The 144,179-nt window shown below is 42.8% G+C and overlaps 2 long non-coding RNA genes and 1 pseudogene across 3 annotated transcripts; all 3 read right to left on the bottom strand.

Moving 5' to 3' along the window:
* Nucleotides 1–71,390: 71,390 nt before the first annotated feature.
* On the bottom strand, nt 71,391–110,741 carry LOC113927613. Of its 2 annotated transcripts, XR_003521682.1 has the most exons (5): nt 110,565–110,741; nt 104,419–104,517; nt 82,839–82,946; nt 73,755–73,851; nt 71,391–71,737 (listed from the first exon to the last, which is right to left on the bottom strand). It is a non-coding gene; the product is annotated as an uncharacterized LOC113927613 (long non-coding RNA). The 2 variants fall into 2 exon arrangements; XR_003521681.1 differs by lacking the exon at nt 71,391–71,737 and having other exon boundaries at nt 73,338–73,851.
* Nucleotides 99,997–100,079, bottom strand: LOC113928217 (annotated as a pseudogene).
* Nucleotides 110,742–113,462: 2,721 nt separating the features above from the next.
* LOC113927368 lies at nt 113,463–124,516 on the bottom strand. The gene is made up of 3 exons (XR_003521603.1): nt 124,382–124,516; nt 115,304–115,586; nt 113,463–114,869 (listed from the first exon to the last, which is right to left on the bottom strand). It is a non-coding gene; the product is annotated as an uncharacterized LOC113927368 (long non-coding RNA).
* Nucleotides 124,517–144,179: the final 19,663 nt, after the last annotated feature.

Here is a 144,179-nt window from a genome sequence, read left to right as displayed (position 1 = left end):
AAAAGAGAAAACAATTCAGTTTTTTTTCTTTTTGTTAAGGTCTTAATTTAAATTTCAGTTAGTTGATGTACAGTGTAATATTAGTTTCAGGTGTACAATATGGGGATTCAACAGAAAATCACTCAGTTTTAAGACGACAGTTCGTCTTCTAATTTAGAACAATATTTTTAAAAGGGGAGATAGTCTGTGATTTTCGATGTTTTATTATTTGTTCTTAAAGAGTCATGGTTTTATTTTTTTATCATACAAAAACAGCAGGATTGATAGCCTGACTTCCTGTGTAACTAACATAACATGGACTTGATACCCTTCCTTTGGACATTTCATGTGGGCACAAACATGTAACAATGTATCTAATGATCTAAAGAAAGCTAAAATGTTATATTTCCAATTGACATAAAATTTTCTTGCCACATTCGCACCTACATTGGTGTGTTAGTCAAATCGATATTATCTGAAAGATCTCTGAGCATTAGAGAAGACTAAGTTAAGAACTTCTTGGAATAGATTTGGGACATGTTATTGACTGAATGTTTGTGTATCCTCTGAAATTCATATTTTGAAATCTCAAACCCCAACGAGGGTATTAGGAGGCGGAGCCTTTGAGAGGTATTTAGGTCTTGAGGGTAACACCCTTATGAATGAGATTAATGCCCTTATAAAAGATTCCAGAGACTTCTGTCCCTTCCACCATGTGAAGATGTAATGAAAAGATGCCTATGAACTAAGATGTGAGTCTTCACCAGACACTGAATCTGCCAGCACCCTGGCCTTGGACTCCCAGCCTCTAGAATTGTGAGAAATAAATGTCTGGTCTTTGTAAGCCACCTCATCTCTGGTATTTTTGTTGTAGCAGCCTAAAGGGACTTAAGTAGAGCAGCATCAAAACTTAACTCTTACCTCTTACTATCATGGTTAACACATCTCGACCAAAGCTTCAGCTCTGACTTTGTGTTTTCATTCTATAGCTACGGTAGGACCTTTACCCTACTAGACTCCACACACCTGTTGGTCTTTTGTTGGACTTTCGGTCTCAGCTTTGAAGCAAGATTGACCTGCAGCTATACTGTCCATCAGCTTTAGTCTTGAGCAGGCTGACTTCACACTTGTACTTTAGATCAGATGTTGTTGTCCAACCTGGCTGAGAGGTTGGTATTGATTGTGCCTTTATTTGGTCAAAGTGTTTTGATGTGAATACGGCCCTTCTTGAAGGCCATAAGCAATTTAAAAGAACCCAGTAAGATACTGATGGGAAATAGAAGTACATTACTCCTTCCAAAGAAACTTGTGCTATTTGCCTTTTATTCTTCTCTTGTAATCACAAAGAAAGGCTGAACGGTTATATTCAAGCCAGTAATATAGACACCATGGTTTACTTTTCTTTGATTATCTGTAAGATAAAATCATTTTAACAACAACTCAGGGTAGTGCCCAAAGTGAATTTGGAGAGGTGAGCCCCCTTATTTTCATATATATATATATTTTTTTATTTTTTATATTTTTAATATTTTTTATTTTTTTTAAAGATTTTATTTATTTATTTGACAGAGAGAGACACAGCGAGAGAGGGAACACAAGCAGGGGGAGTGGGAGAGGGAGAAGCAGGCTTTCTGCCGAGCAGGGAGCCCAATGTGGGGCTCGATCCCAGGACCCCGGGATTATGACCTGAGCCAAAGGCAGACGCTTCACGACTGAGCCGCCCAGGCGCCCCTATTTTCATATATTTTAAGACAACTTGTCAGTGAGGGTTACTAGGCTTTTGGGTCATTGCTGATCCAGATAAGATTTATACAGTTGATACAGGCAGCTGGTCTTCATCCCCAGATCTTGCAGTGTGCTCACAATTCAGACTTGAAAACTTTTCTCAAAGTGATTCTGTTCTTTTAAATAATTCAGAAGATTTTAAATTGTGCATGCAAAAATTTTGATATTTTTAATGCCCTGGGTGTCTTTCTTTCCACATGTTATCCCTCATGACAGACATAGAAGAGTTTTACAGACAAGAGGAAAAATCAAAGAATTGAGGTACGGATATCAACACCTTTGGGTTGCATAACCAAGAAGTCTTATCCATTCTGATCTGAAGCTAGAGTGTTAATTCAGATACTTGAGAAGGTTTTAATAAAGACACCATGTGGTGAACCACTTGACCTCCTCCCTCCTGGAATGGGAAAGCCTTGGAAGAAGGTTAGCATATTTCATGGGGACAATTTCCTATCCCTCGGGGCAGGAGGGATTTCAACGTGCTCTTTTATTTTCATGCTGTCAGTCAAGATGGAGAACCAAGGGAAGACGATAGAGAGATTCCCAGGGGACAGCACTAGGTCCTCTTCTTTAAAAACTTGAGAAAAAAGAGGGAAATAAGCTCTTAGTCAAGATCCTGCCAAGCACTGCTCTGATCTCAGAGGAATTGGCCTAAGTGGGGCTTAGTATAGGTTAACTGACCTCAGGTTTTCTTTTTTTAAGATTTTAAAAAATTAATTAATTAATTAATTTAGAAAGAGAGCATGAGCGGGGGGAGGGGCAGAGGGAGAGAGAATCTCAAGCAGACTCCATGCTAGGTGCAGAGCCTGATGCAGGGCTTGATCTCATGACCCTGAGATCATGACCTGGCCGAAGAAATCAAGAATCGGACACTTAACTGACTGAGCCACCCAGGCGCCCCTGACGTCAGGTTTTCCATGGGACATGCTGTCTCTTCTCTGCTATACCTTTGCCACGGCGAAGGGTGGAGGATGTTCCCTGGACACTGAAGGATATTAAACACTTAATAGACACAGATAACTGTCTCTTTGTCAGTCTATGTTGTGGTTTGAATGTTGTCCCCAGAAAGATACACTGAAGTCCTAATCCCCAGAACCTGTGAATGTGACCTTATTTGGAAAAAGGGTCTTTGCAAATGTACCTGGGTTGAATTCGTACTGAATTGGGGAGGGCTCTGCTCCAATGACTAGTGTATTTAAGAGATGAGAAAACAGACACACACACACACACAGGAGAATGCCTTCTGAAGATGGAGACAGAGATTACAGTGATGTGCCTACAAACTAAGGGAAGTTATGGATTGCCAGCAATCACCAGAAGGTAGGAGAGAAGCATGAAACTGATTCTCTCTAGAGCCTTCTGTGGGGACCAACTCTGTCAAACACCTTGATTTCAGACTTCTAGCTTCCAGAACTCTAAGAGTATACAATTCTGTGATTTTTAGCCACCCAGTATGTGGTGTTTTGTCACCGGTGCCACAGGAAATAAATACTCCCCCCCACACAGCGAGGGAGTAACCATGTTCAGCTTTCTCCCGTCACTTCCACAGAACAGCAGCTGGAAGAAAGGCAGGACCAGTGTCTCTTCGCTGCTTCAGGAGAGCAGAGTGGGGCTTGGGCTCTCATATGTATGGGCATGACTCACCACCACAGCCGCAAGCCACCTCTCCTTCAGTGCTTTCCATGTGCTCGGCTCTGCGTGAAGGGCTGTAGGTGTTATTTAGATCAACCGGGTCTCACAGAAGAGGAATCCGGGGCTTAGATTCAGTGACTTGTGCAGGTCATGGAGCTCACACGTGGGGAAACTGGGAGAGGGTCTCTGGCTCGCCACCTCCAGAGAGCTCTACCCTCTCCTGGGTAATCATACTGGAATATTTGACTGCTTGTCACCGAGAGGCCCGAGGAGGTGGCTTCTGAGGGTAGCAGGTGATGATGGTTTCCTTCCATGTCTGGAATTTAACCCAGTGACTCTTAAAAACATTGGCCTTTACTCCATTTTTTAGGGAACTACAGAGAAAATGGAAAGGTAATAAAGAAAACCAGCTGTTGCATTAGGAAAAGGAGTAAGGAGAAGACAGAGAGCAGTGGTGACACTTTTACATTTCTTTATTTGGTGACATTTTAAAATGACACATTCAATTTTCTGTGGAACATGAATGATTTCGCTTTAGTAAAAAAATAAAACTAATAAAACTAATGAGCCAGGAGGCTATCTAGTCAGCGACTGCGTGTAGGACAAAGAAGTCTAAAACCACCTTGAACAGTTTGGGAGGCTCTGTTTTTGCTGTAGCGAAATGGTCTTTTTCCTCTCATGAAGCCCCTAGTCTGTCCTGAAGGAGCAATCAACTTGACCCATGATAAAGGTATGCTTTTGACGCTTAGGATGGCCACAAAAAGCCATGAAGTAAAAGTTATATGTATAAATATAAAGATAGTACATCTGAGGGCTTACATAAAAAGCATCTAGCCCTGCTCAGTGAGAGCCAGTAGATTTTACCGCTGAGTTTCCATGCACACGCATGTGGTACCTCCTGCATATTTAATTAAGCCCTGCACTTACGCCTTGTGCATAAGGCACAGATGAGCTTTCAATCTTAAGTGTCCATAATCCAAACAAACCTGTAAGACACGTTGAAGTTCAGAACTGTGGGGAAACCTTGAGCTTCTCTAAGTTATACATCTTTGGTCTCACCATCCCCAGCCGAACACATTCTGTGGAAGGCATTAAGTGGTTTGTTCCCATTCATTTGAGTATCATCGGGAGTAGTCACCTGGCAGAGTCACGGGGCTGGTCCCGCCAAAACTACTTCCTCCTCTTCCTGGGTACACTGCTGGACTACATTTCCCAGCCTCCCTTGCAGCGAGGCGGGGCCACGTGACTGAGTTCTAGTCTCTCGGGTGCAGGGGCGAGGGATTTGTGCCATTCCAAGCCACAGTTTTTAAGAAGTGGATGCTTCCTCTCCAATTTCTTTCCTTTTTGCCAGATGGATAGAGTCCAAGAGGATGCCCTAGAGGATGGTGGGCCAAAATATAGGGAGGGCTGGGTCCCCAAGTCACCAGGTAGAGGAGAACCACGCACCAAACAGGAGCACCCCCCTCAGACAGTTAAGTGGACCGGGAGTGGAGGACACATTTATACTGTGTTAAGCCACTGACATTTGGGGACTATTTAAAATCTATTTTGATCATAATGTAGCTACCGCAAGTGTAGTCCACAATTTGGTGCTGATTGATGAACAATTTATTATTACTGAACAAGAAGAGAAGTATAGAAATATGTGAGTAAACATTAACAAGCTTTTATAGCAATTTGACACCATTGCATCTAAGTGTATGATGAGTGGATTCATTGCATCCAACAGAGTGTAACCAATGTGAGCACTTAGAAGAAATCGCGTGGTGAGTTGCGTATGGTACAAGCAATATACTAGTCACGTGCAGTGAGTTGACTCACAAATTGTGTTTCACGTATTGGAAATAAAAAAGGAAAAGCTTGTTCTTCCCTACAACTGTGTGAGAAGCACCAGTCTAGCCTGTCATAGTGAGTACAAGCCACCCTCTGAAACTCTGGTAGGCAACCCTGACTTTCTGCTTTGCTGACTGCATTAGCCATCGATTGTTAGAAAGCCTGCCAATCCTACCTCCCACCCAAATATTTACTGAATATGTATTCTCCCTTCCCCACCCTTAGCTTAGGCCTCAACCTCTTTGACATGGACTGTTAGTGATTACATCACTGATTCTTCCCCTTCTAATCCAGCACCCTAGCCTGTCACCAGACTGATGTTTCCAAATGAAAAGCTGACCAGAACATGCCCTACTCGAAAACTTCCCATGGCTTCCATTGCCTCAAAAGTACCTTTGACTTTGACTGGATATTAACTAAAACATTAGCCTTATTTATTGCTACTCTTCTTTGCAAACTTTGATCCAGGGATAGTGGAAATTTCATAAACGTGCAAGGTTGAATCATGTGTCTGTGCATTTGGGCATGGTCTTGTCTCTGTCTAGAATCTTTTCTTCCCTTCCTTCTAAAACCCAATGGAAAAAATTTCTCATTCTTTAAAATCAGTTGAAGTAGATAAAGATCTCTGAGTAATTTCTGTGGAGTGGAATTAAGCAATCTTTTCTCTGTGCCACTCTCATATCTCATATGTCTTTCCATTATTTCACTTGTCATTTAGTACTTTCAAAAATTATTCTCTCTCTCACCTTACCATGCTTTATAACTATGGAGGTAGGCATGGGGTCTGGCCCACAGAAGGCAATCTGTCAATGTTGGATGAATGCATGAATGATGCAGTAAATAACTTGAGTCATTAAGTGATTTTGCCCTTTGCCCTTACTCTTGCTACTGAAAAACCTTTTCAGCTTGTTTGACATCAACTTTCTTCCAATTTGTAACCTAAATGTAACTACAGAGATGGGTGTTGTTAACATAAGAGGTGAAAAAAGGAAGAGCAGTTGCTAGAATGGTTCTCTACCCCACTTTTGTTCACGCCTTCATGCTTTGGATTTATGAACACATTAAGTAAGCTCCTAAGGTCTTTTAAAGATCTATGCTAGCAAACACTCCTGCTATTAGTGTATTTAAAAATATGTGTATATATGGCTTTTGCCTTTCTCTTAAGAAATATCTGCTGGTTGGAATAAATGAGGGGTCATCCACCAGTTAGGAGCCAGGTCAGTTTCACCGCAATTCTTAACACGTTGTTTTTACAAGTGTTCTGTTTCCAGTACAAACTAAGACCCCTTCCTCGCCACCTTTCTGGAAATTGTTCTGCAGCTCTCAAGGGAAGTTAGTTAGGTGTTCATACTCACAAGTTAACAAACATATAATACAAACTCTAGCACATATTTTGAAACCAGATTCAAGCATACATTTTGAAATCAAGGGTAATAAACCAAGTGAGGTCTGTATCTGAAAAAAGACTCAGGTATATATTTTAAAAGAAAGGGAGTCATGGTATTTGTTGAAGAACAAAGAGGCTATGATCTTGAGAGAGTAAAATATCAGGAATGTTTTTGTTAATTGTGTTTTAAACATTTAGAATATATGATAGGTGTTACCGAGTTATTTTGATGGCGGAGGGGCTGGTTTCCCTCATCACCCTGCCTCTGGGTGTGCAAGTGTACACACCGATTATCTGTAGAGTCATGAAGCTCTGATCCTAACTTTCCAGGATTGTAATTTTTCACCATCAAGTGTAAGAGACACTTGAGAAAAGTGGTCAAGATGAGAAAAAGGAAGGAGGACCTTCCACTAAGGGAGCAGCAAACTAGAACTGTAAGCAAAACTTATGCACCCTGCAATGGGTATTAACCTGGCAATTTCCCAGTTCACGGTGATAGCCCTGAGGCTACACGTTCTCCCTCCCCACACAGTTCTTCAGCACTTGCTTGTGCTCTTGGTTCAGTCATGTGCCTGCCACTCTCAGTCTGAAGCCGTCCCAAGCCTGTGGGGAGTCCTCTAGGCTTCCTGAGGTCTTAAATGGTAATGGTACCCCAGATTTGCACAAGTCAGCTTCAACTTGTATTTTCTGAAGGAACAATGAAAAAAGACTTTCATGAAGTTATTTTACATCTATTTCAATGTCAATATTTGAAGTGTAGGACATTATCAATCAATTGATATTGACCTCACAGGTTACTAAAAGTTATTCTAAGTCCATATTGTATTTTGTCAACCCCTTACTGGTGGCATGTGTGTGAGTTTATCTCCCCAACTGGAGAATAATAAATAAATCTATTTATACCAAGGGCCTGATTGTTTGGGTTTTTTTTTTTTTTTTTTTTTGGAATATCTGGGAATACTAACCTCATCTTGTTTTGATGGCAATTTGGATGTGATTGTGGCTTGGTATCCCAGGGTCTTTGGGCATAGTGTAGGGTTGATTCACAATGAGATACATGTGTCTCTGAGGATGGTCAGGAGAATTTCATAGAGCACAGTCCACTGGGGCAAAGGTAGCCTTTTTCCAGAATCTCTTCAGCCAGTTTCCTGGCCAGAATAGCTATGTTGGGGAGAGTCCAGCCAACACTGGACTGGCAGCTCACACTCTTGCATAGAAAGGACTTGGAAGAGATGTGATCATTGATGATGACAGCAAGTGCCCTCCAGGTGACATTTTAAGGATCTTGGAACTTGATGGGTTCTTGCATTGTTTCCAATTCTTAGGGCCATCTGACACTTAAAGATATTAAAATTATATTCAGTTGAATTTTGGATTCTTCCCATGGCTTTGTTTGACTTAGGTAACCGCTTCTGGGATCATTCTACTAATTAGGTCCATTGAGTCAGAAACATCATTTAACAGATGTGTATGCATTTACTAGTTTTTGTTTCTTTCACTGATAAAGAAATCGATAATCCTAATATGATTTAATAACAACTGTCAACAGGGATATTAGTTTGAGCAATATAAATTTTTTAAGGTTACAAAGAGTTAAAGAATGACAATTTCACCTGGCTCAATCAAATATATTTATTCTACAAGGTGAACTGTTTTGAATGGTGTGGTTAAGGTCTTTGTTTTCAGCCCTTAGAATTTAAATGAGAGCGTCCACCTTTGCCTGAAAGCAGAGGAAATGCAGACTTCTTCAGGGCCATCCCCATCCAGATTCGCTGGACCCAAGGTCGAATTGTGAAATGGACAATGGTGATCTTCCATCGTGGCCCAGCTCCTCCTGCTCTGACCTCATGCTGAGCACCTTCCCTCCCTTCCCCTACACACACAGACCTTTGGCCTACCTTGGATTGCCTTATTGGTGTTATCAACATCTTCCAGACAGCCCTGCAGGTGGTTTTCTGTCCGTATCAACAAGCTCCCCCGGATCTGCACTGTTGAGTGACTTTGCTCTATTTTAATGAAATCTACTGAGACACACATTTAGAAAGTCCTAGAAGGAATAACTTACTACTGTTGAAGAAATACTGGCCCCAGGCTTTATTCAGCCACATAAAGTGAATAGTTTCCGTACTAATCTGTACAATCGCTACTGTTTGCCCAAAAAATATCTGGCCAGAGTTTGGTACCTATAAGTTGCCTGGCAGTGAAAGTCTCTGCCCAAGCAGGTAGGCAAAGAAGCCAGTTGAAATGGTGACAGAAGGTTCTGCTAAGTCTGTGCAGGCCTCTCTGTGCCAGGTCCTCTGTTACTTTTTTGGTTCTCACCCCAGCTTCACTCCTGAACCGTGGCTTCTCAGAAGGCTCTGGTAGGCATCCCAGAGCCTGCCTTGCTTGCCTTGCCTGCCCAGTCATTACAATGGTGCTGTCTGTCACGACGTTGCCTCCAGGGCCACTGACAACGCTGGATCCCACTTACTGACCCAGCAGGCCCAGAACTGGCCTGGCCAATATGCCAGGATCTGGTATGGTTAGAAGGTTGTCACATATTTGTGACATTACTGTCCCCAGACTATAGTGAATATTGGCTTGCTCCTCAGTTTATTTTGCAAATGTAGAATGAATCTCAGGGCACATATCGATGTGCGTGATAGGAATGCAATATAGCATGTAGGTCAAAAACAGCAACCATGCAAAGATAACAGAAGTAACCCTCCCCTTTCCTGATTATACAGCAATTGAATAGTTCCTGAAATCAGTGGATCCAGTATGTTCCATGAGAAACACACACACACACACACACACACACACACACAGAGTTGGTTTTTAGTTTGGGGAAGAACTTCAAAAAAAGGAAAATTATTCTAACAGTCTACACTTGCCCCTGGAATTTTCCATTTCTTGTTTTAGGAAATTTGCTATTTCCAGAAATAAATACAAAGGAGACTGACATTAATTTCTAGATCACATTTCAAAAGGTGCTTTTGAGTTCTCTACAGCACAGAGTTATTATGTCTAATATGAAGATACATTGTTTATAATGTATTTTCCACCAAAGGACTCAGAGTAGTTTATAGACATGAGCTCATTTGGTTTTATAACAGTCTACAAGAGAAGACTGAAACAGATTCTATTTCTTCTTGAGATATTTAGGTAATAAATATTGAAGTAATCAAATTGACACCCCCCACACCAAACCACTATATCACATACATATTGGAAACAAGAATTTCTGTTTTGTCTCCAAACTTCCCAGTTCATATTGGCTAACCAAGATTGCAAGTGGCTGCACATTAAGCTACAATGGCAGCCAACTTAAATTACAATAATCCCATGTAAATAAAGGGGCCATGAGTAATATGCTTTGTGCAACAACCACGTGTACTCAGTTTGGGAATATCACCATATTATGTTGAATGTGAGGATATATAGAAAAACAGCACTGACATTATAAAGGAATTCCTTATCTCCTAAGAGGGTTACAACCAAGAAGATGTTACTCTCTTTTTAATTTTTTATTTAAATTCAATTTAGTTAACATATAATGTATTATGAGTTTCAGGGGTAGAATTTAGGGATTCCTCAGTTGCATACAACATCCCGTGCCCATTACATCAAGTGCCCTCCTGAACGCCCATCCCCCAGTTACCCCATCCCCTCACCCCTCTCCCTTCCAGCAAGCCTCAGTTTGTTCCTTAGAATTAAGAGTCTCTTATGGTTTGCCTCCCTCTGTTTTCATCTTACTGTATTTTTCCTTCCCTTCCCATGTGTTCATTTGTTTTGTTTCTTAAATGCCACATGTGAGTGAAATCATATGGTATTTTGTCTTTCTCTGGCAGACTTATTTTGCATAGCGTAATACCGTCTAGTTTCATCCACGTCATTGCAAATAAAACTCCATGTTTGCAAATATCTACAGTACTGATGTAGGCATGATGACGTACAGCAGAGATGTGGGCTCCCTCTAGGTTTACAGGTTAACCAGAAGGCACTCACAGAGTCCCGGTGGTGTTCAAAGAACTTTCCCACCAGCATATGCGGGCCTTGTCTGCCTATAGATTAAGCTCTAAAGGTAGCTGATGCACTGTGTTCATTCTCCCGTGTGGCCGGAGAGCATGGCGGTGACAGGCACTGATTCTGCTAGAAGATCTGGGTTCTGATTCCAGGTCCACTGCTCACCAGCTATGGGGCTTCAAGCAACTTCCTTAACATTAGTTTTCTCGTTTGCAAAATGCGGATAATAATACCTACTTCAGAGGATGAGGTGTGGGTTATGAAGTGTAAAGTGCTTAGTGTAATTACGAGGACCTAATAAGTGTTAGCCATGTTTTTGTGAATGTGATGATCACTATTTGTCATGTGAGACCAAAGGCAGCTTCACTAGTGAGTGAGGTTCTGTCTCAGAGGACCCAATGCAAACACCGTTTGGAGTAAACAGTCTGTCAAGAGATACAAAGCAAGACTGCAGAGAGGACAGTGAAGGTAGGTGGCCAACACAGTGATAAAAATAACAGAACTTTTCTGAGCTCCTCAAGGCAATGAAAATTGGGAATGAGTTTTTCCGAATGATGAAAATTGCGGCTGAAGCTGACTGGGGCTCTTTCCCATTCCCTAAATAGAAGAGAAGGTCCTGGGAAGAAAAGATACATGTATAGATAGGTAGCGGTGTTTTACAGCAGGAAGGCGTTTAAATCACTGAATTACCTTAGATAAGTCATTAAAAATGCTGTTTCTTGGGAGCCTGGGTGGCTCAGTTGGTTAGGCATCTGATTTCAGCTCAGGATATAATCCCAGGGTCCTGGGATTGAGTCCCGCATCAGGCTCCTTGCTCAGCGGGGAGCCTGCTTCTCCCTCTACCCCTCCCCCTTGCTCGGGATCTCTCTCTCTCTCACTCTCAAATAAATAAATAAAATCTTTTTAAAAAAATGCTGTTTCTTTTTCCTTGTGGGCTCAGTAGGAGGTTTCTATATATTTAAAGTGTGTTGCAGTTCATGAAAGGGGCTTCTATTTCTTTCTTCTCCTGGCAAGGTGTAGAAGGTTAGCCCTGGTCATGTAGCTAGCAATGGGCAGAACCCAGAGTCCTTGCTGTTCTCCTCACTGCCCCCACTGTCACACCAGTGCAGGGCGTAATCCTTCCTAGTGCGGCCACGTCACCTGGACCGCCTCCATGCAACAGAGCTGAGCTAAATAATAAAACTATCGCCTGGGGAAGAAGGAAAAGAAGACCACCAGACACTGGGAACTGACAGGGTGTCCCAGTGAATACGTATTTGTACTCAATGGTTTTCTTAAACACACGTGAGCAAATAGGTAAAACCCGATCCCCCCTATTTTTGAGAATATAAAAGTCTTGGTAAAAAGTAGAGAGAGGGGCGCCTGGGTGGCTCCGTCGGTTAAGCGTCTGACTCTTGATTTTGGCTCAGGTCATGATCTCATGGGTTGTGGGATCAAGCCCCATGTCAGGCTCCGTGCTCAGTGGGGAGTCTGCTTTTCTCCTGCTCCCTCTGCACCTCTCCCCACTTGCTCTCTCTCTCTAAAATAAATAAATAAATCTTTTTTTTTTTTTTTTAAGTAGAGAGGATGTTTGAATTGTGCAAATGTCAAGGTGGTGCCTTAGTATTTTTGTCCTGATACCTGAAAATTATGCTGAAGTTAAATATGATAGTCACATTTTTTAAATGGGGAAGAAAAGAGTGAGCTAATAGGTAGCCTTGCCTCTCCCTCACCAATTAGCCAGTCATTCTAAAAAGAAGGAGAGGATTCTTGTTTTCTGGCAGACACACTCTCAGTAGCAGGGGAATGTCAATGGAGAGATGTGAGCAGTGGAATCTCAATGACAGTGGAATGTCGTTCCTAACTTTCCTCTCAATGGCTAGCTCTATTTTGTTTTAAAAGTTACATTCATGGGCTTCTTGTTTTTAGTACATACCAATGCAATTAAGGAACTCACCCATCCTAACACAGACTGCAATATAAATGAAGACTTTTAATAAAGAGGGAAGTGGACATTTAATTCTAATAAAGACATTTATTTATAATAAAAATAATAAGTGTACAAAGTGGGGTCATGATGGAGGAAGAAAAGAAGGGGAGCCTACATCTATCCAAAATTTGAGTTTGTGTCTACGTGGCACTAAATCACATCTATTATCTTATTTATTATTTCTCTTACTAACTAAATCAGTTAAACTGATAACTTGAGAATGATCATTATTCACTGGATTGACATATTAGTCTGCTAAGGTGGATTATTTAGGCAGAAAAAAAAAAAGCCTTTTCCAGAATTAGGGTGATTTTGATTGGCTATCTTCATTGATTCAATCAACTGGTTAATTAACCAGATCTTGATTTCATGTGGGCCTGTTGAAACATAAATGTAAACCCTCCAAAGGCATGCCCTCCAGGCTCCATCCTAGACCGAGTCTTTTACCCAGAGTTGGTAACTGTTAGGTTGATTTCTTTGAGTTTCATTTCCCAGCTTCTAGGGTCATGTGGCCAAAAGCCAAAGAAGGGCGCCTGGGTGGCTCAGTTGGTTAAGCGACTGCCTTCGGCTCGGGTCATGATCCTGGAGTCCCTGGATCGAGTCCCGCATCAGGCTCCCTGCTCAGCGGGGAGTCTGCTTCTCCCTCTGACCCTTCCCCCCCTCATGTGCTTTCTCTCTCTCTCATTCTCTCTCTCTCAAATAAATAAATAAAATCTTAAAAAAAAAAAAAAAAGCCAAAGAAAAAGAGGAAAAAAAGCAGAAGCCCAAATAGTGTACGCACTAGATAATTTACCCCATTAATAATTAAAATAGGGGGTCATGAAAACATCTCGATGGTAGGCTGGAAAGTGGCCCCCACGAGATATCCATGCCCTAATCTGTGGAACCTATGAGAATTCGCTTATATGGCATGAAAAGGGGCTTTGCAGGTGTGTTTAAGTTCAGGATCTTGAGATGGGGAGATTATCCTGGATTATCCAAGTAGCCCTAAATGCAGTCATATGTATTTTTTATAAGAGGGAGGCAGAAATAGATTTGACAAACGCAGAGGAGAAAGTGATGTGAAAACAGAGCGGGGACAGATTTCCAGATGTTGGCCTTGAGGAGTGGAGTGATGCAACCCCACCAAGGAATAGCAGAGCCACCAAGAACTAAAAGGGGTAAGGGACAGAGCCTAGAGCCTCTGGAAGGAGACAGCCCTATGACACCTTGATTTTGGTCCACTAATTTTAGATTTCTGGCCTCTGAAATCATGAGAGAATACAACTCTGCCATTTTAATTCACCACATTTGTGGTAATTTTTTCCCGGGGCCTTAGGAGACTCAGACAATCGCCACGGAGAATTCTAGTCAGCCTATGAATGTAGCTGTAGATCTGGGTGTGCCTGTGTGATGGAGATGGAGGCCTCATAGCTCTGCTTGGTCAGAAGGATAAGAAAGTCATCCAATTTACTGCTCTTCTCGGCTCCTGATCACAGCCATCTTTGGAAATGTGGCTTCAAGGGAGTATGGTCTTTCTGCAATATCCGATAACTTTTCTGGTGGGTCAGTTTCCTATGTGAAGGCCACATAACAAATTAGAACCCTTTTGTGGTGATAGGAAGTATGAATTTCTGCATCCTCTAATACTAAAAAGGAAATAGCATATAAAATGAGAAACTCTCCTGTGACTTTGAAGTTCTTATTTATTTACGTGTTCTTTGGTCTCTGTGTGTGTGTGTGTGTGTGTGTGTGTGTGTGTGTTTGGACAACAGCTGGTAATGTTAGGTTCGTGAGAATCAAACTCCTCACCATGCAGGGTTGGCCGTTGGTCATATGCTGGGCAGTCCGAGAGAATATTCATTTCTGGTCACTCAGCAAATATTCATAAGTGCTTTCTCTGATCATACCACCTGCTTAAGAGCCACAGAGGATAAAAGATGTAAAACCTATTTATTGGCTTTATGATATATACAATACAGTTGAGTTGAAAAATTGATTCAAATAAAGAATTGAAAAACAGTGAAATACAGCCATATGAGAAAAGCTATAAAATACATGGCCGATTTATTTCCTGAGACATTATTACTTTGAGTTTTGTTTTCTTTATTTCCACCCTGCCACCCCTGTTTCAAACAGGGAGCTGGGCCCTTGCCATTTCTTCCAGGCCAACAACAGTCCTGCCATTTGTAAAACCCTGAGTTTATTGCATACATTATTGGTATGGACTGAAATTCATATGTTGAAGACCCAATCCCCAATATGATAGTGTTTGGAGGTAGGACCTTTGGGAGTTAATTAGATTTAGATGTGGTCACGAGGGTGGGGCCCTCATGATGGGATTAGTGCCCTTATAAGAAGAGGAAGAAAGGGGCACCTGGGTGGCTCAGTCGGTTAAGCATCTGCCTTCGGCTCAGGTCATGATCCTGGGGTCCTGGGATCCAGCCCCACATTGGGCTCCCTGCTCAGTGGGGAGCCTGCTTCTCTCTGCCCCTCTCCCCTGCTGGTGCACACGCTCTCTCTCTCTCTCAAATAAATAAATAAAATCTTTTTTAAATTAAAAAAAAGGAAGAGGAAGAGACAAGAGCTGTCTCTCTCTCTCTAAGTTCACACACTGAGGGTCCAGAAAGCAGCTGTCCACAGGCCAGGAAGGGGGCTCCCACCAAGAACCAAATATTCCAGCACCTTCGTCTTGGACTTCCCAGCCTCCAGAACTGTGAGAAAAATAAATGTACATTGTTTAAGCGCCCTAGTCTATGGCATTTTGTTACATCAGCCTGAGCTGATGAATATAATTATATGAGGGGGTCCCTGCGGCAGGATGACGACGAAAGGTCTGCCTTTGAAGGTAGCGAGAGGGGAGAGGGCATTTATTCCCCCAAGGGGAGAGCTGGTAGAAGCCCTGGGAGTGGTTGCTCCTCAGCTAAGTTCCCAGGAAGGTGAGGGGTGTCAGGACTATGTGTGGCTGCATGACGTGTCCAGAGAGGCTGGACCAGCAGGTGCCCAGTGAAGACAAAGATGCCTGCCTCTCACTCTCAAGGTGAAGGTGGAAAGTACTCACGTGACGCCCAGGCTTCGACCATGAAGACCTCAGTGATGACTCTGGTCCTGTAGAGCATAGAGGTTTCTGCCCCCTTATCTGTGGACCCCACAGGCACCCCACACTTCCATGTAACCTGAGGATGGGGGAGGGCACCCCGTCATGGCCGACATGGGATTTCCCACCTACTGGGTGGCTGAAGGGCTCTGAGTCTGGGTTAAGTTGATGTTGGCAGAGTAAAGAAGTGTGATATTTTGCACACCTCAGCTAGGGGTGCAGATTTCTACTTCTTTAACAGTCCATCCCACAGTACACCCCATGTTTCAACTTCCTAAGTCGACCTTGTGTCCTCTCAACACACCCCAAAGCTCATCAGCCTGGATCTAATTATAAATCCAACCTCTTCCCCACATTCCGCACATTTTCAAGACTTGGCTAGAATCTCATCTGCCTTTACCACTACTTGCCTCCCAAGATGTGAATGTCCAGTGTGTGTCTTTCCCCAGATCGTGAACTCCCGGGCACTGGGCAGGTGCACACTGTTGGATCTGCCCCTTCAGCCCTTTCTCTGCCTGGGGTCCCACCACCTTGTCACTCCTTACCTTGGCACCCAGCAAAGTGGTCTTTTCTCTCAAGGGTTTTCAGTAATTGTTGAATTTCATCTAATTGAAGGCTCTGGTCAATCAGAAGAGGCAGAGATGTAGCAGAAGAAGTTATCATACCAGGCTTTTGTGAGGAGACAGACATTCATTGGATCCCCCAGGAGAGGTGAGTTTGTTTTTCTAAACCTGAATGGCACTTTGCAAACAGGGTATCACTCTAGAGACCTGAAATTGGTAGAGGACTTTGAATCAGCTTCCTTACTCACAAGGAGGAATGATTCACCCTAGAAAAAAGTCCGACTGAACGAGTTCTTTTCATACAGGAAAAAAAATCTCATTAACTTGGGCTTCAGTAATCATATTTCAAAATAGCAATAATACCCAACATTTGAATAGTGCTTTTCTGTTTATAAAGAGCCATTTCACATACTTAAAACCTATTTCATCCCAACACAACCTTTTGAGGCACGTATCAATCCCAAACCGAGGCACAGATAAAATTGGTGAGGGTAGGCAGTTCTCCAGCCCCGGTCTTTTAATTTTTTTCTTCCATGAAACCACACCCAACTGAAGGCTATCATCAGATCAGAGTTACAGATCACTTAGCCGCAGACTCCTTTTAAGCTTAGAGTCTTTCCAAACCTTGACTAGAAAGTGGTGAGGTCAAAAGCATGCTTTAGTAAGTAAATTAACAGTGCAACAAAAATTAAGTGGAGAATTTTTTAAATTATTTCAATGAATAGACTTGAGAAATGTGCTCCTAGAGAAGCTGGGTTATTAGGAAATAGAAATAAACCAGAGGTATCAATGAACTAATGAAAAATCAGAGACACCACAGAATATTAGTGAGTGAGCTGTGATAATTCTACTACATCTTTATTTGCTAAAACGAGTCCTTGAAGGGGACTGTTAATAGACACCACTTGATTAGCCTAACTTGAGTTTATATGTGCTTGAAGGCAATAAAAATTGTATTTCTTTAAAGTGGAGCCTATAAATGCAAACTTTTTATTGATTTAGTCTGGTCTCTCAACCAGTTAAAAAAAAAAAGTGACACTCAACTGTATTTCTTTGTCAGACTTGGCTCTGAGACAGCAGCTTGTGGGTACCTGACTTTATCAGGAGAGGTCTAAATCCTAGCCTTTCACAGGAAAATAGACTCTCTGTCCTTTGCTATAGAACTGAACTGTATAATCACTTTATTTTTCTTAAGAAAATTCAAGGACCACAAGCATCACATGCCATGAATTATAAAAGAGCCAAATCTTGGTTTTATAAGATTTCAGGGCAAAGCACAGAAGAGCAAAGAGTGTTGTAAAAGCTGAAATAAAGGCTTTTTATGGAGGAGGAGATGTTGTTTTTTAGAAATCTGTCTTTTCTAGAGAGTTTTTGTGAAGCCACAAAAATGAAACCTAATCCGTTGTGTGAACTCACGAAATGATGACTCTCTGTCTGTTGCTTTGGGTTCCCTGGTTTATGGTGCGTCCCTTCCTGACCAGATCCCTCAGCTAGCTTTACAGAGCAATGATTAAAATCCAATTTTCTTGGAAGCTTTCATGTCTGTGGTTGGTACGGAGCTTTGCATGCTTTGCACACTTGACACTCTGGGATCGGATCGCTTTTGTTTTCCTAAAAAGAGACGTAGTGTACTTGACTCACTTTGGGAAAAGGTGAAGCCAGGTCTTCCTCGTTACCATTTCTGTAGGAGGAAATAGTCCTGCCTCTCCTTTTATGTGAGAGTTGAAAGAAGAAAAGATAAAAATCTTTTTAGCTGTTGCCTGGAGTTTAACCCGCAGTTTGCAAGTGTTTTTCCAATCACGGTAACAGACTTTGCATGAGCAAAGTGCCGTCCGGAGGCGCCCTGGAAACTTGACCTGCCAACCCTATACCAACAAAAATATGTCAAGAGCCATCTTCCAGGGAGTGCTTTATTAGTCTAGACAACATAGAAGTTTCCAGACACAGAGGCAGATGCTAATATAGGAGAGTTTAGTCTGGGCTATGAGACCGTCTAGTTCTTATTGCTGACACCCTCCCCCGCCGAAAGCATCCTGTTATCTCCTCATCTCTAAGTCCACCCACACATTATCCTTGTGGTACACCCTGGCCCTCAGGCTCCCACTCCTGATCTCCGGTCTTCCGAATGTCCCAGATGGCAAGTCCTCTCACACTTGAATGTGCTTTCGCATCTCCTGGGACCTTGTTAAGATTCCGATTCTGATCAACTGGGTCTGGGGTCGGATGTGAAATTCATTTCTGACAAGGGCTCAGGTGACACCGATACTGCTGGTCCATGGAACACACCTTGAGGAACGAGCTTCTAGACAAGCTAAGCTTTGTTGTGCATTTCCTCCCTTGGTTAATATTGAACACTTACCCCCCCAGTTTAGAGAATTTGTGTTTCTTCTTCAGAGCCTAGTGACATAACAGCATGCGCTGTGGCACCAATAGATCTGGGTTAGTCCTGAATCTCAGTCTCTTCATCTGTAAAATGGGCAGTAATAGTCCCTGCACACAGAATAAGGCAGAGGAAAAACAAGAAAGTGTTTGTGAGTATAAGCCCTCGTAAGTGCCTTGTAAATAGTAGTGAACCGGTAATATCTCCCAGATACAGTGAGAGGGAGAACTTTTAATCCCAGGACTTCAGTGTCCCACCCCGTAATGAAGGAGAAATTATTATTGGTTGTTTGGTTCATTCACCTGGTTCATTAACAATGGGTAGAGTTACGGTGTCCCAAAGGCAGGTGTCCAGGCTCTTCCTTCCTGTGTTTCTTGTCTCAGACCTGGGCAGGGCCTGGATCCTGGGGGCAGTCCAGCCCTGTTCATTCCATTTATTTTCCATCTTCTCCTTGCATGGAGCTGAAAGTAACTTTCTCTGCAGAACTGGTTTGTTGTCTTGAACTTGCTCCTGACCTCCTCATCCCAGTGTGCTCCACCTGAGATTTAAAATCTGGAGGGATGGGGTGCCTGGGTGGCTCCGTTGATTAAGCATCCAACTCTTGATTTTGGCTCAGGTCATCATCTCTGGGTTGTGAGATCAAGCCTCAAGTCAGGCTCCATGCTGGGTGTGGAGCTTGCTTAAGATTCTCTCTCTCTCCCTCTGCCCTTCCACCCTCCCTCTCTAAAAAAATAAAAAATAAACAAAATAAAATCTGGAGGGAGTTGGAGGAATAGAAGCAGAAGATCCCCATTTTGTCTTGGGTTTGAGCTCATCTGCAATCTATTAATAAAGTAGAACCTACTTTCTGGATCCCCATAACTTAAGAACAAAATAACAATAGTTACAGAACTTCAAACCCTAGATTTGTTTATTTGTTGGGTGGCATAGCGGAGATACAATGTGGACATTTGATGTAGATTTTTTGGTATCTGTGAAGAGACCAGCGCTGACTGGAAAAATGTGACAACAACTATCACTTTATCTAGAAAGCAGGGAAGTACCTAAATCTTTACTGGCACCTGCACCCCTCAGGGCAGACATTGTGGCTGATCCCACGATGGCCCCCCAGCCCTCAGCCACTGTGGAAGAGCAAGGAGGTTTAGAGAATTGCTCTCTGTTTCAGCTCAGAACCTGACCAGTTTAAATCAGTCACGGTAATCCCCCCTCCCCAGGCTAGTTACTGATTCGGGAACCCAGGCCCCAGTTGTCAGATAATGGTTGACAGGTGGGCACGTGGCTTCTTGGACCCAATCAGGCAGAGGGGAAGGACTCTTGGTACTCTCTTTTTTCAAACTTGAACAGAGAATCGTGCTGACTTACTTCTTCCAGGAAACCACCCAGCCACTTCGAAGGAACCAGGATGGAGCTGACCCCATGGGGGTAGGGGGAGGTCCTTCATGCCGTCATGAAAATGCCGGGTCAGTGAACTCTGAAACTGCTTTGGTCAAGGCTTTCCATTACCTGTAGCTGAAAGCATCCTACGGGACGGATTTGCCACATTCACAGCATCCTGATCGTTCCATTATGGCCATCTACTCATTCATGCATTTACGAATGAATTTACAAACTCATTTTCAGAGCATCTATTGTGTGCCAGGCTCCGTTCTAAGTATTAAGGATATAATCACAAATTAGACACAGTTCCTAAGCTCAAGGAATTCCTGAACTCCTATTCTAGTGGAAGATGGAAGTATAAATAGATGATTATAATCCACTGCGATAAATGTAAGTAGAGGATAGAGGACGAGCCTGTTGGCTAAGGCTGAACCACCATGATTGAGCAGATAGGCCTTAAATGAAGGGTGCTGGGGGTGCAGGGCTGCAGATGTGTCAGATGAAGAGGTATTGATTCTCCTCACAGCGGTGCCTAGGAGAGGTTCGCCCACCATAACACCAATGAATCCCCATTTCCTTCTGACTGTTACAATGGGGGGAGAAGGCAGAGGCCTGTTGCAAATCCACTAGAACATCAGTCTATGCAGGCTGTTCCTCAGCCCCTGCTGTCCCATCACATTATGATCCCAAATTCGGCAATAGGATCCGAGTACCTATCATTTCTCACTGGCACATGAACACATCGACTATCATTTCACACTGAAGTTGTTTAATTCCTGATGGGAAGATATCTGAAGCAGGGGGGAAAATGTTTTTAAGGGCCATGTGCAGATTGAAGGAACAGGCTTTGAACTTGTAAAAAGAATCATAAATATAAAGAATGTTTCTTTTCACTGGCACTTGTTTTTTTTTTTTTTAAGATTTATTTATTTACTTTGAGAGAGTGAGAATGAGAGAGAGAGAGAGAGGAGGGCCAGAGGGAGAAGCAGGTTCCTCGCTGAGCAGGGAGCCCGATGCGGGACTCGATCCCAGGACTCGGATCATGACCTGAGCCAAAGGCAGTCGCCCAACCAACTGAGCCACCCAGGCGCCCCAACTGGTACTTGTTAATATTTCTTGATCATGCCACAGGGAGAGTGTTTGGAAACATTAACCACTGAAAAGACACAGATCCGGGCACATGGATACATTTACAGTTACTACAATGAGAACATTAACTATTCACGTGGAACACTTAAGAGAATATGTTACAGGGCGCCTGGGTGGCTCAGTCGGTTAAGCATCTGCCTTCAGCTCAGGTCATGATCCCAGGGTCCTGGGATCGAGTCCCATGTCGGGCTCCGGCTTGGCGGGGAGCCTGCTTCTCCCTCTCCCCCTGCTCCTGCTCTCTTGCTCGCTCTATCTCAAATAAATAAATAAAATCTTAAAAAAAAAAAAAAACAGAATATGTTACACGTTGTAGTAAGGACCCAATTATATTCCTCTGACACATGAGGATACAGAAAACAGTCTGTCTCTCTCTCTTCCTCTGGTAACAACGAGGTGAACCTTTCACAAACCTTCTCCAGGAGCCCAGAGGATTTCTTTAACGTTATTAGTTGCTACCACCACGGGAGTCCCTGAGTCCCCAAGAGGTTTCTTACCAGACTGCTCCTAGTCCTGCTCTCCACAACTTCCCACAGCTTCTGGCCAAGGAGTGAGGCTAACAAAGCTTCCTGCAAAAAAAATCCTTGGTTCAAAAAGCCTCGTTCCAGAATTGCTGTTTTTAGGGACTTGAATTTTGACTCCCAAGAGATTTCATAAATATCTGCTGCCAGATATGTTCATAATGTATCTTCCCTTATACTCAGGATTCGTAGGCTATCAACAGGAAAAAAAATGCATTTTTTTCCAGCTATGCTGGATCGTTCAGCTTAAACCATTTGCTGTGTGTAGACACATCTGGAATTACCCATTGTCATTCTTTGCCTCAAACAAACCAGAATATATATAAGAACATAAGTTATAAAAATATCTTTGACTCACAGCTGAATTCACATCATTGTTGATTAGAGCCTGACAACCTAAGATGACTATAAAAGGAATAATAATTTATAATGCTAAGTAGTTACTTTAAATGTGACCACAAAGCTTCATTTCTCCTGTAATCTTTATCAGTATGTCCACATTTTATGTCATGTTTTCCACATATGATATGCCACCAGGACTGCTTACTGTCAGAAGAGAAGTTTTGTTTTTTAGAACTGAGGTTTTGTCTTTAGACCATGATTAACTCATTAATATTTTGAAAATATGTTCAAAAAAATTTTTTTTAGTTCGCTGTTCACCCGGCTAGAAGATTCTGAGGAGTAACGCCTTTTGTGCTCATGCATGCACAGGTGTATAAAAACGGCTGAAAACAAAGGAAAAGAGAACATTTTCTTTCCTCTGATCATGGACTCCATTTTCTCCCCCAGCTTCAGCTCTGCACTTTGAGCTCCACGTGGAGAGTCTCCGTGGAATTTAAAGGTCCCCGATGGCAGCTGAAGAAACAATTTATAACGACAGGGAGGCTGGTGTGATCACCCTGGACGTGAAGTGACGAGTGTGAACTGCCTGGCTCCTGGCTCTTCACCGGCCACCTGTGTGTCCTTGGCGAAGTCACACACCTTCTCTGGGTCTTGGTACCAACTCCTTTGCTTTTAAGTTTAAAAGGCACCTTGATGTTGTGATAAAACAGATGTGACAGCAGATGTAAACAGGAAGAAAAGATTCTCCCTGCTTCCACGCTCAGCTAGATAAAAGGCCCTTTCTCCAGTCTGAAGAGGAAGGCAAGATGTGAAGGGGAAAAAAAAAATCAAGAAAACTTAGAAATGGATCTCTGGCTCCTGCCGGGAGGAAGCCTGAGAAGGCAGGAAAAGGTCGCAAGAGATGTGCCCATTGTGAAGTTTGGGGATCTGAGAGTAGAGAAGTCCCCTCCCCTACAGATCCATCCAGAAGTCCCAGGGTCCTTCTGGCTGAAGGTTGGTGAAGAACCGGGTGAGTGATTACCAACCACCCCCAGAAGGGCACGTTCTGAATGAGGATATGGGGGCTGTAGCACATCTCCACATTCCCAGGCTCCCAGGTGAGAGGAAAACACTATTGGAGTGTGAGAGACGAACAGTAATGAGAGGCCACTGAGCCCGCAGGGGGGCTGAAGGTGGAAACGAGGATGAGGCAGGACAGGTGGCAGAGAGCCAAGGCGGGGCAGAGTCAGCATCAGCAGAATGTCGGGGTCTATTACTGTTCTCCAGAGAAACAGAACCAACAGGAGATATAGGTAACAATATATATTGATATCTAGAAAGAGATGTATTATGAAGTGTTGGCTCACAGGATTGTGGAGGCTGAGAAGTCCCATGGTCCGCCATCGGCGGACTGGAGACCCAGGAAGCCTGGTGATGTACTTTGAAGGCCCAAGAGCCAGAGAGTGGGTGGTGTAGATTTCAGTCTGAGCCTGCAGGCCTGAGCAGTGGGGAGATTGACGTCCCAGCACAGCAGTGAGGCAGAGCGCAAATCCTCCCTTCATCCACCTTTTTGTTCCATGCAGATTCCCCAACAGGTTAGATGATGCCCACCCACCCTGGGGAGGGCAATGCACTTTACTCATTATACCGATTCAGATGTTAATCTCTTCCAGAAACATCCCCAGGGGCACATCCCAAAATACTATTTAACCAGATATTGAAGCCAAACTGTGATCCAGTCAAGTTGACATATAAAATTAACTATTACCCTAGGTCATTATTGAGAGGAGCATCTCTCCATCTTGGGGGCTTTTGAAGTTCCCAATGCCAGGGCCATGGCCCTGTCCAGTTAATCACCATCTCTGATGATGATAGCCAGGCATTACTATGTTTTACATCTACCCATAGAATTTCAGTGTGGGATCAAGGTGGGGAACCGCCGATCCATTTTGTTCTGCACGCCCTTGCTACTTGTTCAGTGTGGTCTGCAGACCAGCAAGTCAGCATCATGAGGGCTTGTGCTAGAAATACAAAACCTGAGGTCTCATCCCAGACCTTCTGTTCAGAATCCACAATTTAACACGATCCCAGGGGCTTGTATACACATTACAGTTCGAAGAGGCTGCTGCTCAGTCAGGGGTGAAAACCAGATGAGATAAGGTTGACCTAAGGCCCACGTGGGGCTTAGATCTATGATTTCCAGCCTTGTGGAATGTTTAAAAATACAGATGCCAGGGCAGCTGGGTGGCTCAGCTGGTTAAGCATCTGACTCTTGATTTCGGCTTAGGTCATGATCTCAGGGTTGTGGAACTGAGCCCCACATTGGGCTCTGCACTCAGTGAGGAGTCTGCTTGGGATTCTGTCTCTCCTTCTCCCTCTGCCCCTCTGCCTGCCTTTCTCTCTCCCCCTCTCTCTCAAATAAATAAATAAAATATTTTAAAAATACAAATGCCTAGACCTCAAACCAGCCCTTTGAGATCAGAATGTCTAGATGAGGGGAGAAGGTCTTGGCTTTGTCATATTTTAAAATCACCTTGGTTGATGTTAATAGGCAGCCAGGTTTGAGATCTGCTGACTTAGACCCAGAAGCTGAAAGCTCCTTCCTTACAGATACCTCCAGGAGAGAAGGGTAGGGAACAGGCCAGAGGGGCATTTCAACATGGATGAGACCCACTTACAAGTCTGAATTGACTTAGAAGTCATTGCAATGGACTGAGTTCACGTGGAAGCTACTGGATTAAGTATCTGCATCTGATAGAATAGGGCTTGGAGACAGACCATTGCACTGAGTTTTATAGAGATAAGGATACATTTCTGCAAGCCTGAGCCTGTGGCTGTGAAATGGCTCCGTATACTCAATGCCATCACAGTGCCTGGGACATAGTACTTACCCAACCAATGGTTATTATTTTTAAGCAGCTAATATATAACCACAATACTTCCTTTGGTTTCTGAATGTGAAGATGGGTATTTTGCAACAGTTTTAGAAACTATCTCTGTCAATGTCCTCTCCTTCATTCTTTCTACCAGGAAACTGCGATTAGATGTAGATCAGGTCTTCCCGTGCTACTCTTCATGACGCTTATCAACCCGTCCTATTTCGTCTCTGTCTCTTCATGCTGCATTTTGTGCGATATTTCTTCAAATCTGTTTTCTGGTTCACAAATTCTTTCTTAAATTGGGCCTATCCTGCTGGTAGTAAGTCCTTTAAGCTTTATATTTTATTATATTTCTATTAATAAAATAAGTACTTCTTTCCTTTTCCTGTTTCTATTATTTTATTGTCTCTTATTTATACTTTGAATCTTTTTATACCCTTAAACAATTAAATCATACTTAATTTGTAGTCTTTGTCCAACTCTAAAATTATTAGGAGTTTGATGTTGCCGTGTGTTGTTTCTTTTTTTTTTTTAAAGATTTTATTTATTTATTCATGAGAGACAGAGGGAGAGAGAGAGAGGGAGAGAGAGAGAGAGAGAGAAGCAGAGGGAGAAGCAGGCTCCCAAGGAGCAGGGAGCCCGATGCGGGACTCGATCCCAGGACCCTGGGATCATGACCCGAGCCGAAGGCAGACACCCAACCATCTGAGCGACCCAGGCGCCCCTGTTTCTGCTGGCTCTTGTATGTTCCGTGTAGTAGCTTATCTTTGTAGTGTGTGTGTGTGTGTGTGTGTGTGTGTGTGTGTCTTTTTGTGCATGTGTGTGTGTAAGTTCATGCTTTATTTATAGAAATTCTTTGAGCTTTGGTAGGTCATTCCTTTAGGCTTATCCAGCAAGTATTTTTGTTGGCTTCTTCTAGGCTGCAGTGGGTATAACCAACCCACGACACTTTAAAAGAACTTACTAGCTTGAAGTTTGTAGGACAACACAGGTAGAGTGAATTTGAGCAGCAAATCTGCAAAAGAGTCAGCTTCCAGCTACTATTGTTTGGAGTCAGATTTGTCTCCCTTCTACCCAAAGGCAGATTTGTCTCCCTTCTACCCAAGCCTTCTACCCAAACATTTTTCCTTGCTGTCTTTATCTGAGAGGTGGATTTATTTCTGGTAGACCTTTACAAGGTGGGCCCTTGTTTTATCTTTTTTGACCCTGCACTCCACTCAGCTGTCAGAGCAGAAGTTTCTGGTCCCCAGGGTCAGCTCCTGCTCCCAGGGTGAAAGCTAGCTTCAGTGTGTGTTTATATCCCTGCATTTCTGCTTTTGCTTGATGCTCGGCCTCTGTGTAGAGGTTGTTCCTTATTGCCAGCTCAGTAATGCATTTTTCAATGATTTTTTAAAAAAAAACTTATCCAGCATGTTCAGTTGTTTCACAGGGAAGGTTGTCTGGAGTAACTGATCTACAATATTGTCAGATATGGAAAACTCCTTAGTAATTTCTGTCCTATCAAAAACAAAAATTTTTTTTTTTTTTTGGCCAGCTTTCAAGGCTCAGGAAGGGAAGCTGCAAAATGAAGACATTTTTCAGAACACTAAGCCGTTGTTCAGAAAACCAACATTGAAACTTACACTCCTCACCATCATTTTTCAAAGTGTTGTTTTGTAGGAATGGAATAGACAAAATGAAATTCTGTGAAGTTCTTTGCTTTTGGAAGAGTGTTGGTTATTTAAATTTCTGCAAAAATAGCAAAACTCTCCCTGAGCTAGAGGGCCACATGAAAATGGAAACAACAATCCTATCCTGATGCTGATTTAGATGTTGACAGAAAGCTGAGTGTGGATCTCTGTTGCACATCATGTGGATGAAAACTCATTTACGTTTGTGGAGGCCTCTAATGAAAATTTGAAAAACCATCCCATAGACAACAGTAATATCACTCACCAAAAATAATTGCTTTGATAAGGGTCATCTTATTAGATGACTGGTAGGCCAGTATATTTTTTAAGTCCCTTAGTTTCTTGGGTCCGCACAGGACAATATAAAGACTTCCTAGTTGAGTTATTCAACTGGCCACAGAGAAGTCTACAGAAGTGTCTGAGATGGACCATGTTTCTACTTCAAAAGATTAGAACTACAGGTTCTTCAAACAAGGTAAAACATGTTCCAGAACCATGTTAGGTAACACGCTACAGTTGTCTGCATAAAATAAACGAGTCATTCTACTTGAAAGCACCTTCTTCTTGACTAACGCCACTGTGGAGATTTTCAGTATCGAGTTTTTAACAAGAGTTGCCATCCAGGTTTAATTTTTTCCACAGCTTTTGAAATTGTTGATTATATCTAGAAAATGAGGATAAGAGAGAAATTTATTTTAAACTGGTTTTGACAAATGCCAACTAGGCTGATCTCCTTACAGCTGATGAGATGCAGGCACAAAGAAATCAGGACACAACCAGTGAACAGGAATAGGCCCATCCCAGGGGCGTTCACCTGAGCCTGGACCATGGCCCACATACATATTGACCCTGTCATGCCTCTATTCTCACCTGCTGTTTGGCATTTTTGATGATGTGTTCTGTGTCGGCTCATCTTCCTGCATGGTTCCTTTACCCAACATAGCCTTGACATATAACAGCCCTCCCTCCCACACCCAGGTGTTTTATCCTCTTCAGGGCAGCAACTGATACGGTCTATGCCAATAAAACAAACATTTAAAAAATCTAGACTAACCATAAGTTACATAATTTCCTTAGATGTTCTGAATTCCTAAACATTCTTATCTGACTTTATGATAAGATATGATACCACAAATACATTCTTTGAAAGACTTTTCAGCCAGTAAAAATGAAGGACAAATTAACTTTTGACTTTAAGGAATAAGCAAAAACGATGCTCAGTGTCATTTTCCCCGTTGCAAAAGGACCAAATGGTAAAATAGACATAAAGTTTATAATGCTAACCATTGTTAAGGGTACAATTAGTAACACTGAGAACATTAATGTGGTTGGGCAAACATCATGGCTGTCCCTTTCCAGAACCCTTTTATCATCCCAAACTGAAACTCTACCTCTTAAACAATATTTTCCCAGTACCCTCTCCCCCGCGCCCCCTGGCAACCATCATTCTACCTTCCATCTCTATGAATTTGACTGCTCTAGGGACCTCATGTAATGGAATCATATATTTGTCCTTTTGTGTCTGACTTCTTTCTCTTAGCATAATGTCTTCGAGGTTCATCCATGTTGTAGCCTGTGTCAGAATTTCCTTCCTTTTTATGGCTGAATACTATTCCATTGTATGGCTAGACCACATGTTGTTTATCCATTCATTTGTTGATGGATAATTAGTTGTTTTTATCCTTTTGGCTAATGTGAATAGTGCTGCTATGAACACAGTGTGCAAATATTGGTTGAGCGCCTGCTTTCAATTCTTTTGGGTGGTTTCCCAGAAGTAGAATTTCTGGATCGTATGGTAGTTCTATGTTTAATTTTTTGAGGAGCCACCATATTGTTTCCCACAGCAGCTGTACCCTTTTACATTCCCACCAACAGTGTACCAGGGATCCAGTTTTTCCACATCCTCACCAATACTTGTTTTTTTTTAATGATAGCCATATTAATGGATGTAAGTGGTACCTCATTGTGCTTTTGATTTGCATTTCCCTAATGATTAGTGATGTGGTTTTTTATGTTTTTGTTGATGTGTTTCTCTGTGTCTGTTTGTCTTGAGGAGGGACTCACTTGCCAGGGGGTACTTTCGATTTTTGGAGAACAGATAAAGCTCAAGCTTTCCCATTATTTTTTTTTTTCAGAAGGATTTAACGCACCTCAATTGTCCAGATTTGAGGAGGCAACTAAGCTTCTGGATACATCATCTCAATTCCTTTAATTCCCAACGAGAAGCATGCACCAGACATTTCCTTCCTTTTGTTCTTTGTCTTTAAGCACCGCTTTCAGGGTGGGCCTCCGCCTAGCTCAGCCAGCATGAACAACAGTGTGAGACTTACCAGCTCCTGAGGACAGGGAGGTGACCCCAAGGCTCTGCTCAAGTAGGCTGTGGCACACACATGTATCACCGTAGAGGGAAAAAGCCTTAATGTGTCAAGGGCGATACCACACAGAAGAAACCACGCCACACAGCAGAGTTATGACAAGAACAAATGTCTCCATTTGGACTGTGCTCAGGAAAACTGAGGAGTTGCAGTACAACAGTGGGGCTGGAGAAATCGTTTCTTCATGAAGGTTGGGCAAAATCGGTTAAAAATAGTTGGAGATGTCCAGGAATCAGAATGCAGGAAGGAGCCTGACGGTTGTCACATGTCTGACTTTTATAAGTTGTTTTCAAAGATGTGTTGGGGAACAGAGACTTCTTTCCTGTGGCAAGTTAGCTTGAGCAGAAATTACTAGAAAGCTATGACTTGTATTAACTCAGGGACAATCCTGACGAAACAATTAGATTCTCTTTTGTATGGGCCTCAGCCAGAACTAGAACCTGCCTAAAATGGCATCAAATTCATTCATTTCAAATAAAAAAGTATGATCTGAATTACTCAATACTGTATTTTAGAATAGGTGAAGTTTTAGTCAGTAATATACACTAACACAGTTTTCAATTTGTACTGTAATTAGTACATTAAAGGCAAATAGTGCTAAGGGTGTTTTGCGTTCTTGAAAGTTAAATAACCCACCTAAAACCTTATTCATATTTAATTTGCTAAGCAATCTGTTTCTTTGTAGATGGCACAAAGGTAAAATTTAGCTCAGTTCTTGTGTGCTTTAGTGGGAATTTAAATTATTGAGATTTTACTGTGGAGACTGAATCAGCATGCTAGGTTGAGATTTCTATTGTGAACATCTAATTATCCCAGTTTCAAGGATATTGCCTTTATAATGTTAAATAATAACTCACTTCACAGTTTCTTTTATTTTTGTTCAGTGAAAGACTCAAAATCCACTTTATTATATTTTGGTTTTGAAGTTATGTTTTAAACAATCCATAAATTGACAATTTGCCTATGGGGCTTGTCTTTTATCTTAAAGTTGGAGGTTTCCCTGAGGCCCCACAAAAACATCAAATGACACCAATAGTAATTCAACCTTGTATGTGGCTCTCTCTTTCTTCCTTTCTTTGTTTCCTTCCTTTTCTTTTCTCTTCTTTCATTGTTCTTTTTCTTTCTGTTTGGTCATTTGGCCCTCAAATATGATAGACATTGTTAAGAATCCATTCTATAAAGGATGTGGTTTGCTGATTCCACCAGCCAAGATGCCGGAATGTTGGTGGTGATTGCCAGTTTTGGTCATGTGGTTCAGATCTTAATTATCCTTTGAGCAGGGCAGATTCCTGCTCTAGAACTACAGAGAGTTTTCTGAATTGTTTATAATGCAGAACCCAGCATATAGCATGCAGAATGGGTGTAGCATGCTCCTGGTGCTTTCTAGCAATCCCCTAGCAGGGAGAAGGTGAGACCTTTCCCGGGTGTCACTGATAGCAATGTCTCTGTCCTGCTTCTGTTCTTGGTCTTCTCTCCTTGTCTGCTCCTTCGTGGCCATTGGTCCTTGTTCTCGGCCCATCCTGGCCCAGTTGTTCATGTTGGTCAGTTTCCAAGAAACCATTATATTGGTTATCTGAAATAATATTTATAAGAATTTCTGTGTTTTTATTCCTCAAAGTTAAACTTTAAGAAAATGAGAGATTCATGCAGGTGCTTGAGTTGCAATCTCCAACTTCGGAAAATGTTGCAGCAATTGCCAGTTACAAAATATTTCCTCTGTGCAGTGGAGAAGGAGTGCTGGTGAATGGTTCTAGATTTCCTTTTGTTGGGAAGGGCATAACTTCATGGAGGCTTTGCCTTTAAGCATCGCCCCCTGTTACGCAGGACACCTCTCCTTGAATACTGTCCCCACATATTATCTGTAGGGAAGGAAAAATTTTCTTCCCTTCTAGGTTCTTTGGCTGGTATAATAATTAAATTGACATAAGATGAATGAACAGGAGAAAACCAAATTTAATTTTGTACATAGAGGGGATCATAGAAATATGACACTCCAAGAAATGACCAAAGTAGGCAGCTTTTATGCATTTTAGACAAAGAAACAGTAAATTTGTGAAGAATTGACAAGGCAAAAAGGTTTGGCCTTGGGGTAGTAAATCTGTTTCTATAGTCTCTTGGCCCTGAATTCTCTCTTTGGTCATAAGGATGTCTCTACTACCTGGTACCTGGAGGGTACCTTTCACATGGGAGATTTATTTCTTGCTTTCAGGGGGGCAAGAAGGACTCTGACCCTCCTTTGTTCCCCTGAAAGCAGGAAATAAATCTGTTTCTTAAGTAACTTTAATTCAAAATAGTCAATATGCCAAAGTGGCATATTTTGGGGTGGCCTGCCCAGAACCCCATCATACCAAGTTAGTGCATTCTTTTATCTCCTTCAAGTCTTTGAATCTTATCTTTTCACTGAAGCTCCCCACGTAATGCTGAAACCCACCCTCCCTATTTCCCCTACCTTGTTCCTGCTTTGATTTTTCTTCTATCCACAGCACTTAGCTCCTTCTAACTGATTGTAACACTCATATTCATCGTGCACACCATCAAGCCTCTCTCCCACCCCTGAAAAACATAAGCTCTGGGAGAGCAGGAATCTTTGTCTATTTTACTTCCAGACGAATCTCAAGTGCCCGGGACAGTGTCTGGCACATAGTAGGTGCTCAACAAATATTTTGTTCAATGAACTTAATAAATGCAGTGGAGCCAGTCATAATTGCTGATATTTACTGCACATTTCCTTGTACTTCAAATGTTGCACTTGTGTATTTTTAAAAATATATTATCTTATTTGATTCTTCCAACAGCCCCATGCTATTGGTACAATCATCATCATCATCGTCGTCACTTTATGTGTGGTAAAACTGAGGTTTAGAGATGTTAATTCATTAGTGAAAATTACTCAGCTAGTAAACAGTAGATTTGGGGTTGGGGCCAGAAATACTTACTCTGCATCTGGGTTCTTAATCACTCTCTATAATTGCCTACAATAGGCCAGCTATGTAATTTGCGGGACCGAGTATAAATGGAAAGGTTCCTTGTTCAAGACCTGTTGGAATTTCAAGATGGAGGCAGCAGAACATTAAACCAAGCATGGGGTCCTGTGTGACTATATAGGCTACCTGTTTATGAAACCAGCCTGAGCTTAATAAATGGAAATGCCCAGCCATGGAGACTGAGGATGGGCACCATTCTTTTGCCCTTTCCCCCCATTTCAAGCGGGGTAATACTCATTCTTGTTTTAAATTTAGAGATGGAAGGAACACCAGAGGTTAGTTCATTGCACTCACTTGACAGATGAGGAAACTGAGTCTCAGAGAGACGTTCTTTGTGAAGGAAAACACATGCAGTCCCTTGGCAGGGACAGAGAACAGAGCATTTTTTACTATAATCAACAAAGTCTGGGTCATTGGTAATATTTCACATACTAATAATTTTCAGGGACTTGTTAAAAAAACTAAAAAGAATTCAAGGGTTTCCTCATGATGATGTCACTCCTATTTGCATTCATATACTATTTCTTAAGAAAAAGAATAGAGTGCATCACACTTATAAAAATCTGCTTAGTGTGTTTGGTAGAAAAAAAGTTAAGCCTACAGATTCAGATGATTGTTCCAGGCTAAAAGATTTTCCCATATGCTCCTCCCTGGCTCTGCCCCTCTTAGATTTCAGGGTCTAATTGAATGATACCTCCTCCATCAGGCCTTCATTTCCATTTAACCTAAGTCAACATACATTCTTTGTTTATGTGAGTTGTACCAATATGTATAATTTTAGAAATTAAGACAGAGAACAGTTTAAAACACAGCACTACACAAGCACATGTTCCATTAGCTGTCAGGGAGCTGTGGCAGAGAGATTAATTAATTGCTTACCCAAATCCATTCCTTCTTCTTTTGCAAAGAGAAGTGCAAATTTGTTCAGGATGATGATGATGCGCCCAGTTCAAAATATTCACTTCCTTAGTCTATCATCATGTAAACCCTGGGAAATGCCACTATACATGCAGGAAGGTGAAAGGCAAATGGTATCTTAGTATTATGATAAAATATTATTTTAAAATTTGCATTATATAAAACATGTGTAATAAAAACTGCCATTTTAATTATTTTTAAGTGTGCAATTCAGTGGCATTAATTACATTCACAATATCGTGCAGCTACCACCACCCTCTATTTCTAAAACATTTGTATCACCCCAGACAGAAACTCGCAAGCAATCGTCAAACAATAGCCCCATATCCCAGTCTCCCCAGCCCCTGGTAGCCTCTAACCTACTTTCCGTCTCTATAAATTTGCCTATTCTTTATACTTCATATAAGTGGAATCATACAATATTTGTCTTTTTGTGTCAGGCTTGTTTCACTTAGCATAATGTTTTCAGTGTGTTTCCATGTATCAGAACTTCATTCCTTTTTATGGCATAATGATATCCCACTGTACAAATATAACGTATTTAGCTTATCCATTCATTTGTTGGTGAGCACTTGGGTTGTTTCCTCTTTCTGGCCACTGTAAATAATGCTGCTATGAACATGGGCATACAGTATCTGTTTGAGTCCCTGTCTTCAATTCTTTGGGGTCTCTACCAAGGAGCGGAATTGCTGGGTTACCTGGCTGGATCATATGTGTGTTTAATCTTTTGAGAAACCACCAAATTATTTGCAAAGTGGCTGCAAGTCCCACCAGTGGTGCACGAGGCTTTCAATTTCTATACGTCCTTACCCACACTGGTTATTTTCTGTTTTTGCGATCATGGCCACCCTAGTGTTTGTGAAATGGTAGCTCATGTTGGTTTTGATTTACATTTACCTAGAGACAATGCTGTTGGGTATCTTTTTATGTGGGAAGTCCTTTTGATCTTGTAAATCTTCATGGCAGACAGCACCAAGTTTACAGCGTTCCTGCCCTTTGCCAAATTCCCACAGTGCTTATGTGTTAAGTAATGTGATTGTTTTAAAACCACTCCCTTTCATACTTTCATATAAAACCCTGTACCACTACCTGTATGTGATAAGTTTACCCAGAGTATTCTTTTTTTTTTAAGATTTTATTTATTTATTTGCGAGAGAGAGAGAGCACAAGCAGGGAAGTGGTACACGGAGGGAGAAGGAGGAGCAGGCTTCCCAAGAGCAGGGACCTGATGCAGGACTCAATTCCAGGACCCCGAGATCATGACCTGAGCTGAAGACAGACACTTAACCGACTGAGCCACCCAGGCACCCCTTACCCAAAGTATTCTTGATTAATCAATTGTATCCTCAAATCCATTTCTTCTTTTTCACAGAGAGAAATGTAAATTTGTTCAGAGTGATGATGATGTGCTCAGTTAAAAATGCTCATTTCCTTAAGCTAGGAGTGGCCATGTGAGCCAGATTTGGTGGCATAATTGAAGTCTCTGGGGTGGGGCCTCTAGGAAAGCTGTTGTTTTTCTGGTAAAAAGGTATAGTCTCAGCTGACATATGCCCCTTCCCTTCTCGTTCCCCTTCCTCCTGTGTGTCATGTAGACACCAAGTCTCTATGTGGAGTCCACATCCTGCAGCCCTTGGAACAAAATCACATGGTAAGGACAGTGGAACAAGAACTAGAAAGAACCTGGACCCTTGATGTCTTTGTCAAGTCTCTGCCCGGGTCTGTAGATGTTTGGACTTTTCACTCAGCTCGTAAAACCCAACTTGGTTAAGCCTATGTAGTTGGCTTTTTGGTACCTATGACCCAAAGGGGACCTAACTGTGAAGCCATAAAAGCCCTGGCTAATGGGAATCTAGAACTAATGGAACCTAAGGAGAGAAAACGAGGCAAAGAAGAGAAATTAAATGTGTTACAGAGCCAACTCCATGGCAAAGATCTCTGGAGGTAAAATGCAGAGCAGAGACTGTCTTTCATATCCCATCCCATTTACTAGCCGCTCATGGTCATGGTCTCCATCTGCATCAAAAGGCACTTCAAACCTCTCCTCACTTCCCATAGGGGCTCAGAACATCCTACTTGGCTAGATCAGACTTTCTTTGAGACTAGCTTAAACCTCATGAATTAGAAACTAGTGGACGAAGAACCACAATCTCTGAACCATTAGCCTAAGTGTCTGTCCGTGCAGTGCAGCGGTGTCCCAGCAGTGAGAAACGACCTTGATTCTCCTTGAAGGGTAAATGCAGAAAATTGAGAATATAAAACATCTTTTGATGCTTTTCTGAACAATGAAATTCTCAACGTACCTAGCTCCTTTAAATCTCTTGATTTATTGTGCCATAAAATAAATAGGAAATAAAAGGACCTTCCTTTCACGAAAACTCTATTCTTATAAATACATAGGCCCATATCCCAAACTTCAGCTGCTTTGCTCATTAATTCCATGGTGTGTATGAGTGTTGCCACGTATTTGCTTTCTTTTCAGGTCATTTAAGAATATCGATTTCTCCTTCTCTAGTGTAGAACTCAATTCTCTAAGGACTGGTTAGCAAAACATTTCCCGGCTCACACAGTGCCATTTAAAAATGATTACACTCGGTGTCTTCAGTTTAAAGTTTCCCTTCCTGGCTCCCATATGCTAGCAATTTGTACACTTCTCTTTTATGCTTTAGTTTTTAGGGGCAACTCCAAGATGCTCTGCCTGTGTCAGTCCCTTAACTGCCTTCTCTTGGTGGCTAAAGCAGCAGGGGCAATATCTATACCAGATAAGCCGTTGAAATTATTGTTTTCACAGCCAAAAATTTTTGAGGGGAAAGTCTCTGCCCGGGTCTGTAGATGTACCTTTGTAGGTAGTTATGTGTCATCTTTTGGCTCAAAAGTAAAATGCTAAGTTGCGCATTAGTTGTTGCATAAATTTGCATATTGATATATATAATCCCAACGATTTTAATAGCATCACAGATTAGCAGAGACAGATGCACGCAGACACACACAGGCTGACATTCAGAGACTCCCAGCTAGAAACAAACAGAGCCCAGGAAAGGTGTGGGGATGGGTCACTGAGAGCAGGGAAGATTGGACAGAATGCAGAGGGTGCTAAGGGAAAGACAGGGGGCCTGGGAGAGCAGAGGGCACTTGTTAGATTGCTTTAAGGAACCTCCCCACCCAGACCCCCACTCTCCTTCAGTCTTTAGACTCAGCCCTGAGTGGTGTGGAGGGAGCAGGGCTGATGACTTACAGACGCTGGGAGTGAATCAGAAGATCCAGAAGTAGTCTAAGGCCCACAGGAGAATTTAGACTTATTTTAATATAATAAATAGGCTCTGAAAGGGTTTCTTTCTTTTTCATTTGTAGTTCATTTTGGTCTTTGATTCTCTCTCCCATGACCTGAGTAAGACATCTAAGCACAGGACCAAGCCTTAGCTTTCTATATGTCTAGAACCCTTTGGCACTTTGCCAGCGATGATCAGGTCCTTGAGTGGAGATTCCACTGGATTGACTTGCACACCAAACCACCAGTTTATTAATTTTCTATGGAAAACATACACGTCATAAAGACCAGGGCGTTTACTGCTGAAGAGTCTAATCTCTGCTAGGAACCCGGTGCCGGGGAAAACTCATTAAAAATTAGGACAAAGGGCAAAGAATTCCTTAAGGAATATTTTCCATGTGCTTCAAGAGGCTACCTGGCATGCTCCATCCCCCCCCCCCCACCCCCCAGTGATTATTACCTGCCAAGTGGTCTCAGTTCAGTGCTGGAAATCTATTCTCAAATTCTTAGTCTCGGCCTCTCAAGTTTGGTTATTCCAACCATCTTTTTTTGTCTGTGTTTGCGTTGGTCACTGGAAAATCAGTAACTTCCAATTGCAATGAACGTCTCTCATTTCATAATTATTTACTGAGCTCTCAAGATAGGGTCGGTGCTCCAGTGGAGGTTAGGTACTGCAGGGGAGACAACGATGAATAAGACACAGAGCTAGGCTCTGAAAAAACTCACAATGGCAGAAGGAGGATTACGCAAATCCACTTGGCTGTCTACAGGGGGAGGAAACTAGAGAAATAGCTGCAAGGATTCAAGAATGAAACACCAAACCTGTTTACTGAGATGGAGGAAGGCTGGTTCATAGATAAGGTAGAATTTAAGCTCTAACCTAAAGAATGGGTCTGATTTTAACAAGCCGAAATGTTCCGATGGGGTAGTAAGGAGGAGGTGGGGGAGAGAGAGAAGGGGAAGAGTGATGGCCAAGAGGTAGCCCAAGACAAGGACGGGAGATAGGGCAGAGGCACCTGGAGCACTTTGTTCAGGTATATGCCTCATGCTTAGGGAAGGCATTAGGGAGGTCTGTGGGACACAGGGCTCGGAAGTCTGTTAGGGTCAAAACATGGACACCCATCATACCAGGAGCTTCATCCCATGAACACTGGGCACTCACAGGCTTTTGCATGAGGGAAGGCTGTGATTGCTGATCCTGAAGCTTAATTTGGTCTCAGTGTCCACGATGGGCTGCAGGGGAAGCAAGCAGAGAGGGTGAGGGGGCCCATGTGGAGGTTTTACTACAGGGTTTCTGATCAGAAGTAATGATGACCTGGCTGAACTAGGAAAGCAGCCGTGGGAATTTAAAAGGTAGAGGGGATGTAGGAGAGATGGTGAAGACAGTCTGCATCTTGGTGATGAGCTGGATGCAGGAGGTAGAAGAATCTTTGATTCAAAGATGACTAATGGAGCCTGACATTTATTGAGCACTGTGCTAGGCACCTTACAGGTAATAATGCATTTGATCCTAACAACTTCATGAAGTACATACAACTAGTATTCCCATTTTACAGTTGAGCAAACTGAAGCACAGGGCTTATGTAATTCCTCCAGGACTGCTCGGCTGTTGGAGGAGTCTCACCAGAGTCCTGGCTTGCTGCTCATTCCTGCACCACGTTGCCCCCAGTTGGATGGTTTCTACTCTCTCCTCCACCCAGTCAATAAATACCTGCTGATTGAATTGCCCTCTTGTCCTGACTCGCGGAAGCAAAGGAAAAGTAACCACAGTCCTGGAAACAAATTCATTTTTATCACTGAATCCAAATAGTTAGTGCTTTTAGAAAGGCACGAAACTCTGCCATTGTATTCATGGTTAATTAAAAAAAAAAAATATTCCCTGGGTGCCTGGGTGGCTCAGTTGGTTGGGCGACTGCCTTCGGCTCACGTCATGATCCTGGAGTCCGGGGATCGAGTCCCGCATCGGGCTTCCTGCTCAGCAGGGAGTCTGCTTCTCCCTCTGACCCTACCCCCCCCCATGCTCTCTCTCTCTTTTTCATTCTCTCTCTCAAATAAATAAATAAAATCTTTAAAAAATAATATTCCCTAACGGCAGTTGGCACCGTGATTAAGGTTTTCGTTTTATTTATTAGTTTGTTATGGCAAAACAAAACAAATCCTGCCTGAATTATCTTCCATGTGTCAGTAGAAAGGCATTTTTCCTATCAGTATACTTCCTGCTACGTGAATACATTGATAATCAACCTCATCTTCACTCAGTGACATCGGTCCCCTGGGTTTGGGGCTAAGTCCGAGCTGTTTTAGAATAAAGATCATCTTCCTTGTTCTAGAACGGCCCTCGGGCTCGCACTAGGTCTATTCAGTCCTCAAGGTTGGACTCTGGATTCGCCCTCTTTCTTTCTGTTTTCCTTCTCAAGCTGAAAGTACAGCACTGGAAATTCTTGATTAGAATTCAGACACTAGGAGGATAATCATAGTGTCGCTGCCTTAAACACATGCTACGCCGGCAGCTTTCAGAGCAGCAAAACGAAGGTTTATTGTGTAATTACAGATCTGTGCTCTGCAAGAAAGGAACTAATTTCGCCAAAAACCAAACTGCTGGCATTTTTTTTTTTTTAACTAAAGAGCCTTTTATGGCTAGCTGGCAACCTGTTTCATCGCCCCTACGAGTTGGAACCGTCGCTGTAGTAACCGTCAACTGCTTCCATATATTACGCCCAAGAGCGGAATAGGCAGAATCAGCGGAAAGAAATCGTGTTTGTGAAAGTGTGCGCGTGTGTGTGTGCTTGTGAATGTATCCAAGAAATGATGTGCGGGTGCCTATGTGCATATGTGCATGAGTGTGTGTGTATGTGTACATGCATGCTCGTGTATGAATCTGAGCCCCAAATGTGCAAGTAGTGAAAAATGCCCCCTGCTACAGTGTGGTGTGTTATGGGGGGTGGGGCGGGGCCTTCCTGCTGTGGAAAAACAGCCTTCATGATTTTACACTGCACCCATACCGAAAGGCCCTCAGCTCTTTTTTTTTTTTTTTTTTGAAAGATTTTATTTATTTATTTGAGAGAGAGAAAGAGCACGGGCATGGGGGCGGGCGGAGAGGCAGAGGGAGAAGCAGACTCCCTGCAGAGCAGGGAGCGGGACATGGGGCTCCGTCCCAGGACTCTGGGATCATGACCTGAGCCAAAGGCAGACGCTTAACAGACTGAGCCACCCAGGCGCCCCCTGTTTTTGTTTTCTAAAGATTCATCTCTCTTCTCTCTCTCTCCCTCCCAGAAATCTTTTCCCCTAGTAACTTCTCAGGCCACTTTCCCCCATAGCTGGGTCTTCTTTTCTCTTTTAAGTGCTTCCCACATCAAACTCAGCAGAACATCTTTTACTCCTCACTTCTACATGAGAAGCCCCAAGTTATCCTTCCAAAATTAGGGATAAATTATTTATGTATTTAAGCTTCTGAAAGATATGAGGCCAGGAGGAAAATGGCACCCTACATGAAGAGAGACATAACAGAGCTAAAAATACCCAGTGACAGAAGAGCATCCCACATCCATGATAATTCATCCATGACAGAGTACATGGGGGTGGGATTAGCTGTCTGAATGATGCTTCTTATCTTCAGTTTTTCTGTTCTGTTTCCCCCGTCATCCCTGGATCAGGCCCTCTTAACACTTCCCTGGACAACTCTTAACATCTTTCTAGCTAGATGTCCATTCCCACACACCTTTGGGCCCCATCCCTAGCCTTATATTAGGCAAATATGAATCCAATGAGTTTTCCAGCCTCAATTAAACTTTAATAGTAATTCTTAAACTTTCTGTGGTCATGGACCCCTTTGAGGGTTTGATGAAAACTATAGACTCTTTTCTTGAACAATGAAACACAGGTTCATATAATTCAGCATAGAATTCCAGAGACTTCTTGGAACCTCCAGTAGCACCATGACAGACCTGCAGGGCATGGACTCCACAAGAAGGATCTCTGCAACAAACCTGATTAGATGAACTGATTTGTAACGGGCTTCGACTGCGTTTAAATACTTGGATTAAGAAAAATCCACAGAAAAGCAAATATGGTCACGTTGTGAAACACTGACTGACTACAGTTTAGCTTAAATTTGTAAATGTCTCTCAAGCTTGAAAAAAGCTAAGGTAGCTGAAACAGTCGAGTTACCCTTATTTGGATTAATTGATTTTTCCACTTCCTTTTTGAACATCACATGAAGTGATAGTGATATAGAATTTGACACTGAGTATTACTTAACCGTTGAAAGGAACATATATATATATACATATATATATGATATACAGAATTTATTTTATATATATTCCATTTAATTTACACAAGAAAAATGAGCATTGAAGAAATTAAATGGCTCACTTGAGGTGACACAGTGAGGAGGTGGCTGAGCAGGGGCTGGGACTCTAGAATGCTGGCTCCCAGGCCAGTGCTGATCATTCCTATCTGATTGGTCATGATGTTCTCCCTTCATAGTGTCTCAGGTTTACTCCTTCTTATCTGGTTAGATGTTCACCATTATCATTCATTCATTCATTCAATGATTTTTTCACGAGTGACTTGTGCAGGGCAAGGAGTATGCATCATTCCAGATACCAATTTAAGGAACTAAGTTATGTGTGATAATAAGGTGCCATGGAGCTATAAGAAAGGCTCAGGGAAGGCTTTGTCGAGGAGGAAACATGAGATCTTAGGTGCAGATGGTGAAAGATAATGGATAAACCTGGGGAAAAAAGGCAGAAATCCAGGCAATGGGGAAACCATTGTAAAGGCTCAGAGGTGAGAATCACAGGGGAATGGCCCATGTCCATTTGGACAGAAGTGGCCTTTAGGGAGTCCTGAGCAATGAGGCAGGAGCATAAGCAGGATCCCACGGGCCACTATGAACAACGTGCTCTCCATTCAAGGGCCAGTGGGGGCCACAGAGGGTTGGAACAGGGAGAAATGGGTGGTGCATTATGCTTTAAGATTTGTTTGGTGTGGCAGTGCAAAATATGGGTTAGGTTGGAGAAGGTTCTTTTCTGCAATCTTATCTTGTTTTATATTCTTCAACATCTTGCTTAAGCTTTCGTTCTTAAGGATGGAATCTGCAAGTTAATATTTAGTCCAGAGTTTAAAAAACTGGAATCTGTGACGCTTTCCAAAGTCCATTAAGCTTCAGGAGGTCAACGGATCTTCTAGAACTGTGTTGTACGTTCGTGTGTAGAATCCTCTTCTTTTTTTCCAAGCTGAGAAGTTTTACAGCTTCTATGAGCTTCTCAAAAGGATCCACAATCTAAAAGAGGACCACTGCTTGATGCTTAATGGAAGTAGAACAATTTTGAATTTGCCCAACATAGGATGGCACTGAGGCCTGAATGATACTCATTGGAACAAGTTGTATTGCTAGTTCTACTGAAAAAAAAATTTTTTTGTCAAAGGGTTCATAAAATATTAGCAATGGAAAGATCTAGAAATATTAATTCTTCCATTTAACAGAAGTTGAAACCAGGGACCCTACTGTATAGTATGTTCCTCAAAATCACCCAGAGAGTTCTAGAGCTGAGGAAAATCCTTACAGAAATAGACAAGCTTTACCTTCTCTTGTATTGATGTCATCAACAGAACTGGATTTTCTGTTAAGTATTACTGTACGATAATAGCAGTATCTAATAATTAGGATAATCTAACTACTGATAAGTTGTACTGTTGGGTATATTAAAAACACCATGTTGCTGGTTTCTATATCTGATTATAAAAACACAAGTTCCTAAAGTTTGTAAATATCTTCAAAATGATTTCCATAAATCATCAGTAAAATATTTTCTGTAATTGGTTTATTCCCTGTTAAAATGGCCATTAGACCATCAACCTTATCTGTCTCTACCCACAACTAGATGATTGTTGAATGACTTTTTCAACGTTTTTATTTAGAAATCAGCATGCCTCTCTAGCCTGTTTCCAGGTGAGGCAAGTACTCTATTCTGCCATTGATCAACCCATTTTTGACACATGTAAAGTTTTGGATTCTGAATTGTAAAATTGAAAACATAATTACTTCAAGGCTCTCATCGATAGGAAGTGCTAACTATTGCCAAGGCCAAGCAGAGACTGTTGTCTTGTCTAAGAAGAGATTTCACAAGGAACCAACCTAATTTTCCCAAGAGGCCCCCAGGGCACCAGGACTATTATCACAAAATCCACTAACCAGACCTCTCGGTGAGAGAGGGGTTCTAGTTCTCAGTTTTTGGATACTTTAGGGTTAAAGAGAAAAAGGTGTCCCCACCCCCTCTTGCTTCCTCTCTCCCCCACCACTGGCCTTCCTCCTAATAAACAACTTGCATTGGCAAGATAGCTAGCTGGAGGCGGGAGCTGCCACCTGGGACCAGTACAAAGCTAACTAGTACTCCGGAGGATTGAACTGAGACCTGCCTCATTAGCACTGGATTGTAGCTGACTTTGTTCAGCGCCCTCGCAAGAGGAAGGGAATCCAAAAATATTCTTGTGTTCAGACTGTGGCTGATAGTAAAGCCATTTCAGAAGAGCCAGGCAATGATAGGCCACAGGGAGAAAAAAAAATTGTTAGTTTAAGAGCTGGCAGCAGAATATGTTGAAGAAGAAATATCTCTGTGTTTAAAAATCCAGTGGTGGTCCATTCTAGGTGGGGAGGTCGCTCTCGGGCGTGGTTTGCAGGTCCTTGGGTGAGATAAAGGAACAGCTCAGCTGCTTTGCAGGAGCAGTGCCCCTGAAGTTGGGAGTCTCGGGGTGAAGGTGGAGGAGACAAAGCTTCAGAAGAGCTTAAGGGGGGGGTGGTGAGTGAGTAAGAGCATGATGAATTTAAGGTGTCAAATTAATCAGGCAGTTCATATTTTAGGCCTTGAGCCCGGGAGAAAGATCTGAGCTGGAGACCATGAGAACATTTACTGTATTGTTCATTGTTTCTCGAACTATAATTTAAGGGCCATCTGTGTACAGCTGCGCCCTCCCCTCCCCCAAGTCCTCTGGGAAGGGGGACCCAAATCATTTTAATCCTGCCCCCCAGATGCTTCTTACGTACACCGAAGTTGGATCTTCACAGCTGGATGCTAACTGATGTGATGGGGTAGGATAGTCAAGTTCAGAGAGGGTGACCAAAGGAAAGGGCTAAGGAGACATAGAGTAGTAGGAAAATGAAAGCACTTATCCACTGGATTGGCAGAGAGGCTGTCCTTGAGGCCCTAAGGAAGGACAGTTGAACAGATCCAATAAGGTAGATGTGTGAGCATGAAGTTTATGTGGTTAACTTGCAGGCAGGCCTCTCTGTGCGTGTGTGTGTGTGTGTGTGCATGTAAATGTATTAACCAGGCCATCCTACTGAGTCACCTGCTTTTTAGTCCTAAGGATCATTGACCTCCAGCAAGCTATTCTATGTCTGCCCCATTCTGTCTCCTCAAACGAACCTGCAATACTTTTACAAGCCATCACTGGAACCTCAGAAAATCCATGCCTGATCATCATTCTGTCTCTTCCTTCCCACCCTTCAAGGGCATGACGCAGTTTTGACCTTTGGCTTTGTCTTCTCACAGTCCTTTGGGACGTGATTTCCTCCTCTATCTTTGACCTCATGTCTTAAATGAGGCACCTGGCCCTCCACTCTGAGTGGTATCGTGGGGACCTCCACTTATCTGACCCTTGGTTACAGGGGAGGAGGATCAGCCCCTTTCTCCTGAGATCTCTTCATCTGGAAAGTAATGGGTTGGACTAGGTCCGTGGGTTGCAGATGGGTTTCCCTAGAGTTCAAGCATCCTGCTGGAGGGCTTGGTTTCACAAATGGAGCATCTTGCTGTCGCTTTATCTGGATGCTAGGGGTTCATCTAGGTGTTCACTGAAAAGCAACAAGGGGCTCTATTGCTAAAATCAAATGTGAGCCCACACGAAGTGTCTGGAGCTTAGCTTTTACTTCCAGGGTTCTGAGGTCAAGACCACACTGAGGATTTTAGGGATACATATTTTCTCACCTAACTCTGAGCCTTGTTCTTCAGGTGTCTCATTTTTTTTACACTATGCAAGAAATCAAATTCTAGGGTTCTAGAATGATGATGACACTAGTCTTTTTCAGACTTTAATCAGAGCACACTCATTAGCTATCCCACATCTTGTTACATAATACTTTTTAGAAAGAAATGCTAACTTTCAAAATGATGTAATCACAAAAAAAATTTTGGAAAAATAAAAGAGAGAAAATAAACCATATTATCGTTTGTAGTTCTACTACCATTTTTAGCAGTTTCGGATGCTTCTTTCAAGTATATGAGTGTGTATAGTTATGTGTTTACAGGATAAATGTGTGTGTATATATATATATATACATACACATATACACACAGTATATATGTATATACACAATTCCTCCACACACATAATTGAAAATGTATATATCATCTTGCAAACCTCCTTTTTCACCCAGTGCAATATAATCAGCTTTCCTTCACACTGTGACACATTCCATGCAAACATGAATTTTGTTAACTGCAAAGGTTCATATTTGGTAGGCTCTGCTTTATGGTACCATGGCTGTCCTCTTATACTTATTTTTGAGCAAATCAAAGACCATTTTTATAAAAGGGCCTGTTCCATACCTCTTCAGACTCAGGAAGCTTCTTTGTACATCCTGTACATCCCACACACAGTCTTTTTTTTTTTAATCATTTACTTCATTTTTATTTTTTTTAAAGATTTTATTTATTTTTCAACAGAGGGAGAGACAGCGAGAGAGGGAACACAAGCAGGGGGAGCGGGAGGAGGGAGAAGCAGGCTTCCCGCTGAGCAGGGAGCCCGATGTGAGGCTCAATCCCAGGACCCCGGGATCATGACCCGAGCTGAAGGCAGACACTTAACGACTGAGCCACCCAGGCGCCCCATCATTTACTGCATTTTTTTAAAAAAAAATTAAATTCAATTTAATTACATACACTGTATTATTAGCTTCAGAGGTAGAATTGAGTGATTGATCAGTTGCATACAACACATTTTTAATCCATTCATCCACCTTATTCATAAGCACAAGCTCAATCTTTTCTCCAAATTCACAAAAAAATGTTCTTTCTGTATTCATGAGGGTCTGGTCTATTGGACTCTGCGTCCATTCCCAGCCTCTTCCTCTATCACAGGAGTTAGAACACTAAAAATGACATTTCCCAGGCTCTGTGGCAGCTAGTGTGCTAGATACAAAAGTGGCTCTGACAGTGAGGTTGGGGGGAGGTGGGGGGTGAAGTCAGGAGGTGCTGCCTTTGGAATGAGATTCCTGATTACGGGCCAGGATGGTGAGAGCCCAGAGTGACAGAGGCCAACGTAACCATGAGAATCAAGGTGAGTGTGGTCACTGCAATAATCAGAGCTGTGATCAAAATGGTTTTATCTTCAGAGGTCTTTTGTGGTGGATAACTTATCATGTATCTCTAGCACTGAGATAGATGGGAATCCCACTAAGGTCTAATTTGATTTGTATGCCTGATGAAAGAAACCTTTGGTCTGGTGACTGTTTCCCAGAAGACATGCTGAATTCCCCACCTAATTTCCCTATCAGAGTCAGTTCACAGACGCTAGACCCCTATATGAAAAGGCTGGATTCCTTTAAAAAAAAAAAAAAAGACCTGCAACATTCCCACATGTATTACAAAATCCCTTGAGCGTTCCTTAGAGAGTTCTGTGGCTGCATACTAGGGTGCAGGTGCACTGGGAAAGACGGATACCAGATTTGGGGGGCAATTCTGTTCTAGACACCCATGCATACGAGCTTATTATTTTTCTTGCAGTAAAATGAGTTGCTTGGTCAGAAGCCATGTTGTGTGGGCACCACAGGCATCTTAGTAGCCAGAGTTTCTTGGAGATCCTGGGGACAAGTCCACTGGTCAGACTGGGAGTTATGGGATTTTAATGATAAAAAGAGTTTTTATTAGAGTTTGTCTCACCTTGGGCCCAGGGGGTCCTGTGTACCTACCCTGTGTTTATTTCCCCAGTTCATGAATGCATAATTTGGCACTCGAAGGAATTCCACATTTGTTCTCTGACTCAGGGAATGAGGGAAGAGGGGCTACGGGGGGAGCCCACTTCCTATTGTGAACGACTACATCCTAGGAGAAGTTGCAGAATTATTGTTCACATCAAGGTCCTGGAGAATATGTGGGAATTGGTTTAACTCCATCTTTTTGGCCTGTGCCGAAGTGCTAGAGGTCTGGGAGAATGGCTGGATTTTAGGGAACTTACCGAGAAAGTGGTTCTAATTGCAGAGGCTTACAGATGTGATCTCTTTTTATGGAGCAAATCAACACAGTCCCTGGAGTCTGATATACAGATGTCAATTGGGCAGACACTTTTTTTTCCCCTAACCAATAAGCAGATACCGCTCAATACAGTTTGCTCATATCCAGCAGCGATGCATCCTCACTGGCATCCAGCTGGCTGCCTTAAACTAAGTTGTTGTTGTTGTTTTTAAGATTTTATTTATTTATTTGACAGAGAGAGACACACCGAGAGAGGGAACAGAAGCAGGGGGAGTGGGAGAGGGAGAAGCAGGCTTCCCTCGGAGCAGAGAGCCCGACGCGAGGCTTGATCCTAGGACCCTGGGATCCTGACATGAGCTGAAGGCAGATGCTTAACGACTGAGCAACCCAGGTGCCCCTGCCTTAATCTAGTTTGTAGGGACCTTGATCACTTTATTGTCCCATAAGACATCACTCTGTTCCCCTGTATTGATTAGATCATGCTGATTAGGCAAAAAGTATCAAGTACCCTGGATATCTTGATAAAATATGTATGTGCCAGAGGATGGGTGATAAATTCATGAACACTTAGAAATCTCAGTGAGTCTCAGTGAAGATTCTCAGGGTTTAGTGATGTGAGACATTCAAGATATTCCCAAGAGTGAAGCAAAACTTGCATCATCTTGCATTCTCTGCCATTAAGAAAGAGGCAAATGCTCCAATCTATTGCCAAGTAACCCTCAAAACTGCAGGTCGTGAGTGTAGCTGAAAGCCAGACAGGTTTTATAACAGGTTCAAGTCGAGATTCAAGCAGGTCTTCTACTGGGGCCTCATGACCCAAGTGATCCAAAGTTGGTAGGTTGTCCCACACAGTATTGTTTCTGAATAAGGAAGTCATTTTACTGCAAAAAAGGGAGAGTCAATGAGCTTATGCATGTGGAATTTACTGGTGTTACCATGAATCCTATCACCCAGGAAAAGCTGACCAGAAAAATGGTAGAATAGCCTTTGGAAGATCCAACTATGGTGGAAGCTGAGAGACCCCAGCTTTTCCCATTTGCAGGACCATCTTAGAAGATGTTCCATATACTTTGAACAAGCAAGCAATAAATATATGGTGCTATTCCTCCCATAGCCAGATTTCATGAGTACAAAACCAAGGGGAGTCCTCGCTTACTGTTTCACCTAATGAATGACATTCACACACAATTTTGCTTCCCATACTTGTCCAATGCCATTGGTGGCCTCTCATATTTCTTGGCCTACCGTGAAGCTTTCCTGCAACTAGCCAGAAGTGCTGGGGGAGTTAATACCCCAGGAATTCTGGATAAATCACTTGGTCTCCTCACACCCCAGCGGGAGAATTCTGAGGCATGTGCCGTTGTCCCTCAACTAGTGTCCAGTGGGATTTGAGTTTTGTGTCAAACCTAAAAAGTCTTCCCTCATTTTGAAGTTATATTTAAAACCGACTCATGTTTTGTTCTCATGCTATAATGTCTCATTTCATTTTTTTTAAAGATTTTATTTATGTATTTGAGAGAGAATGAGAGAGAGAGACCACATGAGAGGGGGGAAGGTCAGAGGGAGAAGCAGACTCCCTGCTGAGCAGGGAGCCCGATGTGGGACTCGATCCCGGGACTCCAGGGACTCAGGTCATGACCTGAGCCGAAGGCAGTCACTTAACCAACTGAGCCACCCAAGCGCCCCTCTTTTCACTTTTGACACTTTGACAAATGTAAAAATTCTTTTAGTACAAGGTGTCGTAGAAATACAATAAAATTTTCCAATGACTATCCAGTTATTGCAGAATCATTTATTAAGTAACCCATCATTTCCTCACTGATTTGAATTGCCACCTTATTGTATTCTAAATCCCTCTATTGGGTTCTGGCTTACTTCTGTACTTTCTAGCCTATTGATCTGTCTGTGAATTCATGTGGCTGTGCCACTTTTTAATATTATTGTAACTTTATAATGTGTTGCGCTATCTGGAAAGACAATTGACTTTCCAATACTCTGATTTTTTGGAATATTCTTGGCTATTCTCATTTATTAGTTTTCCCATGTTTTTTAGAGTCATTTTGACTGCTTCCCACTCAAAAATCCCGGTAGGTATTTATTTTTTGGGGGGTGTCAATGAACTCAGTGAGATTCTTTTTCTTTTCTTCTTTCTTTTCTTTTTGCTTTTCCTCCCCTCTCCTCTCCTTTCTTCTCCTCTTCTCTTTTTTCTTTTCTTCTCTTTTCCTCAGCCAAGTTATTTATCCACAGTTCTCAGGTCATTAACTCTCAGCACTTCACTTTCTTTTCTTTGGTCTTTTATTTGGGTATAACTTACATATGCTTGGTTCATCCCTTTTGGAAAGGAGTCATCACCCAGTGGGATAAGGAAACTAAGTTCTTTGTTCATAACTTTGCCATTCTCTATTTGAAAGTCTTCCCTGTCTTTCTCTCTTTTTTTCTTTACCATAATCTTTCCTATATTTTTTGTAAATAACCAAGGTTCAAGAAACTCTAAAACGTGTGGAGACAGATCATATATTAGAGCAGAAGGAGTGGCCCTAGCAATTACAGGTGGTTAGCCTTTCTCTCTTCTCTTTAATATTCAAACCCATTAAATGGGGGCTAGTAGTAATAACTTACTGTGAAGTTAAATAAGATGGAATCAATTAAATTAGTACAGAATCTGGGGCGAGATGGCATTTCTGGCCTCAGTTCATTATTCCTTCAAAAATGCAAATTCTTGACTCTGTAACATTTTTAGCTCCCTCCCACTCTGCCTCTGGGCTCAGCCACACGATGGACTTTGACCAATGGGATATTAGCAAACACGTTGTGAGAAGAGGCTTGTGAAGCCCCTGGATGTTAGGACCTGCTCTGGTTCTTGCCTCCTGACACTCTCACGGAAACATGTCCAGACTAGCCTGCTGGAGGATGAGAGAAACATGACCCAGTCAACTCCACAACCCTGGCCGACAGCTGACAACCACCCAATCCCCACACAAGTCAATGGGCCACACAAGTGGATAAGAAGAGTGACCCGACCGAGTCTGATTGAAGTCACTGATCCATAGACTGTTGAACCACATATTTACCACATTAAGCCACTAAGTTTGGGGTAGTTTGTTTCTCAGCATTATTGTGTCAGTGAATAAATCAGACCAAACTTGACACGTAGGAGGTGCTTAAAAATTGTTTACGTGGTAGCCATGTGGTGATGCAAATATCTTCTCATTGAAATCACATAGTCCCTCACCCCCCCACTCTTCCTGTCCTTTGCTGAACGTCCAACCTAACTACATTGTTATATTTAATATGCTTACTTAGTGATTTAACGTATTTCAAATTGCTTGTAAACTGTATCTTCTCTTTTTTAATGGCAAAAAAAAAAAAGATTTTCATCACAATCTTCTGATTGTTAGCGTTTTATTTGGGTCTCTGAGGGGATATAAGAGAAATAGGAGACAGAGCCCTCCCATCAATTACACAAAGCTACAGGATAAGAACTCCCAATTTCAATGAAATGTGGTATATATAGAAGAATTGAAAGGAAACAGGGAAATTCAATGAGTTGGAGCTGAGTATATTTAGTCTGTGATTTTTATTTTTTTTATTTATTTATTTTATTTTTTTTTAAAGATTTTATTTATTTATTTGAGAGCAAGAGAACGAGAGTTAGAGAGCACGAGAGGGAAGAGGGTCAGAGGGAGAAGCAGACTCCCCGCCGAGCAGGGAGCCCGATGCGGGCCTTGATCCCGGGACTCCAGGATCATGACCTGAGCCGAAGGCAGTCGCTTAACCAACTGAGCCACCCAGGCGCCCCATAGTCTGTGATTTTTAAACAGGGTATGAAGACCTACCTTAGGAAAAAAAAATAGAATGACAAAATAAATAACCAATCTATTTGTTTTACTTCTAACGTGACCTCATAGGTTCTGTTCGGGTTGTGAAATGGGAATGTGATAAATAAGGGTCGTCTCTTGACATTCTCCTTCACCTCTTTAGCAAATAGGTTCATGGGCACTTTCCTTGTGATGCAGGGAGTGGTGTGTTCTAGCAATGAGCTTAGTGGTATTTATAATACTGTGCCTTGGGAGGATGGGATGGGTAGAAAGAGTACGGTAACATCTGCTTCAACTCTGTTACATCTACATCCATTTAGGACTCCCTAGAAACTCTCGTCTTGTTTTTTCACCTCAAAGAAAAGGCCACACAAATGTTAAATGTTCCCTGGCTTCCTGGGATGAATGGAGCTGACTCTGAATGTAGGCCTTCGTTGAGAGGGAAGATTGGCCCCTGGTTCTCTCCTCCCACAGCTGCTGATTAAGAGCTGGTGGGGGGTGGGAGGGATGGGGTGGCTGGGTGACAGACATTGGGGAGGGTATGTGCTACGGTGAGCGCTGTGAATTGTGCAAGACTGTAGAATCACAGATCTGTACTTCTGAAACAAATAACGCAACATATTTTGAGAAAAAAAGAAAAAGAAGAAGATAGCAGGAGAGGAAGAATGAAGGGGAGTAAGTCAGAGGGGGAGACGAACCAGGAGAGACGATGGACTCTGAAAAACAAACTGAGGGTTCTAGAGGGGAGGGGGGTGGGGGGATTTAGCCTGGTGATGGGTATTAAAGAGGGCACATTCTGCGTGGAGCACTCGGTGTTATGCACAAACAATGAATCATGGAACAGTACACCAAAACAAATGATGTAATATATGGTGATTAACATAACAATAAAAAAATTAAAAAAAAAAAGAGCTGGTGCTGGTTTCTGGTCTGACCTTTAACCCTACAGTAGGAATTACAACTCCCTCATGCATGTATCCTCGGGGCTCTCCACCAACTACTGTTTCTGATCAGAGCATGTTGATGAGCAAAGCAGAATCATCCTGCCAGGAGTGATGCCAACTGACCCAAAGGCCATTGGAAGAAAGGGGAGATCAAAAATTTCTCTTTTCCTCAGGGTCCCACTTTGCCCCTTGTTTTCTGATGCATGCATTTTGTTTCTCCTCATTCATCGGCGTTAGAGTCCACACAGTTCAACTGTGTGTTCTGGAGAGAACAAAGAAGGTCTGTGCTTCTGGCCTGATGTAAGGGGAAAACAGGCAGCTCCTTAGCTAGAGCAATTTAAGGACTGGCTGAAGGGTCTGCATCCCCCAAAGAGAGCGTGCATTTCATAGACTCAAGAAGTATTTGTTCTGCAAGGAGCCTTAAGGTCATTTCTACTGGATATTTCCAGATGACTTTTGCTCAGAAATCAGACAAAATCCTAGGTGACCATATAAATAAATAACAATGAAAGAAACAGAAACAGAAAGCAGGGTGGATAGGTGGCTGTGGAGACAAGACCCTGTGTCTGCGGGGAGCAGAGTTAGAAACCAACTCATCTTGGTCAACTTTCATTTTTTTTAGAAATTCAGAGGAGTGAAATGACTGGTCTACAAACACATAGCTGGGTCATGACGGAACAGAAGCCAGAACTCCTATCCTGACTGCTGGGGCAATGTGCTTTCCAGCATTTTAGATAATCAGTGAGAAGTATGGGTAAAAGTGCATTATCAATGGGGGCATTCGAAGAGATCTATGAATTCTAGAACATAACAGCACTATAATGGAGTCGGTGTACTTTGGTACACTACTTTATAAGAAATTCTAGAATTTTCCTGTTTTCTTAAAGTATGTTAATAATGAAAACAATTTTTAAAAATCCAACTTGGGAATTAACTTTAAAAATACTCCTTTGTCCCTATCTCCCATTCCTCCCTAGAGGTCACTACTAACAGTTAGAATCATCCAGACATTCTTTTATGAACACACACCCTCGCTTACATCCACATATATGATTATATCCACATCTATGTGTTTGTTGTTATTTACAAAAATATAAATAGTGGACATGTGGTGTGGAACTCTAAAAAATAAAAGAAAGGGTCATCCTTCCATGTGAGCACACTCTCGCTCATTTTTCAGCTCTTTGCATGCAGGGCATGGATGTTATCCGTAACTCTGTTGCTTAACGTTGAGATTATTTTCAAGACTTCATTATTACAAGGCTACAATTAAGATTTTTGAACATGCATGTTTGTCCACTCTTGCAAATATTTATGCCAGATAGATCCTTGGAGGATTTGCCGAGTCAAAAAGACACTTAGATTTTTGATAAATGTTGCCAAATTGCTCTACAGAGCGGTGGGGCTGGTTGACTCTTCCACTTTATACTGACAACTGATGTGCTGTTTGTCAACAATAACACTAGATGTTAATCTTATTAACCTTGCCAATCTGATACACAGCAAGCTCACATAGCTTTGATTAGTTAAGTCAAGTTTCTTCTCAGGCGCTTAGAATCATTTGTGTTTTTCTCTGAATGCTCTTTTTTTTTTTTCACTTATAAATCAGGCTGTTTGTTCTTTGTTGATTGAGTGCTAGGATCTTCTCATAAAGTCTTACCACTAACCCTTTGATTATGTATGTTCCAAAGTATTTTTTTCTAGGTCTGCTGTTGGTCACTTAATTTTGTTTGTGGAATCTCTGGTCATACAGAGACTTTAAATTATGAGGTCAAATGCGCCAATCTCTTCCTTTGTAGGGAAGCTTACATTTCTAATATTCTTTCATAAATCTGGAGTCCTCTCTTCACTGCTAGACAAACTGCAGCAGTGATACACCTTTCATTGAAAATAAATCATTCTAAATTTAAAATGCAAATTTAAACTCGTTGCTGATGCCTTGACTAACAAAATCAATCTTTAGAGAGGAAAATAGAATTCTCCTATGAAACTGCATACAGATCAGAGTAGTCTCCAGAAGGCCCAAGTGAATGGTGAATATTTCAAAATTGGACATTGTGATGTGACTGGAAATCTTATGTTAAAAAGCCCAAGCAAATGGTTTTCAGATTCAAACTTCTTACCAGTATGTTCATGTCTTTCAAAGAGGACTGTCTTTGTCAGCGGTTCCTCAAAGTTTTGCTCCTAGGAATCAAAATTTAATAGTTGATTGTTGGCATATAAATGATTGTTAAGCCTTTATTAGCAACTAACATCTTTGGATGAGCCTGCCGATTATTTGAGGAAGTAGAACACAGGAAGATTGAGCTTTGTTGAGTGAAAATCAAGTTGGGACAGGTCAGGAACTTTGCTGCTATGGAAAAATTGAGGTCTTCATAGGAAATTATGCCAGGTGGCCCAGGAAAGCCAGTAGTGAGTATAAAGGTACAGGGTGCAGAAGATGATATAGGAAGGTAGATGGTAGGAGGTCAGGGGGAAAGGAAGAAATAGAGAAGAAAGGACTGAGAAAAATTCTTGAGAATTTCTTTTACAATAATACTCACTAAGGTGATCAAAATTAAGAATAAAATTTAGGTTTGGGCATTCCTATGCTCCAGTATAACTGTTTGGTCTAAAAATGGAATTAGAAGGAAGATTTGCTGTTTGCTGTTGGAGCCCAGTGCCCTTTTTAAAAACCTAATTTAGAAGTTGGAGAAGCCAGCCAGGGCTTTCTGTCCCAGTGGAGCTTATCAGTTATGACAGGGATCAGCGGGGACTCTCTTTCTCTCTCCATCTCATTGCCTCAAGACAGATGAAATGAAGACTGTATCAGGACTAAAAATACCGTCTAAAATCGGGGCTAATAAACAGGCAAACAAGCAGCACCCATCATCTTTGTTTTGCAATGCTTTCTAGAAGGATGAAAAGGACAAACACATATATATGACTTATATTTTACATGTATACATCATTGGCAAGCCTAGGCATGGAAGATCCTTATGTAAAAAGGATCCAGAGAGCTAAAAAGGAATCCAAAAGGAAACTAGAGCTTAGTGCTGAGCTGAAATTGATGTGGCAACTCCGGTGAGGTTATTACATTTCAGAGCCCTGACACTGGAACCAGACCCCCAGCTTAGAATTCCAACACCACCACTTCTGAGTCATGCCGGTGAACCAGTGGTTGAACCTCAGAGGCCCTCCGCTTCCTCGTCCATAAGAGCAGTAACATCCGCCCACAGTGATGCTCTGCGGGCTCAGAGAGGGCATGCAGGTCACATACAGCACTTTGCTGCCCTGCGTGCCATCATTATTCCCTAGTCTCTACTTCACTTTGAAAAGCTCACGCTGTGCAAAGTTAGGTTTACATTTGTATGCCCCCTTCCTGGATTTCTGCAGAGAGCTGATCTAATTACAGAATGCGTGCTTTAGAGCCAAAGGTGTCTTCGCCATCGTCAAAGAATCCGTGCTCCCCTGCAGAGCTCCCAGTGAAGAACCCATCCTGGTATCTTAATCCGGGGCTCTGAAATAAACACACTTAGGTCATTGGTTGAACAGGACCCAGGAGGAGGAGAGGATTCAGTGATTCTGTCTGCCTGGCAGGGCCACCTAACTGCTTTCAAACCTTCACAGCTCTGGACGGGAGTGCTCAGATGGCTTTCCATTCGTTCGCTCCCTGCATAGGGAGCTACTGTGGTGTAACTGTGCATTACAGCCGAGTACAGAAAAATTCTCTGACTTACAGTCACTCGGGTCTGTCATGATGGCTCCCATATCCCAGAGGAGATAAACAAAGGGACAGCAGTGACAACCAAAAACTCAGTATCTTTTATCTAATGGTATGCTTCGTGCATGCAACCTTCAGAGAAAGTGTAAAAACATTTAAAGTGCAGAGAAACTACAGGATGATTTCTTGTACTACGAAAATACTCATCATAGAATTCCTTTAAATAACAAGTCATTCTAGCACAGCAAAATAATATTGACCTGCCGAAATTTATTATTCATAACTTTCCTGGGTATTTCTGGGTTTGTGTGAAAATTCATTTGTATTATTATGGAATAACGCAAATCTCAGATCTTTTACCTAGAATAAAACACAGCAAGGTGCATAGACATTTTTGTATATATATTTATGATGTTTTATACCCTCCTTTTCAAGCCTGTGGACCAAATTCCAAATGAAAAACGTGAAATACAAGTAAGACTTCTGGCGGCTTCTGGCTACGTCTTTGACCCAGCCCATTTGTGTTCTCTGCGTGACTGACAGATTGGTTGCCAAGGATCTCCAGCCCCTTGCAGACATATCAAAAGAGGTGGCTGTGATCACTTAATTAGAGTAGAAGCGAGGGGGGGGGAAGCCCCTGCTGGTTATCTAGGATTCATGTGATCAGCAGTTATCAAAGTCCCCAGGCTTTCCCTTCTGATGAAAATGTCAACCTCAGGAAGAAATGTCTGCCACAGCTTCTCGAAACACCAAGGACAGGGGAATCTGGAGAAAGGTCTTTAAAAACATTTAAATCAAGATCACTGACGAGCATCAGCGAGGATCTTGCAAAGGGCTCTATATAAGCTTTCATAACCTTTGCTCCCCTTCACCTCTCTCAGAGTGAAGGTCACGCCAATCAAACACTCGCCAGCCCCATTGCCCCTCCTGTCACATGCTCCCCAGTAAAGTTATGAACAGGATCCAGAAAATAATTGCACAGATTTAGAAGCATGGCCACCTTGTCTTTTCCCGCTACTGGTGTCACTAGCCTCCATGAGCAGACCGAAGCACAATCATTTCCATGCATTCTCAACCATTCTCCACCCCTTGCACGTGCAGTCGGGTAACCCGCATGCTGCGGATGTCTGACTTGCCGTATGATGGAGGATGTGGCACGGAGCTGCGGCATCCTTTTCTCCTGGGCAGGAATGTGTTCTGGGTTTACCACCTCCACCCCCCAGCTGAGTAGAACAGGCAGTAAGGGAAATATGGCTACTGGGCAAATGATTTGATGAGAAGAATTTGTCTCGTGTCTCTTTGGAGCTAAGTAAGAAAAGAGGTATCCAAGATTTGAAACACTCGGGCATTCATTAAGTTCTATCTAATCATATATGTTGCATATTTGCCTGAGAAGAATCCATCTTGGCTAGAGCGCGTCTTGCAGTTTGCAGTAAATGCATCGCCATACAGATCCATTCCTTCTGCATGGGGAAACAGACAACCCATGTGTCTGATGGCCATTTCATTTCATTGTTCATTGCATTCATTAAAAATATTTTATACTCCTGGCTCAGGTTTATTAGAGCAATGATACAGAGCAAAAGTAGCAAGGGAAAGGTTTGCATCAGTGGAGTCCAGAGAGCTCAGGCATGGGCTTCCCTGTCATTTCCCTTCTGGAGCTAGACTGGTAAACATAGAAATATAGGGACATATGTGGTATGTCTCTGCCCAGGGAAGCCCTGATGGGTCTGGGGCACTGGTTACATATGCCTCTCCTGCTATGCATCCAGCCATGGCAACAGAAACTCAGGACCCTGAAAATAAAACCAGGTACACATCCTCAGTCTTGATGTTTGTGTAAAGCAACCTGACAAACTAGTATGGCGCGGTTCATCACTGTAGGTGTAGGTACCAAAATCATCAATCACTAACATAAAGGGTACTCTGAGGGCCACGGTCCCAAAAATTGGTCAGCGGTCAAGCATGATTCCAGATTCTTTTGGAGATTCAAGTGTTCTGAGCACTGGGATTCAGAATTCTGTCCAGGTGACTCTACCATGCAGTTAAAGCTGAGAGCCACTGCTATAGGTTCCTAGGAGACCTCAGTAGTGTTTGAGTGGTGGAGAAAAGTGGTAGAGCCAGTGCCCTAGGGAGTTGATGTCCTGGAGTGGGGGTGGCCTGGAGAGAGGAAGCCAGTTAGGAGTCTCTCTCATTGGTACAGCCATGAGGAAGTGATGGAGGGTCTGCACTGAAGTTTGTGTTCAACTGAAGCCGAAACTGTGGTGAAGAACACAATTCTCTGAGTTTGTAGCCACTATATGTCGCTGGAGTGAGGCCGCACTCTGCTTCCAGAACAGTGACCTGCCTCCCATACCTGCGCAGCATGGGAAACCAGGAAGCCAGGAAACAATGAGCCTCACAAACGATCCTTTCTCTGCACAGCCATGCTGATAGTATTTCTAAAAACTACCAGTGTTAACTCCAGAAAGAACAAGGTGACACCATGTCCTGAACTTTTCCAGGACCGACCCGGCCTCATCATTATTTTCCTCCCTCCAAATTCACTCGAAAGCTGAGTGCACAAGAGGAAAATTCCCAGCTGACAGTTACATCCAGATCCGTGTCCCCCACGACCCCTCTCACTCTTTGTGCTGTTCATCAACTCAGATGGTGCCACACAATGCTCCAAGCACCAAAATTCATCCACCAGCACTCAAATGACAGCTCCAGAAGGGGGCTATCAGTCCCCAGTGGGATTGAAATGGATCAGTCACCAAAGCAGAGAATTCATCCTTAAGATTCTGTCTCTCTGGAGCCACTTCCAGTACCAGACTCAGTGTGCACGCACGTGTGAAAACAGTTCAATGGCTTCCTCTTGCACAGATCATCACACCCAAAGTTTTTGTCTCAGCTTACAAGATCCTTCAAAGTCTGGCCCTACGGCCCCTGCGTGCTCTCTGGCCTCCTCCTGGCATACAGCCCCTGCACTACACCTCCCCTGAAATCCAACGCTCCAGTTGAAGACCCAATATTCTCCCTTGGGTTCATTTGCGCCTGCCTAATTTCTACTCATCATGTCTGTGTTTAGCTCTCGTTTCTTTCAGGAAGCCTTCTCTGATTCCCGAAAATTGGATCAGGTCAGCCTCCTGATGCTTCAGTTGGGCCCCATGGCTTTGTAACAGTTGGGTCACTACCTCTGTGTCTGATATGAGCTCATGTCTCCTATGAGGACAGGACCATGGCCGTCTTTTCCAAATCGTATCCTGTATCCTTGGTACCTTGCCTACTCCTGGCTAATGGTAGGCGATGATAAATATTTATGGAATAAATGAATGCAATATGCCCTTCCTAGTTATGTTAAAGCATCCCTAAATACTCTGCAGGGATCACCGACCAAATTTAGGAAAAACATACCTAAGTGGCACCATATAAATTCAGCTCGAAACTTTATCCTTTTTTCCAGTGAATATGGTGTGCAGAAATGGTGAATGGGTGCTCATGGGTACAATTACTCTTCTTCAAAATAAACGGATTAGCGAAGTATTGAGGAGACCTTCCTCTCTTACATAAATGAGGCCTGCAGTGTCAACGTGAGAGATGCAGGCAGCACCGTGTAGCTCGTCATTGGAAATTCAAGAGCAAAAGAACATTAAGCAAAATTTCATCATTATTTTTGCTATAGCAACAGCCCAGAAATCTTGAGGGGAAAGAAGTAATAGATAATAACACGAAAAAGCAATAGGCTAGATTTTTAAAAGAAATGCAAAAAATAATAGAGATGAAAAATGGCCGTACTATACTAAATCCTTGGAGAACGGCTTTTATCATTCATTACTATGGCTGTGGGGATCGTGCACATACTTTTTAAACTTGCCTAAATACTTAGTTGTCCAAGGAGAAAGTATCTTTCATTTTTTCTTCCATGCTATACCAAAAAGAGCTCGTGTCAATGAAAACCTGATTAAAATGAAACATCAAACGAGTTATACCTGCCTTGAACACTGTGGTCATTTGTCATTTATTAAAATGTCAACATTAATGATTTCAAAATTTTCAAGCCCCTGTTCAGGAATAAGTCATTCTATTCATGCAGAGGAAATGCATTTTGATATGGAAAATAGAAGGATACCTTTTTTATTTATAGGAAAATGCAAAGATTTCTAATGAAATGAACAAAAACTAATGTGCAATATTTAAGATGATTTATGCAGGCTTTTATTATAGCATGTCCATTTTACATAAAATTATTGCTTATATACTACCTCATCCTGACTCTTCCAGAACATAAATAATAACCTTAGACCTTGTACTTAATGAATGCTAAATTATACATTCAAATGCTGGAAATGGGAATCAATCTCCAAAATGCTCCAGCAAGATGACTTGATTAGTGAATATGTCGCATAAATAAAATATTTCACCTTTTTTTAAACTTTGTAAGCTAATAAGTTTAACAGACAATTAGTGGAGACTGAGATGCCTAACCCACTAGACCAGAATATTTGCATCCTATGCACGATCCACATTCAATGAGAGCACCTGCACATCTAAAGCATCTCTGCAGCTGCAAGGTTTTAATCACATTAGACATCATTTCTGCACCTCTCTTTGGTGGGTGGTGTAACCATTCCCACCTGAGCTCGAGAGCAGTAGCAGGGCCCATGAGCAGAACTGTGATTTAAGAGAGGACTCAGAGCCAAACACTAGGTAGTTCAAAAGCATCACCCGTCCAAGGGGCTAGACAGAGACCAAATGAAGCACGAGGCCAACGCAGGCAGAGAGAAACTAAGAGCTGTGGAATCAGGAGCAGAGAGAGGACAAAGGACTGGTCTGGAAGAATTCTGGAGCCAGAGTATTCAAAGGATTGTTACATGACCTGTAATTTACCTTAAAACACTTGATCATAGAAAGGCTGCTATTTTTCATTACTGTGGTATTGGTGTTTACCAAAAAGAACCACACATGACCCGACCCAACTGGCCAACCAACAGTGCTCCCGCACAAGTTCACGTGGCCTGGTTGTTTAGTTACAGGGCCTCGGACAGAATCTTCCACCAAGCTTCTTGGAAGAGACATCTATATAGACTCGCTTTCTCCTTTATCATTTCTCATTAACTTTAAAAAATGTTTTCATGGAGGCTCCTGGATGGCTCAGGTGGTTAAGCGTCTGACTCTTGATTTCAGCTCAGGTCATGATCTCACGGTTGTGGGATCGAGCCCTGCGTGGGGCTCCACACTCAGTGGAGAGTCTGCTTGAGATTCTCTCTCTCCCTCTCTCCACTTATGTTCTTTCTCTCAAAATAAATAAATAAAATCGTTTAAAAAATATTTTCATTGTGAACCGGAACATAAAAACAGAGCAGTGTATATAAATACACAGTTCAATAAATTATAAGAAAGCACACACCCATGTAACTGTCACATAGGTCCAGGAAGAGAATGTCTCAGCCTCCAGAAGCCTGGCATATCCACAGTCCTCACTTTATGGTAACTGTGTCTTTCCTTTATGGTTTTACCATTTAAGATGACCTCTCTAATAAACTAGAGTTTTGTTTATTTTAATAGCTTTATTGAGGTATAATTGATATACAGAGAACTGTGCATATGTAATTGTGCATAATTTGATAAGTTTGGACACACAAAACACCTGTGATACCAACAGCATCATCGAGGTAACAGACATTTCCAACCCCTTCCCAGAGTTTCCTTGTGTCTCCTTTTTTCTTTTGCCTTTTGTTTTTGGAGGTAAGAATACTTAGTGTAAGATCTACCCTCTTAACAACAATGTTTGAACTACATGATACCATATTGTTAACATAGGCTCTATGTTGTACAGCAGATCTCTAGAATTTGTTCATCTAATATCACTGAGATATACCTTGGAATAACTCCCCATTTTCTCCACCGCCTAGCCCCTGGCAACCAGCATTGTATTCTCTGCTTCTATGAGCTTGACTATTTTAAATACTTCATATAAGAGGAATAACGCAATATTTGTCCTCCTTCGACTGGCTGATTTCTCTTAATATGATGTCCTCCAAGTTCACCAGTGGTGTTTCAAATGGCTGGATTTCCTTCTATTTTAAAGCTAATATTCCATTGTGTATATATACACAACATTTTCTTTACTCATTCATAAAACCAGAGTTTAAATGTGCCTCTTTTTTTTTTAACTTTATATAAATAGAAATACTTAGTGTGCATTATTTTGTGTCTGGCTTTTTGGATTCATTAGTTCAAGGTTTTGTTATTTATGTATGTGTGTAAGTTATGTATTCTGGATATGAGTTAGTTGTCAATTACATGTATTTCAGATACTTCTCTCACTCTATGGCCTGTCTTTTTACTCTGTGAATAGTGACTTTTGATAAGCACATATTTTTAATTTTAAAGTGTTAAAAACTTATTTGTATTCTCTTTTAAAAAGATTTTATTTATTTATTTGACAGAGAGAGAGAGAGAGCGAGAGAGCACACAAGAAGGAGGGAGGGTCAGAGGGAGAGGGAGAAGCAGACCCCTCGCTGAGCAGGGAGCCCAATCTGGGGCTCAATCCCAGGACCCTGAGCCGAACGCAGATGCTTAACTGACTGAGCCACCCAGGGGCCCTATATTCTTTTACGTTCCAATAAAAAATTAGGGGAATTTTGATTTGACTTTGTAATAAGTGATTTGGGGAGAATTAATATATGACAGTATTTATCCTTCAATCCTTCAACAGAATACATCCCTCCACTTATCCACACCTTTAATGTCTCCCAATACTTTTCATAGCTTTTTGAGTAGAGGTCTTGCACATCTTTTGAGTCCAAGGCAGTGGAATGTGTAGATTATTTGACACCTGGATAGCATCTATGACACTTTCTCTACATGACAAGCTTAGCTTGGGAAGTAATTACAAAATTATTAGTAATAACAATCTTCCTGACTTGTTCTTTAGTTTAAAAATGAACTCATGAGGGCGCCTGGGTGGCTCAGATGGTTAAGCGTCTGCCTTCCGCTCAGGTCATGATGCCAGGGTCCTGGGATCGAGTCCCGCATCAGGCTCCCTGCTCCTTGGGAGCCTGCTTCTCTCTCTCTCTCCCTCTGTTTCTCATGAATGAATAAATAAAATCTTTAAAAAAATAAAAATAAAAAAATAAAAATGAACTGATGATTAAAAATAATAAACTTACATTTTCAAAATAGTGTTCAAATTCAATAAAATAGTTCACATAGGAGGTAAAGTTTGCATTTCCCCAAACAAAATTACACCTTGCAGTCTGTGCTCTGTTTCATTGTTTTGGGGTCCCACAGAATAATAAATTCAAAGTAACTCAAGGTCTATTTCTTTGTCTTTAGCATCATGGAGCTATCTTATTTATTTTGAATCTACTGCTTACATTTAGAAATAGATAGTACCTTAGTGATGGGAAACACAAGCTTCTCCCAAAATGAGCTCCAACGAATCAGAGCAGAAATGGATTTACCCTCCACATGAAAAACATCTCGCTGAATATGCACACAGAGTTGTTTGCCTTTGCCTTATTTAGTTGTAGAAATTCTGGATATGTTCTAAATATAGCACATATCTTCTATTTTTCTGCTTGCCTTTCATTTTCTCAATTGTGTCTTTTGATGCACACATGCTCCTATTTTTACCATAATCCAACTTAATCTTTTTTTTTTTTTTTAAGTTACACTATTTGCATTCTGTTTAAGAAATCTCTATAGCATCTTCTAAAAACTGGATTGTGGTACTTTAGTTAAGAACCTACCTGGAAGGGATTTTTGTCTAGGACATGAGATGGGAGGGGTCACAATTTTTTTTCCATGTGGACATGAATTGAACCAGCACCACTGGTTGAAATGATCATCCTTCTCCCACTCTATGGCATACTTTGTCAAAGTCAGGTCCCATATCCAGGTGAACTATTTCAGGATCCCATTCTGTTCCATCAGATTGTTGACCATTGCAATAATGCCTTGCTGGCTTTTGTCATTTTGTATTAAGTTTGGACGTCTGGTAGCGCACGTCCTTCCACTTTGTTCTTTAGGCTTTTCTTGACTGCTTGTGGCCTCCGACACGAACAAATAAATTTTAGAAACAGCGTGTGCTCAAAAAACAAACAAACAAAAAAAAAGGAAATCAAACAAACCCTCTTGGGCTTTGGATTGCTTTGAATTTTCTTTCTTTTCATGAATTTTCTTTTGTGAAAAGAACAAGAGAAATTTTCTACCCAGATTTGGGAAGAAAGACATAGATTTTATTTTTCCAAAATCCTGAGAACTATAGAGCAATGATAAATGGAAATCCAATGATCTCTTATTGTAAATATTTATTTTCTAGCAAAATAGTTTATTCTCACAGATACTATCTCAGTTTTGAAAAGGTATCTAGTAAGCTTCTTAAGTAAATTGTCTTCAGAAAACAAATGAGATGCTTTATTATCCTAAGCAGTGAGACATTTCCTCTTGTTTTGAACACAGGGGGAAACCAACAACTCAGGATCCATCAAGTTAAGTGTGATTCCTGGGCAGAGGAAAGTTATTGTGTAATAGCTCAGTTTTCAGTTTTTATCTTTGTCAAAAGATATAAGGCTAATCATATTTAATAAGTATCAATTATAGTAAGGTTGTTTAAATTTATTTAAAACTGGGGCACATAGATGGCTCAGTCGGTTAAGTGTCTGCCTTCAGCTCAGGTCATGATCTTGGGGTCCTGGGATCGAGCCCTACATCAGGCTCCTTGATCAGGGGGGAGCCTGCTTCTCCCTCTCCCTCTGCTGCTCCCCCTGCTTGTGCTCTCTCTGTCAAATAAATAAATAAAATCTTAAAAAATTATTTAAAACAATGTTATATAATCAATTATTATATGATATAACTATGGTGCATAAAAATTTTTGAATTATTAGGAGAACTGGGTGTGATTCCGGCAAGTTAAGAATGCTCTCCAGGACTCAGTTTCTCACCCGTACAACAGGAGAGTTTGGGTGACTCCTAAGTCCCTTCTAGAACTAACATCCTATTCTCCTATCTACCTTACATTTCCTTTCATATTGCAAAAAACAATAACACCATTACTTTACCATGGATATACTGTACCATTCCATTTCTAGCCTTGTATTATCTCAAGAAAACTTCAATGTTTTATATTTCAAAAATAATTTAAGGGAATTATCAAAAAGATCTTTTACAACATTGGAAAATCCATTTGAAATGCAGCATAATATAAACATCCAGTTGCAAGATGAATAAGTTCTGGAGATCTAACATACAGCATAGTGACAATAGCTTACAATACTGTATTGTATATTTGAAACTTGCTGGGGGAGTAGATCTTAAAACTTTGTACTGGAAAGAGAATAAGAAGAGGAAGGAGGAGGAGGAAGGGGGAAGCAGGGGAAGGAGAAGAGGAAGAAGAAGAAGAAGGAGAAGGAGAAGGAGAAGGAGAAGGAGGAGGAGGAGAAGGAGAAGGAGAAGGAGAAGGAGAAGGAGAAGAAGAAGAAGAAGAAGAAGAAGAAGAAGAAGAAGAAGAAGAAGAAGAAGAAGAAGAAGAAGAAGGAGGAGGAGGAGGAGGAGGAGGAGGAGGAGGAGGAGGAGGAGGAGGAGGAGGAGGAGGAAGGGAGTGAGAGGAGGGGGGAGGAGGAGAAGGAAAGAAAAAGAAAGAAAGAAAGAAAGAAAGAAAGAAAGAAAGAAAGAAAGAAAGAAAGAAAGAAAGACAGAAAGAAAGAAAGAAAGAAAGAAAGAAAGAAATGGAAACTTTGTGCAGTCATGACTGTGTTAACTTTTTGTGGCCATCATTCCACAGTATGTTTGTATATCAAATCATCACACTGTACACCTTAAACTTACATGATGGCATATCTCAATAAAGTGGGGGGAAAAAAAAGAACGTAAGCATGATGTTGAAACTATTCAGTTTCAGATGGCTTTTATATAATATGACATATAGTTCTGGGGATCACTGAAATGGAAATAAAGACTGGTATAAATAAGAGGCATCTATGCTTAGACCCTAGTGAAACCTAAGTGTGCCATAAGTGAGACAAAGTATCCCTGAAACCTTGCCCTCCAGCTGACTTTCCCAGGCAGCTATTTTTTCCAGCTGGGAAACATCAGATATATTTAATAAGACCTCAGTCCATCCCCCAAATTATTTTTAATTCTAGCTTTCCCTGGGACTCAGACATGGATCTTATATTTTTTTAGCTTTTCATGGTTTTCCCCCTAAGTCTGCTCATATATTAGTTATGAATATGGCAAAAGGTTATATTCTCAGCTAAATGAACCCCCCATTATTCAGGTCTCTGAGTACAAGGTCAAAAGCAAGATCGCTAATTTGATTGAAATGAAAATGTTAATTGAGTTCCTGCTCTGCACTTGGCATAGAAAAATGGAATAAGGCTAACCAACCATCCTTAAATGTGGTGAAGACCAGGTTTTGTTCCAACCAAGGAACTCTGACTTCACGTAAATGTCAGCTTCCTGATTGAAAGACCCACCCCTACCCACCTTCCAGGTCTGTGTCCCAGAGAAAGATCATAGTAAACGAGGCTCATCTCTTAGCTGCCCAGGGATCTAGGGGTGTTTTGCTCCTAGGAAAGTGTAGAACCCCGACAAAAGAGGAAGTGGGTGGCTCATCAAGAGTAAGCAGCCAAACACATGTTCTCCTTCCACCTAATTTGAAAGCCAAATTACTGATTCTGAATTGAGATGTTTCCTCCTAGAACTCTAATGAAATACTTATAATTGACCCTTGGCTACTGGGGTTCTGCGTTTTTAGAGCTGAGAAAAGAAATGTATGCCTCTGTCTATCAGACTATAAGACCAAGGGAGACAGAAAGGGTGAACTTTATATCACTTTGATTTTACTTCCACAGGATACTCAACAGGAAAAAAATGAACAAACAAAAGAAAACAGCTGTTTGTGCTCACACTTAAACTGGGGGAAAGAAAATTTCTTATGATTAAACGAAGCTCGTAATAATCTAAATTCTAAAACTAAGACAAAAGGGGTGCTGATCTTTTCACAATTTCTGATTTATTCACATGACATCTATTTTAATATAATCTGTTAGTTGACTGATTAGAAGAGTGTTTGGGAGCAGGAATCACTTTTAGCTGCAGATTTTTTTTCCTAGTGGCATTAGTTTAAGGGTATTTTTTTAAAAAGAAGGGTTTTATTATATTTGAGAATTGAACGGTCCAAGCAATATATCCCAAATTTCTCATTTCAGCATTGTTCAGTTTCCAGTTATGAAAAGCAAAATTTTAGTTGAAATAAAATGCTGTTATTTATTTTATGCCTTACAAAGTGTGGGTAATTATGAGACGGTAGACTTAGCACCTTAAAGAAATCAGAGTGTGTGAAAAATTAGGTTTATACGTACATTTTGTATGTATATTTAATTATATATATTTATATAAAAGATATATACAAGTTTTTTTATATATATAAGTAAGTATGTACATATGTACATAGAAACAGTGGCTTAGAGATGCCAAGGGACTTTCATAAATAACATATCACCGCATTAGGGCAATATTCAAGTACTTTAAGTACTTCTAGAAATCCTGCTTTGTTTTTTTCTTCACAAAAATTCTGTCAAGGCGAACCATGAGAGATGATGGACTCTGAAAAACAAACTGAGGGTTCTAGAGGGGAGGGGGGTAGGGGGATGGGTTAGCCTGGTGATGGGTATTGAGGAGGGCACGTTCTGCATGGAGCACTGGGTGTTATGAACAAACAATGAATCATGGAACACTGCACCAAAAACTAATGATGTAATATATGGTGATTAACATAACAATAAAAAATTAAAAAAAAATTCTGTCAAGGAAGTACTGTTATCCCCCTTTGCTGGAGGGGTAAACTGAGGCTCAGGGAGATTAAGCAGATTTCCCACACATCCCAGCGGGTCTACAGCAGATCAGGACCTCAAACCCGAGGCTTCAGATTCTGAGTGGCATAACTTGAATGAAATAAACTCTGCATTTTCTTCTGAGTCTTCTTCTGCCCTTCTTGTGTGGAGATGGTGGAGGAATTTGGGACACATTATATGTAGACGGAGAATTGTGTTTTCTCCGCGCACTGACAGAGCTAACCCGAAGCCAGAGAGAAGGTGGGGAGGTTTGGAGAGCAGCCCTGGGACCGTGGGAGGGAAATACTCCATAATGTAACATATTCACAGCACATTCATATTTGGATCTCTCCTTGGCTTGGAGCTAGCCTTTGTAAGTAAATGCATTTCTTTTATATTTGATCATAAGATTATTTTTCTCTAAAGTTCTGATAGGAGATTTGGAAATTGGGATGTGCAACTCGGAGAAAACTACATTACTGTTATTTATGAGCTTTCTGAAACATTACGTTCAAAGTTCCCTAGTTACCTGCTAAGAATAAAAGGAGGACAACTGCATCAGTGGTAGGTGTGTGTGTGTGTGTATGTGTGCGTGTTGTATTGTGAGTGTGGCTTGTGTGTGTGTCTGTGTAGCTTGTGTGAGTGTACTGAGTGTGGTAGGTGCATGTGTGCGGGGGGTGTATACGTGTGTGTGTGGCGTGGGAGTGTGTGTGTGTGGTGTGTGTGTATGTAGCCCCGTGTGTTGGGGGTACTTGGGCCATAGGGAAGGAGGTTGGAAGATGGTGCCTCTATGAAGTGGGTAGTGGCAGCCCCAACCTCCAAAAGCCAGGCAACCGAGGGAAGACGGATGACACGCAGGGGAGAGGACACAGAAGGGTCTGGTGGCGACAGCCTGGGCCAGGTCCTCAGTTTCCCTTACTGCCTTCTCTTCACAGGTAGGAATGGTCTCAAGGAAGCATGAGAGGGAAGCCAACCAGATGAGCCCCACTGATCCCTGGTGATCAGTGGGGGTGACAGAGGTCACACTCAAATTGTCCTCTCAGCCTCTGTCTTCCAAGCCATCAGAAATTCGCATGCTCTTGATAGTTAAGGTGGTGGTGGGGGGGCACGGGACAGCTTCCGAGTCGAATGTAAGCCATCGAAAATGTAGTCAAAGTAAAAGGATGACCACAGTAGCTGGATAACATTCCCACTCTGTGCCAGGCCCTTTGGTTACCCAGGTACCCACCCTACAAGGTAGGGGTCCCTGCTCCTTACGAGGGATGGGACAGTAAGTCTCGAAGAAGTTCAGTGCTGTGGCCCTGGCCACAGAGCCGTTCAGGGCTAGAGTAGGAGCAGAGACAACACCAGGCCTGCAGGCGAACTCGTTCTCTTTCACTCCAAGCTTACTCAGAGCTCACTGGGAGGTTAGCAGATGAGAAATCATATCTAATTTGGGTCTCCTCCAAAGAAGAGTCTGTGAGAACACATGCGTCAGAAGACATCAGTATCCCATTTCTGGAAACCTGTTTTGCTGGACCAGAGAGGAGTACTTTGTCTGGTTCTTCTGTATAAAAGATCAGCAAATAGGAGGAGGAAGTAATAGAGGAAAGTGTGGTGGGGGGATGGGTAGAATCAACCGAGGGTTCTCCTTGCCCATAAAATTATACCGTGCTCGTGGTTGGTTCCGAAAGGAAATCTGCTTTGGCAAAGTTCAGCTGACCGGATGGGTCTGGATCAAAAAGGAAGCAGCCATGTGCTGGTTCTCAGGAGGGCTCAGGAGGATAAGGCAGGACTACATATGCTGGAAGCTATGGTCTGGGGCAGCCCATCCAAGCTGGATGACGTTCTGGTCGGGAGCCAGTTTATAAAGGAGGCCACTAACCCAGCGGACTCATTTGAAGTCCATGGTGAAAATATCAGCCATGGCTATGCCTGGTGTCCTTGGTGCCTATATTCAGGTATCACTTCTAAACAATAATGGGGGGTGTAGTGGAGAAGTCTCCAAAGGGAGGAGGGAGGAGGAGCATGGAAGACCTCAAAGATGTAAAGTGCCCCTTTGAGACAAGAGAATACCTATTGTTCGTACTCAGTTTCATCTCATGATGGAGGTTCTACTAATAAGCCTCTTGCTGGCATGTCTTCTATGAGCAGCATCAACCAAACTTTATTCTATGGCCTTACTCTTCAAAGTGTGGTCTTCAGACCAGCAGCAGCAGCAGCATCTGGGAGCTTGTTAGAATGCAGAATCTCAGCTCTATCCCAGGCCCACTGAGCCAGAATCTTCACTTTAACAAGCTCCCTCGTGCTTGTATCTGCATCTTGAAGTTTGAGAAGCAAGGGTTTGTGGGTCACTGGTGCTCTGCAGAGTTAGCAAGCGTTCAGGAAGAAAAACAAAATGTGGTCAGTATATACAATAGTTGCCATCAGAAAAGAAATCTCTCAAACTTTGTTTAACTCAGGGCTTTCCAAAAATATTTAACACAGACGTCTTTTTTTTTTTTTAATGAAAGATGTATCAACATCTCATGGGAGGCTACTGTTGGTTCCTGATAGAGATCTCCCACTAGAGGTGGATGGAGGTGCCAGTGGATGGTGAAAATTTTGGTTGAGTACAACTCTCAGGAATAGAAACAGGGGAAGAAGTTTATGGGAGTAGACAGATGCCATTTCAGAAATGAATTAGAAGGAAGACAGAAAGTACACCAGCATTATAGTGTGAGGGGTCACAATACAACGGTGCTCCTGTCACTGACCAGTTGGGTGATGTTAGGTGAGGATTTTCATCTCTATGAACCTCAGTTTTCTGCTTTGCTTCAACTGCGATATTTCATTTAGAAAAGGCTCACAAGAAATTGGCCTGCATTAAGTGCTCAGTAGATCTCAGTTATTATTATTATTATTATTATTATTACGATCTTATTGTCCAGGTGGCAAAGTAGTCAGAACACTGTAAGATTCTATTAAGTTTAGAACTTCCCTGTATTTTTAGTTTTTGTTTTCACAGGTCTGTTTCCTAAAGAGATTAACAGTAAAACTCATAAAATGGGCACGGCCTGTGTGTAAGTCTTCAGGTACAGCATGAACTTGGACTATTTGTGCAAACGACTTCCCTTTTGGCAGTCAGTCTTGGGAGAAAGAGAACATGCAGGAACAGAGTGGCCACTCTCCAGCAGGAAGAGAAGGAAACCCACTGAGACCCTGCACCCAGGGCTGGGAAGGGAGAGCGTGGGTAGGGAGAAGATTACAGTGTAAGAGGGGCTCCTGGGGTCACAGCAATGGGAAGCTCTTGGAAATTCCCTGATGCCTTTCAAAATTTTTAGTACATCTTAAAAACACTTCAATTAAGAGAGCTGAACCCATGCTGTGGAAAGAATTGTTCTCTAGTATAGTTTGTAGGTATTGTAGGTAATGGGAATCCCAGCTTTAGATTTGAAAGCTGCTTTGTTGAATCACCAGGATTAAGAAATGACTGAGCATTTATCATGGATTGGTGGGGAGGCCCCATTGGAAGCCTATTTGCATGCGGGACCAAGGAAAGAACTCATGAACTCAATCTCACCCAATAAACTTGACCCACTTATAAAGTCTCGACGTAAGAGGGATCTCCCTAGGCTGGATCCAATGGAGATGGTCTGAATCTTAGGAAGGGATGGGTTTGGGGCAAAAACTAAAAAATTTATAACACTTCACGGTGAGGAGTTTTGGTAACTCTCCAACAGAGTGTATGCCCTGCCCCGCTGGCTCCTGTTCCTCAGGGAGTTCAGCCCTCAGGAAATGGTGGTGGAGGGGTCCAGTTGGCAGGGGCTACAGGACCTCCAGACACAGTGAAACCCAAAAGACGTGGTAGCCATGTTCAACATACCCAACTCTCCCTAGAAAAAGTGGCTCTACCCAGGAGAGGCCTCAAGGTCCTACAGATGCCACATGGTAACAGTTTGGGAGCACGTGTGCAGCTCCTTTGGGAAACCCTGTCAGGTAGTTTTGGAGCAGACATCATAGAAGGCTTGGGCCCTGCAGCAGTGGGAAGCAGTAAGAGTCAGCAAAATATGGGTTCTTACTACCAAACTACCAAGTTACTCTCAGAAAACTCAAGCGTTGTCATGCCTCATAATAACATAAAATGGCGCACACATAGGCAATGCATTTCTACAAGAGGCTGCTTGCAAATAAAGAAGAGTCCAGAGAATGGTTTAAATCATGACCTATGGCACCAATTCACCTCTAGTTCATTCAGAGTCAGCCTCAGTGTGCTCTTGGGAGGCCCTTCACCTTCCTCTCCCTCCATTTCCCCCTTTCTGATCCATTCCTCTCCTCCCAGGGTCCTGGCTCCATCTGGCAGGTGCCCCTAGTCATGCAGGTTGTGAAGATTTCATTCCTGGCTCCATCCTGGAGGAGGACAGGAACAGTTGCTTCTTAGAGTCACACAAGCTGCTTCAGGGTCTTTCAAGGGGCGCATCCACGGGCTTGGAACTACCTGGTTTCTTGTTAGACTAGAGATTCTGATTCATTTGTTCTGGGCAGACCTTAAGATTCTGCACTTCCAACAAGCACTCAAGGGATGCTGATCTATAGTCCATGCTTGGAGCAAAAACAATCAAAAAGACAAGAAAATGTTTTTCTTGCTGCCGTTGACTGCCATTCATAACATAACTTCAGATCACCAGGGGACGAAAGAAGCCAAAGGGATGAAGAAGGCTGAGAACACCATCCTGCCATAGGCGGGAACACAGAGCAAACAGGAAATAATATTCAGATTCAACTGTTGTAGTCTTCTACTGCTAAAATTTATTCTTTTTCCTTGCCAACGGGTAGATAGGAGAAGCATGAAACTCATAACTCTGAGTGGGGGAAGAAAGCCTGTCCCAGTCTGGGGCTGGACCCTGTGCTTCTGCCATCTGTCTAGGGTCAATTCATCTGCCCACCTTCAGCTTCCCCCGATAGCTCCGATCAGCCAAATCAAGCTTGTATTAGTCGACATGCAAATTCCAAAGATATCTTTTTCTGTGTTTGCAATTGTTGAGATGGCAATCTTTGAAATAAAGCCTTCACCAACTGCATTCCTATGGATTTCTTTTTTTGCCCATAACTGTTATGAATGGCACATTTTATTCCATTGCCAAAGGTACAACTCCCCTTTAGCATAAAAGCCCCTATTAAAAGAAAAGAGAAAGCCTGGTTTAGAATGGCTGCAAAAAAGGCCCATTCATGACCACAGCAGCCCTCCTGTTCCTGTGCATCACGGTGGTGTCTGGCCCTTCCTGAGAAGCATGTCCAATGTGGTTATTCCCCATGCCTCGACATAAAACTGTTACTCCCCAAAGCAATTGTAGTTCCAAAGTCTGCCCATTTCCTACCTTATTAGGCTCCTGCTGTTTGACCATACAATACTCTGTTTTTGATTCACTCACGTGTAAGTTATTTCAACACTGAGCATGTGACGTGATGGGAGGAACCCTGCGTTCTAGGAAATGAGATACTGAGGTTTTGTGTTTTAATTTGCATATAATCACTTGAGCATGAGGTAAGGAACGGTTGATGCCATTTCACTGATTATAGATATTTAGGAACTAACAGAGTGAGAAGAGAGAAGAAAATTGGCTTAACTCAAGGACCATTGATTACAGTTATTTATGCTTGGGTTACCAAGCAGCTCAATAGTACATAGGCCCACACTTGTATACATGAGCACATATCATTACATGTTAGGTTTTAGCATGCATTTTATTTGATTCACATAGTCAACCATGTGCATGTTGTGAGCCTGAAGTAGTGAGATTCATGCCAGAGACCACAGGAGACACATTTCAGAGGCCCAATGCCCGAGTTCCTTCAGCAAGTCCTTTCAATTATTTATACCACTTGTATTAATGGCTACTGTCTTATCACCTTTAGGAACATGGCCTGAATGCCCACATCAACATCCCATTTCACTGTGTGACCCCACCATTGTTTTTGTTCCTTCCTGTCTACAGCCATGACCTTGGGGCCTTGGAATGTTCCTGCCCCAGCTCCTGACTTCCTGCTAACCCATCCTTCAGGTTTTTGCTGTAGATGCCCCTCCCTTCGTTTCCTCTCAAAGCCCAGATTCAATGCTCCCCTGATATGCTTCTTATACTTGATAATTCCTCCATTTAAAAATTTTTCATATTATTTGTTTATAGACCTGTGTTCCCTTCTAGACACGAGCCACCTGGGAGACGGGAGTTAGTTTTATTCATGTTGTATCCTCTGTGCTTAGCATGCTGCATGGCGCTTAGTAAGACCCGGTAAATATTTGTCCAATGGATGAGCAAGTCCGTCTCTGCTGTTTAGCCCCGTGCACACTATTTCTCCCTGCCACCAAGGAGAATGGCAGGCAGGCTAGTTGGAATAACTCATTTTCAGGACTGCTATGATTCATGTCCCAGACCAGGCTAAAATTTGGCTGACCAATTTATTTTGCTTTATAAATCAACATCAGTCTGGCTACATCCACAATCCATTGGCTTAATGAAATCCTTCACTGTTGTTTCATTGTGAGTTTTTAAGTATAAGAGCAAGCTAAAATGCTTTCACTTTGTATTAAAATTCCAAGGTAGATTGGGACACAATAAAGACACATTAGAAATTAATTTCATAATTAAAGAACAGGGTTAGTTAAAAGTTTATGGGTCCAGAGTTTCATTTTATTCCCCTGATATCCTGGTAAAGCATCGTCATAAGATTCAGTCTATAGTAAGTTCCCAGTAAATGTGAGCTATTATCTTCATAAACTCTTCCTTAATCCTCTTCCCCAATCCACTCCTTCCCCTTTAAGCCCTAATCTTTGGAAAATTGACTTCAAACTCTAAAGAGGATAGAAGACAGAACACTGAGGTTTAATTCATTTCTGAAAAGGGGTTGGAGGCTCCCTCTCTCCTATATGCACTAAGCTTCTTCAGTTCTTCTCCTTAAGCTTCTGCTCAATTCAACAAGTGGGTATTGTACATCTTTTTGTGCCCAGAACTACATTAGGCAAATCTAGCACAGCTACTGCAGTGATTATAAAAATCTATGATGCTGCTCTTCTTAAGCAGCTTCAAAGTCTGTCTGTAATTACCCCCTTAGGGACTGGTACTAAGTGTGCCCATAAACTCATGATCCTACCACTGGTTTCCATGCCCTTAAATATGCCCCATCCCTGATCACCTTGTTCCCTCTTTGGTTCCAGAATAGAAAGCAGGCACCACTGGGATTACGCATTCCCAGCTGATACATTGATCTCCGCGATGGAGTAAAGAAGAACCTGCAACATAAACACAACACATGTGTACGCTATTAAAGCAAATTTGCAAAATATAACCCAACCTCATGAATCAACAAAAACCACAGCAGACTCCCAAGAAGCCTGAGACTGCCTACCATACCATAAAGAACAGTTATATTCACTTTGTTTCTCTGTAGCCTATTTTGAAAATCAAATATCTATTGAAAGTGAAAGCTTTAGCTTAAACTCACATAGAAAATAAATCCTAAGGCATGCTTGGAATTCATTTCCCTAATTTCTCCCTACTGTGGTTAGCTATTGTGGAGGGGGCCAGATGGGAATTAACGTCACAGAATAGTTTGCAATGCTTTTGCACAGGGAGGTGAGCTAAGGATACAACTTTCATTTGGACGTTAGATTCCTTTGTGGACTTTATAAGCCCTTTCAAGTTACATACATATATCAGCACCCATTTGCATGGGAACAAAAGAGGATCTGCTGGAGAAGGGAAAAGAACATTAGGGTTCTAGCTGGTAGGCTTCTTCGAGCACTTACTGAATTTGTGCCTGTTGCAGCTCCTGGTTTATATGCACCGAAGGGGGTGAGGAGACCAGGGCATGGGGGCGGAATAGTGTACATACAAACCGGCCATTGGTGTGACACTTTCATCAATACTGCATTGTCTCTTTTGTATTTGTGCACCCATAAGTTATCTCTAACAAGTTGAGCATCTGGTGGATGCTCCTTCATAATGGATAAAATGGCGATGGGCAGACACAGGACAATGGGGATTATGAGTCTCAGGAGAGGAGAAGACTGATAGAGAAAGCAGGAAATATGAACCTAAAAAACGGGGGGGTACAAGAGGGAATGGTCAATTCAAATAAAAGCAAAACCCATAGTATAACAACAGTTAATAGCTATTAAACTAATCTGTAGCCCATGATGGTTAAAGATAAAGCAGAGAGACGTCTTCTGGAACCTGATGCCAGTTAGGGAGTTAGAAATGAGAAGACTGGAGGGACTATTAACTGACAAATGGAGAGAAGCAGTAACTCAAGTTTAAGGGGCAGGTATATGTGTTGGGCAGGGCCATTAAATTCGGATAAATCCTCCAAAAAAATGTCATCAAGAACTGGGACCAAGGAAAGGTACCGAATCAGCCTGGAGTGGAACCATGGAGACCAGAATGAGCCGGACTTAATGTCTGGGATGAGTGACTGGGCTGAGGGTTCCTCATCCTACTTCCTACCAGCATGGGCATGTGAGCAGCTTGGCAAGACAGGAAGTATGTGCCAGACTGTGCGGCTTGCTGGGGATACAATAAAGAATAGTAGTCTCCTGACTACAATGGGTTCAGAGAGTGGGAGAGACATAAATGCTTAAATAACCATGAAATAAGGTAAGTACTTTAAAATATATGCATGCAGGGCCACCTGGGTGGCTCAGTCGTTAGGCGTCTGCCTTTGGCTCGGGTCATGATCCCAGGGTCCTGGGATCGAGCCCCGCATTGGGCTCCCTGCTCAGCGGGGAGTCTGCTTCTCCCTCTCCCACTCCCCCTGCTTGTGTTCCTCTCTCACTCTCTCTGTCAAATAAATAAATAAAATCTTTAAATATATATATATATATATATATATATATATATATATATGCAAAGAGTTATGCCAACCTCATCAGATACCTACTCCCTTTCTGGTTTCTAATATCCTTCCTTCTCCCAAAAAGGGAAAAATTGCATACCAGTCTTTCTTAATTAAAGAGAAAATCATCCAACTCATACTCATTTTCTAGCCACATTTATATTTTTGTGTCTTTTCATCTGAAATTGTAGAATAAAACACCCAAAGTTTGGGGGAAGTAAGAGAGTATGAGGTGGGCGATATCTCTAAAATCCTACAGTTGGTTGTCAGGCAATGTTCAATCTGCCTCCTTCTTTATTGGCAGACATCCAAATTTGGTTTGGAACCTACTCTTCTTTCTTGTGAATCAGGGAAGGCTGATCCCAACCCCAGCCCAGCTCCAAATCCTGACCCACCTAAGCCACCCATGATAGTCTTACTTCTCTGCCTGTGGATTGTTTAAGACTGAACTGTGGTCCATTGTGACCAATGAGTTAGGAGAAAAAAAATCTTCTGGGGGACTTCTGGGAAAGATTCCATCACTTGAAAAGAGACATTCATGAAGACACAGTCTCCTTCTTCTGGATATGGTTATGTCCTTGTATGATGTGAGAAGAGGCAGCATCTATCTTCAAGAGTGGGGAGAGCTAGCCCAAGGGTGGGGATGATACCTCCAGGTTGGCAGAATAGGATCTAGATCCTTGATGACCATTTTTGAACCAGTGAATTTAGTAATCTTGGATGTTTTCTTTTGCAGAATACTAAATTTCCAACTTTCAGTTGGTTTTGTCTTGGTTTGCAGCCAAAAGCATTTTGACTAAAGATGCATGTTATTGTCTAGAAATGTCTCTGAAGATTATTCTACTTTGGTTATGTGGGTACTTGTTGAGATTATATAAGAGGCATAATTGTTTCCTTCTCTTCCCATTCGAGATTATTCCTCTAGTCCCCGGATGTGGTTGAAGGCTTATTCTGACAGCTCCTGAGCCATGCCAAAGATCGTCCAAGCTTTTGCTCATAAATTCTGGAAATAAGAACCAACTTATGTGGGCACTGTCTTTTCATTGCCCTACTTCCTGTGAAAACCAACCCTTCACCTCCAACCCACCTGGACTCCAGATGTCAAAGAGGCAGGGCTCATTTTCACTGTGCTCCCTATCCTCTCCCAGGCAGTCTTGGCCGGGAATTCTCAGCTCCAGCCTGCTGCAGTATGGTAATAAGGCTGTGGCTCCCTCCCCAGACAGATCCTATGAGCAGCCAGAACACTCAGGAAAAGGGAAGGGAGAATATGTGTGCATGCTTTAAAACTCCGTGGAGAAGTGAGGGGGAGGGATGGCAGCGTGTGGGAAACATCTGACGGGGTGAGAATGAATGGAATTGAGATCAGAAAGGTTGTAAACAAGGGAAGCCCAAACTACAGGGATTCCATTCAAGGCCTTTATCCTTGAACACAGGTGGTCACAATGATTAAACCATATTAGCAAAAATTGTCAGTTTCCCAGGTACTGGAAGATTAACAGAGTGAGAAAAGAAAAACGTGTATTTGGTTGTATAAAAGTAATACAATATTCCACTGTGTATATACCCCATCTTCTTTATCCATTCATCTATGGACAACACTTGGGCTGCTTCCATAATCTGGCTATTGTAAATAATGCTGCAATAAACATAGGGGCACCTATATCCCAAATGAAATCTTTCCATGTGCAATGACATGGATGGATCTAGAGAGCATAACACTAAGCAAACTAAGTCAGTCAGGGAAAGACAAATACCATATGATTTTGTTCATATGTGGAATTTAAGAAACGAAACAAATGAACAAAGGAGAGGGGAAAAAAAAAAAAGAAACAAACCAAAAAACAGACTCTTGACTGTAGAGAACAAACAGATGGTTCCCAGAGGGGAGGTGGGTGGGGGATGGGGGAAATAGGTGAAGGGGATGAAGAGTACACTTATCATGATGAGCACTGAGTAATGTGTAGAATTGTTAAGTCACTATATTGTACACCTGAAACTAGAATAACACTGTATGTTAACTACACTAGAATTAAAATTTAAAAAAAGTAATACAAATTACAGTAATTTATGCAAGCGGCATATCATTTGTGCCTAATTACCATGCCACTGTAACAACTATGCATACATTAAGTATGGTGTAAGTTTTATTTGGTATCCTGTATCTCCAGCTTTCCTCGGGTCACCCTGATTCACCTTCATCAGCTAATGTAGTACATGGTGTTGACTCGACTTTACAAAGTTGGAGAGGCCATTGCCTATAATTTAGCTACAGGCAGCCTAAACTTTCAAGTGTTTCTTCAGAATCCACAGCAGAACTTAGCTAAGCGTTCAACCAGTATTACCTTCAGAGATATATACTTTCAACAATTTAACTTTCCTTGGGCTATATATTCTTTCCTACTGCTTGACAATGACTTAAATGGCACTTACTAAATACCTGGCATTTTTATTGAAGTGCTTCACAAATATTAATTCACCTCACCGTTGCAACAACTCCGGGAGTGAGTGTGGCGCTCATGACCGCCTTGTTCGTGTGCCCTCGGCCCATCCTGATGGCCCCTGTGGTCACAGTGGAGAGTTCTGCCAGGAAGTGGATGATGAACCACATGTAGGTGTCCCCATCCTACATGGTACCTCCAAGGGTCCGGAGCGTAATTGCATCCCATGGCCTCAAGAACAACCCACTCTTTAATGTCCCTTCCTGAGCTTCTCCCCACCCACTGTTCCAATTGCTCTTACTCCTGCACTTGTGCTTCTTGGGATCGCCTCTCAAATAAATGACTCACACCTGAGTCCTTCCCTCAGGGTCTTCTTGGTACGGACCCAAACTACGACATTAAGTTCTATTATTATCCTCACTTCATAAGTGAATGAGGTGAGGCATAGAGAGGCTTAATAATTTGCTCAAGGTCATCCAGCTGGTAAGTGGTCTGAATTCAGGCTTCAGGTCTGTGCTCTTAACTACTATCCTGCACTGCTTCTTAAAAATCATTCTCTATAATTTGGTGAACACATCCACCTTCCACATGTCCATATCTTTCTCAGTAATATAAATGAGGGGGAGGGGCTTGGCAAAATATGGTCTTCAGTAAAACCTGGTGCATGGCCTGTTTTTGTAAATAAAGTTTTATTGGAACACGCCCACGCCCATTCTACATATAGTTTACAGAGTCCAGGGGTGCTTTTGCATTACAATGGAACTGAGTAGATAGAACTGATGGATAGCATATGGCCTGCAGAATCTAAAATGCCTCCTGTGTTCGGCCCTTGACCAAAAAGGTTGCAGATCCATACTATTGCTCCTTAAGGCATTATCTTTCCCAGCTAAAATCTATTCAGCAGCTGTCAGTGGGACTCCCACAGCATGCCTTGGCATTGGGTTGGGTAGCTTCGGGGTTCTGAATGTCAAATGGATAAGCATGTTTCTTGTGTTGTGCTTTTCTGGACAAATCCAGGGATCAGTCACATACCCAGATGCTGAGTGTGCGGCTTTCTCTGCTCCTAGCTGTCAATCAAATGGCTTGTGACTATTTCTCCCTTTCCTAGGCTTGTCATGTTTTTAAGAGATACAAGGTGTTCCTTTCCCTTAAGGAGTACACTGCATTGGCCATGCTTAAATAAGTGGGTTATAAGCCCAAAGGAAGCTTCTGCCAGAGATGTAATCATGCAGAAAAGGAACTTGACTAATTCTGCACAGGCAAGAGAGATCTCATCTTATTTTAGATGATTCAATGGGAACATTATGATTAGTTTGGTAGAGTTGTTATGCTAAGTGTTTGTTTGGGAATTTCTGTGTCTATGGCAATTTCTGCTGGGCCTGGCACCACAATATTTGCCTTACGCATTTACACACAGGTGTCGAAAGCACATTTACAGATATTCACATCAAAGGCACCCATTTGCTATCCGAGGCAATCAAAAGGATCTCTCATTATGCACCATTTATGCCAATCTGCCAATTTGGAACTTTTTTTTTCTTCTTTCAGGAAACCATAGTAACACTGTAAATCATTGAGGGTGTTGATATCTGTTTAGCCACACTTTGATAATAATATCTGCTTTTCCAGTCAATGCTCTGAGAACATTCTGAAATATACCTGTCTTTGTTCAGGCCATTATAACAAAATAACATAGACTGCATGGCTTATAAACAATGGAAGCTAGTTTCTCACAGTTACGGAGACTGGAAGTCTGAGATCGGGGTGCCAGCCTGGTCAGGTTCTGGTGAGGGCCTTTTCCCGGGGTGCAGACTGCTGACTTCTTATTGTGTCCTCATAGGGTGGGGAGCCGCGATAGGAAGTAAGCTCTCACATGACCCATATAAGGGTGCTAATCCCATTCATGAGGTCTCCAGACCTCATCTCACCGTAATTACTTTCCAAAGGACCCACCTCCTAATACCATCCCATTTGGTAGTAGGGTTTCAACATATGAACTTGGGGGGTGGGACACTAACATTTCAGTCCATAACAATTTTATAAAGCAAGGAAAGATGTCACTGGGGAGGGAACTGAAGTATACCAAGAGAGTAGAAGAGGGGCTGCCTGGGTGGCTGAGTCGGTTAAGCGACTGCCTCTTAATTTCGGCCCAGGTCATGATCTCAGGGTCCTGGGATGGAGCCCCAGGTTGGGCTCCATGCTCAGTGTGGAGGCTGCTTGAGGTTCTCTCTTTGCCCCCGCCCTCCCCCAACCCAAGCTCTTGTGTACTCTCTCTCAAATAAATAAATAAATACTTTTTTAAAAAGGTTATTTTTGTGGGTCAAATAGGTTAAAGTAGGAAATCACACATACATCTCTCTTGCAGTACCTAAGAATAAAATTCATCCAAATGTGCACCTGTCTTGCCCCAGCTCAACTACAATTTCATAGAGGCCATTTATGAAACTCAGTGCCTCCCAATTCACCCCCAAACATCTGGCAATGGCACGTACCTTCTCAACTTTCAACCCAAACTAATTAATGACAAAGTATCGTCAGTTCAGCCAAATGAATCTTTCATAGTGAAGTCCTCTCTTCTGTGGACCGTGTCTAAGAAAGAATGTACTATCCCGAAACCCTAAAGCAGATAACCAGTTACCATTTGATAAAATATCACGAGTTTACAAAACTTCTTCACTCACAGCCTGAGCCGGCTGGGAATCTGTCAGAAGCAAGTTTCTCAGAGAATTTCTTGTTTGTCAATCAAAGGACACCGACAGAGGTTCCTCCCTTTGGGAGGTGTTAGTGGCAACTATAAGGATAAAGTCAGTCACTGGATGACAATGGTTTGGAGTCATTGCTTGCCATTTGGAGTCATTAGCTGCCACGCTTCCAGTTTGTTCATCCAGGTAGCTGCCGGGACAGTGCAAACCATGCACTAATCACGAAGTGTCCGATTGTTTGGGCTTACGGGGCGGCTGGTCACACCACAATTCTCAGGGGAGGGGTGGAGCAGAGAGCGCACATTCTAAGAGCTGGTACCCTCCAGATATCCAAGGCGCACTTTGCTCTGAAGTCTCAGCAAGAGAGGATTTGCATACTAGTTTTCTTCCGCCATTTGTACTCACACCCACAGAGCCTTCCCCAAGTGACCCTCTTCTTATATTTTCTTGGCTTTGCTTTCCGCCCTAGTTCTCCCAGTTCTTCCCCCTTTTACATTATTCATGGCTTTTCTTTCTCACTTAGTAATTTATTTCACATTTTATTCATACATTTGCACCCCCTTAACCCAGGTCCTTATCTTGAAAAATGCTCTAGAGCGACCAGAGAAAGTAGCAAATTATCAGGGGTTTTTTTCTTTTTCTTTTCTTTTCTTTTTTTGAGAGAGAGTTTCTCAGTGATTATATTTTCATTTTCAACAGTTGGAACTGAGCAGTGGTTCTCAATCATGGTTGCACAGTGGCACCATCACAAAATACTGATGCCTAGGCTCACCTCCAGGGATTCTGTTCTCATTGGTCCCGAGTGAGACTCAGCACCGGGAGTTTGGAAAGACCCCCAGGAGATTCTAATGTGTAATCAAGGAGGAGAGTCACCACCATGGGCAGCGCTGGCCAGCAAGGCCATCTTTGGGACTTTAGAATCTGTCCACGTCCTCTCTCAGTAGAACTATCTTCCTGTAAGATTCCATCATAGGTCAGAAAAGCTGGGCTCAAGTCCTTGCCCCACCACGGTGCGCCCCTGGGCAAGTCCTTCCGTCTGTCTGAGCCGCAGGATCTCCATCAGTAACAGCTGCGTGCCCCGCCCTGGTGAGCTGGAAGGTGGCACCACCACCAAGGATGCACACTGAGCTCCTGGGTTAGAACCGGGTCTGCACTGCAGTGGGTAGAGTCGGGGACTCAGGGGAAACTGAATGAAACTGTGCCAACTAATTAATGGTGCCTGTGGCCATGCACAGATCCCCTGCATGTCACCAATATGCCCCTGCTGTATGTTCTGAGAAGTCACCTCTTTAGGACCCCCGATGGGGTCTTTCCAGCTTCCAGCTCTCAGAACCTCTGTGCCTCCCACTGGGTCTCAGGCAAGTATCCAAAAAACCTTCACTGACCACCACCACCACATACATCAGCAGAAGCTTTTGACTTTATGGCATAGGCCTTGACGTGGCCCAATGGAATTCTTTCCCCTGCTGGTGGTAGAATGGAAGAAGAACCAGAATTCACAGAGGAAGCCAGCCAGAAAGGGGGCAGAGTCTCACCTTCTTTCTCTGCTTAAGAACATTCAAGTTGCTGCCTCTTCCAACACGAAGCAGAAGTTGATGAATGTGAACAAGAGAATGGAACCCCAACCCTTATGTCACAGGTGAAAAAGCAGGCAGTTCTTCTAACTAGACCCCAAGCAGTCGAGTTATGTGGTGTCACACTTTCCCTGATGTCACACTGCCTCCCCTTTATGGGAAGATGATGCCTTGGTTTAGGCAGGTCCTTAACTGAGAAGCAGAGTGTCTTTAAAAAAAGAGGAGGGAGGGTGGGACGCCCAGGTGGCTCAGTCGTTTGGGCATCTGACTCTTGGTTTCAGCTCGGGTCGTGATCTCGGGGTTGTTGGATTGAGCCCCGAGTCTGGCTCTGTGCTCAGTGGGGAGTCTGCTTGAGATTCTCTCCCTCTGCCCCTCCTCCCCCCCGTCCCAACTCACGCTCACTCTTTCCCTCTCTCCTAAATTAATTAATTAATTAAAAAAAAAGAAGGGAAAGAAAAGAGGAGAGGAGAGGAAAGACATCATAAGCCATGAACTTGCTGTTCTGTGACACTTGAGGCTCAGTCCCTCCTCAGGGCATTTGCCCTGCTTTTCTCTTCTCCCAAACGCTCTTCATCCATTAGCACTGGCTCATTCCTTCTCTCTTCAGGCACCTCCCCATTACCTCCTTTGCTCCTTACCTGCTCATCCACCACAATGATCGCTACTACTTACACTTATATTATTTACTTGTCTGTTGCTTGTTTGCTAGACCATGAGCTCCCCTGAGGGATGGAGTTTGCTCCTCTTGGTTACAGCTCGCTCCAGCGCCTAGAACAGGGTCTGGCAAAAAGAAATATGAGCAAAGTGAATGACAAAATGAGTGAATGAGTGAGTGGAACCTGGGGAAGTGGAGTTGTCTGCCTTTGCAAGGCAAAATGGCTCCGTGCCACAGACTCTACCCAATACCTCAGTCCCTGGCCCAGCTCCGTTCTGCATAGGTTCACAACCTTCTGACTTCCTTTGCTACTCGCTTACTTTCTATCTCCCCTACTAGAATGCAAACTCCATGAAGGAGCGGATTTTTCTGTCCACAGTAGCCCCAGCTTTTTCCCCAAAGCAAGGACAGTACCTGGCAACACAGTGGCAATTCAATAAATATTTGTTGATAAATTAATGAATACCTCACTCAAAAGAAGGGAAAGCCAATCACTCTTTGGTAAAGGTGGTATTTTTCAAGTGTGTCTCCTTCGTCATCAGCCTCTGTGGTTTTACTCTCCTCTCCTTGGAGAGATTGCTACCTCCCTCCATGGTCCCCCGTGGCCCATTGACGCCTTCCTCTCCTCACAACCAACACAGAGCAGGTCTTCACAACAGCCTCTAACAACTGTCCCTCCAGTGCTTCTTCTGGATCATCCGCTCTTGCTGTTTTGCCTTCAATCCCAAGGCCTTCCTTTCCTTTTCCACCAAAGGCCTACATATCCCTCAGAACCAGCTCTTTCCTGAAGCCTTTCTGACCCACAGCCTTCTCTGAATCTCTACAGGAGCTGGTACCTCTCAAGTGGTACTTAGGATGCATTAGAAGAGCTGGCTGGCTCTTTGGAGACTGTGTTGGTGAGAACGTAACCCAAGAATGTGCTCCCCAAGACTCAAGAAGGGTGCTCAGTGGCAAGGAGTCAGCTGCCAGCGCACTCATGCGTTGACACAAGAATCTTCAAGCATCATCAACATCTTTCTCCCTACCCAGCTGAGGCCACCTTCAACTCTGGGCCATAGCACCTCTCCTGTCCCTAAGCTTGTTACAAATGGGCTTACTGCACAGATCCCAGAACCTCCCCAAACTGCAGCTATTGCCCCTTGTCTCCATCCCTGACCTTGACCTCAGCCCCCCCGGGTCTCAGGACCAGTGGACCTTATTCGTTTTCTTCTTTCAGACTTCTCCAGTCTTCTCGCCGTCATCCAGAAGCCCATATTCTGGCCATTTCTCACAGCCTGCAGGCAATTCTGGGCCACTCATTACAAACATCCTCCCACCTCTGTTCATCAAGTTAACATTACATTTGTTTGCTTCATTTCCCAGTAGCCCACAGCGTTCTGTGCGAGCTGCAGATTTGTATAGTCGAAAGCCTAAGACTTAAGACAGGAGTTGCCCCCCTTAAAACAAACCATGGAATCAGGGGACTCTAAAAGGAGGCTTTTAAACACCCCTCTAGTGCAGTTTCTCCCCTGCTTGCCCACCCCTAATTTTTATGGGAAGCACGAGGCAATCAGGAATGTGGGTGGACATTTCTATTTTCTCGGGAGAAGTCATACTGGGAGTGGGAACAGGGATGAGTGACAAGCTTTTGATAGATGAAACATTTTCAGGCTTACTAAAGATTCTTCGAGGCAAACAGACTCTACCTAGACTTCTTCAGAGTCAAATTTAATATCTCCATGTTGCTATTTCCTCTCTTCATGGCCAAGCTCATCTTTTCCCTTATATGCAGTCTCCCACTCACAGGTTGCATTCACAGGGGGCACATTTGTCAGATAAGCAGTATAAACATAGTAAGGTTTATGGGCTATCTGATAATATCCCCTTCTGTTAATATAGCTAAATTCAATATTATCCATTCATGTACTAATGAATTTACTCATTCATTCACTCAATAAGTAAGCATTGAGCAATGGCCACTGCTGAGCACCATGCTGGACAGTGGGGGTAATGGTGAGCAAGAGGGACCCAGACCCTGCTGCCATGGGTCTTGCACAGAGGTGAAGGGGGGTCAGATCACAAAGAAGTAAATATACCAGATAAAATTATAGATTGGAATAAATGTGATAACTTTGAGGCAGAGTCTACTTTAGATGAGGTAGTCAGAGGAAGCATCTAGATTTTGGAGGTAGGCATGGAGAATGAGGATAACCAGGCTTAAAAAGAGCTGGGGTGGTGAAGTCTTCAGGCAGAGGGTGGAACAGGTGCAAAGGCCCTGAGGCAAGAGGAGACCGGTGTGTGGTTTGGAGGAGAGAGAGCAGGCCAGGTGAGCTGGTTGCCCCCAGGGGAGGAAAGGCAGAGCTCAGCAATTGCTTTATGGCCTCTGAGGAGCCTTCCTGTTTTCAACACAACTCCCTTGAGTTGCTTGAATGGATGGAATTTTTATTAATCCAAGGGTGCCTGCGCTACAGATGTTCAGACACCAAGATAAACCTTTCCTGACAAAAGTCACAAAATTATTCTCACAGTGTCTAAAAATCTTTGCCTCATGAAACTTCCTTATAGCCAAAGTAACATTTTTCTAGACCTGAGAGACCTGAGTTCATTGCTCGATCCCTAAAGCATGAAGTAGAGTCTGCATGGACGACAAACACCCTTCTGGGGAGGAATATTCATGTTTGCGAAAATGACCTTGAACTTCAGATTGTCACCAGGACAATAGTGATGGCACAGATGGCATTAAGAGCCTATTTTTCTTTCTTTTGTATCTCTTGAATCTTTTATCGTTCAATAAAATGTGAGAAACACTAAGGCAACATAAAGGGTGACTCAGCAATAATGCCCGTAATTCCAATTAATAAGAGATAATTCATGTAAATTGTTGGCACATTTCCTGGCAAATGCCCCATTAATGCTAGTTGTTCTTTTAGGATAGAAAGGGTACACCCCAGCTTAAACCTAAAGAGTTTGGGTATTCAGAGGGAAAAGACCTCTCTAAGTTTTTTCCAAATGAAATCTCAAATCATCTTAAGAAGGAAACCACCACCTTTAGATTGTGCATAAACACATTTCCTTTCGAAGCCCAAAATGTCCCTGGATTTTCAAAAACAAGGCACTTAAGATACCACCACCATTGGCTTTGGCTTCTTTCTTCCCGTTTGATTTCCTCCCATTCTTGTAGGTCAAGAGTTATTATTCCAATGGTTGACTCAGTTTTTTTGTTTTTTTTTTTAAAGCCTGATTGGGTCGATCTGTCCCATCCTGGACCTTTCGCAACAAAAATCTCAAGCCCATTCAGAGTGGAAAGTTTTCAAGCTTAGGAAACGGTTTCAGTGAAAGGAAAAACAGATCACAAGCCCACCTTCGGTATTTGGCTGGGAGGAGACCCAGTCCGCAGTGCCCTGCTTTCTCTCTGACTTCATGCCTACAACTGTGGTGTGATAGCAACCAGCATTCGACTTGCTCTCCTGCTGTGGCAAAATGTGTCAGACACCATGGGGGCCTCTGAAGACTTGGACTGGAGGACTGCAGGTAGGATGTCAGGATTAGCAACTTAATGAACCCGTGATTCTGTAAGAAGTGGCTCTACCGCTAGAACTGTGGTCCAGGAGCTCAAACATGCCCTAAGGTGTTTAGCGAGATTGAGGGTCTTGTTGCCATGCTGTGTTTCTCTCCTGTTTGGGTGCGGAAATAAAGGGCTGAACAGCTGTCCCCTTATGCAGGCCAGAATTGTGTGGGGCTTTCCTTCATCACATCATATTTCTGTACCCTTCCATCTCCCTGTCAAGTTCATTGGGGTAGGGGTTCTATGTTATCCACCTTTGTGTCTCTAGAGTTTAGTACAGTGTGCTCAATAAATACATGTTGAATGAATGAATTTAGGTGTTTTTTTTTTTTTTTTTTTTTTAATTCCCGTATGTCAGGACCAGCTGGGTTGTCTCAGAGAAGACTGGGTCAGTGGCTGGGTGAGAGTGAACTCTCAGACCACCCAATCACATAGATGTCCCTGTTTCCTGGGACAAGAACATGCTCAGCAAAGCATGCTGGGAGGTCCCAGACCAGGAGAAGCATCCATCTCCCCGGACACTGCCCCTTGTAATCCAGTATAGTCACCTAACACCAGTACTTCTCAGTATTTTTTCACACCAGGATGTACATAGAAAATGATAATATTTATACAGCAAACTGGAATAAGCCACTAAGGCTGCTTGCGGCGAAGAGACTGGCCCGGGGGCTCCAGGTGCCTCTGGATGACTGCGGAGCTCCGCCAGGAAGCACACTGCAACCATCTGGCAATCCCAGGGCCTGGGACAGCCTGGACACCAGCATGCCCTGCCGTGCTCATTGCAAAAAGTAGTTTTCAGCCAACCGTGACTCCTAAATATCAAATCCATGATCAGGTATAATTTTTTCCAGGACGACTGTGCCACCTCGCTGTATTTGCCAGTCACATGATAATAATTACTTGTCCACCAGTATGCGGACAAGGATGATCAATTCGGGGCCAGATGGGCATGGCTGGCGGGCTGCCGACTAAATGCAGGTTACATAAAAAGTCCCTGAAGATACACACACTAGCTTAGATATGTATAGCACTTCATAGTCATGAAAAGCTTTAAAGCCCTGCACATCTATGAATAACAAAGTTTGGTCAACAACCTGCAGAGTAAAAAAAATAAACAAACACAAATCTCGGAATAAAATATATCGTAGAAAGTCCAATCCCTAAGGCTGATATCCCTTCCTTTTATGTCTCTTAGATGTTCATTCAGGATCAGTGTACTCCTAGTTTACAAATAGCTTCAACGAACTTGAATCTGACTAACCAATCACTAAAAGAGATAAGGAGGGAGAAGAGGGTACTAGAGATGACATGTGAGGGTCACATGGGCTTCTTGGGATGACATCCATTAAGAGACCACAGTAAAAGTTGAACTTTTACTGAATCCAAGTTCAACCACGATGTCACAATGAGAAGTGACAGCAACTAGCGAGGGGAGATACAAACACACAGAAACCTGGGACTCATAAGGAGACCACCGGTCTCATGTATCTCAACTGATTTTGAGGGCATTACTGTATTAACATAAGACTGTATAATAGTTGATATTAATAAGAATTGACAACTCAAGCACCTGGGTAGGAACAGTCGGTTAAGTGTCTGACTCTGGTTTCGACTCAGGTCATGATCTCAGGGTCGTGAGATCAAGCCCCACGTCAGGCTCTGTGCTCAGCGTGGAGTCTGCTGGAGATTCTCTCTTTCCCTCTCCCTTTGCGCTCCCCCCCCATTCTCTCTCTCTAAAATAAATAAATAAAACTTTAAAAAAATTAAGAATTGACAACTTAAGTCAGGAAAAGGTTAATTGTGTTCTTCATACTCTGTTTAAGAATGCACGCAAGAGTGTGATCTATTTTCGAGAGCTTTCCATTTAAAGTCTTTTAAAAAAAAAATCATTCCTTGACGATATAAATCCTGAGCTATATAGAAAATTCAGCTATCAGCTTCTTTCTCAAGGGCTCCAGATAATCAAAATCTTACACAGTATATGGTTTTATATTTTGCAGAATCTGTTGAATAGAGTTTTATGTTCTGTGTCCTTTATTTTAACAGCCAGTATAGAAAATGATTTCTGTTTTCTCTTTCTCTGTAGAAGCCCACTACATTTAGTTGCTATTTATTTAAATGGAACTTGACTGACTTTGAGTGACCCTCAGCTAGATTTTTTTAAGTCTCCTCACCCCTGCTCCAGATAAAACCATAGTATCCCAGCTATTTTTAGCATCCACTGGGAAGTTAGAAGCAGTGTTCTGATCTTTGTCTCACATAATTCAATAATTACCATAGAAACAATGGGTTCTTGTATGTCAATTAGCTTGGACACACTTATCTGACTGACAAATCATTTTTCCCTTTGAGAAAAATCAAGTATCCCCAGGATTCCTACTAAAGAGAAGTCAAATATTCAGATTCTCTTAAAAACAAAACGTGATGTGTGAATATACAGTTTCGTGGATGCCTCCACATGTGTCCCTTGGTTATATCAGACCTTTGGCAAATTCTGTCCAAAGATTCCAACGGGAGTTGGGGCTGAAGGAAACTCTCAGCCTTCTTCCCCTATCCAGAAAAGATGTCAAGAAAGGAAGGAAACACGAATGAGGACCCATTGTGTGCCCGATGCTGAGAATTATGTTCATTCCTACAACATTTCCATGGAGAGAATAAATATCCCAAGACAAGAGGTTCAGAGAGGTGACACACTGAGTCTGAATGTCACAGCCAGTGGATGGAGGGGATTACCCCAATGAAATGATAGAGGCAGGAGCCCACAGGTGCAGGGAAGACCCCTTGCTTACCTCCACTGAAGCTACTTACAGATAGTTTGAGGGTTTTATTTTTGTGACAAGAGAATGAAATTCAGTGCAGACACGAGATGCCAAAGTACACCTAAAAGGACTACATGGTGGTTAGTGTAAGCGAACCTCTCCCAGGACTCTCCATCCTGTATTGTGCCCATGATGATCCTAGAGCACCACAGCTAGCTTTTCCCCGGGATGCTGTGATGGAGGCAAAATAAAACCATGTGAGCTCCTATTGTTTCTGAGCAGAGCAGCATGGCCCATCTTGGAGATCAGCCTGTAAGGATTTAGGGACAACTGGGAGACCATGGGGGCCCAGGGCAGGATCTCCTCTGGAGATCCGTGATAAGCTAGTTGTTTCCCCCTTGGAAGATCCTTGCCCGGTTAGGTTTCTATCCAATTGTTTATCCACAAATATGAATAATGCCTGATTAAATAGTATTTGGTTAAACTTGTCCATTAGCCAAAAAACCCAATTATTAATAAAGATTTATAAGAAACCTTTCAGTAACTCTATTCACATACATGAGACCCTCCCAGAAGTAACATTGTTCTCTTACCGTCTCATTCGGGTGATATGAAATAAAGCCCAATTTTTTAATAAGATGGTTGATACATAATTTTGTAACAAATTCAAATTTCTCAGGCCATAAACTCAGGAGGGCCAAATACAGAGTGCTCTTTGCTTTATCATCACTGTACTTGGGTTTTGCCTTGAGTTTGTTGGTTCCTGATGGTAGACATAACCTGACTTGGCAATTCAGAGTTCTCAGAGTCATTTCAGCTTTAAACACCATCACTTCAGAACTTGCCCCCCATCTCTGCTTGGGGCTGGCGGGAGGGGCGCTGGTGCATCGAAATCCAGGGAAGAGGCAAGGCATGGGGGCGGGTGTCAGCTGGCACTGCCTGATGGCCTGAGTTCATGCAGCATGTATCCCCTTGTCCTGAATGCATTGTCCTCAAGTCTGCTGTCACTCAGCCACTTGAAAAAACACTGCTGCCCCTGTGCCCCATGGGTCTGCAAGGGGCTTATATGAGACTACCTCTGGCCCATCTCACCAGCTGTCCCATGGTGTCATGTCTCCTCTCGTACATCAAAGTGAAGCAGGAGATATCATAGGTGCCTACTACCACTCCGAGCCCCAGGGGAAATTCAGGGCACAAAATGCCCACACTGACCTCGGGGTTCCATGGCACCCTGCTTTGCAGACTGGGCCAAAGGCAGCAGGGCACAGGCCCCCATCACTGCTTCTCGGTTATCCTCCTCCCTGACTCTCCTTCTTGTCCCCAGACAGACTCAAACACTTAAGGGCTGAGCCCATTGGCTTTTATGTCCTTGGGATGAAGCATTTCCCCCAAATCTGTTGCATTGACAAAAACATTTGCTTTCAACACCCAGGAGCCAGGCATTGAGACACAAAAGCTCTTTCTGACAACCGATCATTTCTGTGAGAAGTTCGAAACTCTTATTTTGAAACTTAAGGGCTAAAAAGTGATATTCTAAGTTGCTTTGCTGAGGTCCTCCTTCCTTGAAGCTATAAACCCCAGAGTGCCTAAAAATATGATGCTCTCTAATCCCAGGAAGAGACAAGCAGGATTATCCCATTAATAACACGAAAGAAGATGTTGCACCTGAGTCTAACCTCCATGTACATGAGCCCCCAGGTATCTGAGCCCCCAGGTCCTACGGTCTCAGTTTTCCCAGCCTCCCCATCAATGGCTGGCCCCCACACCCAGACTCTGGTTCCAACAGACAGTGGTCCACAGGGGCAGGGGGAGCATCCCTCTGCTTCATCATCCCACTACTTCCACACTGAGATGGAATCTCCCCACCAATACCATAACCTGGCCCATGATCCTATGAAGACAATTTTAAGCAGCGGGCTTGTGAACCAGAGCTAAGAGCTAAAATTGAGCTATAGTTTGGACTGAGATGCGAAAAATGTGTTCATGCAGCTCTTCAAGCACCTAGATTACACATCATGCCAGGGACTGCTGGCTCCCCTCTATCCTTATGATAAGAGTTCCTGCTTTTGTCTTTTTTTTTTTTTAAGATTTTACTTGTTTATTTGAGAGAGAGAGAGAGAGAGAATGAGAGATAGAAAGCATGAGAGGAAGAGGGTCAGAGGGAGAAGCAGACTCCCGGCTGAGCAGGAAGCCCGATGTGGGACTCGATCCCGGGACTCCAGGATCATGACCTGCGCCGAAGGCAGTTGCTTAACCAACTGAGCCACCCAGGCGCCCAAGAGTTCCTGCTTTTGAAACAGGCACAAGGCTCTCAGGAATCAAGACCATATTGTCCTACCTCCCCCGCAACCAGGTGTAACCAAGTAATTAAGTGCTGGTTAATGAGACGTCAGTGCAAATGTCGTGTGGCAACTTGGGTAAAACCTCCTTAAAAGACACTTGGCACCCACCCTTCGCACCATCCCTCCCTTCTCTTCCACCTGGATTGAGGCCGTGATAGCTTTTACCCCGCGGAGTGTCACACCTTGGGGATGGGCAGTGGAACGGTTTACTGGAAGGAGCCTCGTTTCCCAAAAGGCTTTGTTGAGCCGCTGTAGATGCACTAGGCTGCCTACCTCTGGACTTTTGTGGTGAAAGAATAAAACCTTGTGTGTTTAAACCTGCTGCTCATTTGCATCATCTGTCTTATGCAGTGAAGCCAATTTCTGACACATCCACATCGTAACTACATCCACTTCTGTCTGGGCTGGGGTCGGGGGGGTGGGGGCGGTGTCAGAGAGCAATCTGTAGTTGTCACAAGCAGGGGTATTCATGAATGATTCGAACTGGCAGCAGATTCGAGAATCAGGCCGGGTGCAGGAAGGTTTTTTCCTGCAGCTCTGGAATGTGTATTTGATGGTGTCTCCTTCCCTTCTCATGGGGAGAGGGATGGCTATGATATGAAGGGTCTGTCTCTTGTGCTTCAGGACGCCAAGTGCCCTTTTCCTGGGACTTGTGGGGATTCGCTGTGGTTGCCATAGAGACCAAGTGAATCCAAGTTCAACCACGATAGCTAGGCCTTTTTATTCAAAGGGACATATTTTGAAAAGGAAACGAGTATATGAGATAGCAAGGTGACTCATCTTTCATTAGCGTGGTGAAGCATGCTGAAGCCTTCCTTCACGATCTTAATGGATGTCATCCCAAGAAGCCCATACTTGTGAGTGAATCATGAAATGATTAATTCAATACATTTTCCCTACCCACCCAGCACCTGGTCTCAAAGAATTCTCTTCTTCCAGAATTTCAAGGAAGAAAATTAAGTCATCGACTTACCTTCTCCACCATACCAAATAAATACATACTTTCTAGCCTTTTTTTTGCCTCCTCTCACTCACTCCAGCATTGTGGAGCAGATTGGATGCAAATAGTGCTGGGGACCCCAAGCCTATTCTGGGCTCTGCCCTTAAGCCGCTCTATGGCTTTGGGTAGGAATGCTCTGAGTTTCAGCGCCTGAGGGGTAAGGTGGGGTGGCATCTAAGATTCCTCCCAAACCTAAGAACCTGACATCCCTCCCGATGTGAACTCTCCTCTCAACCATGGCAAGTACCTTAATCAGGTAGGTTCCCTAGCTTCTATCTTCCCAACTAGAATGCAAGCTGATGTAATAGGTACTCAATAGATGTTTATCCAATGAATGAATGGAGGAATGAATGAATGAATCGGGCTTCAAGATTAATTTGCCTAAACCTTACAGGTTTTTTTTTTTCTTTTTCCTTAATCAGTCAAATCAAAAACTGCCTGTCCCACCTGTAATCAGTATCTACTAGCAGCAACTTGGGATCCAAGACCAGGGGCCACCTGTGTTTCTCTTTGGCATCCCCAGCCATTCTTTGTCCCCGGGTTGCAGACCCAGACTCCAGGAACTGGGACTTCTGTGTCTTGGCCTCTTCTTGAGACAAAATTACATGAATGTAAAAATAACCCCAGTGCTGGTCCCCAGTAGCGTCCAGACCGAACTCAAAGACTTAAAAATCTGCAGGCACTTTTCAAAGCTCCTTTCTTCCCCTGTTCTGGACATGAGTCACTCTTCTTAGTTGAAGGTCAAAAGAAAACAAAGGAATCTAAACTCCTTTCCAGTCATTTCTGGAGAATTCCAGAGAGGAAGGGAAACCACACTGCAGAGGAAGAAGGAAGCAGGCAGGGGAGGCCAGAAGTGACTGGGTTTAACGCTGGGTCCCTGGGCGGGTGTTCTCGGGCACACTCGGCACAATGTGCCCCCTGGAGATGCCTCTCCCTGCCCCTGTGAGAACCTTCTGTCTGCAGTGCTCACAGAACCTGGGGGGACTAGAATCTATGTTTCTAGATATGCCATAAAGAAAAGTGCACTTCCTTCCCAAGACCCTCTCCTCCCTAGGCTACAGGCCCCCTGACCTCACAGTCATCTCTTCTTTCTGAGCTCTCTGTAGGTCCTTCCTCAGACACGAGGGATGGGCTAATTTGTGTGGACCAGGTCTCTCACTGTGCGATACTTCACTTAAGCCTTACAGTACCTGTGGAAAAGGTACAGTTCCCTTATAGGCTCAGAGAGATCCAGTGGCTCTCCTAGGACGTGGGGAGCAGCAGATTCAACCCAAGTTTACCACGTCTCCGGAGTCAGTGGTCTTTACCAACCATCCTTCCAGACCATTCCAGAGCTAGCTGTGGGCCCGTCCTGGGGCACCTGAACTGAGCTCTCATTCTCTGTATTGACTGATATTTCCAGAGGTGTTGTCTGCCGCTTATCATTTTATGGAGACCATTTCAACTCAAGAATCTCTCTGTTCTAAGACAATAAAAAAAATCTAAGAAAAAAAAAAAGAATCTCTCTGATTCTGATGATTGTCTAAATGGCCTAGTTAACATATTCAATTTTTTTCTTTTTTACTTCATTTTGCTTCTCACCGTATAACACATTTTCATGGTTCAGGATCAAAACCACATAAAAAGACTTCCTCAGAGATGTCTCACTTCTATTCCTACTCCTCTACCCTAGACCTCTCCCCACATCTGTTGTAGGTGACCATAGTTTCTGGTTTATCCCTCCAGGGTTCCTTTCCGCAAAGGAACCAGAGCATATGTACACACATACGTGCATGAGTGCGTATATATGACAGATATTATAGATATATATTATACAAATAATATATACGTGTACATTTATATTCTTATTTCCTCTGATTTCATACATAGCACATCGCTAATTTGCACCTTTTTTTACACTTAGCAATGTATCTTGGGGAACACTCTGTGCCCATAGTACTCCTCTTCATTCTTTTTATGTGGCTGCCAAATACTCCATTGTGTACTATCCCTTATACTCGTTTATTACCCCAAACCTCACTGATGGACATTTGCATTTCCAATTCTTTGCTATGACAAATAATTCTGTAATGAATGGCTTTGGGCAAACTTGCTTTGTATTGGTAGGGGTGTATTTTGGGAGGTTTCTGAGGAGCAGGGTCAAAGGGTAAATGCATACGTAGTTTTGTTAGATGTTGCTAGACTCCCGTCCATGGATGTTGTACCATTTTGCACTCCCATCTACAATATGTGAAGTGCCAGATGCCCCAAGACCACTCAGCTTGAATGTATTGGTCAGTTTTTTACTAATCCAACAGGTGAGAAATATCTCAGTATAATTTAATCTGAATTTCTTTTATTCGAAGTGTGGTTGAACATTTTTTCATATGTTTCAAGGCTATTTCCTTTTTTTTTCAATGAATTGTCTGCTGGTGCATTTTGCCCATTTTTCTGTCAGTTTTTTTTTTTTTTGTTATTGTTGTTATTGTTGATGATTTAGGAGTACTTGAACTATTAAGAGCTTAGTCCCTTATTGATTAAGTTGCAAATATTTCTCCCAGTTTGTCGTTTGTCTTTTGATTTTTGCCATACAAAGGAGTGTGTTTATACCTGGGTAGGTTTGTATAGGATCTTTTGATAGGATCTTTTCCTTTATTTCTTCTGAATACTGAGTCACAGAAAGGCTTTCCAACTGCTACATTGGAAATTCACCTAAATTTTCTCAGAAAAATAAATGGGTTTATATTATACATTGATACCTCCAAACTCATTTGGGGTTTTCCCTGTTATTTTTTGCGATGTACAGATTCAATTACATATTTTTCCGAGTGACTCTTCAGTTGTCCCTAAGACCTTTTATTAAGAAGTCCAACTTTCCCCGTATGTTTGAGATACCATATTTATCATATCTTAAATGTGTTTCTGTGTCTCTTTCTGGGCTTTTAATTCTGTTCTATTTGTCTTTCTATTCATTCATATTACATTCTTAGCGTGAGGACAGTTGTACCTCTGTTTGTAGGTAAAATGTCATCCTTTACTGATTTCTGTTCTCGTTGTCTCTCTGTATATACCCTGCTTTATTTTTAGTTGAAGTCAGATTTCGTATATTTGATGGGCAATGAAGACCCACCAAACTCCAAATACCAATGGGGGGATGGGAAGCAGAGACTTCTCGAGCTGCTCAGTGTCCAAGGGAGGGAGACACACAGCATGTCTTTCTTAGGCTTATCTCTGCATAGTGAGATGTTCCCCCAGAGCCTCCTTTAGTTATTCCAAAAGCTCCTATAATGTGACCTAATGAGTTGAGGTTCTTTATTCAGTGGAAATTTCTGACCAGGACACATACGTCTGTAGTTATCCAGGATAATTTTCCTACTAAGTCCTTTTTACAGACACCCTGACAGTAAGGCATCATTCCGTATGGGCTGGTTTTGGTTTCCGTGTTCAGAGTGAACTAATATCCAATTATGTCATCAGATACGGTAGCGGAAGTTACTCCTACCCCAAGCGGCAGCTAACTTCTTTAAAGTATTCCCTTTCCAACCAATTGAACTGTCTATCCTTTCCATATTCTTTGCACTTGGTTGGGCCATATTGCATGGAGGTTGAAGTGAGGTTGGAGGGGGGTTTGAATAATGTCTCCATCTTGTTCTGTGGTCACAAAGTCTTACTAATGACACTCTTGAGTGCTGCTAAACAAGTATTCTTACCCACCTGATCATCCCCCTCTCCTCCTCTCTTCCCTTCCCCCCACTCCTCTCCCAGCTTCCGTGTTTCATTCATTGCCTTACAACCCCAAACTTTCACAGAGATTTGTGAGGAAAGTACTCTTTTAGTTTCACCCTTCTCTTCAGGCAAAACCCTCCTCCTAGAGTTCCACAATGGCCCTGTTCATCCTTGTTCTGGGCTGACTTGTGTCCCCCTGAAAGGGTATGTTGAAGCCCTAACCTCTTGTACCTCAGAAGGTGACCTTATTTAGAAAAAGGGTCATTGCAGATGTAATCAGTTAAGATGATGTCATACTGGAGTAAAATGGGCCTTTAGTCCAATATGACTGGTGTCCTTAAAAGAAGTGAGAGAAACACACAGGAAGATGGCCATGTGACAACGGAGGCAGAGATCGAAGTGCTTTAGCTGAAAAACCAAGGAATGCTAAGGATTACCAATAAGCCGCCAGAAGCTAGGAAAAGGGAATGGGGATTCTCTCCAACAGCTTTCAGAGTGAGCATGGCCCTGCCAACACCTAGATTTCAGACTTCTAGCCTCCAGAACTGGGAGAGAATAAATTTTTGTTGTTTTTAGCCACCCAGTATATGGTTCTTCTTTATGGCATCTTAGGAAACTAATACAGTCCCAGAGTTTTGTATCAGGAGGATTTTGACCCACATAACTCCTGGTCTAAGGCGCAGACACAAGGGGAAACATTATACGTGGAAGTGGCCTTTCCCTTCTTTTTGTGAGACAATGTTTATTATTTCCATAAAGACTCAAGATGACACCCTATGAAATGAGGTGCTATTACTGGGTCCATATTCTCCCAATGAAATAGGGTCAACAGAAAGTACCTTCATTCTTGCCAAGAGGTAATGGTACTACTAGATACAGCCCTCTTCTCTGGCCAACTGGTCCTACTAATTGCCCACTTTTTTATCTGGAATTATCCTCACCTGTCTTCTCTTCTTACCCAAAGCCCCACCTCTCCTGGAGGCTCAGTTCAAGCTCCTCTTCCTCCACGAAGCCTGTCTGGACTGGACCAGAGCAGAGTGACCCCCGCCACCCCTGCGTTCCTGTAATAATCTCTGTGCTTCTCACGGATGTACGTGGAACGTGCGTTCCTTGCTATCTCATACTGGCATGTCTCCCTCATTCTAACATGATAAGTGCCTTTGAGGCAGCAATTATGCATCTGCACACTGAGTGCAGTACCTTGCACATTGTGAGTCCTGAAAATTAAGGAAATGGACAGAACAGGTCTGAAAGTAGGTCATTAATTATAAATGAAACAGGACCCAATGGCCGTGAGTGGAAACCTAAGTAACATGGGTTCCCATTGAAAAAGATGAAATCAAGCAAAACTGCTTAGAAAAGAAACATCTAAAAAGACACTTCTTAGTACAATAAAACTAGGAAGAACCACTGACCAGAGAAAACGGACTGGCTAGTTAAGATGGATCTGTCTCCCCTCAAATTTTATGTTTGTTTGTACTACTAGTTCCTTCTCTATCTGGGTTTTGGCTCCGTGTTTATTCTTTTGATCAATGTTTTGTGCTCTTATTTTTAAAAGTATCTTGAAATTGTAAAATTGCATTGTCAGAGAGGAGCTTAGAGATTTTCTTATTCATTTTGAGGCAAGAGAGAGACCTAGGATTTGGAGCCAGTTGTGAGTAAAAAGCCAAATCCTCTGTTTATTAGCTGTGGGATGTTGGCGAACTCAGTCACCTCTTTGAACTTTGGTTCCCTTACTATAATAATGGGAGAGTAAATAACTTCCAGGACTGGTTATTGGAAGGATTAAAACTATTGTGGTTATTGGTTGGACACTTACATAAGGCACTCAAAAATGGTAGCTTTTTCATAGAAACCAGAAAATTCACCTTTGGAATAAGTCAGATCAGTGGCTTTCACACTATTCCCCGGAGCCCTCGAAGTATAAAGAGGTGTCCCCGCAACCACAATGCTGACAGTGGCTGAAGGCAAAGGTGGTGCCTGATGGGCAGGGCTCAGGTCCCCAGACTCTCGTCAAGCAAGGCAGCCCCCATTTCCATCTATTTTATATAGGTTCCATCATCTAGGACTGCCCCATTAAGAAAAAAATAAGAGTTCAAAAACATGTAAACTCTTAGCATAGGACAGTGCTTTTCACTAGATGTTTACCAAAGCACACCTGTCTTAGTTACTAAAACTAAGTGTTCAGTCATTTAGAACAAAGGCCCCAGTACCAGGAGAAATAACACTGGATTTCAATGGGTCATTTGAAAAATCCCATATTAGCTGAGTAGAACAACTGTTCTCCCCTACAATAGATGCCCAGAAAGTTAACTTGCTCAAAAAAAAAAAAAAAAAAAGTGTATTGGATAAATGTCCAATAAATACCTAAACTATATACATCATAATGTTTTGAAGGAATAAATGAGGTAAGTGCTGGAAAATCTTTGCTATAAAAACATAAAGCATTATTATTATGTCCATGCTGTTCCATCATCAGCATTTAATTTGTTCTCCCTTATCTTCACCAGGCTCCCTGCAATCTGGAGATTAAAGTAGAGTCAGGGGTTGAAGGTCATCCAAACAAAACTCAAACCTGTAAAGGTCTAATAATTCTGACTGATTAGAACAACAATGTCTAGGAAAAGAGAGAAAAACAGGGAGAAGGTCTCACGACTGGGATGATAGTGATATTTCTGCAGCCGCTGTTGCTACTGGTTACCATTTACAGGTTAGTACACGCCCGGCACTACGCTAAGTACTCGGATCTTCACAACACCTCGAGAAGAAGGGATCATTATCCCCATTTTACAGACAAGAAAACTGAGGCCCAGAGAGCTTAAGTAATTGCATGCTATCACCTACTTCATAAGTGCAGTAACCAAGAGTCTACCCTAGGTCTTCTGACTCGTTAGGAAGGTGAAATGGATAATTCTTCTTACATTTTGGACTGGCAGTTTTCCCATTAGAAACTTTAACATAATTCTATCCTTTCTTTCTGTTTTAGGGAAATGTAGACATGTTTGATTGACTGGGCAAAATAGTTTTTAGGCCTGTAAGTACAAGGCTGACAGAGCATGTATATTTGCCTACCCTTCCTCCCAAGTTCCTATTGAGATGTTGATAAAGATATATAAGGGATGAGTACGTCCATTAGAATGCTGACAATGAACAGAAGGTCATCAGCAGAAATTTCGGTGAGTTGGATAAATGTCTGGGAGTCAGAAAGCCGACGGGACCATATCAATGTACCCAAACAGAGTGAAACTCAAGCCAAAACATACAAGTGAAAAGATTTGACCATGATCCTCAGCTAGATAGCCTCCAAGCTTGCAGCCAGGGGGTAAAAAGAATGAACATGGATCTAAGGCAGTGATCGGGGTGGGTAACCTCACCACAGACAAACCACAGAACGGCCTGGCCACTCACACCCTCCCTTCCGGCTCCATATACAGACTGATCTGCTAAATGGAAGCTTGTCTGTGGTGAATCTGCCCATTCACACAGAGCTGTAATCCACTTTCTGATTCAGAAAATTGCCTTCTAAGTAAGCACAGTTATTAGTGAAATCCATTCCATTGACCTATATTAATCCACATAGTTCTTCACTCACATAAGTAGTCGACAAAAGATCACAGGCATTTGAAGAAAATAAACGAGAGGCAAAATAAAAACTATCATGAACACAGAGTGGTCTTGGAAGAAACAGACCCCCAAAAATCACAAGAGATTATTTATTATTCTCAGAGCAAATTCACTGGCTATGGCATCCTTAAAGCAAGTACTGGCTGCTATGGGGACAAAGGGGGTCAATTAAGGAACAAGAAAGAACGATTGGAAATTTCAAATCATTATCAGAATTTTTCAATTAGCAATAATCACGCCTCGGATAAACCTCATTGGCTACGATACTGCCACTGTGCAAAGCTCATTATCAGAATTTTTAAAAAACTCAATGACGGGGTTAAATAATGGAATGGAAGGAGTTGAACACAAGGTTAGGGGCATAGTTAATAAAAGTAAAGGATATCTCCCAGAAGGCCAGATAGAAAAGAAAAAGCCTTGGCTAATAGAAGAGAAAAATTAAGTCAAGGTATATTTGAAAATAAGTACAAAAATCTCAGAGTTTCTCTAAAAGCAGTTCCAAAAACATTGTTGTTCATCTAGGTGTTCACTTTGGTATCATTCATTGAGTTGTACACTTATAATCTGTGCATTTTAATGTATGTGTTATACTTTAAAAGACACTTTTAAAAAAGTCTAATAAAAGAGAGTGCCTGGGGAGCCATTTGAACCTCCCCAAAAACCTGAGCAAATATTACTTTCCTAATTTAAAAAGCAATCAGAAAAGCAAATCCTCATCAAGTCAATATCATGGCAATATTGCGATACGCCACTCAAAATAGGCAAAACTGTTCTTCGGTTGAATTTGTCTTTAATAAAATAGTTATTTAAAAGATTCATTATGACAAATGCTCAGAAAACCCCCCAAAATTCAAGTGAATAATGAATCACTTACCAAAGTATTACTGCTTTGCATAAACTCATTAACGAGTGATAGTAAAAAGCTTGTAAGTATCCAGGAATTTGCTGAAACGTTTATTACATAACAGAGTGGCATGTATACAAGTTTTGCTAAAATATGTTCTTTTTCATTGTCATTCTATCTACAGAGAATGTTCTTTCTCCAAATTAAACCAAATTAGAAACTACAAAAGGAAAACTTTCAGATAATAACATGTGACAGAATTAACTTCAGTCAGAAGCTATATTCTAGCAGCAGAAATATTGGAAATACAACAAACAAATTATGCAGATCACAATGGAAACCACTTTAAACTTTCTTTTTCTTTCTTTCTTTCTTTCTTTCTTTCTTTCTTTCTTCTTCTTTTTTTTTGGGGGGGGGTGGGAGGGGCAGAGAGAGAGAGAATCCCGAGCAAGCTCCACGCCTAGCACAGAGCCTGATGCGGGGCCCAATCTCATGACCTGAGCTGAAATCAAGAGTCAGATGTCCAACCGACTGTTACCCAGGCACCCCAAAAACTACTTTAATTTTTTAAAAGGAAGATGTGTTTATTCGGACTGAACAGTGTTTATTTATTGTGTTATCATATTCTGTTCTGGACTTTAAAGTTTTAAGGATAGTTCATGTTGGATGTGTGTTTTTATTTTATCAAAAATTTTTTAAAAGACTGGCAGGAAAAAGAAAATGAGGGAAAAAAAAACAACCTGTGCATATATGTGATTTATTTTAAGAATGATTTGAAATCATGAGAGGAAAGGCACTATGCAGACCGAATTAATTTTTGGTCTTTGTTATTTAAGGTAAATAGTATTTTGTAGCAAAATTAATGGACGGTAAAAAAAAAATCTTCTTAAGCATGAAACAGGAAATTGAAAAACAGCAATAGGGCATTAGAACCATTTTTCTAGAACCAAAAATATCTTTTCTCCACTTCCAGCTTGTGAAAGTGGCAATACAGTGATTGATTCCTGTGGAAAAGTAATATTGCAATTTCCTATAAATACTAGGAACAACAAACAGTAAACAAAAACAAGGTTCTCCCTCTTTTCACAACTTGGTCACGGGTGGAGACCGGAAAGGTTAAATCAACATTTGCTCAACGGGGCAATGCTGTAGCTGCCCATGGAGGAATTTCTTGGCTAGATGCAACGTCAAGAGGTCAAAGCAATTGCCCAGCAATGAAGGAAGATAAACTCAGACAGGTCTGTCTTTCATTTCCCAGGGTCCAGGTTAAAAAAATAAAATATCTGGACTCTGAACTTCTTGATTCACGTGTCATGCTGGAGAAGGGAATGGAGTAAATCTCCAAATCTAGGCTTGGTTCTGTTAGAGTGAAGGCGAGCCTGAGACATGTTTTCCAGAGGTAACAACATCAGAAAAGCATCATAAGGCTATGGATCATAATTTTAGGGGATAAAATCTTACCTAAATTAATTGAAAGTAGAGAAGCCTCTATCTTACTTGCTTCTCAAAGTTCTGGGGTCATACCTGCAATCCCCCTCCGTTCAGGGAGCAGGACAGCTCTGGGGACCTGTGGTTTCATCTCTTGGGGGTCTCAGTGTCTCATGACTCTGAGCAAGCAAAGAACAGTAAGAATGATGAGTTTTCTTCCTTTTCCCTCCACAGCTCCACTTTTTGGTTCTCTGGTAAATAGAGGGAGAAGAATAAACAGGGCTAATGTTTGTTCAGTGAGACCTTGGCTGTCTACCTTTGCTAGTGATCTGATTGGTCAGTAGCCCCTGCTTGTTACATATTTCTCAATATCACTTGTGGGAGCAAACAACCTGGAGGCCACTCTCTTCTGCTTTCTGTTCTTGAGTAGCTGTGAGATAAAACTGTTTGCTAAGAACAAAGGAAAAGATATGGAAAACCTTTACCAAAACTTTTGAAATGCATGGCGCCTGGGTGGCTCAATTGTTTAAGCGTCTGCCTTCAGCTCAGGTCATGATCTCAGGGTCCTGGAATTGATCCCGGCCTTGGGCTCCCCGCTCAGTGGGGAGTCTGCTTCTCCCCTCCCCCCAGCTTATGCTCTCCCTCCCTTTCTCTCTCTCTCAAATAAATAAATAAATAAATAAATAAATAAATAAAATCTTAAAAAAAATTTTTTTTGAAATGCAAAATTACCTAGTTTTCTAAAATAAGAGTATAATCAGAATTGTAGTGGGACAGGTAGGAGCTACCTATAACCCAGACGACACAACCCAGGTGTACATTGGATCCCCTGGGAAGATAGACAGGTCCCAGGCCACAGGATTTGCAAAACCTTTGCAGGTAGGTGGTTCCATAGGCAGTCAAGGTGGAGGACCACTCTACAGAGATATCAGGGAAGAGGGTAGGTTGAAGACTCTCAGATGCAGAAAGACTAGTGGGAGAAATCTCAGATATGTAGACAGCAATAACTTAGGGACATAGACTAGTGAGACAGACTTGGGCACCTTTGTAACAATGTCATTCTGGTAGGTGATTAAGGACGTGCTCAAAAGAGGCAGAGGAAGCCCAGTGAAAGTGAAGGTAAATCTTTGCAGCACAGGATTGGACTATCAGTGCTTACATAAAGTAATCAAAGGATGGTATTTACAATATTTCTACCACAGAGCATGGCAGAAAATCTGGGATTTTTGAAGCAAAAACTAGAGCCTGCACAGAAAATGGTTATAGACAAACTCTGTTACGGGTTAGGTCGTGTGCCCTCCCACCCCCAAAATTCGTATGTTGAAGGCCTAACCATTAGTACCTCAGAATGTGAATTTATTTGGAAATAGGGTCATGGAAGATATAATTAGTTAAGCCAGGGTGAGTTCAGATTGATGTAAAATGGGTCCTTCCTCCAATAGCTGGTATAAAAAGGGGAACTTTGGACACAGAAACACACACATGGGGAGAATGCCACATGAACATGAAGACGCAGACCAGGGTGATGTTTCTATTAACCAAGGAACGTCAAAGATTGCCCATAAACCAGTGGTAGCTAGGGGAGAAACATGGAATAGATCCTTCCCCAAAGCCTTCAGAGGGAGCAGGGCCCTACTGATACCTGGATTTCAGACCTCTCTTCTCCAGAACTATGATGTTATTTAAGCCACTTGGTTTGTGTTACTTTATTACAACCTAAGGAACTAATACACCCTCCAAAGACCCTCCTCTCCGTTACAAAGAGGCAAAGAAAACTCTTTGAAATATCTTTAGCTCATCCTAGGCCCAAGCTGAATTCCATGAACACTCATCCATTACCAGATTCAGCAAGTGTTCACTGAGCAGCTACACTGGGCTCAGAACTCATGAGCCCCTGAGGAGCTGTAGAACCTTGAAGATGCAGCCATTAGGCTGAGAATGGAGACAACGTGGAGATACGGTGGCATTTTATTTTACCACCCACTGCTCGATGTATTTCAGATTTTATATGGATAAGTATGGTTAATATATTTCTTCCTCCTGTATTAACAAGGTGAAAGATGTCTTAGATCAGGTTTCCTGGAAAACAGATTCTGAGATTTTGATGCGGGAGGTGTTTACTGGGGAATGTTCTCAGGAGCAAGACCTGTCCAAAAGCCAGGGGAGTAAGACTGGGCAGATGGAAGAGTCAAACATCGATGTGGCTCATCAACAAAGGTCTCAGCCAGTCCTATGGCTGTCCTGATATTAGGCGAGGGGGCCAGCCTTTGCACTCCTAGACTGACCACTCATTAAATAACTTGATCAAAGCAGCTTTCTCCCGGTAAAGGCAATCCCAGGGAAGGACTCACCTTGCTCTGCATGCCCAGGAGCTGGAAGAATAAATACCTCCATCCTGAGGGGCATTCTGGATAATCCACTACAGCATTCATTCCAAAGGACATCTGTTTCTGGATGAAAAATAAGAATCTGTTAACCAACATTTATTAGGCATCTAATGGGATGAGTAGACAAAAGGCAGCTAGATTGGCTCTCTGAACTATCTTCCCAGCAGGACATACACACAGAGATAGGCAGTGTTGCAGGTGGAAAAATCAGAATGGAGAATGTAAGTTCACCCTAAGAAGAGTGGGACAAGATCAGCTAGACAAGGGACAGGCATTGGGTCAATTAATTGCTAGATTTCACAGAAGGAAGAGTTGGCCAGTGTCTCTTGGTAGGGAAATGGCCCTGGGCATAGTTGTACAGAAGACAAAGTGAAGCCATCTTCCTTTGGGGGGCACCCATCCAAGCACCTGATCCTTTGTAAGTTGTGCGGTTCTGCTCAGTGATCTTGGGCCCCTCCTGAAGGTAATGCCCCAGAGCCTTAGCAGAATTCTGCCTGGCTTGCAGCAGCCTCTCCCTGGTAGAACAATCCCCAGGCCTGAAAAGTTACCCACACAGAGTTGTCGGTGGCTCCCGCCTCTGACCTACAACCAGGGGAGATGGTGCCCTGCTTTCTAGTTCCATGGGAACTTACACTCCTTCATCAAGCCAGCCTTTCCTGCCAGTGTGTTGGTCCCCTAGTACTGCCTTAAATTACCACAACCTGGTGGCTTCACACAACAGAAATGTATTCTCTCCTAGTTCAGGAAGCTGGAAATATGAGATCAAAGTGTTAGCAGGGCCTTCCTCTCTCTGAAGGCTCTCGGTGAGAATCTGTCTTATGCCTCTTAGCATCTGGCATTGCTGGCCATCCTTGACATTCCCTGGCTTATAGACACATCACACCAGTCTCTGTCTCTGTCAGGACACGGCATCCTCCTCCCTCAGTGTCTCTGTGTCTCTTCTCTTCTTCTTTTTTTGTTTTTTTTAAGATTTTATTTATTTATTTGACAGAGAGACACAGCGAGAGAGGGAACACAAGCAGGGGGAGCGGAAGAGGGAGAAGCAGGCCTCCCGCCAAGCAGGGAGCCCGATGCAGGGCTCGACCCCAGGACCCTGGGATCATGACCTGAGCCGAAGGCAGACACCCAACGACTGAGCTACCCAGGCGCCCCTCTTCTCTTCTTCTTATAAAGACACTAGTCATATTAGATCTGAACCCATGTGACTCTAGTTGGACCTCATCTTAACTTGATCACATCTGCATTCTCCAGTAGAGTCACATCCACAGATACTGGGGATTGTATAAATAGGTAATCAGAATAATTTCAGCCCAGGTATGAGGCAAAGATGAGCCAAAGTGAGACAACAGGGAAGGTATTTTGAGGCCTCTGGGGCCTCAGTGGGGTCTCTCAAACAGAAGGTACCAACTTCACCTACTTTGAGCCAGACTCCATGAATTACCTCCCTCGGTTGAACAGATTCTATTGCTAATGAGGCCAAGATTTGACATGATCCAGAACTATTATTTCCAAACTACAAGTTTCGTTGATTCTGTGACAGAGATATAGCTAGAAGAGTGGCCAGAGGGGCTAGTGCAAAACCCATTCCGGCCACCGAGTGGACAGTGCCTGCGCCACAGAGGCCTCCATATTGATCGAGGATCCCATCCTATTCCAAGCAGTGTGACTTGAAGACTGCTGTATTCTCATTATGTTCTTAAATAGAAATGATGATGAGCCCCTGCAGAACTCCAGCCAGCCGAGTGTTAATACAGATCACGGTGAAGCTGGCACCAGACGCTGATGAGAGGGGGCTGTAAATTTCAGGAACAGGAAAAGTCCTCACATTTATATTTTGTTGCTAGAAGACAGATAAAAAACTCAGAGGCTTTTTTTAAGTCCTCTGATTTCACATGTAATTTTAGGTCTGCTTAACTGCTTCCTGAAAAGGTCTTTGAAAGGATAAAAGAAAAGAAGGGCTCTATCCTAAAGCCCAGCAACAACCGCGGATTCTGGGAACCAATCCACCAGCCCTATCGGATGCCATGAATGGTGAGGTGACTTCCAACAATGATGAGGCTCATGACTGTCTTGGGGAAAAAAAACAAAACAAAACAAAACCCCAAAGATCATGGAGAGATACACAGCAGCCAAGCAAGCTGGACACTGTTGCTGTTCAGAAACCTTCCACAGGCTACACTTGGAGCCTAATTCCTTCTCCCATAAAATGGAGAGGACCAGGCTTTTTCTAGGAGCCCTGGAAGGTCATGGCCAGACCATCAAACCCAGTTCTAATACTGCCCGAGACCTTGGGCAAAGAAATTACTTAACATTTCAGAGCTTCAGTTCCCTCAGCTACAAAATAAAATTATAATAATATTTATTCTCACAGGGTTGCTATAAGAATTAAATGGGATACCGTGTGTTAAATGTTTGCTCCATAGCAGGTGCTGGATATGCAATTTCCTGTCCCTGCCATGTAGAAGGCAAATTGCCTCTGAATTAGAGATGTTTGCCATCTGTGGGATCTCAAGTCCAACCCACAGACATGTCTTCTATGTGGATACACCATTTCACCTAGTGCAGTAAATCCAGGCATTGTGCATTGAAGATTGCCAAGTGGGATTGGTGAACTCCACAAGTAAGCAGATGGGTGTTAGAATTCTCTTGTTCCTGAGTTGTGGATAAAAAATGGAGCCCAGTTACAGAACACTTAACCCAGGTCCAGAGATCACTGAGGTGTACGTAACGTGACATGGTAGGAGCATTATGGTTCCACATGGGTACACGCAAATACAAATGAAACAAATAAATGAAGGAAAGGGACATCATTCCTTTTGCTGTTGCTTTTCCTTTGCTGTCCCAATTTAAATGTGCTCTTTGAGGACCATGTGACTCTGGTGACCCAGGGTAGGAGAGAGTAATTCAGCTACTTCCAAGAAGAAGTAGAATAGACAGCCCTATCCCTTGTGAGGTGCTGTCTCCCAGAATAGCAACTGCAACTTGGCATTTTTAGGGGAAATGCAATCTTATGTCAGAAGAACGCAGAAGAGGAGATTTGCATTGGCCGGGAGGCTGGCACTGACTATTTGGGGACCCTTCTTTAATTGTCCAGGTCTCCAATTACCCAGCAGAGCCTTACTTCTCACTAACTGAACGGACACATTCCATACCCTGGTTTTGAAGGTTCTTTAACCTTTTGTCACAAAGGAGACAGGACTTCTGGAGCGGGCCAGAATGTTTGCAGAAAATTAACCTGACCACTTCCTGTTCCTTTTTGGGACTCTGATGGTCTCTGCTCCCTGCTCTGCAACACCCCCCTCCTCATGCCCACACCTACACAGAGACAGCTATACTCTTCTCCCCAGCAGTCAGTACCAGCTGACCGTAACCCCTTTCTTGCTCCTAATTTGTTCACTTGGAGCAGTGACTCTCAACCTTAGAATCACTATGGAACCTTAAAAAAAAAAAAATCCTGATGCCCAGGCTGCACACCAAATGAATTCAATAAGAGTCTGCAGGAGTGGGACTTAGGCCTGGGTATTTTTAAAACTGTCAGATTATTCTAATGTGCAGCCAAGGTTGAGATCCACTGACTTAATGGAAGAGTGAATTGGTGCATAATGGTGTGATAAGGTACAGGAAGGAGCCAGCCTGTCTGGGCTTAGACCTTGTCACTTGTCAGGTCATAGAGCACAGGAATCTTTCTGATTCTCCAGAACTCCTAAATTTTATAAGGTCAGAACATCTGAGATGGGCGCCATAGTGGCGATATTTGTCTGCTCAGGCTGTCATGGTGAAATACCGTGGACTGGGTGGGTTATATGGTGGATACTTATTTCATCGCAGTTGGGGAAGATGGAAGTCCAAAATCAAGGTGCCATCATCTTCAGTTTCCGGCAAGAGCTCTCTCCCTGACTTATAGACGACTACCTTCTTGCCATGTCTTCATGTGAGGTCATAGAATATATACCCTGGCCTGTGCCCTCAGGTCCTGGTACAGAGCTTCTGAAACCCTTGTAATTACCTAAGTGATGACAACACTAGGAGCATCTATTGTTCTAATATTTGTCTGTGACCACAGATTTTGACACAGAACTCCTAAAACCCTTGTAATTCCCTGAATGATAAGAGCACTAGGAGTATGTTCTGTTCTATTGAGGTGACCCTGGGTGGGCTCCTGGGAAGCACCTGGTTGGGGGCTGGCCAACAGAAAGACTAAGCCATGATTAGAAGCTTGGAATTTTCGGCCATACATGGCCATCCTCCAGAGAGAGGGGAGAAGGATGGATGTGAAGTTAATAACTGATCATGCCTACATGAGGAAGCCTTGGGGTAGGCTCAGTGGTACCGGGTTTAGAGAGCTTTCGGGAGGATGAACATATCCACACTGGGAGATGACACACCCCAACTCTATGGGGATAGAAGCTCCTGTGCTCAGGACCTTCCCAGACCTTGTCTTTTGTATCTCTTCAGCTGGATTTTCATCCCTGTCCTTTATCATATCCTTTAATAAACTGGTAAATGTAAGTTAAGTGTTTCCTTGCGTTCTTGTGAGACTCTTTAGCAAATTAATCAAAACTGAGGAGGGGGTCATAAGAACCTCCAATTTGTAGCCAAGTGGAACAGAAGTTGTGGGTGACCTGGGGACCTGCTACTTGCAATCGGCATCAGAAGTAGGATGGAAATGATCTTATGGGACGGAGCCCTTAAGCTGTGGGATCTGACACTCTCTCCAAGTAGAGTATCAGAGTTGAGTTAAACTGTAGGACACCCAGCTAGTATTGCAAGGAATTGCTTGGTGTGGAGAAAAACCTCCACACATTCACATATTTGGTGACCAGAACACTGTGTGAGCATTCTTTATAAAAGTAAAGGAGATCTGGGGCACCCAGGAGGCTCAATCCATTAAGCATCTGCCTTCGGCTCAGTTCATGATCCCAGGGTCCTGGAATCGAGCCCCACATCAGGCTCCCTACTGAGCAGGGAGCCTGCTTTTCTCTCTCTCTCTGCTGTTCCCCCTGCTTGTGCTCTCTCTCTGGCTCTCTCTCTCCAATAAATAAATAAAATCTTTAAAAAAAAAAGTAAAGGAGATCTGGTGGGAAATTGAGTTTCTCCTTTATATCTCAAATGGCCCTTCCTCTGTGCTCATGCTAGGGACAGGGTGGGAGTGGGAGGGAGCTTTCTGTGTCTCTTCTTTTTCTATTTTATTATTTATTTATTTAGAGACAGAGGGAGCAAGCAGGGGGAGGGACAGAAAGAGAGGGAGGACCTCAGGCAGACTCCACACTGAGCACGGAGCTGGACACGGGGCTCCAATCTCACTAAGAGGAGAACCTGACCTGAGCTGAATTGAAGAGTCGGAGCTTAGCTGGCTGAGCCACCCAGGCATCCCTCTCTGTCTCTTCTTGTGAAAACATGAGTTCTATTGGATCAAGGTCCCACCCTTAGGACTCATTTAAACTTAATTACTCCTGTAGAAGCCCCACCACTAAGGGGTCAAGGCTTCAATATGTGAATGGGGTGGGGGGGGGCGGGACACATTTAGTCCATAACAGTGGCCGTGGCCCTAACAGATGCTCCAGCTGTTACAGCTTACTCAGGTGTGTCCATGCTACTGCATGGTGTGGTTCACAGACCAGCAGCTTCGGTGTCCCCTGGAAGCTTGCTGGAAATGCAGAACATTGGGTCTTAATCCAACCAGCCTCACTGAACCAGATTTTGCACTTTAACAAGATCTCCATGTGACTGGCATGTACATTAGTGCATGAGGTGCTCTGCATTAATGGGCTTTCCTCAATTCTAGCAACTTTGCTAATTCTTAGGAATTTTAGCAGATTAGTTTGCAACATAGCTAGCCATACCTCCCCCCATACCTGGTTCCTGGATCTCAGGGAAGAGTCAAACTTGCTCACCCTGTGCTTCATGAGGAACGAATCTCCTGGCTGTCGAGTTGAGGCGTCAAGATGAAAAGTCCAGAGTGACTATATTCCCACCAACTCAACCCTCCTGTTCCTTAGAGTTCTCCTACCCTTCCTTTCCTCCCCTTAGCTTCCCAAGATTTTTTCCTAAGAAGACCCATTGAGATCAATTTTGAGCCAGCAGCAATAAGCACTCATGAGAAACCTTACCTATCATTTCAGTCCAGTCCTACTGGTTGAGCAAGAGTCTGGTGCTCAGAGGTTCCCTCAGGGCCCCCGAGGACTTGAAAAGCATTGAGTGAGATGAGGGTGGGGCTGGTGCAGTCACAGATGTCTGTGCTCCAGTGATGAAAATCTGGCGCGTGAGGGCAGCCCACCCTGATCCTGAGGGTGGCTGACACTTTAAAAAAAATCAAGGTGTGTGAGCAATAGAACAGGGCTACTGTGCCCTCATCTGTCTTGTCACAACTGTTGCCCCGGTAAAGGTGTCAAGCAGATCACATCTCTTTTGGAATTTTCGGTTTTTGTGAGTAATGAAAGCCACAAGAGGACTGGGCAGTTAACAGTCGCGTAATGTGGGCGACATCCAGGAGGACCAACCCGCATGCCAAAACTCTCCCATCCGGTGCGGATGGTGTGGATCTCTGCCATGAAAGAGTCTTTTCTCTTCATCCTTTGAGATTTAAAAACCTGGAGAAGATGAACACCTTGGGTGAATAAGAATTTTAGGCTGTTTCTTCTGCCATGGGGAAAAAGGGCATCTCAGATATCTTAAAAGGTCTGATTGGAACACAGAGAGGCAGGAAGACCTCAAGGACAAAATCCACCTGCTGCAGGGTGAACTTGCCTGTGGCCCACCTGACCCAGGGGTCCGCATTTGGGTTGTCATAGAGTCCTCCACACACAGTTCTGGAGAGTTAATTTAATCTTAACTGATATTGAAAGTAAAGAATGCTATTATTGTGAAAAGTGAATATATGTCAACCTAGAGGAGGATTTCTAATGGCTTCATATTTGGTCAATATTTTTATTCACTTAAACTTGTGGATGATCTTACATTTCTGGATGAAAAATTTTGGAGGAGCAACTATATATTGCATAATAGGTAAATATCAAAGAGATCTCAAGAGAGGGAAACAATAGGTCAAACTAAAAAGATAAATTTAGTAAAAGTAAACATAAAGTATGCCTTTAGGCTAAAAATTGTCTATTTATGTGCAAGAGGTGAGAACCTGCCTGAGAACTATAAATTTCAAAATAAGGAGTATTAATACGGGGTTCCATTATCCTCTACACTAGTGTTATGTTAACACAGTCCTGGATATTACAGTTTCTAAAAGGTCATTTTTGGTTTAGAGTGATAGCTTGAACACAGTGTTAATCACTTTTCCTCCCTGGACCTTGCTGCAGTGAGCAGAGCCATACATGCACATTTTTGGTCCTTTACTGCAATCTTTTGTCAATCTCAGCACATCTGTTAATTTGCTGAGTTTATTCATCCATTTACAAATTTATTCATTCATTTAATACTTGTTGAGCACCTACTATGTGCCCTGTTATGAGACTACATAGAGCATAGCCCTTGGTCACACAGGGTATCAATGACCAATAGGACAGGGCTCATGGAGGCAAACTCTGCCCACCCTAACCCCTCTTCCTCCACCCCAATCCAGAGGAACCAGAAGCAGCAGGGAGAGGAGATGGATGCAGAGTGAAGTGACAACCCATGCCCCACTTCTGAAGGTGCAGTCTGAGCTAGAAGGAAGAGAGAAGCATTAAATTCAATGTAAGACTGAATCTTCAATCTTACACTTGAATAGGCCCTTTTTAAAAAAAGATTTTATTTATTTACTTTGATGGGGAGAGAGAGTGTGTGTGTGTGCACACAAGCGGGGTGAGGAGCAGAGGGAGAGAGAGAGAGAAAATCTCAAGCAGATTCCATGCTGAGCATAGAGCCTGACATGGGGCTTGATCTCATGACCCTGAGATCATGACCTGAGCCAAAATCAAGAATCAGATGCTTAACTAACTGAACCACCTGGGTGACCATTGAATAGGCCTTTTAATGCCTAGAGAATTTGGGCTGAGAACATTAGCAAGAAGTGAGAAGACAAACTTCTGCTCTTTGTGTTTAAAGATAGTAATGGGGAAAAAAGTAAAGCTGCTTTCTGGTTGTGTCCTATATGTCCAGCCTATTTAATGAACATCGAATCTATAAAGAATATCTTTCGAAGAAAGACTAAGAAACAAGTAAGAGTAGTTGGAGGAGGGGAGCAGGTGGCTGGGGGCTGAGGGGAGGAAACCATGTTCGTATCTCTTGAATTCTATATGGTGTGCAGGCATTACCTCTTCAAAGACCAAATAATTTTTCTTTAAGGACCTAGACAAAGAGATGGACCAAAAGAGGCATATCCAGAGGAGAATGAGTAGAATCGTAAGGAGTCTGATCACAGTGTTCAAGAAGGAGTGTGGATGGATTGGAAAATGGGTACCTGGAGTAAGGGGACGTTGGGGTATGGGAATGGCGTAGTGTCTTAGTCTACGTGTCTTCAGAGGACAAGACTGGAACAAGAGAGAAGAAATCGTAAGCAGGTAAATATTACATCACTTTCACTTCCCTTTTTAGGTATGAGCTTCCATCTTGAATGGATGACAAGAGGTTCTAAAGAAGTTTGCCCCGTTGAGTGGAAAGTGACCCAAACAACTGAAGTCACTTTCACTCTGCGACTCAGTGACAGTGAAGTTTCAATTTGGTACACACGTCAGCCTCAGGTCTCCCTGAAGTCAACATCTGCTGGGGCTGTCTTCCTAATTCCCGCCTGTCAATTCTAGTCACTGCTCAGATTCAGTAATCACAGCAAGGGGGGTGAGGGAAAGCGTGAGAAGAGTGGGAGCCTCGGAGGTAAACTCTAGTCAGCTGGCTGCATTCATTCAGCACAGAGGGAGTACAATGAGCTACTACCTCGGTATACTGAGGTGTAGGAGTCCATGCCAAGGACTGTTCCAGCTCTGAGGTTTTACCCTACTGGCACACTAACAAGTTAACCTGCCATGGTTTCCTAGATGCTGTAGAAGACAGGAGACTCCTGGGTCAGAGATAAAGGACTTTATTACTCACAGCCATACCAATCCTCTGTGTCTCCCAAGTCCCAGTGGGGTTGCAGGCCGAGGCAGATGGACAGTGTTCACACAGTGGATCTGTGTCACAGCTAGGGAAGCTCAAGTTGAAACCCCCACTCTTATGCGGGGGGGGCACTAGCAAACTTGCCCACACCATAATCTCTGGAGGGAGATATTATCTCATTTTTATCCTGATCCGGAAACAAATTTGCCCTCTTTCCTGAAGAGACCTCTATCTCTGTTAAATAAACATCCTTGAAAACCTAGTCTGGGATAGAAGGTGTCACAAGATGTACAGAACTCAACCACGTCTCCCTGTCGGAGCAAAGTTCCTGACTCACCGTTTGTGTTGTAGTTGGATGTAGCACCGCTGACTGACTACACCCCTCTGGACCCTAGTCTACCTCTTTCTGGACCAAGGAAGCAAACATAGTTCCTGGGGTTGGACAGACCTTGATTAGAATCTTAGCTCTGTCATTTAACTACTGGGGGAGGAAGTTGTTTGCTTAGCGTCCCTGACCCTCGGTTTTTCATTTGGAATATAGGTCCGTAATACTTAATATTGTTATGAGAATTAAAATACATAATAATTGAGTAAGTGTCTGAATAAGCATTAATTCACCACCTAGTATTCTTTTGATTTTTACTTAGAAAAAAATTACATTCTGGACACCCAGCTTGTGAGAACTGACCAATGCACACACAAAGTCTTTTGTCTTCTCCCGTGATTTGGGTCTATAAATTAGAGGGGGTGTGAGAACAGGAGAGGACAGGCCTTTGGACTTCCCCAGTTCAACAATACTCATTTGTGCCTTTCAGTCACTCGTGGGCCAGAAGACCTCAGATCCTGAAATTTCACTAATTCCCTAGATTGGAGAACAAGTCATCTCTGCTTTCCTTTCTCTTGGGTCAGATCACTGCTGACCACCTTGTTTTCTTCACCTTCCCAGTTCTCCACCCTCCCCTGCTTCCCTCCACCTTGCTCGCTTAGAGTGAATTTAGGTTGTCCGCCCTCAATTCTCCATCATAAACATCCCCATCCTGTAATATCAAGCATTTCCCTGGGGAGCTCCAACCCAGTATCTCTCTAATTAAACCTGTTTGGGGCATAATTTTCTTCTGGCAGCTCCAAGCTTGTAAGATGAAGACACAGTAGGTAAAGTCTAGAAATCTGCCCATTATAAAACAATACGAAAGCAGATGACTGAATTATAGGCAATCAAATAATTTGCCTCCATTGCTTCATAAGATTATTTTGCTTTGTCGGCTTCTGGTCCAGAAATAACAGTAGAGTCCCAGGTGTGTCTTCTGTGTTTTGTTTTTTTTTTCATCCCTGGTGAGCCGGGGCTTCTTGCTTTATTACTGAGAGTCATTGAAAAGGGGAGTCGGGTTTTGCTGCAGACCAGGAAATAAGAGGCAACAACAGTTGGCAGTTTAAACACCTCAGCAGATTTTTTAAAAAAATATCGCCTTATCATCTAAACTGGTTCTCAAACTTTATCATGCATGAGAATCACCTAGAAGGCTCTTTAAAACTGCTGGGACCCATCCCCAGAATTTCTGATTCAGTATGACCAGCATGGGACCTGAGAATTTGCATTTCTAATGAGTTCCTGGTGTGGCTGAGGCAGCTGGCCCGGGAACACACTCTGAGAACTAGGGCTCCAAAGCGGTGGTTCTAACGCTCAGCTACATGTTACAGTCACTTGCGGGAGCTTTCAGAAACTACTGCCTGGGTCCCAACCCCCTGAGATTCTGATTGGATTGTACTGGGGATGGGCCCGGGCATCTAGATTTTTACAAGCTTCCCAAGTGATTGAAGAGGATACCAGGGTTGAGAATCGCTGTGCGTCTTGCAGTTTCCTGGCTATATATGCTCTTCTCTCACTCCCAGCTCAGCTACTCAGGAGGAAGATGGATGATATAAACAAGTCATTATTATAAGCCTTGTTGGATGGAAACCAGTCATTTGAAAGCCGACTGGGAAGTAACGGAAGAGGAGCATCTGGTCGGCTTGGCATCTCCAGCTGGTTAGGACTGATGAAGACTCCAGCTTGCCGTGACCCAGTTTGGAATGCTGGTCTTCTGGGCAAACATCTCCCCCAGAGGCTTCTGAAATTACAAAATAATCAACTTAGTAAGGCCTCCCCACTTGGGCAGAGGGGCTCAGTGTGTGGATTTGAGCCCAGTGAGACGAAAATAGGCAAGATGCCCCCTGGGTGGGTTGATTCCCTTGGGACTCTCCAGGGGGGAGGGAAGGGTGCCATTTGGCCAGACTCCTTATTTACAAGGAGTACTTGAGTAGTCATAGTATTTAAAAAGAATCCTCTACAAAAGAATAATATTTTTTTCAAGTCTTAGGTCACCTGTCCTAGCATGTGGACTAAGGTTTAAAGATTTAGACCAGTGACTCTCAACACAAACTCACATTAGAATCACAAGGGACATTTACAAAGAGAACACCCATCTCCACCCAGCGTGACCAACTAGTCCTGGATCCCTGTGATGCCCTTCATTTTAGCACTGAAAGTCCCACATCCTGGGACCCATCCATCCCGAGCAAACAGGGACAGGTTGTCACCCTGCCCCACCCCAGAACTATTAAATTGGAACCTCTAGGGGTGGGTTCTGGGCATCAGTATTTCAAAAGCCCCCCAGGGAATTGTCATGTGCAGCCAAGGTTGAGAACTTCTGGTTTTTAGATTAAAGGAACTTGTATGCAATGCAGTGTTGTGGTGCTTTTTGGAGCTCTGATTGGGTTAGGGCGTATCAGTGTGTGTGTATGTGTGTGTGTGCGTGTGTGTGTGTGTGTGTGTGTGTACATGCTTGTTTTTAGGGTCATTTGCTAGGGTTCCTTTAAATAATTGTGACATTTTGAGTCCCACAGAGGCTGTGTCTGTAGCAACCACATCACATATGATCATCTGGAGATGTTTAGCTTTGTGGAGTGTGGACCAACAGGTTCCTATAGCCTTACTTACTAAGCACTTTGAAAGTGTCAGAAGTGGGTATGGCCAGGTTCTTCCAGTTTTGTTTGCAGGGACGGTGGAGGTCACTTTTGTCGACATTGACACTCTCTTATAAAGAAAAACCCCTTTCAACTTCCATGAAGCTTTTAAAATAAGTGACAAACTATGATTTAAAAAAAAATTTTGTTTTAAACCTAAACACTCCGAAGATACAGATGTAGTGAAAAGAAAGGCCATATGCACCCCAATGTTCATAGCAGCAATGTCCGCAATAGCCAAACTGTGGAAAGAGCCGAAATGCCCTTCAACAGATGAATGGATAAAGATGTGGCCCATATATAAAATGGAATATTACTCAGCCATCAGAAAGGATGAATACCCAACTTTTACATCAGCATGGATGGAACTGGAGGAGATTATGCTAAGTGAAATAAGTCAGGCAGAGAAAATAATTATCATATGGTTTCACTTATTTGTGGAACATAAGGAATAACACGGAGAACATTAGGAGAAGGAAGGGAAACATGAAGGGGGGGGAATCGGAGGGGGAGGTGAACGGTGAAAGACTATGAACTCCGAGAAGCAAACTGAGGGTTTTATAGGGGAGGGGGGTGGGGGGGTGGGTTTCCCCCGTGATGGGTATTAAGGAGGGCATGTACTGCATGGAGCACTGGGTGTTATACACAAACAATGAATCATGGAACACTACATCAAAAACTAATGATGTACTGTATGGTGACTGACATAACATAATAAAATTAAATTAAATTAAAAAAATAAACCTTTAGACAATCAAGAGGGCAAGATGAAATATGTAGCCCACAAGACGGTGAATGATGCTCTTTCAGGGCTGATTCAGGAATGTTCTTTTACAAGCCAATAATTTCCTTTCCATGGAAGCAAACCAGGAGGCCTCAGGCTGAGCAGCTTTTCCTCAGTGTAAGAAAAGTCTCATACTCTCCCAGAAAAGAACATTCTCCAGTTATCCTGTGTGCAACATGTGTGATAGTGTGTTTTATTCCATTGTCCAGAATGAAAGGGTCCTGCCCTTCCCGACGAATGATAGGCGTGTGAAGAAGCACCCAGGTGAGGAGCAGGAGCAGGACCTGGTCCCACTTCAAGGTTGACTGCACCCCGAGCCACCTCCCCCAGGGACCCCAAGCCCCTGGGAACACAGATGTCTGTAGTGCCATCCACATGTTTATATCTGGCCGTTTGGCAGGTTCAGACTTATTTCTTCTATATCTGTCAAGTTGCAGTTGCTGAGAGCATGAGCCATTCTAGACATTCTAAACAAAAAGGGACTTCTACAGCGAATTGCATGCTTAACAATTTTTGGAAAGACTGGATAAGGCTCTGGGTGAGGTGCTGGGTGAGGTGCCCAGGAATGACACCCAGAATAACACTGCAGAATTAACCCTCTCGGAGAAGTGCTATCTTTGCCACAACAGGAAGCTGAGGAATTAGAAACCTGCTGTCCTGAATATAAGCTTAGTTCTGACGAAACTGTCAGGCAGCTATGGCCGAAATCACTTGATCTAGAGGCTCTTATACCTGCTTGATTTGCATCAGCAGTATGGATGCTTTCGGCTCTGCTGTCTCCACTTTGAATCCAAGATTCTCATGAGTATAGCTGACCTATACTACATTGATGACTATATCGATGGACCTATGCCACGTTTGAAGCTTTAATTGCAAGGGAGTGTGGGAAATGTAGTTTTGGCTGTCGAGACTCCAGAGTACAAGATGGGCCACTAGGAGGAGTTTAGAATAGAGATCAGGTGAGCCAATACACTCTATCCTGCACTACATCTAAAAGAGCTGATCATTTCCCCAACAAGCTGCTTCTCACCCACTATTCTGTATTTCTGCAAATCGCACTCCCCCTACCCAGTTTGTCAAGTCTGAAATAAGGAGTACTGTCCCTGAGCTCTTCTCCTCCAATCCATACCCAATCCATACCCAGTTCCACCCCAAATATCTTTTAATTCCGTCCACTACTCTCTCTCCCATGCAGCCATTGTCTCTCATCTGAGCCACCACTGCTATTTTCACCCCAACTAGTGTCTCTGCATCCATCTCTGCCCCTTGGTCATGCATTCTGTGCCACATAGCCAGAGTGATCTTAGTAATACAAATATGAACATGACACTTCTCTGCTTCAAATCTTAATGGTTCATTTCACATGTGTCATGAGCTCTAGCCTGTAACCTCCAAGAAGGCAAGGACTGGGTCTTATCCACAGCCCTGTGCATCCCCAGAACCTTGCACAGTGCCTGGCACAGAGTAAATACTATTGCTACTATGGCAAAAGATCTTGCTCTTCCTCATGTGGTAATCCAAACAATCCCATCCTCATGTGGTAATCAGCCAGGTTTCTTTCTGCCTGGTCATAAGCAATAATTTAGTAAGAGAAGCACAGCATTGAACAAAGGGGTCCATAACAACATGAGCATCCTTGTGTTTGAAGTCAATCCCTTAGGATAAAGTTGCCTCTTGGAGATGCATATGCTGTGCTTAGAAAGTTTGAGCGTGGGGCACCTGGTGACTCAGTTGCGCGTCTGCCTTTGACTCAGGTCATGATCTTAGGGTCCCGGGATTAAGTGTCAAACTTGCACTGCAATGAGTAAGAATTTACATGGTGCTTCCTCTACAAAAGGCTCCCCCCTCCCAGAAATTCTTTTCCGCTAGAACCTTTGCCCCACACCCCAAGATTTCGCTTATGGTCAGGGTTCTGCTAGCCCCGTGCTGCTGTGTGTTGTAGCAGTTCCTATCGGCCAACGTTTTTAAAAAAATCTTTTTATAATCTGGAAATACATTCTTGGAACCAAATTCAGAATGTCCCTGGAGGAGTAAACAGGCTGCAAACAGACCTCAAAAGAAAAGAGCAACTTTAGTCAAGGTACTTCTTATCCTGATTTGCATCAAAACAGTACCACATCAGCATCATGACAGGAAGCACACAGTCATATAGACCATAGCATGCCCAAGGGAAGGGTCCTGAGATGTGCTCATGGGGTCCTCCTCTTGGGAAGTCATGTTCATCGGTTTCCTGGATGGCATCTCTGCCTGTTGCTTCTTAATGTCATTTTTTTTTTTTTTTTTTTTTTTTTAGTTTTTGATGTAGTGTTCATTGATTCATTAGTTGCATGGAACACCCAATACTCATCTCATCACGTGCATCGTCTTTTGGGCTTTGGGTTGGGTGCTGCTCCAGGAGGAGGCGAGAGCAAGCACAGAGGTTAAGGGATGTTGAATGACCCTGAAGTTTTTGTTACCTCTTCCTATGCATATAATTTACCTGCAAAATGTATGCTTTCATGGCTAAGAGGGACACTGCTAAGAAGACACCTTGGCCCGTACTACTCCTCCCTGCACTTCCTATAGCAGGAAACGGTGTGCATGCATTTTTTTTAGGTTCTATATCTGTCTCCTTTTTAATGATATGTGCTGTGGTTTGAGAACTTTTGTGTATCTGGGACACACCTCTTCACTTGCTGAGACAGTTTATTCACCCACTTACTCATAATTTCATTCATTCATTTAATGGACACTTATGGAGTACCTCCTATGTGCTCTGCCAGAAGAGTACATTGATAAAAACCACATAGCAGGCGCTCAATACATATGCGTTGAGTTAATGAATAAATGATCCTCCCCTCTTTCCCAGAACTTCTGAATATTGGAAATGATGGAATGTGACCCCTGCCTGATGTTGTACTGGTAAGTTTAACATTATATTAATTCACACACATGTATGTGAAGCTGGCAAAGCCCTCTTTGCTGCACTGCCCATGCCCCTGCTGCACGGTTTCCCTTAATGGCAGAAACGTGAGTCTTATTAGTCAGGCTTCCCCCTGCAAATCCCTGTGATGTCCTGTTTCCTCACCTCCCTCCCCCAAGGCTTTGAATCATTTCTGGTCACCTCAGCAGATATTGAAATGCAGCTTAGTTTTACCCAAGCGCATCTAGGGAACGAGAATTTATATCTGCATCTGATAGCAACTTCTTTTTTTCCATTTCTCTAGACTATTTTTCTAGAGCATTACAGCTTCCATCTATCGCGGGCTTGCTGTGAGTCTTAGTGCTTAAGCTGTCTGAAGCGCTTTATATGAATTCATTTGTTTAATGCTCACACCTATGAGAGAGGGAGCTCTTGTTTGTCTCTGTTTTACAGATGGAAGAATTGAGTAGGGAGAAAAATGAATCTGCACCCAGTGGCACAGCTAAAAGTTCAGAGCTCCCACCTGAACCCAGGCAGTCTTGTGCCAGAGCACAATTAACTTCCACCCCTGCCTTTCTTCAGGCAGGGGTCCTGGGAGGCCACTCCTGTCTACAAAGGAGCCAGTCCACAGACCCCTCTCCTATGCATTCTGTTGGGGCTTTTAAGGGGAATTATAAAAACACCCCTCTCTTCAGTCACCATCGACAAATGCATAGGATCAGACAGATGGAGCTCAGAATTTGAGCTTTATCCTGATGAAACCGGGTTGCAGGATGTGGCCACAGTAAATGACCAAAGGGGCCTATGAATGCTCTCAGCCCTGCCACTTCCGTTCCCACTCCCCAGTCTAGACTTTGAGATAGCCCACGTGAGAGAAAATTCTGGTCTGCAAAGTAGGCATGTTTATCAAGAATTGCTGCCTCGCCCTGGACAGGAGCAGAGAGAGAAGACAAAAGGCTAAATCTCCAGGTCTCCGTCTTTGAAGAGCACTGCCGCACTGTACTTGCTTCTTGGGGTTGCTGTCACAAAACCGGGTTAAAACAACAGAAACATATTCTCTCACAGTTCTGGATGCCAGAGTCCAAAATCAACGTGTCAGCAGGGCCACGCTCCCTACGAGCATGTAGCATCGATCTTCACCTCTTCCAGCCCCTGGTGGCTGCTGGCATTCCTTGACCAAATCCCCCCTGCCTCTATCTTGACAAGGGCCTCAAATCCCCACTGCCTCTATCTTGACAAGGGCCTCGAATCTCCCTTGCCTCTATCTTGACAAGGGCCTCGAATCTCCCTTGCCTCTCTCTTGACAAGGGCCTTGAATCTCCCCTGCCTGTATCTTGACAAAACATTTCAGGTCCACCTGGAAAACCTGGGATCATCTCCTATTATGGACTGAATTGTGTCCCCTGTAAAATTATTTTGTTGAAGATCTAACCTCCAATGTGGCTATATTTGGAGATAAGGCCTTGAAAAAGAAGTCATTAAGGTTAAATAATGTCTTAAAGGTGGGGCCCTAGTCCAATAGGACTTGTGCTCTTACAGAAGGGGAAGAGACCCCAGGGACCCAGGCACATTGAGGGGAGTCCATGTGAGGACACAGGGAGAAGGTGGATGTCTGTAAGCTAAGGAGGAAGACCCCAGGAGAAACCAACCCCGCCAGCACCTAGATTTGGGGCTTGTATTCTCCAGAACTATGAGAAATAAAATTCTGTTGTTTAAGCCAACCAGATATGGTATTTTGTTATGGCAGCCCAAGCTGACTAATACCCCTTGTCTCAGAATCTTCAACTTTTACCAATAATGGTAGTATTGTATTATATGTATATATAATACTAATATACTTATATATATTATATGTGTACTTATATGTTATATATACTTATATATAATATAATACACTTATATAATAAAATATTATCATATAAGTATAATTGACATACAACATTATATTAGTTTCAGGTCTACAACACATTGATTCAACAATTCTATACATTACTTCAGAATCCTTAACTTAATCACATCTACAAAGACCCCTTTTCTAAATCAGGTAACCTTTATAAATTAGAGGGATTATGACTTGATATTTTACGATTGTTATTATTCAGTCTACACTAAAAACCACAGGCCAATGGCTGACCCCACAATCAGACCCCTCCTTTCTCCTCTAGTGGGGAGGAGTGAAAAAGGCAAGGGGCAAAAGGTCAGGGCTGTTACTTGTTGATCTAGTGGTTGTCCCTAGAAGCTAGAGTAGAAGTGCCTAGAAGCATGAGTAGACAGTGCCCCACCTCCCACAGACCACTGGTGCTCCAAGAGCTGTCCTTCCATTCACTTGGCATTTGAAAGCTCTCAACCTGATGCTTGACTATGGCAAGTATTTATTTAACATCCGTTCCCTCAGCTCCCGGCTAAGCCCACTCCTGCAAGGTCTGCTGTGAACCAGATCCCCTTTCTCCACCCTATCAATAAGCACGTCTTCTGCACACAGGCCCTGGCACCAAATAATAAAAACAGAAGTAAGAAGGCCAGAATATGATGGTATATGGATGACTTGCCATGAGTGCGAAATCGAGGTGGTAAATAACCAGGACTAGACTTTACCTCCAACAGGATCAACAGCTGCTGAATCAGCCAAGAAATACTTTTGAGCCTGAAACTTGGCGTCACGCCACTGAGAGTAAGTAAATAGACATGGTCCCGAGCCTGTCGCAACCGGAAGTCTAAAGCAGATAGTATTGGTCTGCACAGGAAACATAAGAACAGGGCAATACCTGTCATGCATTAATAAGGGGCAGCAACATCCATGCACAGATTAAATAGAAATTGGCAGTAAGTGGGTTTCTGGGAGGCTTCTCTATTGCACGAAGAGTGAATGTCTCCCTGGAGCTGGGACTGGAATCAAGGGTGGAATCAATATTATTTCTGCCCCAGGACTTCACTACCCTTTCACTTGCACCTTCTTCCGAAGTAGCCTCTGCAAGAGTGCGAGGCATTCTCTAACTCTTGGAGAAATTAATAAACCATATTTTTGAGCATCTGCCATGAGCAAAGCACTACAAGCTAGAAAACACCAAACCACCCGGGCTTAGCACCTGATGAGAGGTCCTGGTCCCCGAGTCTGTGTTGTCAGGACTGTGGCCCATCCACCTGCCATGGGGCCAGCCCCAGAGACAACAAAGACAGATCCCGTGGTCTCATGTGTACAGCATGGCGCTTTAGCTGTGTCATCTCTACTGATGAATCAAAATGAAGATGTAAGATTCGGAATGACCATTACAGACAGCTAATACTTGTTGAGTTCCTCAGCACGTCATGAGAGGGAGCTGTGTGGTAATGTAGATAAAGGAAGAGCAGGACTGCCTGGTTCAAATGCCAGCTGTGCCCTTTGACGGTAGTATGACCATGAGCAGGTTACCCCCTCCGGGCTTCAGTTGCACCATGGGTAAATGGGGTAATAACACCACTTGGGTATTAGGATGTTCTGAGGAGCAAAGGGGTGAATACACGTGAATCCTTTGGAAGAGCGGCTATGGCATGAGGGGTGCTCAGTGGAGTCTGGCAAGCTCATGACATTGCTATTTTACAGATGAGTCTTCAAGAGGTTTGTTAATGCCCAAGGTCATGGGCACTCAGAGGAGGAGCTAGGACGCAAACCCAGGTAGTCTGGCTTGAGGGGCCAGACGTTTACCTGTGGGCCTGGTATACCAGCTGCCTCTCTCAGAGCCACTACATGGGAGAGCCAAGGTTCACCCCAGGTTCCCCTCTACCCTACAGAAATGCCTTGGCCCGTGTCCCGCAGACTGTGGGTGACAGAACTAGGATGAGGAACCGAGCCAGCTCTAAGCATCACTCCCCAAATACCCCCTTCCAAACCCACTGTTTACAGCTGACATTTTCCTCTAAGTGAGATCTTCCTAAACATGGGAAGCCCTTAGGTCCCAGTGTCCTAACAGGAATAACCAGCACCCTTATGCCCAAAGCTGGCATCAGAGTCTCTAGGCACCTGTTCTATTTCCTGTAGCTCAATTTTGATGTTTTTAAATTACCAATCATTTTGAGTGTTATCATACACAAAACACAGTACTAAATATTTTTTAATATAAAGAGAACTAAGACAGGTACTTGCTCTTGAAGGAGTTTGTTAGCTAGTGGAGGAGATAGGCAGGGACACAAATAACACAGAGACATGAACACAGTTGGAAAAACAGAAACAGCCACACCTCTACTGGCCCCCTAGCGCTGACAGCGGGGGATGTGACAGCCTTCCGGGTCCGGGGGGTGGGAGACACGCTGCTTTTCAATCCATCCCTGTGCACAGAGGAGCCAGAGCATTCTGGGATTGCTGAGGACCTCCCTCTAAGGCTTCTGAACAGTGTCAAGGACACCAGGGTCACAGAGCAACGTCATTTGGCAGATGGCAGAAGCTGCCTCCGGGAAGGAGAAAGGCTGGCGCTGATGCCAAGCCAGAGATAGAAAACATTTTCTCTGAGTTAGAGAAAGGGAGGAGTGTCCTTTTCTGAATAGAAGCAGCAGATGGACCCAGTATTCCAGCACTTTCTAATCACTTTGTAGGTCATAGACCCTTTTGAGCATAGAATAAGCACTGTGGACCCATGCCACAGAAAAAAGAATGTGGGCTGATACAACACATTGCATAGCTTCCATGGTTTCTCAGCCCTTTGAAAGCCATCTGTGGATTCCCACTGGGTCCATAAACCTTATATTAAAAATCCCTACTTGGAGTTGTTGTTGTTGTTGTTGTTTTTTAATGGCTGCAGACTCTTTGATACTCTTCCTTCTGGAATGAGGTCTACGTCCCTGTTCTTGAATCTGGGCAAGCTTATGACTGCTTCTACCGATAGAGTATAGCTTCCAAGCTAGTTCATGAAAGATCAAGTACTTCTATCTGGTTCACCTGCAATGCTTGCTTTAGGGATGCTCCCTCTCAAAACCCAGCTTCATACTATGTGGACAGGTTATCTGTGATGTGGTCGTGGACAGTCCTAGCTGAGCCTCTCTATTATGGGTTGAATTATATCCTCCCAAAGATGCTGAAGTCCTAGACCCCAATACTGGTGAGTGTGACCTTATTTAAAAATGGGGTCTTTGTAGATGATCTCATTAAGAAGAGGTCATTAGGGTGGGCCTTAATCAAATACGACTGGTGTTCTTATCAAAGGGGGGAATTTGGACACAGAGACAGACATGTGTACAGGAGAGCACCATGTGAACATGAAAGCAGAGATTGGCATGGTGCATCTACAAGCCAAGGAATGCCAAAGATGTCCAGAGAACCACCAGAGGCTAGGAGAAAGGAATGGAACAGATTTTTGCCCACAGCCCTCAGAAGGAACAAGCCCTGCCTTCTCCTTGAGCTCAACCTTTTAGCCTCCAAGACCATGAGACAATAAATTCCTGTTGTTTAAGCCACCTATTTTGTGGGACTTTGTTATGGCAGCCCTAACAAACTGTGTACTATCCTCGGAGCCATTCCTGCCGGGCTCCAGGTAGGAAGTGAAGAGTTCGTTCCAGAAGTGGGTCCTCCAACCCCCAGCCATTCAAGTCAGTTGCCGACATTCTGGTCTTCCCAGCTGAGGTCACATACATCATAGGGTAGAGGCATGCCATTGCTACTGTGTCTTAAGTGGTTTCTGACCCACGGAATCTGTGAGTATTTTAATAAAATGGTTGTTGTTTTAGGCCACTAAGTGTGGAGTTGTTCATAATGCAGCAATGGTGAACTAGAACACTACTGAAAATTCTTCTGACCTCTGACAAACCTAAATTATGTTCTTTTCCTTCTTCGTCTGCCAAGGGAACTCTCCTGATGAACTAATTTGAGCTAAATGTCAGTGGCATCATAGAACCCAAGAATTAGAAGGCAGCTTGATACTCACATTTAAGCAAAAACAAAAACAAATTACCCGCAATCCCAACTCCATACAACTCAAGCAGCTTTTATTTTCTCTTTCAATCCCCATGCATACGTAATTTACAGATAGTTTATTCAAGATTCATTCAACATAGTCATAATCAGAGTAGACATAATTTTTGAGCCTGCTTTATTCAACTTGCAGTTTATCATAGTATTTTCCATGTTGCAACATAGTCTTTATTTTAATTGGCTGCAAAGAATTTCATAAGTGATTATACTACAGTTTACTCAATCACTGCCCTTTTGGCCAACATAAAAACTTTGATGTGAATCTTCTTTAATTGCAACACTTTAATTATTGTTCTAAATCAGGGATCAGCAAACTATGGCCTGAGAGCCAAATTTACCCACCCCATTTTTCTACTGCCTGCCAGCTAGTGATAGTTTTTAAGGTTTTCAATAGCTGGAAAAAAATTTTGAAAGAATATTTCATGACACATGAAGGTTATCTGAAATTTAAAATTCAGTGTCCATAGATAAAGTTTTATTAAAACACAGTCATACCCATTCATTTACATATAGTCTGTGGCTGCTTTCATAATGTAATGGCAGAGTTGAATAGTTGGCACCAAGACAGGATGGAACACAAATCCTACATTATTTACTATCTAAGCCCTTTACAGAAAACACCTGTGGACCCCTGTTCTAAATATACTTCAAGCCACCCCTCATACCCCTCAGGATTCCTGTCCATGTTACCTTTCTTTCACTTTGTCGGGAATCTCTTTGGCTCATCTCTCTATCATTATTAATTTACTCAACAATGATTTGTGAAACATCTGCTCTTTGCTAAGTATCTGTTCTTGCTAGACGTTATGGGGATACAAAGCTAAATAAGGTAAAAAAAAAAAAAAATCCTTGGGCGCCTGGGTGGCTCAGTTGGTTAAGCGACTGCCTTCGGCTCAGGTCATGATCTTGGAGTCCCTAGATCAAGTCCCGCATCGGGCTCCCTGCTTGGCGGGGAGTCTGCTTCTCCCTCTGACCCTCCCTCTTCTCATGTGCTCTCTCTCTCTCATTCTCTCTCTCTCTCTCAAATAAATAAATAAAATCTTTAAAAAAAATCCTTGCTTTCAAGGAGTTTACAGTCTAACAAGATCTTTTTTAATTAATTAATTTTTTTGATGTAGTGTTCTATGATTCATTGTTTGCTTATAACACCCAGTGCTCCATTCAATACATGCCCTCTTTAATACCCATCACCAGGCTAACCCATCCCCCACCCTCCTCCCCTCTAGAACCCTCGGTTTGTTTCTCAGAGTGTACAGTCTCTCATGGTTCATCTCCCCCTCCGATTCCCCCTTCATTTTTCCCTTCCTACTATCATTTTTTATTTTTAACATATAATGTATTATTTGTTTCAGGGGTACAGGTCCGTGATTCATCAGTCTTACACAATTCACAGTGCTCACCATAGCACATACCCTCCCCAGTGTCCATCACCCAGCCACCCCATCCCTCCCACACCCCACCACTCTAGCAACCCTGTTTGTTTCCTGAGATTAAGAATTCCTCGTATCAGTGAGATCATATGTCTTTCTCTGATTACTAATGTCACTTAGCATAACACCCTCTAGTTCCAACCATGTCATTGCAAATGCCAATATTTTGGGGTTTTTTGATGGCTGCATAATATTCCATTGTGTGTGTGTGTATATATATATATATATCACATCTTCTTTATCCATTCATCTAGTCTAACAAGATCTTCAAGACAGAGGCACACATTGCACTATCACAAGTCTGAAAGTCCTGTGAGGCACTAGAGAGGCACAGAAGAAATGCTTCAGGGTCCAGATGTGTGCTGACAGCTGGAACACGGCATCTGAGCTTCAGAGAAGGGAATGGAACGGCAGAGGAGAAACAACAGCACATGGGACACTAGCTAGCATGTGTGTGCAACAATGTGGCTGCAGTAGAGATGATTTAAGGAGCCAGTGGGAGATCAGACAGAAGGAGGGAGACATCAAAGGAGGGAAGGAGGTGGAGATAAAGGAGGAGGGGGAGAAGAGGGAGGAGTTTGTCTCAAGCTGAGACACCTGTGCAGGGAGACAACAGGATACAAATCTGACAGAAAACCCAAACCTTCCAGTATCTACGCCAATCATTATTATTTTTTTATTTATTTTAAGATTTATTTATTTATTTCAGAGAGAGGGAGAGTGCACGAGCAAGGGCAGGGGCAGAGCGAGAGAGAATCTCAAGCAGACTCGAGCCCAAGGCAGGGCTCAATCCCACAACTGTGAGATCATGACCTGAGCCGAAATCAAGAGTCAGGCACTCAACCAACTGAGTCATCTGGGCAACCCTCACTGATATTTTTATTTCCCTTTGGCCAAAGGCAGAGAAGACAGATTAAAATTTTTAAGTTCTTCTACCAAAAGGAAGAATGCATCCTCTCTAAAAATGCAAGAGTTAGAGATGCCAATCTGTTAACCAGGAGAGGCCCTTCTCATGCAAGCCTTTGAGATGAACTGCTACATTCCATCAAAAATAAGATGAAATTTGAGAAATTTAAACTTGAAAGCCCCAAAGAGGGCCTCTTATACATATCCTAGTGGGAATACTTTTGGAGCTACCAAATACAGGGCAGGGTGGTTACAAATATAAATTTTCTCTTAAGGGCCTACATTCAGAACAGGTAAACTTTTATTCTTGTATTTTCAGTCTTCAAATTGAGCTTACTAATTGTTCCAGATGGTCTTATTCTTTGGATTTCCATCTTCTTTCTGCATGAAAAACGGCCCCCCAACTTTATCCAGGCTTTCCATCATAAATTAGAAGGGCTTTTGATATTAAGGCTACAGAGAATAGCATTTACTGAAAAAGAAATACTGAGCCTAAAGAAATCTAATGCCAATAAATATTAAGCTTCTACAAGTTTTTACCCATTATTTTTTTTATGTTCAGTTAGCCGTTGTATAGTACATAATTAGTTTTTGATGTAGTGTTCAATGATTCATTAGTTGCATATAGCACCCAATGCACATCACAAAACATGCCCTCCTCAATACCCATCACCCTGTTACCTCTTCCCCCCACCTTCCTCCCTTCTGCCCTCAGATTGTCTCCTGGTGTCCATAGTCTCTCATGCTTCATCTCCCTCTCTGATTTCTCCCCCTTTGGATTCCCCTCCCTTCCCCTATGGTCCTCCGTGCTATTGCTTATGTTCCACATATGAGTGAAACCATGTGATAATTGTCTTTCTCTGCTTGACTTACTTCACTTAACATAATCCCCTCCAGTTCCATCCATGTCAGTGCAAATGGTGGGTATTTGTCGTTTCTGAGGGCTGAATAATATTCCATTGTATATATGAACCACATCTTCTTTATCCATTCATCTTTTGAAGGGTATCTCGGCTCCTTCCACTATTTGACTATTGTGGACATTGCTGCTAGGAACACTGGGGTGCATATGCCCCTTCCATTCCCTTACACCATACCCAAAGATAAACTCAAAATGGATTAATGACCTCAATGTGAGACAGGAATCCATCAAAATCCTGGAGGAGAACATAAGCAGTAACCTCTTCAACATCAGCCACAGTACCTTCTTTCAAGACATGTCTCCAAAGGCAAGGGAAACAAAAGCAAAAATGAGCTTTTGGGACTTCATCAAGTTAAAAAGCTTCTGTGCAGCAAAGGCAACAGTCAACAAAACTAAGAGGCAGTCCATGGAATGGGAGAAGATATTTGCAAATGACATTACAGATAAAGGGCTGATATCCAAGATCTATAAAGAACTTCTCAAACTCAACACTCAAAAAATAAATAACTCAGTCAAAAAATGGGCAGAAGACATGAACAGACACTTCTCCAAAGAAGACATACAAGTGGTTAACAGACACATGAAAAAATGCTCAACATCACTAGCCATCAGGGAAATACAAATCAAAACCACAATGAGATACCACCTTACAGCAGTTAGAATGGCAAAAATTAACAAAACAGGAAAAAACAAATGTTGGCAAGAATGTGGAGAAAGGGGAACCCTCTTACACTGTTGGTAGGACTGCAAGCTGGTACAGCCACTTTGGAAAACAGTATGGAGGTTCCTTAAGATGTTAAGAATAGAGCTACCCTATGACCCAGCAATTGTACTACTAGGTATCTACCCCAAAGTTACCCATTCTTTAAAGTTCAGCTCATGAATCAGCTCTCCTGGAGCAGTGCTTCTCAAACTTTAAAGTGTTTACAACTGAGGATAATGGTAAAATATAGATTCTGATCTAGTAGGTCTGGAGATTCTGCATTTCTAGCAATTTCCCAGTCATGCGGATGCTGCTGGTACATGGACCACACTTTGAGTGGCAAGAGCCTAGACCATTCCAGCCCCCATGCATTATCCTTTTCTGAATTCTAGCAACTCTATTCTCTTCAGTATTTTAGTCTTGTATTGTTTCCTGTTTCATGAAAGTTAGTTTTCCCAGATTATGAGATCCTAAAGGAAAAAAACCTTCTCTGACATGCATCTGTTACCTCTACACGCAACACAATGCAGCAACTTGGTGCTGAGCAAGGTAGGTTCAAACAGAGTGTTCTGAAAATCAGTGAACACATCATTTGAGACAGCCCAGAGCAATTTCCAGTAAAAGAAACAGATACTTGGGCAAAAGTACCAATTCAGGGCATCCTCACCATCACCTAGTAGTGGTGCCTGTGGGAAGTGGTCATTGTTTTGATACGCAGAGTAGGTACAAATTTGCAAGCCTTATATTTGCACGAGTAAGAAATGGAATCTGTTTTTCATTCCTATAACTAAATTTAATCATAATTTCAAGCTTTACTTTCTGCCTGATTACAGAAAGCATTATATTAACCACATTTAGGTGAACCCAATTACCTTTGGGTTTTTCTGCCATGTTGGGATTTTCCCTCCCCCTCCATCCCCCCTTGTCAACGTTGCCACTGCCACTGTTCGGTTGTCAGTCCCACACAGCATCCTCCTCTTGGCCCCCCTAGGCCCAGCGGTCCCTTTGTAGCCATTCCTTAGCCCTCTTATAAGGCTCAAGAACTGAAGAAGCTGAGATGTCCTTCAACAGATGACTGAATAAAGAAGATGTGGTTCCTACATACAATGGAATATTACTCAGCCATCAGAAAGGACGAATACCCACCATTTGCATCGACGTGGATAGAACTGGAGGGGATTATGCTAAGTGAAATAAGTCAAGCAGAGAAAGACAATTATCATATGGTTTCACTCATATGTGGAACATAAGCAATAGCACGGAGGACCACAGGGGAAGGGAGGAAAACTGAATGGGAAGAAATCAGAGAGGGAGACAAATCATCAGAGACTATGGACTCCAGGAAATAAACTGAGGGTTACAGAGGGGAGGGGGGTGGGGGGATAGGTTAGCCCAGTGATGGGTATTAAGGAGGGCACGTGTTGTGATGAGCACTGGGTGTTATACACAACTAATGAATCATTGAACACTATATCAAAAACAAATGTACTATATGTTGGCTAACTGAACATAATAAAAAAAAAAGAAATAGAAGTCAAATTTAACAGACAAAAAAACCCATCACCTTTGTATTCCAATAATCATTAACTGGAATAAAAAATTAAGAATTGTCCCAATGGGACTATGATCATTATTCAAACATAGTTGCTCTCTGATTAGAGAAGATAAGCATTTGAGAATTATTTTTGCTACAAACAATTTCTCCTAACAAAATCATTCTAAATGATTACTTTGGATATAAATAGTGGCATTAAATAAATAGATAATGGAAATTTAAAAAAACAAACAAACAAAAACAAAAACAAAAAAAACCTACAAAAGCCTACCTCAAAGTCTGGCTTTAAGCAGGGAAGACTGTAAGTTATCAGATGAAAATATTAGCCATGAAGCTGCCACATAGCACAAGGAAGAGGCTAGGAATTTTTCTAGGAGTTGCTCCCCAAGAGAAAAGCAAAGAGAGTTCTCCAAAAAAATGAGAGTTTATGTAAGTGAACATGTTTCATAGTTGATGTGGTGTTCAAAGGTAGACTCACCATAATGTGAATAATGTAAATATAAAGCTTAAGCTTCAGGGCTCCTCACATGCACAGAAACTTTCTAAGACCCTGTTCCTAATTTTGTGTTCTTTCCTCAAAAACAGTCTGCACAAAACCTAGATCTGCCCCTGGCATATCGGAGGAGTAAGTGTGATGGATAATAGGGATGGTATCAGTTAAGGAACCAGGGTAAGGGGAGATAGAACAAAGCTCAGGGCCATGGCGGACATGGGGCAGAATGCCCTGTGTGAGGTGCAAGTCTAAAACTGCAGATTCCTCCTTCTTCCCTTCAGAACCAGACACTTTTCCTCTTGGTTGTGCATGCCTGTGACTGGCACCATTATTCATTCATTCTGGTCTTAGAACCCATAGTCACACTGGCTCCTCCCTTAGTAACCAGGGGAGGGGATTCTATCCCAGCCATATATTTTGTTTGCTTGTTTGTTTTTTGTTGTTTTGTTTTGTTTTGTTTTGTTTTTAGAGAGTGGGGGGAAGGGGCAGAGGGAGAGGGAGAGAGAGAATTTTAAGCAGGCTCCATGCCCAGCGCAGAGTCCGACCCAGGGCTCGATCTCACAACACTGACATCATTATCTGAGCTGAAATCAAGAGTCAAACACTTAACAAACTGAGCCACCCAGGCACCCCTATCCCAGCCATGTTTTTAGTCTGTGTTTCCTCCTTTCCAGTCCCACCATTATCACCATAGTTCAGGCTGCCATTATAGCTAATCCCAAATCTTGCCACAGACTGCCAAAGGTCTCCCTACTCCCTCCAGCCTCATCCCTCCTAGGCACTATGGCCTTATCCCCTGCTGTTTCTGTTTCTCTGGAGAACACTGACCAATACAGTGTCTAATACACATTTGTACAGTTAACAAAGTTGTGGTGAACACGTGGTATCCTGTACATTCAGGATGCTTCTGGGCTGTGCGGGATTAGTTTAGAAGACCTCTGGCACACTATACTTCAAGGAAAGATGAATTCAGTGAGCAATTGTTTGGTTGCAGGGATGGAAATCCACCCACTCAGGCAAAGTAAAGGAGACATGTTGAACGGATACAGAGACCCTCCCAGAACCCAAAGGCAGGAAGCAGAACACACATCACCAGGCAGTTTATCTCTCATCTACCTGGTTTGGAGCCACACAGTGACTCTCTCTTCCTGTGTATCTTCTCTGCTTTCTAATGGAAGGCCAGGTTGCTCTGCAAACACTATTTCCCAATACAGTCCCACTCTAAGGTACTTGGGGGGTTAGGACTTCAACCTATGAATTTGGGAAGAACACAGTTCAGCCCATGACATACCCCTCTGACAAGGGATATAAGTAATCCACTCAACCTGAAGTTCCTCTTCAAGAATATGGGGGTAATATTGTCTCATATGATCTTATGTGAAAGATGAAAAGGGGATAGACATAGAACATAAATGATAATTAGTACAACTGTATTTTTTCCCAAACAAGTGGCAGGGCACCCACTTCCTAGGCTCCAGAACTGTTCGTGTGTCACATCAGATGGCTCTGCTCCTGCACTCTTCTCTTGTTTGGGTTAATCATGGTCACTCCATATTTACACCTTGCATGGAATAAGTAGGGTATTTTAAACATCAATTTTATTATCCAGTTATGCTAATGGTGCATGAAATAACATGTGAAGAACCCATTAAACATTGTGAAAGAGTTTCCATTTCTTAAAATTGAGGGAATAATAAGAGAGGCCAACATAATTCATTGCCGGGGGCGGAGAGAGGCTGACTTTCATCTTCAGATGCCCTTCTAGGAAACAAAAGTTTCCTAACTTGGAACTCCGTATTTCAAAAGAATTTGGGGAAAAGCTAAGCCTCCTAGGCATTACCCAGCAGCATGTTTTTGCCAAGAAATAATTAACAGTGTGTGTAAAGAAGCATAGGAATAAAAATTAACAGCTTGTAGTTGAGATGAATTTTGATCTAGAATGTTAATTTTTTTTTCCCTTCATCAAATTCTATTCTGGTCTCTGACTCATCCTCATTGTAGGACCACAGTCTGTTAGTTCCAGGTATAACCTGCGTGGAAAAGGATGAAGGATAAATCCACAAACAGCTCCTGCAGATCCTTCGCCCCACCTGAGACTGATACCAGCCCCACCCGAAGCTCTCAGGAACGTCAGGCAACAATGGATTCTAATTGCCCATATGTGAATCTGTGATGGCCATCTACTCATTTCTTCAGATTCTTTTAGATCCTAGAATTCTAGGTTCCTGGGGACACTTCGTACTCCTGGCTTCTAGGACATCATACTCTCTTGGATTTCCTTCTGCCCCATTGGTCACACCCCACTTCTCCCCCATCACCTTTGCTGGTTTCTCCCCATCTTCCCTACCCTTTACTATTGGAGACACCGGGAGCTGGCCTTGGACTTCTTTTCTTCTCTATCTACAGTCACTTCCTTGGTGCTTGCATCTAGTCGCATGGTTATAAATCCCTTCTATAAGCTGCTGATGTCTAGCTTTAGCTCTCTCCCTGTGAGCTCCAGACTCGTTTGTCAAGCTGCTTACTTGGCTACCTCACAAGCCTCTGAAATGTAACTGTCCCCAAATCCAACTCTTGATCTTCCCTTATAAACTTGCTCCATCTCAATCAATGTTAACTACGTCCTTCCAGTTGCTCAAGCCAAGACCAAAAACTCTTGGTATGTCCTTGACTCACTTCTTTACTTCATATTCAACGCCCAATCCAATCCAACAGCAAATCCTGTCAGCTCTACCTTCAAACCATATCCTGACACTTAACTTACCCTTCTCAACAGGTCCTCTGCCCACACCCTGATCCAAGCCACCATCATGTTTCATGTTGATTATTACTCTTTGCTCCCCTCTAGACTATTCTCTACACAGTGGTAGCTGGAGAGATCCATTTAGAACATGAGTCAGATTAAATCATTCCTCTGGTCCAACCCATCCATAGCTGCCATTTTATGGAGAGCAAAGGCCAGTATCTGTACAATGACTTCAAGGCCTTACAGGATTCAGCCTCCCCTTATCACTGCCCTGACTTATATTTCCCTCACTCTGTTCCATTCACTCTAACCTTCTCTATTCCTCAACCCACGCCAGGTGTGCTCCTTCCACACTCTTTTACTGTTTCGTCTACCTGGAAGGTGCCTCCCCAAATAGCCACATGGCTGATTCTTTGCAGCCTTTGGAGGCTTTGATGAAATGTCACCTTCCCTGTGAGATGTTTGCTGGCCACGCTATTTTAAAATTACAGCCACCTCCCAACCTGTACTAGCACTTTCTCTCTTTCATCCCAGCCATGTTTTCCCCATGGCCTTTGTCATCATTTGACATACCACATGTTTTCTTACATGTCCTGTTTACTTTCTGTCTTTAACAGCAGAATATAACCCCCATGAGGTCAGGGCTTTGTCTATTTTGTTTACTTCTGTATCTCCAGCACCCAAAACAGATTAACCTATTATATGAATATAAGAATGATTGTGCTGGAAAATTCTTCGAAAACCATCTAGTCCACCACCTCATAGAATAACTGAAAAAACTGAAGCAAAGCCTATAACAATTGTTGATATCATACAATTTGTTAACGGTAGAGTTGAGATTAGAACCCTGGTTTCCTGACTCTGAATCCAGGCTTTCATCAAGTAGAACGTCATCTATCTTCAGTCCAAATGGATTACAGTGTTTGAGGACAGAGGTCATGGTCACAAATTTCTCTCTAATCATGGTCCCTGGCCCCATTCAAACTAATTGTGATGAAAAAATATTGATTTCCAGGTCACTAAACCAGTGGCAAATCCAAAGAGGTAAGAGTATTAAGAAAGGCCTTTAGGGGCACCTGGGTGGCTCAGTCATTAGGCTTCTGCCTTCGACTCAGGTCATGATCCCAGGGTCCTGGGATCGAGCCCCACATCGGGCTCCCTGCTCCGCAGGAAGCCTGCTTCTCCCCACCCCCCCCCACTCCTCCTGTTTGTGTTCCCTCTCTAGCTATGTCTCTCTCTTTCAAATAAATAAATAAAATCTTTAAAAAAAAAAAAAGAAAGGGCTTTATTCCATCGAGCATTAGAGTACACATGACTTGATTTATGAGTCAGCTTCTAACAGAGAGAGGATGATAACCCCGATACTCACCATTCCTGAGTGCCCACCAAATTCCAGGTCCTCTATGTACATGATCTCATTTAATCTTTACAACCAGCTTCTAAGGAAGTAGTATATATTCTCATTTTCAGATGAGTAGATTTAGATATGGAGAAGCTAAATAACTTTCCAACTTCATACAACTAATAAGAAGCAGAGCTGGGGTTCGCGGCTGTGTTTGCTTGACTGGAAGCCATGTTCCAAACCACTGCACTGTATTACCTCCCATACACAGGTCCAAATGGTCAATTCCCACTAAGGAAGAAGCATTTGATTCCAGGTTTCCTAACTTGTTTACAGGCCCAGAACCTCTTATTTCATTCTATGCATGGAAACTTCCATTGTTTCCTGGGAAGTAGCCATTCAGCTAATCCAGGTACCGTCTGAAAAATGCTGACTCCAGAGCAAAAACTTTCACCAGTGGTGTAAGCAATTAAATGTTAAGAAGCCCATATAAAATAGTGAGAAGAGCGTAGAATTCTTTTCACTATTCACATGGGAGTGGATGGGCACAGGATGAGAGAGAAATGGCAAAAAGTGAATGAGGTATCACTGAAGGCATCAACGGTTGTACTCGGCACATTACATGTATTATTTCATTTATTTCTCATAACAACCTTTTGAGGTAACTGTCGCAATAGTATTGTCTTTCTACAGATGAGAAAACAAAGGTTGAAAGAGATAACTTGCCCAAGGTCATCCAGCTATCAGATGAAGATGATTGCAAAACCATCAGATATTCCCTAATCTCTGCTGAGCAAGCTCAGAAGATCTAAGTTCTAGATTGAGATTTGCCATTGACTTAACTAAGCCTCAGTTTCCTTGCATGAAAATGAGAAAACTATATCAGATCTTCTCAAAGCTTTAACATTCTACTGTTCTAGTTTTCCTCCAGCAAAAGCCCTTAAAGGCCTTTAAGTTAATGGAAAAAAGTAAAATCATTCTCTAATGGTGAAGACAGGCATGGGAATGAGTAGTTTTGTTCACTTATGACATGTACAATGACAAAAGCATGTGTAAAACGCAGAAGGAAGGAATGATTCATACTCAACTGGTAGGCAACACACATTCTCCCAGACCTTTCAGTTCATAGAACTGATGCAGTCACACAGACAGAGGACCATCTTTGCCCATTTGCCAAGCCATCAGCCATAATTTCCATTTGCCTTATTATACTTCCTTTCTTGCAGTTCCCGAGGATTATGTGTCTACAAAAATGGGCCACGGGATTGGAGCATTCAGAAGGTGAAAGGGAGGAGGAATGAGAACAGAGTATAACGCACCACTAATGATGCCTAAATGGGATGGACTTCAGCTGCGCTGCTGTGAAGGGGAGCCAGGATGGGACCAAGGGGCACAGAAAGAATACTGATGCGAGAACATTAATGGGCAATTCTATATGCTTCCCAGTCAAGCCTTGAGATGGGCAGGTGTCAGAGCCAGAGAACTTAGTGAAACCAGGAGGGGAAGATGGGAAAACTGACAAACCAAGATGATACTGAGGCCATGGTGCTAAACTTGGGGTAGAGCATCCTTTTATGAAGATTGTCATAGACTGGGCTGAGGTGAGTTGACATCTAAAAGGATCAATGCCAAAAAATAAAAAACATAATAAAGGTATCAATGCCAGGTGTCTGTTGAATTATTGGCCTCTTTTATAACTGGCCATGTAACCTTCCACAAACAACGCCCTTTGGAATGCTTGCAAAATGGTGGTGGGAACAGTCGGACCTGTATTGGAAGCTCAGTCCACATTTATGGAATGGAAGAATGATAACTGCCACCTTCGCTATCTAGAAAGCCATCTTGTATTCTTATTTTGGAAGAGTTGCTGGTGTTTGGAATTCTGGTGGCTGCCAGGAAATTGTCCAGTGAGGTTCAAGAGAAGGCAGAATTTTACCCTGAAGGGTGTGTCCCTGGTCTGGGCAGAAGGCTCGTTTGAAGAATGCATGCTTACAGCTGAGAAAGACCAAGAATCTGTTAGATTTTTAAAATAGATTTGACTGTGTGAATCACATTGAAGTTTACTCTACCATATTTTTTACTACTTCTATGTATGTTGATATCAGAGAAATTAGAAATTTTTTAAGTGATACAAAAAGAAAAAAAAAAAAAAACCTTAAGAATTAAAGAAAGCCCAAGCCAGCAAGGCAGAGACACTGATGGAAACAAGGTGACCAGAACACATGAGGGAGAGACCTAGTGTCACCTAACTCTGTGACCAGTGGGTCCTTCCTAGTGTCCTGGCTTTTGGCTTTGTACTCAGGAATGAAGCCCTCCTTCCCAATGAGGCCTGAACGGCATCTTCTAGTAAAGCTGGGTTAACCAAGGAGGAGACCAACAATCCTTTTTCATCTTATAATCCCAGATTGCGTTCTTTAAGAAAATGACCAACCTTCTGTCTTGTTGTTACTGACACGTCCATTGTAAGAGGTGAGATCCACAATTGGTCCACATTGGGTCAACATTTTTCATAACAGAACCATACTCATTTCTTAGGGCTACTATGACAAAGTACCATACACTGAGTGCTTTAAACCACAAACATTGATTCTCCCACAGTTCTAGAGGCTGGAAGTCCAAGGTGTTGGCAAGGTCACATTCCCTCTGAAGTTACCAGAAAAGGATCTGTTCCCAGTCCTCTCTCCAAGCTTCTGGTAGTTCCTTGGCTCATGGTAGGATAACTCCAGTCTTCACTTGTCATTCCCCTGTGCACATACGTGTCAAAATGTCCCCTTTTTATAAGGTACCTGTCATATAATATGGACTAGGGCCCAACCTATTCCAGTATCACCTCATTTTACTTTAATTAATTACATCTGCAATAGTCCTGCCTCCAAATTAGGTCACATTCTGAGGCACTGAGGGTTAGGACTTCAACATATAAATTTAAGAGGTGAACAATAGCCAAACTACGGAAACAGCCTAGATGTCCATCGACAGATGAATGGATAAAGAAGATGTGGTATACACACACACACACACACACACACACACACACACACACACACACACATACTGGAATATTACGCAGCCATAAAAAAAAAAACCAAAAACGAAATCTTGGGGCACCTGGGTGGCTCAGTTGTTAAGCATCTGCCTTTGGCTCAGGTCATGATGTCATGATCCCAGGGTCCTGGGATGGAGCCCTGCATCGGGCTCTCTGCTAGGCTAGAAGCCTGCTTCTCCCTCTCCCACTCCCCCTGCTTGTGTTCCCTCTCTCGATGTCTCTCTCTGTCAAGTAAATAAATAAAATTTAAAAAAAAAACAAAGAAACCCCGAAATCTTGCCATTTGCAACAATGTGGATGGAACTAGAAGGTATTATGCTAAGCGAAATAAGTAATCAGAGAAAGATATATGATTTCACTGATATGAGGAATTTGAGAAACAAGACAGAGGATCATAGGGGAAGGAAGGGAAAAATGAAACGACAAAATCAGAGAGGGAGACAAACCGTAAGAGACTCTTAATCTCAGGAAACAAACTGAAGGTTGCTAGAATGGGGCGGGTGGGAGGGATGGGGTGGCTGGGTGATGGATATTGGGGAGGGTATGTGCTATGGTGAGCGCTGAGAATTGTGTAAGACTGATGAATCGCAGACCTGCACCCCTGAAAAAATAATACATTATATGTTAATAAAAATAAACAAATAAAATAAAAAAATAAAGAGGTAAAATATTCAGTTCATAACAAGAACATTGAATTGATTTCCTGGTTTGAAAAATCCTTTAAAATTCACAAGATAAACCCACATAATGAAAACATTGGGGTTCTATTTTATAGAAAATAAATGTGGCATAGGTCCTAGTAATGATTATAAGAAGTGCCAGATTCTAGGGTATGAATAAGAGAACAACGTCTTCTCCCCTTCCTCCACCCCTGGGTAAAGGTAACAACTTTCATCAGCATCTTTAACAGAAAGAGAAAAGTTCTTTAAAACAAGGTCTAAGCACAAGTCAGCAAACTATGGCCTGTAGGCCAAATATGGCCTTCCTTCTGTTTTTGTAAATAAATTTTTATTGGAACACAGCCCTGCCCATTTGTTTACCGATCATCTATGGCTGCTTTTGAACAATATCAACAGAGTTAAGTGGTTGCATTAGAGACTCTGCAACATGCTTAAAGCATGCTTAAAGCCTAAAACATTTACTACCTGGCCCTTTACAAAAAACACTTTGCCAACATCTGGGCTAGTACAATGTAGCACTCAGCAAACAACCATAATCGAGAAGTTCTCAGGAGGTAACACAGCACAGCAATCACAGATTATCTGAGGCCTGGGGACCAGTATGAAAGGTCAGATCAAGTTCATCAGGATTGGACTGCCTCTCTCAAGCAGGCTGAGCAAACTCTTCAAAGGACAGCTCTTGAGGGAGAAGCATCCCAGACCCGCAAAACACTGTGCTCTCCCTTTCCCCGACAACAGAAGGTCAATATTCTATCTTCCCCCAAGGCAAGGTGATTCTTGGCCAGCTGCAGAACCCTTTGGCCTATGGGATTTAATATTTAATAAAACAAGTCACCTAACTGGAAAGAGTAACCTGGCCCTTTTGTCTTGGTTTTTCCCCTGAAGGTCTCCGTGCATGTGCTTTAGAGCAGTAGTTCTGAATACTGGGGCTGGCCTCTGAGGAGGTTTCCCCCAGCCCTTCGTGAAACAAGAAAAAGAAAGTGGGTCTTTTGTAACAGAATTATATTCCATTCACGATGCTGCCCTTTATTCTGGACTATGCCCTCCCGCTCTGGGGTTTGAAAATGCCCCTGCCACTTGGGACATCTGGGTGGCTCAATCGGTTAAGCATCTGCCTTCGGCTCAGGTCATGATCTCAGGATCCTGGGATCAAGCCCCGCATCGGGCTCCCTGCTCAGCGGGAAGTCTGCTTCTCCCTCTGCCTCCAGTTCCCCCCTGCTTGTGCGCTCTCTGACAAATAAAATCTTAAAGAAAGAAAGAAAGAAAGAAAGAAAGAAAGAAAGAAAGAAAGAAAGAAAGAAAGAAAGAAAGAAAGAAAGAAAGAAAGAAAGAAAGAAAGAAAGAAAGAAAGAAAGAAAGAAAGAAAGAAGAAAGAAAGAAAGAAAGAAAGAGAAAATGCCCCCATCTTGTATGAATTGATGGCGCAAATGGTTGGTAGTTGGCTTATTTATTTATTTTCTCGGGCCCTCGTTGGACCACATCACCCGATTTACTTTTTTCCCCCTAAAAATTCGCAAGCCCTAAATATTAAATGTCCAGGGCACATGACTCTGGGCAGGGCCTCTGACACAGCTGCTTTCTTGCATGAGGGGCCAGCTATGGGGGAGTGGCGCTAGCAGGTGAGTTACCTCTAGCAGATGCTCCCCCTACCTCTGTCCCTCTGTTCTAGAATGGCAAGTGGTCTGCTTCTGTGTGATCCCACTCTGCTTGTATGTTCCAGAAACTCAGCTGGAGTTAGCTGAAGGAAAAGAAGGAAAATAATGGCTCACATAGCCCAGCTTTGTCTCCTGTCCCTACAGGAGTGGAGCTGGCCCCTGGGGCCTGCATGAACCGGGGTCTCCAACCCCCTAGAACCACTTTCTGCTTTCCTGTCTCCTCTTTCTCTGCCCTCCATCACCATTTGCTCAAAAGGAGGGGGCATAGCTTTTAGCAGCTCCAGGCTTCCCTCTCTGCAGCTTTGGAAGCAGAGAAAAAATGGGGGGTGTTGGTCAGCTTTGGTTGAAAAGTCCCAGAGAAAGACTATGATGGGCTGGCCTTAGATCGCATGGCTGTCCCAACCAAAGGACGCTCAGGTCCCTTGATTGCTAACCTCCCCTCACTAGACCACAATGCTCCCATTAGGTAAGGATTTTCACAATCTTTCTTGACAAATCACAGAGCCTAGCCAAGTGCCTGACACGTAGCGGGCTCTCACGGAATATTTGTTGACCTGATGAATCACTGAGCCCCCGCGGCAGTGGAGGAGGCCCAACCATAGCTCCACCTCTGCAGCCACATTAATCATTAATTCACTTCCCAGGAGTGGAGTTCTATTGTTAACAAATATCCACTGTGCTTTCCTACTGCGGAGTGAGGTGGACTTGAATGTGAAGTTCTAATACTGTGTAAGGTTGTAGCTGGTACGAAGAGATAAAATTTGGCTGTCCACATGAATCATGGTACAGGGAGGATGCGTGCAATTGAACCAGAGTTGACAACCACACTTGACATAATACACCAGGCTTTAAAGCCATGCTCCAATCTTCCAGGCACTTCTTTGAGCCTGCCAGGATACTTTTGCACTTTTCTCGACCTTGCATTTCAAGAAAAATGCAGGTTTCAATTGATGAGCAATATTTGAGGGCAGGCTGTACGACTCTGGATATGTATTAGCTTTCATACCTTCTGTTATAGACATTACAATTTTGTTCAATTTTTTGAAATCTCCATATGCGAACCTTCTATTAAACCAAACCTTTGATCTCCGCCTACTCTGAATGCCTCCATATGACTTGTTACCATGGAGATGATCACATACACCTCATTTAATTGTGTAAACAGCATACAGTTCTGTCCATCTTAATCTCACCAACAGACAGTTCCATTTTTCCCTTTACTTCTGTAAGTTTGGATTTTAGCTTTGGCGAATTTAGAACACCATGTTGAAGGACTCAGGTGTTTCAAGTCAACAATGAAATTCAATTTCTCTTGATGAATTAATTAGACTCCTAATATTCAATAAATTCAGATGCAGGAGAGACCATCCTTAACAAACTAGAACTCGAATTCGCAAGATCAGAGTTTCAATTTCACTTTAATTATTTGAAACTCAGGAAAGTGTTATTCTAGTGAAGATGACCAAAAAATGCTTTTTAAAACAAAGCAATATTTAAAATAAATATACTTTTTAAAAGAAAAAGTATGCTTTTTCAAATGTACTTTTTAAAATTCTAGGTTATAGAAAGGCCTAAGAACTCACCACATTGAGGTAACTACTCACTGCAGGGAAACCAGATCACTTGTCTTGATTGTCACTGGTTCCCACTCGGAGGCCGGGAAACAATAGATTGTGGTTGGCGCGCACATGCATGTACGCGCGTGCACACACGGAGAATTATCCTAACCCATAGCATGTAAACAAAGGATGTGGAGCACAGGAGAGAAATGTTCCTGCTTCAAAGTCTTGATAATTGCTGTGGGCACCAAGGACCTGAAGGGAGGCCAAGAAAGAAAGGTAAGGTGTTGCCCGCTGAGACTTGAGCTCGGAAGTCTTTGTCTGGGGCTAGGGTCCTGGCCAAATTCTGAACAGTGATAAGAGGTATGAAGACCAGCTCATGTAGCCCCTCAAAGCCCTCTGTTTTCATGTCATCTGCCTTCAAGAGCGCTTTCCTGCTTTTCTTCCTGCTTTTCTTTTTCTTTATCCATCTTTTGTCATAACAGAGAGCCAGGGAAAGTATATATTTACATATTAGCACACATTGTGTGAAATCTTGTTTCTTAGTCTTCATTTAAAAATCAGAAATAACATTTGATATCTCTTCTTAAAAAAAAAAAAACACGCTACCTAAAAGAATTAAATTGCTTTTATTTCTGCATGGGGCTTATCTGTTTTAAATTTTCCCTTGTGGGTCTGTAGCCCTCAATAAAATGATTTCCCATCTTTTCTCTAAGTAGTATATTTTCATCATTTAAATTCAAAATATTCACGTTTCCCTTTCCATAACAATTATTTTTAAAATTCTACTTTGGTAGTCGCCAGCAATTTAGAAAATAGTCTTTTCTATGAGATTAGATTTTTGTTTTGAGATATATATATATGTATATATATACATATACATATATATATTCTGGAAAAACTGACATTAATTTCAACTCCTGATAATCTGTCTACCTAGAATCATGCATTTGTTTATTTAAAAAATTATTTTTTGTCTACTCTAAGTACCTCACATAGTACCTACAATATTTGTCTTTTTGTGACTGACTGACTTGTTT

Source organism: Zalophus californianus, chromosome 7 (assembly GCF_009762305.2).
Source record: "Zalophus californianus isolate mZalCal1 chromosome 7, mZalCal1.pri.v2, whole genome shotgun sequence".
Classification (NCBI taxonomy): domain Eukaryota; kingdom Metazoa; phylum Chordata; class Mammalia; order Carnivora; family Otariidae; genus Zalophus; species Zalophus californianus.
The sequence above is the reverse complement of the archived record's forward strand: the minus strand, read 5'-3'. Positions and strand labels throughout refer to the sequence as shown.